At 34.9% G+C, this 144179-nt stretch overlaps 1 protein-coding gene across 3 annotated transcripts; it reads right to left on the minus strand.

Annotated features, from left to right (window-relative positions):
* Positions 1-14456: 14456 nt before the first annotated feature.
* On the minus strand, positions 14457-118341 carry LOC138694379 (klaroid protein-like). 3 transcript variants are annotated; one of them, XM_069818060.1, is made up of 8 exons: positions 118085-118341; positions 117344-117465; positions 106357-106438; positions 92624-92731; positions 52290-52396; positions 41902-42069; positions 39452-39541; positions 14457-14670 (listed from the first exon to the last, which is right to left on the minus strand). In XM_069818060.1, the coding sequence occupies exons 2-8, from the start codon at positions 117431-117433 to the stop codon at positions 14551-14553; spliced, it is 765 nt and encodes a 254-aa protein (XP_069674161.1). In that variant the 5' UTR covers positions 117434-117465; positions 118085-118341; the 3' UTR covers positions 14457-14550. The 3 variants fall into 3 exon arrangements, with proteins under 3 accessions (XP_069674161.1, XP_069674160.1, XP_069674162.1); XM_069818059.1 differs by lacking the exon at positions 118085-118341 and adding an exon at positions 117672-117810; XM_069818061.1 differs by lacking the exons at positions 92624-92731; positions 118085-118341 and adding an exon at positions 117672-117810.
* Positions 118342-144179: the final 25838 nt, after the last annotated feature.

Here is a 144179-nt window from a genome sequence, read left to right on the forward strand (position 1 = left end):
GAAGGCATAAAATCCCCTGGTACAATGCATTCGGAAATGTAGCCGAACAACAAGGAAGGAGATGGAATGATATCAAGGCGTAGGTAAGCAACACAACTCTGGTGATCTTTCATCAAGGCCTCTGCTTTCCAGGGGAGTGACAGAACTGATGCTATTAGTTTCGCTGGCCATCACAGGGACCTGGAAGCAACTTTGACTTCTTCTGAAGTCCGAAGCTTCAGTGTCTATTACTTTCTTTATAAGAATCTTCATTCTTTTTGCAATTAATCTTTTTCTACCATTTTCTTTAATTTAGTTCCAGAATTTGTAAGTAAGTTATTTGGGCTGTATTAACCGGCCACAATGAATCAGCGGCAGCTGATGACACCCGTTCCATGACAGCTCACTTCACACGTAAGCTGCTATGGACTTAATGCAGCTTCTCGCTATACTTCTCGTTGTTAGGAACAGAAATATTGATTTTCGATATGACTTCATATTTCTTTACAATAATAATCCAAAATTAATTTATGCCACTCTTAATTAAATTAAAATACTGATGTTTAACACTTTTAACAAGGAAAATGAAAATATTACTACACGTTAAAATAGTACAATGTCCATAAGCCGATGCAAATATTTTATTATGTACAGTAATATGATAAACGCGTAATATGCTATGCATCTCTTTGGTATTACATTGTAGAGGAAATCAACATATTTATCATCGTCTATTTGAAGATATAAGCTTTGCATATTTAGTTTTCTTGTGTAATGTATTTTATGCTGTAACTGTGAAATTGCATAGTTTGAACTTTACGAATATTTAATTCTACGGATAGAAGCTAAAGAAAAATTTGTATTTGTACTTAATTATTTCATTCCTTGAAATTGTGTGTTTCACTTCAAGCCGATGAAATATTACGAATAATATAGCAATTATTTCAGGGAAGATGAAAGTACCTCGAGAATATGCCAATACATTTAATAGGCCTATTTGGCCTCGCTGACATTTGACCGAGCCTCTAGAGTGGAAATTCAAATGAAACCCATTTACTTAACTGAATCTGATACTAGTTGTATATATCAATACTATTCTTGTAGTATATTTACCAAGTGCGCTTTGTAACTGCCCATAATATTGAACGTAGCTGGGGTAGAGTGAGCAGTGTAATTGATAGGGGAAGTACTCGGGAAAAATGATCCAGCTACGCTGATCACCTCAAACTTTATTTTTGTAACATTAAAATAATAAAATTATTTTCAAAATAAGGATTAATTCTGGGGCACTATGTGGGCTTATAGTACATTTAATTATAGCTAATGTATTTTATCAAATATAACACACATTCAAACAGCCCACCGAGAGAGTTATAGCTTGAAGCTGGGGGACCGGATGCTATACAACCCAAGTGACTTGTTCGTATTTTATCATTTCTAAGAAGTTTGGAGAGAGTAATGAAGAGCAGATAAGTAATTATACATTGAAATATTTAACGGATAATTACATAATAGATTTTTGGTACAATTTCCATATTCACCTATGACCTATGACTGTATATTTGTTGCCTACGCTATTATACAAGGGCTCTGTATCGTCGTCTGCGGGTCGTTACAACTCCGCCGCTAGTTGGCAGTCAATTACACCATCATTTACACAGAATTTACATTGGTTGTATAGGGGAATTGGCACATTAATTGTGATATTGGTTTAGTTACAGCGGGAAAAGGCTTGTGAAAAGTGTTTTTATGTGTACACTGAATTTTTGTTAATATAAGGCAATGTAATTGTAATTTATAAAATGTAAGCGTATATGATAGCGCAGTTTTATCCAGGGTGCGAATTAAGATTTCTAATGAGGAGGGATCGAATCCTAGATAGAGAATAGGCTACCATACATAAAATTATTATTATTATTATTATTATTATTATTATTATTATTATTATTATTATTGCTGCTGCTGTTGTTGACATTATTGTGATGAAATGTAAAGCGAACATTGGAAGTAATAATAATAAATTAATGAATAACACCTCTGTATCACGACTGGATCACACTTCGAAAATGTGAATGAGTTAAGATAAGATGTATAATTCCTAAGTTATTGATTGTTGTCAGACCAATATTATTATCTTTGCTTACTTTCTATTTTATAAAGTATACTCGTATTAAAGCAATTATATTTTGTAGGGGAATAGAAGTTATCCCTGGCAGGGATGTTAATATGAATTTATGAGAGGGGGATAACTTTTCAACAGGGGAGAAATCCCCCATCACCCTGTTGATTCGTATCCTGGTTTTATCTGAAACTGAAAGATAACGTCGCATCATTTTACTTTAGCAACTTAATCAGTATCGTAGCGTCACATTACGTTTGGATGTGCTGTTCCTGAATATGGGAAAAAGGTGGACATCAGTTCGTTAGTTGTTGCCTGTTAACATGTACAGCATGACCAAATGGCTGATCCTAATCAGTGGCATATGCTGAACCTGGAGTATGAGTGTTCTGTTAAAAATATATAATTGGTCTATAGTCGCACGAGTTTAGTATAAATTGCAAATTCATTAACTACTCGTGCTACATGAGTAAATAAACCATCTGCTGTTCTATCAGCACTAACATCTACAAAGCCTAAGAATCTTTCATAGACATAGCGGAGAACTGTAGATAGTTGAGATTTGTTCAATATCAGAAGTTTCATAAAGTATTATAGCTACAAATGAAACGGAGTTAATTTCATTTTTTATTCTTCTTTTTCTACATCAGTAATAGCTTTTATGGTATCATTTTGAATCAATGGAGAAGTACTTGGAAACATTATGAAAGAATTTAAATTGTTTTCTAAAAGTAAACCATATTTTTAAACACATTCAAAAATTCTAAAAAATTTATTTTGTTCAAAGAACTATCTCATTCGTCATGTCCCAATAGAGGGAGCTCCTGGTTAGCTAGAAGACAAATAGCGTCAATGATTCGTATTAATACAGATCTATTTTTCTTCACCCCTTCGTTATATTTATTGATATCAGTTCTTCTTTGATCATCAAGTAAAGTATCAATTCACTTGAATAATTTCAAGGGAAAAATTGTTCCCGGGCTGGGTATCGATCTCGGGACCCTTCGCTTAGCGTACGAATGCTCTACCGACTGAGCTACCCCAGGAACCATACACGACACTGTCACAATTCTTCCCTTTATATCCACACAACTCATCCCCATTTAAGTTGTGTGGATATAAAGGGAAGAATTATGACAGTGTCGTGTATGGTTCCTGGGGTGGCTCAGTCGGTAGAGCATTCGTACGCTAAGCGAAGGGTCCCGAGATCGATACCCGGCCCGGGAACAATTTTTCTCTTGATATTATTCAAGCCTGCTTCACAGGGAGCTTCTACCTGAAAGTCAGATTTGCATAACAATTCACTGTTTGCCGAAAAGTTTTGATTTCAGGAAACATTGTACGTGAGTTTGAGATTTTGAATGCTTTTGCTGTGCATTACAAAAGTGATTTAAGTCAGAAAATCCATACTTACTCCAAACCTCATTTTTGTTACAAAACAATAAGCATGGCCAGCAAAATAACCTGTTTGAAATGTCACAACTGTCTAATCATTCTACATTTTCATATTGTGAAATAGAAAAATGTCTAGTGTATTGTCGCTTTTCGTTTTAGATTGTTGCACTAAATTGTTGCACTAAAATGAGATTACCGAGTTTACAGGGTGTCCGCGCACACCTTGAACACCCGCAATATACGCCCGTGACCCTAATCGTACTGTAGGCCTACTTTGTTTGCATACAGAGTGTCTTATTGTTTTCAGGTTATGGCATTGATATTCTGATCTATACTTCGATTCATAATGGTTTACTCTTGCGTACCCTTTTGTAAAAGTGGAGATAAAAATGGAACTGACATCACTCACTTTCCATCAATTTCCATGAAATGTTGACTTGCGTGAAAAATGGGTTAAATCAATATCGCGGCAGGACTTGAACAAAAGTAGTTTCTGGCAACTTTCAAAAAGATCTGTACCGGTTAGTGTGGAAGTCACTTTTCGACATAACTTGTTTTAGTATTTCCACTAAAAACAAGTGACTCCTTCCAAATTCTGTCTCGACCATTTTTCAAGATTATCCATTCCATCATATCTTCAAGGACACGACAAAGGCATTCGCAAACGTAAGTAGTATCACGGTTAAAAGAAACTATGGTTCTGCTTTTCCAAAAACAAGCCGAATTTTGAAGTCAAGGTCAGAACCAGAACCAACAGGGCCAGATCCAAAACCAGGGTCCACACCTTTGGAGTAACGATCAGCGCGTCTGGCCGCGAAACCAGGTGGCCCGGGTTCGAATCCCGGTAGGGGCAACTTACCTGGTTGAGGTTTTTTCCGGGGTTTTCCCTCAACCCAATACGAGCAAATGCTGGGTACCTTTCGGTGCTGGACCCCGGACTCATTTCACCGGCATTATCACCTTCATTTCATTCAGACGCTAAATAACTTAGATGTTGATACAGCGTCGTAAAATAACCCAATAAAATAAAAAATAAATCCAAAACCAGGTTTCTGTAGCCATCCAAGCTGATAATGATAGGCATACTGCCCGTAATTTGAACAACATAAAATTGTAGAACATTTATTGTAATGCAATTTTTCACATAAATCGTACTTAAAATAATATATCTTCGTTATAACTATTCAAATTCTGAATTTTATTTCGTGCTGTGTCGTGCAATTTGATTAATTTAACAACTACACCATTGAAAGCAATGTATAAATAGGGTGTAATCGCCTGCCGTCTAACAGTGCATTTGCAACTACGTCAATAGAGCCAATTCTGACATCGATTATCGCAGCAATGCAGAGGCCTTGAACACTATAGCGTAGGCAACGGTATATTTCATGCTATAGTCTACGAAACTAGAAGGTATTCACAATTCTCTGTCTCAAACGCAGGAAGGGCGCGACGACGTTGTATAAAGTTGTGCGGTAGTGCGGTTTGGCTGATTGCGCCACATGCCTGCGTGTCGGAAGTGTGCAGCTGACACGAACTCATAAATTTGTATCATATGGACCCTTTGAGTAGACAAATATAATAATAATAATAATAATAATAATAATAATAATAATAATAATAATAATAATAATAATAATAATACCAGATTTGTAAATGATAAGGATATATTTTCAGAATGTAAATTATAATTGTTTTAAATGTAGATAATAAGTGTAAACAAATCCAAATAATAAAATGAAGGTAATATGAAAAACAGTAATCAATATCGATATACATGTTTAAGCTCATATTTCCTTAATCTGACTTCGCAGACCAAAAGTGAAACGTTGAAACAAAATGAGTTGACGTCTTTATTAATTAACACTTCAACTCATACGTTCCCAACTTGCAACAATATTTTTTTCTTTAAAGTCTTATCACTGTATTTTAGGACTAGTTACCGGTACCTATTTGGTTCCAGCTTCGACTCTGAGGAATATGGTCACATTACATAATGATTAACCGACATCAGTCTTCTAGCCTGGTGCACTGTAAAAACATCGGGAAAACGCCCAACTAGGCAATCGGTCAAAACCGGATTCGAAAGTGAAGATCTTTTCCAAGTCGCAATTAACAATAAATTAACTGGCATTATGTATACTGTATAAGCAAATAAAAATATCCCGTAAATATTATTTTTTCAGCTGTGAATAATATCAAGCACTTATTAACTAAACAACGGAAGCCACCCTAAGTGAACGATTTTTGAAAATCAGTAGGCCCTAATGCTAGTAAACAACAGCATATAATCCAGACGGCCAAGGCCCAGCATTGTATTTATGTTACACACTGCATGCGATTGTGTTGTGTGCAAGCACCTCAGATTCATCGGTGAACAGTACAGATTCCTAATCCGCTACGGTACAATTGATAATGCTGACGAGCGTAGTGAAGGCGTGCTGCTCGATGTTCTGCACTAAGTTCTGGCCCTGAGACAGGTTTCCTGGACATCAGTCAGTTCTCAGGGAATCTTCCGAAACTTGGAGACGATACAATACCAGAAATCAAATACCTATATGAGTTACCGCCACTTAAGCGGCTTATTTCCAAAGATATTCTGAGCAAAAGCTGTCGTACACAATAAAAAATAATAAACAAACACATTGAAATACTAATTGGTATTAAGTTACAACCGAATACGATTCACATAATAAAACCAGAAACCGACAATTCACTAAAATATACACAATAAGAAAAATAATATTAACCGATTGATAACAATAACCGATAAAAGTTGTTTTCAGTTTCCGAAGTTATTTACTCACACAAACAAGCTTATTCATTGCGATTTACTGTAAATGCCTGTTACGTGACCTTTTAAAGTTCCATGTGCAGATGCTAATGTCCCTCTACTGTTACATGTCAATTTAACTGTAGATTTTCAAAATAATGTTTTAAAACTCCCCAGAGGTGAACGACCATCCAACAAGTAAGAAGGTAACATGTGGTCAGCACGATTGATCCTCCCCAGCCGTTATAGCCAGATTTCGCTACCTAGCGTAGTTCCCCAATTTCATTTTCCATATTTATTCTGCGCTTAATTTCCTCTTGAGTGTTATTTATATTTGTTACTGTTGCTCCGAGGTATTTGAATTTTTTCAACTTTTCAAAGAATAAGTTTCCAACTTTTATATTTCCATTTCGTACTATGTTCTGGCCACGTGACATGTATGGAGTGTGGCATTGTGTGTGGCAGAAACATGGACATTACGACGAAGTGGAGAGAAGAGAATAAAAGCATTTGAAATGTGGTTATGAAGAACATTGGAACTGCGAAGTGGACAGACAGAATAAGAAATGAAGCTGTTGTAAATTTCAATAAGTGGGAAGAAGGTGGGGGAAGAAGGAACAGAATAAAATAAAGGGAACAGCATGCAACATGAGAGACTTAGGTAATGTACTCGTATATGATGCAATCAAATTCTGGTTCCATCGAGAACATACTTGGCCTCCACGCTCACCAGATCTCAACCCATTGCACTTCTTTCTGTGGGAGCACTTAAAGTCGTAGGTGTATTGGGATTCTGTGTATAATGAAGGAAATCTCCGTCAGCGGATTCTGTGAGGCTGTCAGACAGCAACAATTCGATTACAGTAGAACACTGTAATTTAGATGTAAACTCAATAATATAATATTTAAGAGATAATAAATTTTGGAATTTATTATTTATTTATGTTTTAAAAGCTGAATTTGTATAGGAGGAGAAAATAGACGAAAGATAGGGAGTAAACAGAGAAGGCAATACAGAGAAAATAGACGAGAAAATAAAGATAATACCATTAATTTGTTTTTATATTCGTTTTGAATCTTGCGTACACTACTTTTAACACTTGAATATAAGTAACTGATTAACTAGCGGACTTACTCGTGTTAATTATGTAAGTATGTGTGGCTTACAGCTGTTTCGGTACTTCATCACACCATCCTCAGAGCCTAATAGATCTCGGCGTCATCTCGAACTTCTCTGCCTGTTATGTGGGTGCGTTTGATTGTTGAAAGGTGTTGAAAAGTGGAGTCAAATAGTGTGTGTGTACTGAAATTAATGTGTGTTGAGAATTTGATCGGGGTGTGTTTTAGTGTGTTTGTATATTTCGTATTGTTCTAGTGTTTGAGTTTTTGGTTCTTGGGTTGTATGTGTAGGATTTCCATGTCCGCATTTATGTTATTGTATTTATGGTTAGCATTGGTTATGTGATCGGCGTATGTAGATGTATTGTGTCCTCTGGTTATTGCTTTAATGTGTTCTTTGCAGCGTGTTTGGAACGATCTGCCTGTCTGTCCAATGTAGAACTTGTCGCAACTATTACATGTGAGTTTGTATATACCTATGTGGTCGTATTTATTTGTTTGTGTTTTTTTTTGTATTGAGTTGTCTTTGTAGTGTGTTTTCTGTTCTGTATGCTATGTTGTATTTCTGCTTTCTGAATGAAGATGCGATCTTAATGTGTGCTTTTGTTTTCATACAGTATGTTAGTGTGATGTATTTCTTGTGTTCTTGTGTTTTTGTTGTGCTTTGCGTGTTTTTATGTTTGTTAAGTTTTTGTTTTGTCTTTCTTATTATGTCTATTATGTTTGGATTGTAACCGTTTTCTTGTGCTATGTACCGGTATTTGATTGTGTTCACTTCTTCATTGTAGTGTTGTTGGCTCATGGGTATGTTGAGTAATCTGTGTACCATTGTCTTGAATGCAGCATGTTTGTGTTGTTTGGGTTGGTTAGATGTGTTGTGTATGTGTGTGGTGGTGGTGGTTGGTTTTCTGTATATTTTGAAGGTGTGTTTGTTGTCAATTTTTGTTATGGTGATGTCTAGGAAATTTATGTAGTTGTTGTTTTCAAGTTCTAGTGTGTATTTAAGTTTTGGGTGTAATTTGTTTATGTATTGGTGTAGTTTGTGTATTTGTCTTTTGTTTCCTTTGTATAGTATGAGTATGTCGTCTATGTATCTGTATCTATGTATCTGTGCCAGTATACGAAATATACAAACACACTAAAACACACCCCGATCAAATTCTCAACACACAGATCAATTTCAGTACACACACACTATTTGATTCCACTGTTCAACACCTGTCAACAATCAAACGCACTCACATAACAGGCAGAGAAGTTCGAGATGACGCCGAGATCTATTAGGCTCTGAGGATGGTGTGATGAAGCACCGAAACAGCTGTAAGCCGCACAAACTTACATAATTAACACGAGTAAGTCCGTTAGTTAATCAATTAGGCCTACTTTTATATTCGATTTAACGTTATTTTCTTTTTTGTGAAACCCTAATTTTTTTGTTAAAAATTGTTATTAAGTGATTTTTTTTAATCTTGAATAATGCAAAAATAAATAAGTAACTTAGATAAATAATGTCGGAAGACCGAAAATAAGATGGACAGATGATTTAAGCCTTGAAGACGGAACAGGCCTGTAGCTGGAGAAGAAGAAGAAGAAGAAGATAAATAAACAAAATACATTAACTTACAACGGATTTCAAATAAATAATCATTTTATGGCTTCGGCCTACAAATACATTATATTTATTTCTGTCAATGGAGTTCATATTTCATGCGTGAAATTACCAAATCAAAAGTATCCCTATCATAGTAACTGATTAATAAGTTTTTCAATTATAACTACAAATTCTCAACAATTTCTGTTCCAACAACAGCAAAATACAATTAGGGTATTAATATATTTTCTCTTTAAGATATACGATTCAAAATACCATAAAACTTTGTACTATAAGAATAAAAATTCTTGAACAGGTTTTGGGATTGTTTTACGACGTTGTATCAACATCTCAGATTATTTAGCATCTGAATGAAATGAAGGTGATAATGCCGGTCCAAGATCGAAAGATACCCAGCATTTGCTCATATTGGGTTGAGGGAAAACTGTGGAATAAACCTCAACCAGATAACTTACCCCAACTGGGATACGAATCCGGGACACCTGGTTTCGCGATCAGATGCACTAATCTTCACTCCACATGTGTGGACTTCTTGATCAGTTGAAAGTATAATTTCTTACAGAAATTTTCATTAAGGAAAGACAAAAGAAAAAAAATATTTGGGAATTTATTTTTAGAAAAGTAATGCAATTACTACGTTTTCATGGAGTATTCAAAACGAATACAATATACAGGGTCCGGCAGAATCAATAAAATCATAAAACCTTATTAAATTATATCTACCTACCAAAAATACAAAAGATAACAAACTTAAAGCTAATCGAATATGTTTTGATCTTACACCATTTTATTGTTCTGTATATGTGGTTAACCTGTACAGTTGCTGTTGGGGATTAGTTTATTGATTAGTTTCAGTGTGTTATCGATATTTATTTTTAATTCAGGTTCTTTTAAATAAAGTATTTTGAATGTCTTACAGCCTAAAAAGTAATTTGTTTTCATTTCATTAGTCTATTAGTCTGAGGCGGCACTGATAAAACGCATTGTTATATTAAAACTCTTATATCTCGTTAAACATATGAATCCTATCAAAATTTTTAATAGCATAAAACTTATCGGGAACAGTTTTTAAAGATACTTTTTTAATTTAAAAACACAACGTTTCGAAGAGTGGATCTCTCTTCATCGTCTGGTGAAAACCAACTGTTTGTAACGATTCCCACAGTAGGTTTTCACCTGACGACGAAGAGAGATCCACTCTTTGAAACGTTGCATTAGAATTTTGAAAATTAGCAATGGAAAAAGTCCAAACAGCTCAACCATTGAACAATTCACAATTGCTCTCCCCTTCCTTCATTCAGATTATTATTATTATTATTATTATTATTATTATTATTATTATTATTATTATTATTATTATTATTATTATAAAGTAAAAGAGGAATGAATGAGTATAAATGTAGTACATTATGCATATGGTATATGTAGTATAACCGGAATAAAGACTTCATGCTATAATTTGGAAGTTACAAAGGAAAGATACAGTTTTTAATTCCATGAACTACCTTACATCAGCTAATAATGTCTCGTGGAGAAGTGTCAGGTCTACATAAATCTGAGCGTCATCATATGGCGAACAGTACAGAAAATAGTGGGATGTGTGGTTTATTTATTTATTTTTAGTTGGTTATTTAACGACGCTGTATCAACTACTAGGTTATTTAGCGTCGATGAGATTGGTGATAACGAGATGGTATTTGACGAGACGAGGTCGAGGATTTGCCATACATTACCTGCCTTTCACCTTACGATTGGGGAAAACCTCGGAAAAAACCCAACCAAGTAATCAGCCCAAGCGGGAATCGAACCCGCGCCTCAACCGACTGAGCTACGCCGGTGGCTTGTGTGGTTTATCTGGGTCAGGTGTCTCACATATCGATATCGGTAATAACGACGAGGAATCAATTATTCCTATTTCATTTTATCCTGATTACTTAAATAGAGCGAAAGATGATAGTGATCCTATTTTTTACGACCCTACAAGATGGATAATTAATAAATCCCTTCGCAATCATATCGCTAAATGAAGTTACTTTACCCAAAATATGAACAGCAATTTTAAAAATTCACGCAGGCAATCCAATGTATTGACTTTCCGAGGTAGGCCTATACTTGTGTAAAATTTTGTTTTACAGAACCATGAGAAAATATACATCTAGTATCATCTCCATTAACATCTTGCGGACACTGTATTTTTTTATTTGAAATCTAAATTCTTTACGATACACAGTGGGATAGAAGTGCTATTTTCGTGGCCAAAATTGAAAAAAAAATTGTTTTTACCCATTACTGATATCTAAACTAGTCTTTATTTCATTGTTCTTAGCAACCTGAACAATGGCTTTATTCACAGCACTGAATTAAAAAAATTTTAATTCATTACTGTGAACTAAAAACCTTTTCCACGACAATCATAAAATTCAAATATATATATATATATATATCGGTACCCATTCATTTATAAATTTTTCACAAAACAACACATTACAAAGAAAAGGCGTACAATTTAAAATTGAATTTAGACACCAATAATGAAATTAGATACCGGTAATGGATAAAATATTCTATAGCATACGAGAGTAAATATTGTGACAGCCACATCGAGACTCGAACACGCGTCCCGCAAGAGTCGCCCGGGAATAGACACGGGCTCCACGGAGCACGGGGGGGGGGATGGCGCGCGGCGTGGAGAGGAGAGGAGAAACGGCGGCATGCTGGGCCGCGGGAGAGAGGGGGAAGTAAGCAGCTGGTGACTGAGGGGAGAAATCCAGAGAGGTCTGGATAGGCGTCATCTTCTAGGCATCTATGGATTGTTCGCGAAATTGTACTCTCCAGAAACTATGGTTTAGTTATAAATACAACACGCGAGTGAACTTGAGCAGTTGTTTTTATAGTCGGTGGACAGCAAGCCAGCCAGTCTTGTGTAGCAGTGAAGCCAGCTTCGAGACCGGAGTTCGACTTGAGTGTGTCCGCAGCTGTGTGAGCGTCCTAAGACCTGAGTTTGAGTGCAGTGGACCGCAGTTGGGGGACCTGAGTTCGAAGTTCAGTGGACTGTCTCTAAAGGTCTGGGGTTCGAGATACTGTGAACTCGAGTGACTGAGCTAGAAGAACTAGCCAAGGCAAACGAACTGTGAACTGACAGTTCTGATTTGTAAATAGTGCTTTGTGAACATTAGTTAAGATTAGCAGTACATTGTTGTTCTCAATAATCCTAGTAAATTGTCATTGTCGTCTGTGGAGTGCAATAACAAATACTGTGTTACTGTGTGGAGTGGAAATCCCATTGTTGACGGAAGAGTTTAAATTATTGGAAGTAACTATTGTTGAAACAATAAAATTTCATTATTGTTTTGTATTAAAAAGTTACAATATATTTTATGTGATCGTGGAAATTATCACTCTCTGCTTCGTTTCGGGCGTTAAAGTTCCTACTCACGCATCAGTGGCGTATTCTGGAATGATGACATGGGCTATCAATGACAGGAAAAACTGGATAGGCCTAATAAACTAACACGTAAATATATAATTGTTAAAAATTTGATCAAACAAGTCGTCTATAAAACAACCAATACAATACTTAACTATTAGAAAATTTTAGGGAGGAAGGAACTGGCCACCCTACCTCATTATCTCCTGGCCTATTTGCTTCATAAGTGGCGCCTTCTTGTTATCACTTGTGAGACTCAGATCTGTCTGCGGATAGTTTACTAAACAACAGTACATTTTTAATTTATGGATATATGAACTCCAGCAGTCTTTCTTCTCGAGCGATCTTTTATAGAACTCTTTGGGAAAATACAACATTCATTTTTCAAATGCACAAGGTCAAAATATAAGATTTAAGGTTCTTTAAGTTCAGAAAATACATCAGTAGGAAGATTGGCATCATAACTGTTAAGATTCTAACAATTAACAACGATACAAACTTCAAGTGTTTCTGAGATTCAAATATTAACGTAGTTCATGAGTCATAATGGTGTCCAAACTTCACAAAATATTCTTGAAAACATGACACGAATATCTTCATCATTACGGTTTCTCCTTTTATACCGTGGCTCTTCTCCCTCTTTCTGATCATCATGATAATATAGGTTATTTTGTGGGGTTCTTACTTTTTTCCTTCTGTTCACTTTGCAGTTAATGATTCGCAGTAGGCATTCAACTCTTTACGATTGAATATTTATCTAAGGAAAATCAAACTCCACAGACTATTAAACAAAAATGTTAGAAATACATTTCCCGATTGCCACTATAATAAAGAAAACTGCACATGCTTCAACGCTTGCAACAGCATATTTTACTTTCTTACATCACAACAATAACACGTGGCCTGTGCCCGTGGCTTCTGCTTGGAGAAATGGATTACGTGAATACTATGTTTATAAGCACAACACTTTTGAGTTGAACAATTTTTTTTTTCTACAAGTCTATCCTAGAAATTAACTACCAGTGCAGTATTTATAAGGTTGCAAACAATTAAGATATTTTTGAGTGTACATTACAGCAACAATACCTTGAATGAACTCAGTTACATCCTATTCCTTTCGTCAATCCATTGAAAACAGATGGTCCAATTGGAATTAGGAATTGGAAAGTACAGTATGTCCACAGAAACCTCTATGATTACAAATGGGTATAATTTTGTAACAATGTATATTACGAACTTTATACTAGTGTCATAAGAAAGGACGACTCAAAGAATTCCCGTTTTTAATATTGCAGTATGTCTAATTGCAGGTGAAGACGATAGCGGCCAGCTTAAGTGAATAGAAGCTGTTTTTTAGGGTCATTTTACGACGTTGTATCAACATCTCAGGTTATTTAGCATCTGAATGAAATGAAGGTGATAATGCTGGTGAAATGAGTCCGGGGTCCAGCACCGAAAGCTCGTATTGGGTTGAGGGAAAACCCCGGAAAAAACCTCAACCAGGTAACTTACCCCGACCGGGATTCGAATCCGGGCCACCTGGTTTCGCGGCCAGACACGCTGACCATTACTCCACAGGTGTAGACTAGAAGCTGTTATGGGATTTGTTCATTCGAATTTGCAAGTATTTTCTTATTTTTACATTATTGCATTGTAGCATATATTCGTAACAATCTTAACAAACAACTGGCAGAAAAGTGGATTGAGTGTGCTGGAGACCAAGACATCTGGCTGAGACCTCCATTATTTCAGAATCTGCAAGAGCTGCAACATCATATCTTGGGTGCCACTGAATTCATTCCAGTAGATATGTTAGAGTGTGCGAGGTGTGAGTGAGAATATCGCCTTTATGTCTCTTGTGTGACATGCAGGGTGCATATAGTGTGTCTGTGAGGTATGCACTATAACATTTTTGAGTTACTTTTTTTTCATGTACTGCACATACTGATAGAGATGATATACTCATTTATAAACACGGAAGTTTTCTGTGTACACTTTGTGTAACTCACAAAACTTTAAAGTTCAGAAAAATTATCCAAGACTTTATTGTTAAAGAACTACACCTACTGAGCATGCATTAGGTACAACATAAAGACAATTATATTAAGAATATTAATATCTTACACTTATTCTTCGTTATCAAGTTTTCCATGCACTCTGAAGCGATAAACACATGTGTATCTTGGGTCACCGTGGTTTGTATGTATTTTCAATTCTATCAACCGGAATGAAAGAGGAGATTTTACCTGATTTAGGAAAAAGACAACAATTCATAAGGATATGTACAAATTCAATGATAATATAGCAGAAACTTACTGCTACTTCACACCATTCCAAACAGCTTTTTATTATTGAGGAACTTAATTGTTCAAAAAAAAAAAAATCTAACAACAAAGAAACTAAAATATAAATACATACAACACAGCTTCAGTTGTCATTCATCTGTTCGATAAAACTACGCCGGTTATGAAAAGGATGATAACTAAATCATTTATATCCATATCACACTGTAGTGACAATGAGTACCGGTATCTTTCTTTTTAGGTTACAACTTTGAACAAGAAATAGTATCACTCTTAACATTAACATTATCTAAACATGGGATTAAGTCTTTAAAATGTAAATAATGTTAAAATACAGCAGTATTAAAAAACTTTAATACTATTGTATTTTAACATTATGTAAATTGTAATTATTTAATGAAAAACACTGTTGATTTATGACTAATGTATAGAAACATATTGTCTACTATGGGATTCAGTATTTATAGAGTTTTACAGTAGGCTACTTATTAATATTTCCTGTTAAAGTTCTATGAGAAATGCAATGAATTTAATCAATTGTTAAGATAAATTAAATTAATTGTAAGTAGTTTATCCTAAAATTTGGCAAAGTATAAATATTTATGAATGAATGAATGAATAAATAGAAAATAAGTAGGGCCTACGGGAAAGTAAATAAGTACCAGTATCTGAATAAATAAATAAATAAGTAAATGAGTGAGTGAGTGAGTGAGTGAGTGAGTGAGTGAGTGAGTGAGTGAGTGAGTGAGTGAGTGAGTTAGTTCAAATCGTGTTTCTAAAAGTGTCCTTTCATTTCAAATATGCTAAGAATGGTATACCTTGGCTTATCATTCACACCACAATTTTTAATGCTTTTCCTTCTTATTGCAAAAAGTGAGTTATGTTATGGTTACCATAATGGCTTATGTATACACTACTGTAACATTAAAGAGACATTTGAACAATTCTAAGTTGAAATAAAAATTTTAATTTTTTTTAACTAATGGCAGACACGTGATTTGCGTCATTTTCCTATGTATCACCATCCTTGATGCACCATATAATGATGATGAGTAATGATTAATGGAGCAATAGTGGAATGTTGGTAGGGGAAACAGGAGTATCTACACTGTGATAACCTACCACCAAGCACCATCTTTGTCTACTACAAATTCCAGTTGGATCCACTGCAATTCGAATTTGGGTTACCAGTGTGGAAAGCCGAACACCTAGAGCATTCAAGGCGTTCTGCTAACAGTGCACCCAGAGAAATTTTAATGGCCCATTGCATATTTTGATGAATATTGATTTTTGAAATTATATTCATGGGTTTTTTTTTTAATTGGGTTATTTTACGACGCTGTATCAACATCTAGGTTATTTAGCGTCTGAATGAGATGAAGGTGATAATGCCGGTGAAATGAGTCCGGGGTCCAGCACCGAAAGTTACCCAGCATTTGCTCGTATTTGAGTTGAGAAAAACCCCGGAAAAAACCTCAACCAGGTAACTTGCCCCGATCGGGATTCGAACCTGGGCCACCTGGTTTCGCGGCCAGATGCGCTGACCGTTACTCCACAGGTGCGGACTTCATGGATTAATTTATTAGCAACTTAAAATCCCCCTACGAGACACAGCTCATTTATATACTTTTGTTTGTTATAGGATTTATTCTAAATATGTTACATCTAAATATCCTGTTTTTATTTCTTTGCAGAATAAAGAACTCAGGGCTGCTCCTAAAGACAACCAGTCTGAACCAGCAATTGGAGGTGAATCATCCCTTCTTCCTTCACCAATAAAGAGAGATTACAGAAGGAATTTAGAAAAGGCAGAAGAAATAAAAAAAATAGAAGAATTAAAAAATTAGATTGTTGCAGCAAAAGTGTTTGTAAGAGCACGATGAAGAGTAGGATTAAAACAGGTAAATGAAGAATAAAGGGAAAATAATTTCATTGGAAATTCTTTCTAAAACTACTATACCAATAGGGATTTCTTTAATAGACAGCAAAAGGACAATATGAAACCTTTCCAAATAAATATTTTGAAGGGGTGTGAGCTTTCACTTTAACACCCAGAGCATTACTGTTTGTGACAGAGCAGTTTAATTTGTCTCCCGCATCCTAGGACCCTCTCAAAATTGTATCAGAATGTTGACTGTTCACCTGGATCTACAGCTGAGGCGATGAATATACTGTAACTGGAGGTGTAGCAATGTGATTATAGACTTTTGTTTGCACAATTGATGGCCATAAAATGAGTAGATTTTGATGGAAAAAATGATCATGTCTAAATTAATACAAGTATTAACGTTAACATAAATGGTGATGGATTGCTATTATCAAAAGAAGTTCCTTCTAATATTTATGTTAACATGTATAAATTAGAAGTGGTTTAGTGCTTATAATAACTTCAGTGGATAAAAATAGCTGAAATTACAAGTGTTTATTGATATGAAGAGGAAGAAAACTGATGAACCTTTCTCTTTCAAAAACAGAAAATTTAGCTTTTTTACTTGTATATATCTCTTACAACACTCTAATATCAATACTAAAGTTTACAAGGGATTTTGTTATGCAGAATTTAAATATTAGCATAGGAAGATAATTTTATTTCTTCGAAAGTTTTCCAATATAAAAATTTTATGATTGATGTCCCTAGATCTCCAGACAAAGGTAAAAACATAAAGAAATGTACAGATAACTTGAAGCATAATGAACTAAGGAAACAAACAGAATCTTTTCCTAATGTTGAGTCATATTGTCAGAGCAGACAGTAAAAGAAGAAAATTTTTTGGAAAGGAATCTCAATTTAAGCATGATGTATAAATATACAAATATACTAATTCTTATACTGTCTCTAACAGAGAATATAACCTTTCTCCTTCCTCAAACACTTAAAAAAATCGATATGGCTTATGTGAAGCTCATTAGGACATTGAAAGCTTCAATAAAAATTAGTTACAAGAAATTAATGAGCACAAGTCTAATGTTTTTCATTGTCACATGTACCTGCATCAAATTTTTAATACAGTAGGAAGTGTAATGCTTATAATATGACAGTCCGTGATTTCACTACAAATAAATCATACTGTGCTATCTGGAGTGAATTCATGGCTAATTAAATATTTACTCATGTAATAGAAGTCATCGCATAATGTACACACTCCAAGTTTTTTACAGTAATACTTGCTTACCAAGAGAGTAGTGTTGCTTACTTACAAATAGCTTTTAAGAAATCTGGATGTTCATTGCCGCCCTCACATAAGCCTGCCATTGGTCTCTATCCTGAGCAAGATTAATTCAGTCCCTCCCATTATATCCCGCCTTCCTCAAACCCATTTTAATATTATTTCCCATCTATGTCTCGGCCTCCCCAACGTCTTTTTCCCTCAGGTCTTTTAACTAACAATCTATATACATTTCTGGGTTCACCCCTTCGTGCTACATGCTTTGCCCATCTCAAATGTCTGGATTTAATGTTCCTAATTATGTTAGGTGAAGAATACAATGTGTGCAGTTCTGCGATGTGCAACTTTCTCCATTGTCCTGTAACTTCATCCCTCTTAGCCCCAAGTATTTTCCTAAGCACCTTATTCTCAAACACCCTTAACCTCTGTTCCTCTCTCAAAGTGAGAGTTCAAGTTTCACAACCACACAGAACAATCGATAATAGAACTGCTTTATAAATTCTAACTTTCAGCGTTTTTGAAAGAAGACTAGAAAATAAAAGTTTCTCAAATTTATTCTGCGTTTAATTTCCTTTCATGTGTCGTTTATATTTGTTACTGTTGCTCCAAGTATTTGAAATTCCAATTTTTACATTTCCATTTCGTGCTATGTTTTGGTCACAAGATATAACCATATACTTTGTTTTTCCGGAATTTACTTCCAAACCTATCTCCTTCCTTGCTCAAAGTAAAATTCTCGTGTTTTCACTAATCATTTGTAGATTTTCTCCTAATGTATTCACGTCATCTGCATAAACAAGCAGCTAATTAACTTGTTCTGAAAAGGAATTTTAAAATTTTACATTTGTTCGGAACAAATTCTGCACATTTAAAGGACAAAACTAAAATTCTTTCAATAATTTATTATCATAATACTCTCTTAAATTGACTGAGCATACTGCAATGGCTTTCCCAAAACGCATTATGAAATGTTTCATATAAAACGATTTTTATCTTGAAAAAGAAGCAAAAACGAGCAAAATTGTATTTCTGTTTGAAATATCTCAAAGATTAACCCCCTGAAATTAAGGACATTACTTACTGTTCACTCTGTATAGACCTATAAATGATCTTTCTTTAAATATAATTGAAGGAAAAACTATCTCATTTGCAGATGACACAAACATAATACTGAATGACATTAGGGAAGAAAATTTGCAAGTAAAACTTAATTGAACGTAAACAAAATTAGAACAGTGGCTAACAAATAAACTTAAATTTAAATAGAAATGTCTACATGTCATTTAATAAACGTCCATGTGATCAGATTCATATAGAACTTAATAGTACGATAATTAAGGAAGTAGAACACATTAAATTTTTGTGTGTCTGGATAGATTCTAATATAACATGGAAAAAACTTACACAACTGAGAAGTTGAGTCATTTGTGTCAAAATTTTCGAGTCTTTGCGAAAATATCACCAATAGAAATTTTCAAATCAGTATACTTTGGGTCTCTTCATTCAATATTAGGCCTATCACATGTCATTAGTACTTGGGAATCTTCATCAAAATCGACACTAGTACCGGTAATCAAATTACGGGAAAGAAGACTTATTATTGAAGGGGTGAGAATGATATAGTCCTAAACCACACAAAGTTTTACAGGAGAGTGTGTTAAAATTATAGAGTCCAATGCTATTAGATGCGGTATTGTAATTTCTTCGGTGTATACTTACCTCATTTGTCGAGTAACTTTTATAAGTTTTTAATAGTAGTTTCCCATATGTATACGAAATGAATTAGCACAAAAAACCATTTTGTTAAAAGTGTGGCTTCGGACTACCTCATTCTTACTCTTTCAATTATTAAGCGAGTCCCTATTTGGACTTAAAGTATTGTACAAACATTTTTAGAGAACTTAAAATTTTACCTGTGCCCTGTACATATATTTTGAAATAGTATACTTTATTCCTAAAGATTCCCTTGAAACAATTCAATCTATCATGAGTACAGTACCAGAACATCCCAGAACATAGAAACATACATTTGAATTACCACAGGCTAACCAGAAGTCTTAACTGTATATCACGAAGAGGCAGCAATTTATACAATAAACTTCCACAAAATATCAAAGAATTTAACATGGGGCGAAAAAAGAGATAAAGAACATTTTATTAACACACTTGCCATTTTGCACAAATGAATATCTAAATTTAAAGTTTTAGTAATTAACATTCTCTCCTTGAAACTAAAGTTGCTTGTTTTGTGTCTCAGGTGACCAGAGATGAAATCAAAGGGTGAAGAGAGGAAGTAGAGAGACTAGAAAAGACAGTAAGTACTACACACACACATCTAGAGACTGGAGGGGTTCCACACATTGCCATTGCCATGCATCTTGACAGTGGTGTCAGGCATTTGGGAGGTCAAGTTGGATGGGCTTTGTAGTCGAGGTCAGCAACGGCCACATTTTGCAGAGTGATTCACTTGTGATGTATACTGGTAGTTAAAAACTAATTGTTTTACATGCTACTTGGTGTTGGATCTGCATTGTAATATGTATTACCTTGTGTGATCCTGCCTTGATATTGTGTTTCACGTTCAGTGTATAATTAAATGAATTCTAGTTTTGCATTTTATTTGGAATTAAGATTGTATTGTATTATATTTTGTTGTTGTTTAGTGAACTGTTGGAAGACAGGTTGGAATCTCCAATAAGACATCACTCATGAGGCAACTAAGCCAGGAGATTATGGGGTAGGGTAGTCAATTCCTTTCCCCTTTCATTGCATACATCACTGACTAGTAACATAGTTCACTAATGATACTTAAGCTATACAATTGTTCTTCCTTTGACAGATTGTCAAGTGAGAGGTACCGGTACACTTGATAATAGATGTACAATTTTTTATATATTAGCTAGAACCTCAATCAGAGGTAGCCTAGTATTATATTTTGTATTATGTCATTTTTCTTCTGTACTGACGATTCTATGAATATTTGTAATTCTTACGACTAATCAAGATCTAATCTGATATTCTATTTTTATAGGGATGTTTCCTGTAAGTTCTGAAGGGCTATAATAAGGATTGTCTTGTCAGTTCCAGTTATGAATAGTAGAGAGTTGTGCTGAGTTTTTTCAAGTTGATATTATGTTGTGGAATTTATTGTTGCCAGTATTTCACCACCATAGAGTAGGTTAGGTTTAATTTACGAGTACCAGTATGTTCTGTAGGTTTCATTCAACAGACCCATGTTGCCACCCCATTTTACATGACCTAATTTTTTTGGTTATTATTTTTATTTTACCTATTAGTTTGTTCATATGATTGGTCTTGGGTAAGTTTCCTGTCCAACACTATACCCATATACCATATGTGGTTACTGTTGTTTCTTGTATAAGCTGATTGGAAATTTTTTTATTTGCAGGCTTAGTGGATCTGTATTATGTTAGGTTGTGAAAAGTCATGTTGTTATCAACAGATCATTTTTCTAGACTTTTGGCAGCACATTGCATTGTTTTTTCAGCTCTTTATAGTGTTTCCTGTTTTGTTTATTTTGTGCTGACGTCCAGATTACTACATTAATGATGAACATCAACAAACATGCTTAACTGCAGATGATGGTTGCTTGTCTCCATATTGTTGATACATGTACTCTTTTTGTTTGTCCATTCTTGTCGAATATGCTTAGAATAACTTGGATTGCGTCATTTCCTAATTTATCCATTAATTCTGGGTATATGTGAACTGGTTCTAGACTCTTAACTTTATAGAGATTGTAAAGCTTGCTTGATTAAGGATGTTTGAGAATAAAGTTCTTAGGAAAATATTTGGAGCTAGGAGGAATGAAATTACAGGAGAATGGAGAAAGTTACACAATGCAGAACTGCACACATTGTATTCTTCACCTGACATAATTATGAACATTAAATCCAGACGTTTGAGATAGGCAGGGTATGTAGCACGTATGGGCGAACCCAGAAATTCATATAGAGTGTTAGTTGGGAGACCAGAGGGAAAAAAACCTTTGGGGAGGCCAAGACGTAGATGGGAAGATAATATTAAAATGGATTTGAGGGAGGTGGGATATGATGATAGAGACTGGATTAATCTTACACAGGATAGGGACCGATAGCGGGCTTATGTGAGGGTGGCAATGAACCTGCGGGTTCCTTAAAAGCCATTTGTAAGTAAGTAAGTAAGTAATGCTTGCTTTATTTCTGCGAGCTCGTAGATTCGATGCCCAGAAAAATCATGGCTATGATAGAAGCCAATGGTGTGTGGACAAAGTAGTATGTTCACATGCTTGTTCTTTTTTTTTTTTTTTTCATACTGATGTTTATCTTAATTTAATTGACAAAAATAACTATTTTCCAATTAATATTTTGTAGTAGGCCAGGTAAAGTGTAATAATAACCCATAGTTATTCAATTTTTTGCTAAACAAACTGAAACATCACTCCCAAGTCTCTGTAAAACTCAATTATTCAGGAAATAGAAAAAAATTATCATGGTCATGGGGCTCGAACCTGCTCCCTTCCACGTGACAGGCAGACGCAGGTAGATGGCTGAACCATTTGAGCTATGAGGCGGCTGGCAGCTGCTATTGAAAACAGACGCATTTTGATCCTCTCATGAACGTTATCCTGTGAATTGTGCTATGGAATGACTTTCAAGAGTTGGGCATTACTCTTTTCTGGTAATGTACGTGTAGGCCCTATATTTTTTAATACATACAATATAATCTCTCATCAATCAAGCCTTGGCCTCCTCAACTTTCAAATTCACCATCCACAACTGCATTAGATACCAACTAACAATTAAGATTCGAGTATGCCATTTCTAATACTTACAGCATTGGTTTCCTACACTGAAGAACTGAGTTAAAATCATGGCAGGACACAGTGAAATTCATGGTGAACAAACTTAATGTTTGCAGAATTTACTGGAGTACTCCTGTTTTACTTGTCAACATTACATCACCATTTTCAATTCGTTGTCATTCACAAAATTACATTGTGGATGGGCACCACTTGATGTGCCTACCCATGCATCTGATGACTGACAACAAACATTACAATCTATGATACATATACAGTATATGGACTTGATCAAATGGACCAAAAGTTGTCACGCAAAAAATAACACTGAACAACAAAATTTACCTTCAAAAATTTTTTTTGCAAAATTATGTCATTTATTATGTATTTGATGCGCTTAGTTCAAATATGCCCTTAGTTTTTATGTAGCACCTCATGGGAGAAGAAATTTTCTCATGAAATTTTGGCCAGTGTATGGGACCAGTGCCCATCCAGCATCGTGATGCACTTGGGGAGCTACGACAGGTAGCGAAATCCAGTTGCGAATGACAGCTATAACGGCTGGGGGGATCATCATGCTAACCACACGATACCTCCATTCTGGTTGGATGATCGTCCACCTCTGCTTCGGCATGTGGGTGTGAGGTCAGCAGCCGGTTGGTTGGTCTAGGCCCATCACGGGCTGTAGCGCCACAGATTATTTATTATTATTATTATTATTATTATTATTATTATTATTATTATTATTATTTACTCTCAGTTTTTTAGTAACTCACATTGTTCTATATTTTTGAGAGCAAAAATTAAAATCCCCACAGATAGACCAGTTGTACTTGTCATACTGCACTTTTTTAAGAGTAGTTCCATATTGTCCTAACTTTCTTTTATTTGCACTGCATGATCAATGGGTACAGATGGTTGTATGTTTCCATTATGTAAGAGCACAGCTTTCAGGCTTAACTTCGATGCGTCTATGAAGATTCTCCATTCATCTGGGTTATGACTTTTACCAAGAGCATTAATTAAATCATCAATATCACAATAGTAACACAGGAAATCTTACATTTTGAAGTATTTAACCAGCTACTCCTCTTGTTTTCAAAATACAGATATGCTTGTCTCTGTGTAAGAAATGTTATTCTTTTAGCCTGGAACCTTAATATTCTGCTTGTGCTTTTCAAAAATTTAAATTTCAGACCAGATCATTTAACTCTCCCTGAGTCACCTGATGATGCACATTCGGATCTGTGCCTTTAAATTCTGAACCAGAGATTGGTGGAACTTGTTCTAGGTTATCACTTCCTTCAGTCTCGTCTTCTAGTGTCTAAGAGTCAGAAGGAACAGGAATGGAATCAGTATCTCATCACTGTGACTAACAGGTGTAATGGCTGATGGAATATTTGGGTATTCAATTTTCTTTCTATCTTTTCGTTTAAGTCCCCCTATTTTAGTCCATTCAAAAATAACAGTCATCAATATGGTTGATTGGTTCCCTTCATACCAACGGAATTCCGAAAGGCATAGAAAGTTTTCGTTTGTTTTTTAACCACTCCCTTAGATGGCTAGTACAATTACCACGAACTCATGAGGAGCCCAATTCCTATTTTGATCAGTCTTGACCTTCATAAACAAGATAAGGAATAAAGTCAAAGGACATTTAGGAGGGAGTTTTGTTACATAACAGTAATGTGTGGGGTTGGAAAAGAGAACAAACTAGATCCTTTGAAAGTGTTATCTTTACTGAATTTTAAGAGGCTGTGAAAGGAAATAAAGTTATGTGGGGAAAAAATATCATCACACCGGGGTCCTTATCCACTAAAGCAGTAAATTAATAAAATTAATTAATTAAATTACCACTATTAGCTTTTCATTATTGTATCATTTAGTATCAAAGAAATAGTAGCATTTATAGCCCACCCAAAAAACAAAACCAGACTTAAAAAAAAAAAAAAAACTGAGGGTGCCAGACAAATATGGATTGCACCATTAAATTCAGCGCTAAAATCTGAATTAGAAGGACCTTATTTCATTCAAAAGAATTTTTCACTGTTGTTCAGTGTAATTGTAATAAAAACACACAATCAAATGGAGAGTGGAATTGGCAAAGGTTCTAAGTGCCAATCAGAAAATTTTACAGGATACGTAAACATTTTTCGAGTCCTGTTGTTAATGTTTATTTTTCAAGTTATTTACATAGTTGAGAAGGTTACATATCAATCTTGAATGTAGACACACTATATGAATAATTTCTGTTTATTCCAACATAGTACACAGTAAACATTATAGATCGTTCCAAGTTCCATATATCTTTTGCTTATGGAGTTCCAAGTGCCACACTTTTAAAGAGGCATACTTACTTACTTACTGGCTTTTAAGGAACCCGGAGGTTCATTGCCGCCCTCACATAAACCCGCCATTGGTCCCTATCCTGAGCAACATTAATCCAGTCTCTACCATCATATCCCACCTCCCTCAAATCCATTTTAATATTATCTTCCCACCTAAGTCTCGGCCTCCCCAAAGGTCTTTTTCCCTCCGGCCTCCCAACTAACACTCTATATGCATTTCTGGATTCGCCCATACGTGCTACATGTCCTGCCCATCTCAAACATCTGGATTTTATGTTCCTAATTATGTCAGGTGATGAATACAATGCGTGCAGCTCTGCGTTGTGTAACTTTCTCCATTCTCCTGTAACTCCATCCCTCTTAGCCCCAAATATTTTCCCAAGAACCTTATTCTCAAACACCCTTAATCTCTGTTCCTCTCTCAAAGTGAGAGTCCAAGTTTCACAACCATACAGAACAACCGGTAATATAATTGTTTTATAAATTCTAACTTTCAGATTTTTTGACAGGAGACTAGATGACAAAAGCTTCTCAACCGAATAATAACACGCATTTCCCATATTTATTCTGCGTTTAATTTCCTCCCGAGTGTCATTTATATTTGTTACTGTTGCTCCAAGATATTTCAATTTTTCCACCTCTTCGAAAGATAAATCTCCAATTTTTATAGTTCCATTTCGTACAATATTCTGGTCACGAGACATAATCATATACTGTACTTAGTCTTTTCGGGATTTACTTCCAACCCTATCGCTTTACTTGCTTCAACTAGAATTTCCGCGTTTTCCCTAATCGTTTGTGGATTTTCCCCTAGGATATTCACGTCATCCGCATAGACAAGAAGCTGTTGTAACCCATTCAACTCCAAACCCTGTCTATTATCCTGAACTTTCCTAATGGCATATTCTAGAGCGAAGTTAAAAAGTAAAGGTGATAGTGCATCTCCCTGCTTTAGCCCGCAGTGAATTGGAAAAGCCTCAGATAGAAACTGGCCTATACGAACTCTGCTGTAAGTTTCACTAAGACACATTTAAAGAGGCATTATAACACCAAAACAAAAAAAGGGTGCTAATACACGGTCATGAAAACTCAAAAACATTAAAATATCATAATGTAGTTCATGATTACTTTTAGATTCTCAGTGTCACAAAGTTATTCATAAAACACCTTTGCATAGCCTGATAGAAACGGTGTCATGTTAAGAAGATCTACTTTTTTGCACTAGGTAGCATAGGTTGTTGGAGAATGTGGAGAAAAGTGTTTCCTACATACATTAGATGGGTGTTTTCGTTTTTTCAAAATGTTCATTAGCTTCCTTCCATTTCTCTAGATTACTAAAAGTTTCCTTGGTACGAAATTTTCCGGGAACTCTTTGGATACACGAATCATAATAAGTTTCGAAATCTCACATCTGTTGCAATGATCACAGAGTCGTGGCATATTTCAGTCCAAGAAATCATCTGCCTCCAACTCCACGATTTTGAAGGGTTTCATCTTCCGAGCAGTTTTCACAATGTAATGCAAAACTCAGATAATGTATGACTTGTAGACTCTTTTTCTCTTCTCTATCATGCCAAAATCACGGTCAAAACTAAAAAATCTGTGGCTGCTCACAAGAAACTTCTGTTTAGTCTTATCAAAAAGTGGAAGTATGTCCTAAAAACATAAGGAAAATCATTACATGTTTTTTGTTTTGACCTGTGCAATTACTGGACCAAATGACTAGTCTCCTTTTCTTCAGATATGCATGACGCGATTTCATTTGCACCACTACAGGGAATGCATCATCCTACATATATATAACAGGGTCTATCATCTCCGAACCTGCAACATGTGTGCCTAAATTGTAACAATTCAGTTGTCTACTATAAAACATGTTGCTGTGAGTAATGTTTGGAATCAGTAATATCTAGTGGGGCACATGAAACACTGCAAAGGCATCCAGAGTGAAAATATTCGACATTTTGGGGTTAATGTTCCAACTACAGTGAAACCTCGATTCATCGTTTTGTTCTGGACTTCTGAAAAAAAAAAACGGTGGAAACGGGAAAACAATTGATACGGGAACCTGTCTAAAATGAATATAAGCAGTCAAATTTACTTATAGTACACACATGTATTCATATACTAAAGAATGTGTGGTACATGAATGATTTTTTTATTAACTCACGTCATTTCTTGTTAAAAAAGTCACTAATTTTCATTTTCTTACTTGCACCTTTACTTTTTAAGCTAAACAGTAGCTTCTCAATATTAATAATGTTCACTTGGTCTCTGTCGGCGATCTCGTGAACATATATGAACGTTCTCATGGTCTCGAACGCACTTAGTGCTTCTTGAAAACTCGGCACTGGTTTGGGATTAACTTCATCATTATCATCACTGTCGACTTGTCCCTCCTCCATGGAACTTCCACTCGCCACTTCCTCACACATTTCTTCCACAGACAGCACACCACATGTCGCGAGTTCTTGGTCCACAGACACATAAGCGTTGAAATCAACGCCAGCAGTTCCTGTCTCCAGCTGAGTCCAGTCTTCGTCTTCATCATTTCTGTTGACTTCCGACATGTCTGACTCTTCATTTCTGTCCCCATAACCACATTTTACGAAACAGTTCTGAATTGTGAACTGAGTCACTTGTTGCCATGCCGAAACAATAAAGTGAATCAGTAATATCTAGTGGGGCACATGAAACACTGCAAAGGCATCCAGAGTGAAAATGTCTATCTTCATTTTTACCTCTTTCCTTTCATCCATCAAACATAAAGCCCTCTGTACTAGTTGCTTCCTATACGCCTGCTTGAAGTTCTTTATAACTCTTAAATCAAGTGGCTGTACAACACTGGTGCAGTTTGGGGGATAAAATATCACCTTCACATTCTTCAACGAGGATGTGTCTGGAGAATGTGCAACACAATTATCAATAAAAAGGAGAATTTTCCTGCCCTTTGCACCAAAGAATTTATCAAGAGCGTGAAGAATGTCTCTGAAAATCTCCGATGTCATCCATGCTTTGGAATTAGCATAGTATTTCACAGGTAGTTTCTTCACGTTTTTGAAACACCGTGGTTTTGCAGACTTGCCAATAACGATGGGAACTTGTTTGTCTGTGTCATCGGAGTTTGTGCACAGCAGTACAGTCAGTCGCTCCTTCGCACTTTTGCCTCCGTGGCAGGATTCTCCTTTAAGTGCCAGCGTACGGTCTGGAAGACAGTTCAAGAAGAGTCCTGTTTCATCTGCATTATAGATTTCCCGAGGCTCGTACTCTTCCAGCAGCTCCAGGAGTCTTTGGAACCAGAGATCCGTGGCGTTGGTGTCCACAGCAGCACTTTCCCCAGCCAGTTTCTTAAACACCAAGCCATGGCGTTGTTTGAAACGAGAGATCCAGCCGTTCGATGCAGAAAAGTTCTCAATCCCCATTGTTTCAGCTATTTTAAGAGATTTCTCCTTCAAGATGGTCCCATCAATGGGAATGCCTGATGCTCGTGCCTGTTGATACCAGGAAAAGAGGACATTTTCGAGCTCGCTGTAAGTTGACTCCTTGCCTGTCTTCCTCTTTTTGGCTGCTGTACCACACTTATCAGCCTGCTGTCTGATTTCTATTTTCTTTGCCATTATGCAATTTAGAGTTGAAGGTGGCAGGCCAAGGCGCTTGGCTATGTCATTCCTCTTCTCCATTGAATTTTTCTCCACCTCTTCTATGATACGAAGTCGTTCTTCTAAAGTTCGAACTTTTTACATGGAAATGCCATATCTGAGAAAATCAGATTAGAAACTGCCAAGTTAAAAATATGAACTGTCGAGAATCGAACACGTGTGATAGACTACGTACACAACTTGGTGGAAGCGCAGACTGGAATGTTTTACAATAGAAAACGATCGATAGGACACATGGACCCTTCTACATTGTCTTGCCAGGCAAGCTGTGAGGAAGGTCGGTGCGTAAGCAGGCCAATAACCATAAAACTTCACAATTGGAGCTTGCAGCACAACATTCTGGAGACATCAACTGCTACAAGCATTTGTAAGCTTGTTGCTATTTCTTAAAACTAATCAATCCGGGATTTACACACTTCAGGGCTAAAAAAATCTGGCCAATAGATGCGGGAAAACGATAAATCGAGGAACGATAGATGCGGGCTTTATAGTCGTAGTTTAAATAGAATATGTTCAGGGACCAACGAATTTGAATGATGGATCCGGGAAAATGATACATCCGGGAACAATAAATCGAGGTTCCACTGTACTTGTAAAGGCTTAGATTCATGGAACTTCCACAGTTTATTGGTGAATGGAACACAGTGAGTTAGAAAAATGTAAATGTCACTTAGAACCTTTGCCATTTTTACTATTCAAATATCATTAAGGTTGTTGTTGTTGCTTTCTAATGCCAGGCGTTTGACAATAAAGTCATTTGACCTCTTGCACTCCAATATTTTTCAAAGATATTAACATGGCCAGCCACTGAAGCACAGATTTTGAGGTGTTCCGAATCCATTTCTTGGTTTGAGTTGCACAATGGGCAGTTAGGGGACTGATATATTCCAATTCTATGCAGGTGTTTGGCCAAACAATCATGGCCTGTTGCCAATCTAGATGCAGCTACAGATGATTTTCGTGGTAAATCGGGAATTAACTGTGGATTTTGATGCAGAGAGTTCCATTTTTTCCCTTGAGATTGTGTTATCAAATTTTGTTTGTTGAAGTCTAAGTATGTAGATTTAATAAATCTTTTCACAGAGTGATACGTAGATTTAGTAACAAGTCTATAAGTAGCAGTGCTGCCCTTCTTTGCTAAAGTATCCGCATTCTCGTTTCCCAGGATTCCACAATGGGATGGTATCCATTGGAAAACAATTCTTTTATTGAGTGATATTAATTGAGAGAGCATTTTATTTATTTCTGCTATTTGAGATGAAGGTGTGTGTCTATAGACTATTGACAGAATAGCTGCTTTGGAGTCTGACAATATAACTGCATTCCTAAATTTATTGATGTGGCATAGAAGATTCCTGAGACATTCACTTATTGCAATGATTTCACCATTAAAACTTGTTGTTCCATATCCAAGAGATCTATAAAGTGAGAAGGGACAGCACGTAACACCAGCACCAGCACCTTGTTCTCTGGAGATCAAGGATTCGTCGGTGTATAAATGAAGCCAGTTTTGTGGAGGGTACCTAATATTAATTGTCTCTAAAGACAATTGTTTCAGTATTTCAGTGTTTACTTCTGATTTCAGTATTTCTTCTGTTAAATTTAGATTATATTCTATATTTAATAGAGTTAAAGGGTTTGGTTTAATTTGTAGGTTTTCTTTTAAATTCGGGATATTGATTTTCTGTTTTAATTCTTGAAAAATGGATATGAAACTTTTTTGAGTTTTCAATCTACAGAGAGGACTGTATGAATGCCAATTGTTTCCTGGTAATCTAATAAGTTTTTCATATTGAATCAGTGCTTTTTCTTCTATTGTCATTTTGATGCTGTTAATATTAGTGAGGAATCTCATAGAATCTATTGGAGTTGTTTTGATTCCACCAGTAATGAGTCTGAGAGCTTGGTTTTGAACATATTCTATTTCGTTTATGAAAGGTGAAGTAATTAAAATTTCTCCGCAGTATATCAGCATTGGCTGTATAAACATTTTGTATGTAGTGTTCAAAGTATTCCTAGAGCACCCCCATTTCTTTCCTGCTAGTCTTTTTAGAAGGGAGAATCTTTTACGAGCTTTTTCAGAACTGTATTTCAAATGGTTGCTCCATGTTAACTTACTATCGAAAATAACTCAAAGATATTTGGATTCATAAGCCCTAGGAAGGTGTTGGCCATTGTATTGGATATTGAATTCTCTTTCTTTTTTACCAAGTGAAAATATTTGGTAGTTTCTTTTGCTTAAATTGAATGTCATCAAATTTGATGTATTCCATTCATGTAGTTGTTTTAGAGCTGTAAGAGCAGAATTTTGAATTTTGTCTCCATATCTGTAAGATCCGGAAGTCCACAAAACTATATCATCTGCAAATAGTGTTGTTTTCATGTTTTATTCCTCTAATAGGGAGGGTAAGTCATTTATATAAATATTGAATAAAGTTGTGCTGAGGACAGCACCCTGAGGTAGACCTCGATATGTTTGTCTGTAACTAGAAAGTGAGTTATTGAATTTAGTGGCAATGAATCTTTGACTAAGGAATTCTGATAACCATCTGGACATATTGCTGGAGATACCTAATTTCTGGAGTTTTAGTAATAATTTATTTCTCCAATCAGAGTCATATGCTAACTGAAAGTCAATAAATATTGCCAAGGTATCTTCTTTCTTGTTAAAACTATCTTTTATAAATGGCAAGTTGTAGCCGATTTAAGTGAACACCATATTTTAACGTTTTGGTGGCTACTTCATTCACACACAACCCCCAGAATGTCTGGAGGACCACACCTGCTGTTGGTCGACGGGTCCATTGGACCTAGCTGGGAGATCTTGTTGATCACCAGCTTTCCCTCCTTAAGCCACTGGAGGACGATTTTAGTGCCATAGCAGGTCAGCACTAGGAACAGAAAAGTAGAAAGAGGAGGAAGGAAAGGGAAATGAACCCCTAGGCCTCGAATGCTCTAATGCCGTTGGGGTCGAAGAAAGTAAGAGTTCAGTCAGAGGACTGGATAGGAAAGGGTAAAGAGGGAATTAGTCACAAAATCCAATGGACTGGATTCCATCTGGCATAAATTCAAGATTTAATCTCTTCCAAAATAAATGAGTGTATGTGTGTCTCCCTTATTATGGGTTTTCTCAATGTCTTATAAGCTCTGGTCTTGCTTTATTCTGATTACACAGTCAGGGACTTTGGTATTAGTGTTGAAGTTTTGTATTGTATTGTATTGTATTTATGAACATTCCATGGTATTCATACTGTACATTGCTTTACAGCTAGATTATGCAACAAGTCAAAAAACTTAATGCTATTATAAAGTCTTAATTTATAGTCACAGTCTAGATGAAATACATACATCTGAGATTTACAATATAGTCTACTACTAGTACAACACAAAGTTTTAGTATCAATTTCATGAAGCGTTATTGAATGTCATGAATTCACCTACACAATAGAAGGTGTGAGAAATTAGGTACTTCTTTAATTTGGCCCTAAATAATCTTATGTTTTGAGCTTCATTTTTTATATCCATAGGGAGGCTATTAAAAAATTTTACTGCCATATAACGCACTCCTTTTTGATAGCACGATAGACTTGCCAATGGAGTATGAAAGTCATTTTTTTGACGTGTATTTATTCTATGAACTGTTGAATTAGTTACAAAGTTTTCACGATTACATACGAGGAAGATTATTAATGAAAAGATATACTGACAAGCCATGGGCATTATTTGTAGTTTTTTGAAAATAGTCCCACATGATTCCCTAGATTTGGCATCTACCATTATTCTAATTACTCTTTTTTGTAATAAAAATATACTGTTACTATCTGTGGAATTTCCCCAGAATATTATTCCAAAACTCATTATCGAGTGGAAGTATGCAAAGTATATTGTTTTTAAGGTATTGATATTTACTATCTTTTGCATAGATCTGTAGCAAAACAAGCTGAATTTAGTTTGGGGGTAATTTCTTTAATATGATTTTCCAATTTAACACATTATCGATTTTTAAGCCAAGAAATTTGGTTGTTGTTGTTTCTAATAGGGATCTATTGTTAATTATTGCGCTAGAAATTTGCGAGATTAAATTTGCACAGGATTTGTTGAATTATGTTAGTTTTGTTACAATTTAATGTCAATTTATTGACTGAGAACCAGTCACATATTTTGAAGAGAATTTCCTCTGTTGAAGATTGGAATGTGTTGGAGTTATTGGCTGTAATTACTATACTTGTGTCATCTGCAAATAATATGGGATGGCCTACATCTTTCATTAGGGGGCAAGATCATTTATAAACACTAGAAAAAGTAGGGGACCTAATATTGATCCTTGAGGAATTCCATTATTAATAGTTCCACATGTCGATGCAGATTTCATAGTGGTATTGATTTCAACTTTCTGTTTCCTATCTATGAGATATGAGTGAAACCAATGGTGTGCAACACCTTTAATTCCATAATAATCTAATTTATCTAGCAGCATTTTATGATTTATACAGTCAAATGCTTTGGATAAATCACAGAATATCTCTCCAACTTGTAATTTTTTATTAACTGCTTCCAGAATTTTGTCAGTTAAACTAAATGTTGCATTTTTCCTAAATCCAAATTGTTCTGGAACTAAAATGTTGTATCTTTCTAGATGATGATATAATCTTTTATACATTACTTTTTCAAAGATTTTGGAGAAGACTGGTAGAAGTGATATGGGTCTGTAATTTTCTGGAGACGTTGTTTCTCCCTTTTTGAAGATAGGAATAACCACTGAATATTTTAATCTCTCGGGAAATATACCATTGAACATTGAATAGTTACATAAATAACTTAATGGCCCAGCTATAATATGTGAACTCGCTTTTAATATTTTGCTTGTTATTTCACCATACCCTGAGGAGTTTTTTGACTTTAGATTTTTAATAATTGCAATTATTTCTTGTTTGTTTGTTGGAAATATTTGAATATTTGGGAATTTTGACGGAAAATATTGTGTTAAAGAATCTAAACTGTTAGTAACATTATCTTAGGGGATGTTGAGGTTATCAGTTATTGTAAGAAAATATTTGTTAAATAGATTTGCAATTTCATTTGGGTCTGACGTTTTTGTATTGTTAGATATAAGGGTATAGTTTGTTACTTTACTTTTTGATCGTCCACTTTCCTTTTTAATTATGTTCCAAGTTGTTTTGATTTTATTATCAGAGTTTTGTATTGTTGTATTATAGTGTAATTCTTTAGTTTTTTTAACTACTTTGTGTAATATTTTTTAATAATTTTAGTAGTTTGTTTTAAGTTTGTTCATCCCAGATAAAAAAATATATAAACAAAACAGTTTCCCTATTGGGTAATCGTGATGCAGTTTCCGGGTTATTAATAATTCATTTCATACAGTAAACAATTTTTTTTAATAATATGTACTAATTCACGAATTAATTAAACTCATGTGTCATACATCATTAAATTTGAGAAAATTCAATGAAAATAAGTCCAGCTGCACTCTCGCACTGAAGGAAAAAGTACACTATTATTTTGTGAACTAGTGGCGTAGCGTCAGGGGAGACACAGTAGATACTGTCTACCCAAATCACTAAATAATTCATACTGCACGTATCTATTACAATTTTCTTATTTATATGTTCTTTTTAAATTTCTGAACAGATTTCTTTTAACTTCTGATATAGTTAACGAACCTGATGTGTCTCTACCGTCTAATTCAGTCAGTGTCTTGTAATTGCACTAGAGTATCCACCCAGGATGAGCGTTAAAACATGCGCGCATAGGACCTATTTCTTCCCTTATACACAGAACATAATGCACTCTGCTCGCAGGTGGCTAGACGTGTCTATCGGGTCTATCACGGTTTATACAGAGCAGTGATAAGACAATGTTTCCTTTCCATGAGTGTTGGTTCTTGTGCTGCAGTTTTTAACAACCTCTATCACAAAATGGAAAGAGATTAAGTGATGATCAGTACGAAAAATGTGACTCTGGATTCTGCTAATTTTCTTAAAAGCATTTCTTTTCTTGTCTTTAACATTTGAGCAGAAGTTGAACTTAAGTCTAAAATAAAGAGACTGTCCTGAATTAAATTTGTCCCAAAAAGAGGGAATGTGACTAGAAAATGTCAAAGTACATGGTACTCTAAATATAGGTGGCTATATGATTCTGAGCAAGTGGAGAATCTTGAAATCGTACTAGTATTTCTGCAGTAAAAAACTTTTAAGTATAAACTATAAAGTATGCAGGGAGAAAAACACATTTAAAAAAGCAGAAATATTCCACATGTTGTGAAGAAACTATTAAACACTGGCGGAAACATCATACTTAGAAGCTGTTAGTCATAAGAAAATGTGACACGGAATAGACGAATATTTGGTCACATTGTTGATGTAGTATGACATCTCAGACGGGAAGAATAAATTATAAATTAGCCCATGTTGAATCTTTCGTACACTACTTTTAACACTTGAATATAAATAATTGATTAAATTAACACGAGTAAGATCGCGATTTAATCAATTATTTATAAATTAGCCTTAGAGGAAACCAAGAAGTCCAAGAATCAATAAGTAAATACAGTTATTTAGAAACTCTAAACTTACTGGCAATAGAAGAAGCCTTCCAAGAAATACCAACTTGAAAGCAGTTCTGTTTTTAAAGGCTCTCTTCCAGATATTCAGAACGATTTGATCCAGTCTGTCACTAACGCTTTAAGGGAAAGATATTATTGTTCTCGGTATGATTTAGAAGTTTTGCCTGTACCCATATTTTTTTGTTATGCTACCCCACTGTTGCGAACTCTCAGGAGTACCTAATGACATAACGGTTTCCTACAAAAGAAATGATAAGACAAAACACGACAGAAATTTGTGTTTTGTGTGTGTAGTGATAAAGATATCAGAATCAGAATTACTTGTAGGTTGGTCGTAATGAGTAGCCACTGGAAATAAGTAATTTGGCTGCACTTGCTGGTAGGTATTGTAAAACACAAAACTGGAACACCTGAAAAAGTGGTGAATGTCTTTAATAAATTAGCTTCGGACGTCTGAGTGGGACAAATTTATGAATTATAAATGGCTAAAAGGGAAGCCGAATAATCTGTTAATTCTTGAGAACAGCATATTGGATAATACAACAATATCGGGAAATCGAGTACTAGTATGTACCTACAGTACATACAAATTTCAGATTAACACTAGGAAGACCAGACTTTGCGAACACCCTAATATGACCACCGGGATAAAAATGTCCCATCCGTAATCAGATGTGTCTTGGGCCGGAAACTGGTATTTTTTATGTAAGAAATGGGTATTCTGCATGGAAGAGACTTTATGATTATCAAATAACATTTTTAGAATTTTAAACATCAAGTACAGTCATCTCAGAAAGTTGCTGTTTCAATATATTTTTAAGTACAATGACATAAAAGGAAACTTTTCACGTAACTCTAGTACATAATAGTTTATGTAGGTAATTGGCGTATATCTTGGTATACGTTTTGAAGAAATATCACTTCTTGATTACTTAAATCAAATACAGTCAAGTCAAAGGTTTACATAACATGTTGAAACTTACTACAGATAAGTAAACACATACTGAAAAGAATGATACAAATGACACATCTCAGTCTAAATTACATTATTTTTCACACAGGTATAGGCTATATGTGAGAACAGTCCTTGCAGATACCTATATATATATCTTCTTTCGATCGCTCTGAGCGAGTTGACCTCAAATCAAAACTCAAAAACCTCACTATTTCCTTGAACCGATTGAAATTTGGGATACCCCACTTTTCTGACCAGAGAAGATTCACTTCTACTTCTTTGGATTTAGTGGCATTGCTTACATATAGAATATCCAGAAATGCATCAAAATCTTCTAAGCACTTGAGACAAGTATAGTGATATTGTCGTACCATCGGATCTATGCCCCTTCAGCGCTGTCGTCGTTCTTGGAAAAGTTAACGCCTCTACTCACCCCATTCCACCCGTTTCTCTCCCACTATGTCAAACAGCAGGCCACGAACCTTGCCGAATAGGGATGTTGCCAAACTTCCGTCAAACAGTGTCATGTCTCTTGAATATTGCTTATAATACTGTAAGGTTAATTATTACTTATTCATAATTTAATTTCAGTAGGTCTAATGACGCTGATTGACTTATGCAAAATGCTATTACTTGCGTAGTAATATTTCTTTCACCACTCCGTGCTACAGTATTCATGTTGAGTTGACAACATTGGACTGCAAGTGCAAATAAACTGTCCCGCAAGAAGGCTCAAAATTGCTTAGTAGTGGGGGAGAGAAAGAGAGAGGGATAGAAAAGAGAGAAATAGGAATACAGGGAGAGAAATGAATTGCCGAGGCTGAAAAGGAATTAAGGTTCAGTTCGCATATCTTACGGGGGCACAGAACCGATGGTCGGACTATAACATGCCTTTTTACTTGTGGAAAAGGACCAGTATTGTCCCGAAAAACATTCTGCTGTCTGCACCTCCAAATTGTTACAACATAGTAGCGACTACTTCCCATTTTGTCCTGTCAGGAGCCTGAACCTCTGTGCCGAAGTGAATTTGCTTCTTTGTTATAAAGCCGTGATGTCTTCTACTGAAGCTCATTGTAAACACTTGATTTTTACTCTAAACCGATTGTTACAAGATCCCACGATGAGTCAAAACGAGACCCCTTCGCCCCCCACCCCCACTGTCTTTCAATACAACTCCACGACACGACATGCTTTGCTATACTATGGTCATATTCTTTACATACGATTCACCAATCATGTTCTTCCTATGAGAATCGACAAAACTGACGACCGCTAATAATGTTCGAGTATAACAACCAATAGCACTTAATTCCTATATTGTGGGTCAAAAATGTCCCTCGATCGTTATAGGTAGGTATTTCTAACATTTTTTCAGAAACTATGTGTTCGAGAGGGCAACTTTTTTTTTTAAATGGACTACACTAAGAAATATTAAAAGTCAGAAACCCCCCAACTACTCTCGAAAATAATTAAATTTTGGAATGGAACAAAAATGCTCCATCAGTCGTTCTAGTGTTAAACATGCAGTCTTTCACAGTAACAATGTTAATATTACCAGACTACAACATGTGAAATAGCGCTCTCCAAAATGACGACAAATCACTTTAAATATATTGTTTACTTAAGATTTTTATTCCTCTGGAATGAGACAATTCAAAATTTTGCACAAATAAATATGGAAAGGACCAAAGTACCATATACTTATAATAGATGATACACTGCCATATTAGCCGTAATGGAGGATCACTTTAATTTGGTGCTTACTTGATCTCTTTTCCTTCTTCTTTCAATCTAGACTATGCTAGACATGTTCTGAGGCTAAAATAAAATTTGTCACTCAGTCGTTAGCTTGAAGGCATATGTATGTACTAGTATGAGTGATACTCTAGCCTTTTGAGTAGAAGTGTAATTTCCCTCACATGCTTACCAACTCTGTGCTACCGGTATTTTCCATTCCAGATTACTTGAGTTAGCATTGTTTTTAATCAACTTATATATTCTTATATTAATGGGTGGAGGAAGAAAATATGAAATGTAAAAATAAATTCCCAATAAAAATGTTGTAAGAAGAAACCAAATAGTTTCGAACATTTATAACAAAATAATTTATTAGATAACATTAATGCTTCCTTTTCATGGCTAACACATAAATTTGTGTGAAGAAAAGTGATCAATGTTGAATGAAGCGTTGTAGCTACTATGTTTTACACAAGATATAGCTATCAGTACCTCCAAAGAATAGAGACCTGAGAAGTCAGAATAGATATGACTAGAGATCGTAATAAACCAATGTGATTCAATACCGGTACTTGAAGGAAGATTGTGGTGATGGCAGTAGTGTTGTTGATGATGATGATGATGATGATGATGATGATGATTATTATTATTATCATTATTATTATTATTATTATTATTATTATTATAAATAGTCCATTTGTAATATGTTTCGTTTATAACTGTAATTGATATATTGAACTGTAATGGTAAATCGAAATATAGAACCTAGCTTAACTTCGAATGTGTAGAGAACTGTTTTACCACGTAATCATTATACTATGATGATGATGATGATGATGATGATGATTATGATTATGATGGTGATGGTGATTATGAACATCATTATCATCATCATAATCATCTGCTTCATGAGTCAGACCCATTCATCTGTTTCCAGTTTTAAGAGAATTCAGTCTTTGACCTGCCCAGAGGAGTCCCAAAATCTTGTAACGAACATGTAACTATTAATACTGTACAATTTAAGCTACTTTACATTTCTTACTTACTTACTTTTACTTTTGAGGGCATTTCCACTTGTCAGCAGTTACCCTGTATTCCAATCTTCCATACTTCATGGTCCTACCAGTCCCCTTCCTTCAGATTATGTTGCTTCATCATTTGGACTACTCCAGACTTCCATGATGCTCTCGGCCGTCCACGCTTTCTTCTTCCAGAAGGTGACCAATGGAGGAAAGTCTTAGGAAGTCTTTCACAATCCATTCTATTGACGTGCCCGGTATGGAGTTCGTCTTTCAATTCTCTCAATAACAGTTTCCTCCATTTCCATTACCCGTCTTACATCTTCATTTCTCCTTCTTTCAAACCTAGATATCCTAGTCCCTCTTCGGATCCCATCCATCTCTACTGCCAATATTCTACAATTCTATAGATTAAATATAGCAACGGTACGGTACTTAAAATGTTTTTTCTTTACCTGAGTTTCGAAGTACTGTATACGACTGCCATTGCTGTCATAAATGTACTGTCCAAGGTAATGTCCATTCCGAGTAAGAGAATTTAAACCCTGTAATAAATAATATTTCAATGTTAATTTAATTGATTGATTAATTAAAATATGGAACATTCTAATTTCAATGAACATTTCATAATTAAGCGTGGTTCAAATCATAGGAAACCAGCCTCACATGTGTTACATAACTTATAAAAGCAGAAGGTATTCTTCATCTATTCTTAATCATTTTTGCTTTCTCATTATGCGAAGCAAGCAGAAAAAGTATTGTTACGCTGCAAAATACTGATTTTGAGACTTTACGGAAATACATTTTTTTCAGCATTCATCATACAAAAATTATAGAGTGTGACCCCAAAACTCACTAAATTCATTTGGCCATTTTTATGATTTATACAAACGTTGTGTTATTCTGCATGTCACTTGAAAATTTGCTCAATTCATAGATCAGTAGATAAAATAACTAGCCCAGTCTTTCCATAAAACTGGACTAAACACGTTTTGAGATCAGACTCTTCAATTGTGTTTGATATGCCGTCAGTTTATTTGTATGTCCCTGTGGCAAGCATTTCTTTTTAACACTAAGACAAATTAGTTTCATATTTAATATCTAAGAGTCAAATCATCCAGGAATAATCATATGAAATATAATTAATATATAGTAAATTGAAAGCTAAAAAAGATCTTTATTTAAAAATTATACCAAAAAAAATGGTGTTTTAAAATGTAATTTAACAGTATTTTGAGATTTTGTTTCCTATGTTGGAACATGTGATAAATGAAATAATAGCGGATTTTGGAGCACAGTGACAATATACAGTATAATACAGGGTTTCTATTATATGTACTGACCACTGGCGCGATGTTTTGCTTCTCAAAGGCTGGCCATGTCGCAGTCAGCCATGCTCGTTGTTAACCCTACTACTTAAAACGTGTATAAATTCGTACCTTATAATTATAAGGTGCTAGAAATGTCATCCTCCCTCGGCTAAACAGAGGTATCAGGAAAATATATTCTGATTAAATGATTAAGTTCGGCCACTGTATTGTTTCGGATTTCATTTGTTCTATAGGTATAACAATTAAAATGCTCAATTTAAGAACAATGAAGGGTACGATTATTCATCTTGTACCAATAGCACACCAAATTCCAACTTTCCTATCATGAAGAGTGATTTCTTGTATATGATTTGGGTTTTCAGAACACCAATAGTGAGTGTTTTGATTGTTTACACGACCAGTCAGGTGGAACCACGCCTTGTCTGAAAAGAACACGAGCTGTGGGTTGATTAAAACTTCAGTCACTGATGAAAAAACGACTGACAATAACGCACTCGTGCTACTGGATCACCTTGTTGTAAACAATGGACACGTGTAGGCCACACTTGTAAGATTTCAGTTTTAACAGTTTTGTTGCTTTATGTGCAGAAGACATTGAAACCCATTTGTGCCAATTTTTGAAGTGATTTTGTTGACGACCTTTCAAAATGTGCTCCAATTTCATCTAATTTGTCTTCTGTTAGAACTTAACGTTTTCGCGTGTATTTTATATTTTGCACTGAACCAGTAGATTCAAATCTGTTCACAATATCATGAATTGCAATTCTGGAAGCAGGTAATTGACCAGGGAACGTCTGAATAAATTTCGCACGAATATGACGAGCTGATTCATATTTATAATAAACTTTACACATAAAAATGCGTTGCTCTAGTCAGCTGTCTAACCATCTTCCCAAAGGAATGTACACTGCCTGAGAGAATGGCATATTTTATACTGGGGGAGCACTGCTTGCCACAGCCGAGAAAAAACATACCTGGCCAGCAGTAAGTACATGCAATAGAAGTCCTGTATATTGATAATGTCTTTGTATAATTGAGAATTTCGAGAATAAAAGTGATTAATATTAATATTACATGTACTAGATACCAGGAATTAGGTTATGAAGTTCTCAGCACACTCAATGAAGGTACAGTACAGTACCAGTATCTAATTATTTTTGCTAAAACTTATATTTTCATTTTAAAATATACTGATACTTATTTTCTTAAATATATGGCAGTATGAAATTCACAAGCAGAAAGAAGTATCAGTTACACTGGACTATACTGGCCTATTTCGAGCAATATCTGTAGTCATAATATGATCAGGATCAGTTATCATTCTATCTTACCATTGAAGTTGAAGAGAGTAATAGTTATGGCTCAGTCTTAATAGATTCCCCAGAACTTATGGTGCACAACAGGTTTTAAGATGGATTTTCTCTGCGAAATTCAGCTTTCCTTATTAAGACTATTCATACATAGGTTATGGTCATCATCAAATCATTAAATAGAAACTGAATAACATCAACTATCATAAAGTGTATATTGTATAATTAAATAAAGTGATAAGACAGAAAAGCTGACATTGTTACCCATACAGAAAAATTTCTGGGCGCACTGGCTATATCCTTTGTTGGTGATAAAGTAGCTGGAATATGTTCTAATGAGAATCCCGCAACGTAAACCTTTCCAAATAACTTTATTACAACAGCGCCTGATGAACCTTTGAATGCCCAACACGCTCCAGGCAGGACACATGGCTGTAATATTCAAATTACATTATTTTAAAGAAAATGAGTAACCCATTATAATTAAGAAAAATTTAAAATTACTGAATGTATTCATGAAGTTACTAGATTCAGAATTTAAAATTTCAAACATGGCACGACCATTCACGCACACACGCACACACACAGAAACAAACACACACACACAAAACTAAAATATTAATTAAACATGATTAAATTCTGACAGTTAGTGTACATTATAATTTTTCATTTTTTAGTATATTACTGTGAATCAGGCTTCTGTAGGTCATGGAGGTCGCCCAGATGTAGGTTACTGACTGAAGGAAATGAGAGTAATGTATATTACGTTGCATTCCTATGCAGTAAACCTACACGTGACAATAAACACAATAGCAGCAATATTATTTACATTTATGAAATATTTTAGAATGGACTGTACAAGTGGTTTTCCAAGAAATTTAAAATATATCAGATACACATGTGCCATTCATAAATAAGTCAGTTCTATACCTGCATGCTCTATAAAATAAAATAATGAAAAAGGTGTCTTTTTAAAACTAAAGTACTTAGGAAGCAGTAGCAGTAGCAGTAGTAGTAGTATATTGTCTGACAGAGTTAAGGCCATAAGAACTTCTCTTCCATTCAACCAGATTTGAATAATGTACATGAAATACATATGTAATAGAATACAAAGCAACACAAAAGAAGATCATTGATTCTAGTTCATGTTAACACTTTATTTAAAAATTTAAAATTGTTTAGTCACATGTTAAAAAGTGTTAACATTTAGGATGCGTATTTTCCAGGCTAGAGGGCCGTGGTCTGTCGGTGTTACAACCAAACATTTCGTCCATTACTCCAGTGGACATCTTCAGTGGCGTGGTACACGTGTGCGGAGAGATCTGCTGTGTGTATCAGGAACTGTTAAAATTTATTTAAAAAAGGTTATACACCTTGGACAGACGGCCCGTTTCGACGCAGTGTTGCACGAACTACTGCTGATCTTGAATTCTGCTATTTGCATTCGTCAGTTGTTGTAAGGGTGGGGGTGTGTTGCTCTTATGGTGGAGGGGTGGTTGTTTGTGTGTTATGTATCATGATATCGAACAATATGTGGGTATTGAACTGTAATTGTGTATTAAGTATATGTTGTGGGTATGTTATTGTATGTTTATATATTATTTCGTATTGTTCTAAGATGTTTAACTGTGAACATTTTGGTGTGATGTGTAGAATTTCCATATCTATTTCTATATTATTGTAGTCATGATTATTGTTGATAATATGTTCTGCGTAATTTGATGTGATGTAGAGTTTGGTTATAGCTTTAATGTGCTCATTATATCTTGTTTGAAAGGACCTTTCTGTCTGTTCTATGTACAAATGTGGGCAACTATTGCATTTTAGTTTGTAAACGCCAGTTGAATTATATTTATTTGAATGCTTGATGTGATTATTTAGATATTTTTGTGTTATGTTATTTGTTTTGTATGCTATCTTGTATTTTAGTTTCCTGAATGAATTTGCAATTTTGTAAGTATTGGTATTGTGATATGTTAATGTTATGTATTTATTCTCACGTGGTGTTTGTGTTGGTTTGTTCTGTTTTCGTTTAGCCTTTTTATTAGTGTGTCTATCATGTTAAGGGTTTATCCAAAGAAGATACCTTAGAGATTACATAAAATATAGTAGAAAATTATAAATAATCGAGATCAATTACAATAATAGAAGGTGGAATATCAATCATTCAATCAATCAATCAATCAATCAATCAATCAATCAATCAATCAATCAATCAACCAATCAATCAATCAAATCTTCTTAATGTATCCAGCTGTTTGCTGACAACATAAAATCCATATAGTCCACTGTAGTCTATTCAGCTTTTGTTTTTCATGAGAAATGAGGGGTATTTTGTCGGTGTTCATTATAGATCCCTGTTGCTAGTAGCCAGAGTTGGGGTGTAGTCAATATATATACTGCAGGGCTGTGTCTTCTGCAACTGATACCGGTACTGATGGTTTTAATTTACTTCTTTTGTGGTTTATGGATGGACAGTATAGAAGAATGTGTTCCAGATCTTCATCATGATTATTACACTACAGACAAGTAGGATTATCAGAAAGGTGAAATCGGTGTAGGTACAATTGTGTGACAATGTTACCTATTCTGGCTCTTGTTAAAAATGTTTGAACATGTCTGGGGAAGTTTTTGCACATTTCCAGATCATTTGGTTTCTTTTGTACAGACTGTAAAATTTTTCCTTTGTCAGACGAGAGCCAATTGTTGATCCATAGGTTTATAAAATGAGACTTTACTGAAGCAAAAGCCTAACAAGTAACAAAGAGGTACCCACAGAAGCTGCATTAACACCAACGTAGTCTCACTATATTTTTCACTGCTTACGATACATATAAAATAAGGGGGATATAAAATAAAGTAAAAAAATCAGTTACATGATATAAGGGGAATATATACAATTTATGACATAAACTGCTCGAGATAAACTCGATGATTAATTCACTTGAGATATACAGTTAATATACTAATAGGAGAATACATGTGGGTTACATGATATAAAAAGTTGAATAGCAAAAATGTACTATATAGCATACAGCTATAAACGATTAAGTAAAATATCAAGGTGATAAAAAAAAAAGAAGAGAGAGGAAAAAAATAACTTGGTCATGTGTAAAGCAAATTATTTAGAAACTTCCACAAGAGTCTAGTTCTATTCAATAAAAACATATTTTCTAAGTAGAGTGTACTTAAAAGATTTTAGACTCTGATACTCCTGATTTCGTGTTACAAGGAATTCCAGGAATGGGCTGTGTGTATTGTGAAAGAAGCAGAGCAGAGAGATGTTTGATAATAATATGGTTTTGATAAAACAAGGCTATGCTGGGAATGTGTATCACAGTTGTGGTGGGATGATTAAAGTGTGAAGCAAGAACTAGGTACGGTACTCGTCAATAGGTGTGCAATTATTTAGAATCTGATACAGCAAACAGAGTGAATGGACTGAACGTCTCTCTTGTAAACTAAGGCAAGATAATTGTAAGAAATACTCAGAGACATGATCACAGTGATGGCTGTTAAAAATGAAACGGACACAAGCATTATGAACACGCTGAAGTTTCAATGACAATTCAACACTAAGGTCACTATACAAAATGTCGCAATTGTCAAAGTAAGGCATCACCAGGATCTGTATCAAGATCTACTTCAGTTTAGAAGGAAAGAAACTTTTCAGTCTCTTCAGTGAATGCAAGATTAAGAAAGTTTTCTTACAGACATATTTTACCTATGCATTCCAGCTGAGATTCGAGTCGAAATGGAAATCTAAGTTTTTAACGGTAATACTGAATGGTATTATAGCATTGTTTAAAATCACTGGCAAAAGTGTATTAATATAGATGGAGGATAGTAATATTTGATGTCCTAGTAGAATTACTTCCGTTTTACCTGGATTAAGGTTCAGCTCGCATTTTCTAGCCCAGTTGCTGACTGACATGAGATCATTATTTAATTTTGATAGGCTATCATTAAGTGAGTTTGGTCGTGAATGTATATACATCTGAAGATCATCTGCATAGAGATGGTGCTGACAATGTTGAAGGACAGCAGAGATGTCATTAATGTAAATAGCGAAAAGTAGAGGCTCTAGTACAGATCGCTATGAAGAAGACCGATTATTGTGGGATACTGGTACACATTAATGACGATCACGAAGGTAAGGCTCCATCCACATGATTGACGTGTCTGATGAATGCAACATTTTCAGCTTTGCAATAAGAATATCAATGTCAATAGTCTCAAATGTTCGAGAAAAGTCCAATAGTGATAGTATGGTTACTTCACGTCTGTCCATAGCTTCACGAGCATCTTCAGTGATCTTAAGTAGGTACAATTAAAAAAAAAAAGCTTCCAACACATAACATTGTAAGTAGGTATATACACTCATCGGTAAAAAAAAAGCGATAAGTTACACTAAAGTATATTTAAAAAATTAAATTATTTTATTTTAAAAATTGTTTCCATATAGTAATACTAGAACAACACATTTAAGTGACAATGATGGGCACTGCCAATGCTGAGTTTGGTGAGTATTCCACAACAAAGACAATAAAATTATCGTAGCTTTTAAAATATTGTGCTTCATGGTGAGTGGAAACAATCACTGTTAGTTCTCCTATCAACTCGTGAATTGGCAATCTGCAAGAAATAGAATCAGTCCTGTAGCTCAGTAAAGGATAGTCCCTCCTTTAGAATTCACCACAGCTCTCTTTCTCCTCGGTACTAATGAGTGAATAATAGCAGTTATTTTCTCCTGAGTGATGCCCCTTCATTCTTTCAGTAGTTTCGAATGAAGGACATCCAAGGTTTCAGATACACGTTTTCCTTCTCGCCTTCCAAGCATGACACAGATATGCTCTATCAGGTCTCCACTTTGTGCAGGTCAACTAATGCGCTCAATACCAATGTCATCCAGAATGAACTACATGCGAGTAAGTGTTGTCGTTTATGAAAAGGAATCTGTCACTGATAAATGGAGCAAAAGGTACCACGGGATCTGCCAGTATCTCTTCAACATTTTGCTTAGCATTCAAACACCCATTTTCGTTAAGAATAAAGCGGTTTCAGCCTCTGTGAAAATTCTTACCCAAACTATAATGGAGCCTCCATTAAATGCTGCTCTGATCGATAATGTACAGCCTTAGACACAAAAAATGACCGATCTCCTGTAACATGTTGTCTAAGTCCACCTTACACCTGATTCACACGAGAAAAAATCTGTCATATATATAACCATTAAGATAGGTATACACTTGTATTACATGGCATGAAATAGCGAGACTGTTATGTGTGTCCTGTTAGTTCCATGTTAAGTTACAGGCTGACTTATGGTGTTCACAGTCTCGGGTTCGCTTCCTGCATGAACTAGTTATTTATTTATATTTTTTTAATTTTGTTATTTTTCGAATTAACAAATTCAGTGAACAGTTCATTGTTTTTATTCCTAGCATTTGGTAGTGTTTCCTGTATTGTTTGCTTATTGATTCGAGAAATGTTTTTATAACGATGTTTCATTTCTTATTACACTACTGTAAATAAACAATATGTATTATGTGCGTGCATAACTGCACCTTAGGTATCCTGTGAAACCACTATATCGACCGAAAACGGGCACGGGCGCTCAGCACTGCTTCTGTGTGGGGCAAGCGTGCATTACCTCTTCCTCGGCATTATACAACCCTATCTCCCGTTCAGACAGAAGCTGGCTTCAATGTTGAATACAAGTTAGTATGTCTCAATGGTCGTCGTCTCCTTTAGGGAGAATTTCATTCACGATTTCAAGACTTGAACATATGGAATAAGATTTCAAGATTTTCATAGCCTAGCATTGGAAAAAATCGTTCTTTTTCTGGCACTTTTCCAAGAGTTCCATTTCCAAGAAAGTACTGTAGGGCCTACTAGTTCTAAAGAACAGTTCCAAAATAACAGCAAGCATCTGACATAATGTAATAATCACCAAAATATTATATTGTTTCGGAATTAGTTCTGTTTCAAAAAATCTTAGACCATAATGCAATAATGCAATTCGAACCACGACAGCTGTTACAGTCAGATATAACAGTAATTTGTATAAACTATAAAACATCGCAATGGTTTAATCATTCCTTCTGTTAAATAAAGAATATTACTACTACGTGATATTAGTCTCTATTGAAGCTTCATAATTTATTTGTAATAAACATTGAAATTAGTTGGGCTACATTTGCAGTGTTATGTTACCATTAATTAATTAATTCATTCATTCATTCATTCATAGTGTTCTGCACAAGGGCAGGTATTTCACTCCAAACCCAGCATTCTCCAGTCTTTCCTGTTTTATGCCTTCCTCTTAGTCTTCGCATAATTATGATACATATAATATCTTAATGTCTGCCCCGAACTCTTCTCTCGTTCACCATTCCTTCCAGTGCATTCTTCAGTAGGCAAATATGTTATCATATACAAATTTTATAACAATACAATACGGTATATAAATTTCTATAATTTTTTTCTTCATTTGATATAATAAAACAATGACTTTGAAACAATAATAATAATAATAATAAAGGGACTACTATACAGAGTGATTCAGACCACCTGTAACAGTCATTTATTTCGGAAACTTAGTGCATTAAAATTTTCGAGACAAAAATATTTATTACTAAAACACATGTGAACTTTCACTTGAGCATGATTTCATCAATCAGCCATAACACGAAGTAGGGTCAGTGGCGTATTACTTTAAAATTTCAAATGGGAGTCGTGGTCAAATAGATAGAGCTCTTCAAAACAAACAACTTTCATAGGAAACGTTTTTATTAATTCCTACTCTTTCAATGAGAAAACGTACGAAAAGACAATGGGTGATACAGACCAACAGTAAGTCATTTATTTAGGAAACTAGTGCATTAAAATTTTTGAGACAAAAATATTTGTAACTAAAGCACATGTGAACTTTCACTTGAGCTTCAGCCTTAACAAGAAGTAAGGTCAGTGGCGTATTACTTTAAAATTTCAAGTGGGAGTTGGAGTCAAATAGGGTACCATTTGATAGAGCTCTTCAAAACAGACAATTTTCATAGGTAACGTTTTTATCAATTCCTACTCTTTCAATGAGAAAACGTACGAAAAGATGTCATTAATACTGAGAAATGTTACGAGAAAAAATGTAAACTAGACAAGTACATTTAATGTTGACATAGTACACACGCACAATTACCTGGCTGAGTGTAGACCTGGTGGCTGGCAGCACCATCAAGGGGTGAATACAAGTAAACTACTCCTTCCCCTTTGTTCGCTCAGCAGTGTTTTCTTTAGTCACCGCAGGTCTACATGTACACTGCACTTAGCCAGGTAATAAGCTCAGGTGGCCTTGCCCAACAATGAACAATAAGAAAGAAGTGTTTTGTTCTCTCTGTACCTGCATATATACATTTTTCTAGTTTTGCAATTACTTTTGTGACTAATAAAATAATTACGTAAAAGTTACGAGTGATTACAAATACCTCCTACGCACTACAAACAGAAGCGGTCCTGTGGCATGGCCAGCACGATCTCCTGACTTGAATCTTTGGATTTCTATCTTTGGGGAGGGTTAAAAAACATCGTCTATCAAGATCGTCCCACAACAAGAGATGACATGAAACAGCGAATCTGAGAGACTTTCCAGTTACTTGACCACGCCAAAGTGTTAGGAGTCGCTGACAGTGTTAGAAGAAGAGTATGGATGTGTGCTGCTCAGAACGGCAGACAGTTTAAAAATTTGAAAAAATTAATGGCATTGTCCAGTCTTTCCGTAACATCTGTCAACATTAATTGTCTTGTTTACATTTTCGTATTGTAACATTTCTCAATATTGATGGCAGTCTTTTCGTACGTTTTCTCATTGAAAGAGTAGGAATTGATAAAAACATTTCCTATGAAAGTTGTTTGTTTTGAAGACCTCTATCAAATGGTACCCTATTTGATCCCGACTCCCATTTAAAATTATGAAGTAATACGCCACTGACCCTACTTCGTGTTAAGGCTGATTGATGAAATCAAGCTCAAGTGAAAGTTCACATGTGCTTTAGTTACAAATATTTTTGTCTCGAAAATTTTAATGCACTAGTTTCCGAAATAAATGACTTACAGGTGGCCTGTATCACCCATTGTCTTTTTGTATGTTTTCTCATTGAAAGTATAGGAATTAATAAAAACGTTTACTATGAAAGTTTTTTATTTTGAAGAGCTCTATCAAATGGTACCATATTTGACCACGACTCCCATTTGAAATTTTAAAGTAATACGCCACTGACCCTACTGCCTGTTAATACTGGTTGATGAAATCATGCTCAAGAGAAAGTTCACATGTGCTCTAAAAAAAAAAAAAAAGGTAAAAGGTAAAGGTATCCCCGTAACATGTCATGAAGGCACTTGGGGGGCATGGAGGTAGAGCCCCATGCTTTCCATGACCTCCACACTAGAATGAGGTGGTGTGGTCAGCACACGCTCTGACCGCCTTTTACCCCTGGGAAAGACCCGGTACTCAATTTTATAGGAGGCTGAGTGAACCTCGGTGCCATTCTGAAAGTTTGGCAACGAGAAAAAATCCTGTCACCATCTGGCTTCGAACCCCGGACCTTCCAGTGCTCTAGTAATAAATATTTTTGTCTCGAAAATTTTAACGCACTAGTTTCCGAAATAAATGACTGTTACGGGTGGTCTGAATCACCCTGTACATCCAAGGAGAACACTTAAGCTGGAACTGTCATGATCTCTGAGAGAGTATCTGGAGAGTTCCAGACAAGATGGTTGGACGGTACATTACACAGTACTTCCTACGAGGAACAGCCTATCAGAAACTCCAACTGTTATTTTGGAGCAGAGTGTTCTAACCTACAGTTCTTTTTTTGAAACTGTTATTTTCTTGCAACTGATCCGAAAGTACTATCATGTTATTTTTCCCTATCTCTATCATAGACTCATTCATCTACTGTGGATGTAGATGGTGCTCCTGCTGAGCTTCAGCTAGAAATGACAGAGTGCTAGTGTGATAATGAACTGAAGGTGATATTTATAAAAACAGAAAAAAAGTCTGTGTGATTTTTATTCACATTTTCCATCAGTCAGATTTCTCAGCCTTCATCAGCACGATTTCGACAGACTGCGCATGTTCGGATCCACATACATATACGAACATTGTTTCCTTTAATGAAAATAAGTAAATCTCACCACAGAAGTAGCTAATTCATCTTACTACAATCTACAAAATTTCCTCAGATCATAGTTCATAATATTGAGCAATTAGTACGCAATAAAGAGGCTAAAAAATCCCGTAAAATTAGCATTACAGAAGATCACGAAATATTTTTACTACCGGTAATGGTCCATTAATGCATTAACAAAATGAAAAGGAAAAATAGAAATCTAAAATGCAGTACAGTGTTTAGTTTTATTCAGCTTTCATTTTATCCCTAACTAATTGGTTTCATACATGTAAATACTAGTATTAGGCATTCACATTACTTTAAATTTAATTTGATCAATATGAGCGATATTTATTATCACAAGCCTCTGCTCTGCCCACAGCAGCGAAACATGTGAGCTGCGGGTTTCAGAGCAAGCTGAGATGACGTCACAGGGCATCTTGTTGATGACTACTGCACTATATTCTTTATCAGTACGAGGGGTAACATGACCTATATCCATACATAGGAGCAGAAGGTTGTGTCCAGACGTCTCTTTTTTTCTTGTGAGAGGCCGGATTCTCTACTAGTGTCAACTCGTGCATAGAGCATTTCTTTACTTAAAGCAATAGAAAGAAATCTGTTTCGATCTGCAACTTCAATTGAATTGTTTATTAAAAAACCACAAGGGACAATTTTGTTCAAATGTATTTTTTCTATTTTACTACAGAATGAATACAGATGCACCTTTTGGTGTGAAAATACTATAAATATCATGCCTGCAACTGCTTGAAAATGTGAGTAATACTTTCCATTTATTGTAAAAGCTCCACAGTTTTTATGCAGTAAACAATGAGGTTAGCACTCCTGCAGACTTATTGAGGAACATATGAGGAATGATTTTTGTATTGCCAAACTAAAAGACAATTCCTCGAAAAGCAGAATTTAAGTGAGAAAGCAAAGACAAGATGTAAAGCACTCTATTGGTAGAAGGGAGGAACTCTCATTTCTGCTTTCCCAAGAATGGATGCTGTTGCACTAGTCATAACTGCTTAGTATCACACCTCCACACTATAATGCAAACTTTGTAAACAGTCAGACTCCATCGTGATCAAAGATAATGTACTTCCTACTCAGCAATTGACAAGATCAAAGCTGACCTGTAATCTCACCTGGCCCTGCGTTATTGGGATGCCCACAGAAAAATGCAGGGATTCCATGTTCCCCAGCAATAGCAGACACTAATAACATTTGTGTGTTCTTTTTAATATCTTTCTCATTTATTCAGAACTAGATTTAAGTGAGAATTTTTTTAATATCGAACAAATAATAAATGTCTTCTATAAAAAATTCTCCAAAAAATTGAGTAAAGAAAAAACTTCTGAAATAACATATACCTCATCGAAAAACTTTGGTTACTGGCACTGTTAATGATCCATACTATTTCATTATGATCTCAATAATCTCTATGATGCAAATGCCATCTACTGCTAGTTATATTCTACATACCTGAATAACACAGCGTGCTGAGTGAGAGCTTTGACTTACTGGAGCCCTAGCTATCGATATTGGCTCCATAAATAACTGAGTATCACGAGTAGACACTATTGAACCTCCTGACAGAAATTCGAACCGAGAAAATAAAAGAAACAGCAATTAAAATACGCACTTAAATTATAATTTCACTATTAGTAATGATTTTTGTGTTTTAGAGGGAGAGGAAACAAAACAAAGATTTATATAATAGTGTTGGATCTAAACATCCAAATATGAAAAACTTGTTAATTAAGACGTTTCTTATGGATATAGGCGTGATAAAATTGAACATAATTAATAAAATAGGGTATGTGATGTCAACAATTAGTTTATTTCAGTCTTCAAAACATCCCTTCAAGAACTCGACTATGCTTTTCTGAAATTATAATTATATTCTCAAGACAATAACTAGTTAAAACTGTTTACATATTTAAGTGTGTGTCTAACACCTTCTTGTTTCAAAATTTGTAATAGTTGAGAACAGTTGAGTATCCAATTTGTGACCTTTGAACTGTTTTTGAGGTCTTTTATCACCTACCCTGTTCAACATCTACTTGGAGGATTTAGTAAAGAACTGTTTTCAGAACATGGGAGTGATAGTAGGAGGAAGAATAATAAAATGCATATTTGCTGATGATATGTCGTTGTTAGCAGAAGAGGAAATGATACTAAAAGATATGCCACTGGAGCTAAATGACAGCTGTGAGCAGTATGGGATGAAGATAAATGCAAATAAGACGAAGACCATGGTCATAGGAAGAAAAATACAGAAGATATATTTGCGAATTCTAAATGAGGCAGTAGAGCAAGTGGACAGCTTCAAATACTTCGAGTGTACTATAAGCAGTAACATGAGCTGCTGTCAGGAAGTCAAAAGGAGAATAGCAATGGCAAAGGAAGCCTTTAATAGAAAAAGGAGATCTTCTGCGGACTTCTGGAAAAAGAACTAAGGAAGAGACTAGTGAAATGCTTTGTATTGAGTGTGGCATTGTATGGGGTAGAAACATGGACATTACGACGAAGTGAAGAGAAGCTAATAGAAGCATTTGAAATGTGGATATGGAGAAGAATGGAACGTGTGAAGTGGACAGACAGAATAAGAAATGAAGCTGTGTTGGAAAGAGTGGGTGAAGAAAGCTGAAACTGATCAGGAAGAGGAAAAGGAATTGATTGGGTCACTGGCTGAGAAGAAACTGTCTATTGAAGGATGCACTGGAAGGAATGGTGAACGGGAGAAGAGTTCGGGGCAGAAGAAGATATCAGATGATAGACGTCATTAAGATATATGGATCATATGAGACAAAGAGGAAGGCAGAAAATAGGAAAGATTGGAGAAAGCTGGGTCTGCAGTGAAAGACCTGCCCTTGGATAGAACACTAAATGAATGAATGAATGAATGAATGAATGAATGAATGAATGAACTGTTTTTAAATTTAAATACAAGAAAAGAAAATCTATTCAGTATTTTCTTATGGCTCAAGGATACATTTTTACTTTCATAATACGTTAAATACAGAAATAAATGTGACCATATACTGTATGACAATGAGGCATATATACATTAGTGAAAATATACGACAATGTAGTCATACATACTAACAAATATTAAAGGTTTGAAATTTTTATTCCTTTCTGAGTAAAAGAGGTTTTCCTCATGATCGTGGGCGAATCCTGACATTTTTGGGCATACTTACTTACAGTTATAATATTTTTATCCCTAAACAACATAGTCACAGTACTTGTTTTCGATGTGAATAAAAAATGATTATCCACCATGCTCACTTACGCACCCGCCCACCTGCCTGATACACACACACACACACACACGCACACATCCCCCCTCCCATACGCATGCAGCATACTTGCAAATGTGTTGTGGAGTACAGTCAGCACTAGCATTTTTGGCGTCTGTCCTGGAGTACAGTGCCCAGTCTGTGAGCATCTGCTGCCAGGGCAACTGAGAATGATACCACCTCCTAAATACAAGTCACATCAGCAATCTGTCAATCACAGTTGTCAATCTTATTGCTCACTGACTGCGACAAAGGTAAGATACTCCCACTTTGCGTTTCTAAGGTGTGTCTTTGAGAACAATGCCCAGTCAGTGAGCAACTGCAACTGCAACTGAGAGTGGTACCTCTCCTAAACACATGTCACATCAGCAGTCTGCCAATCAGTTGTCTGCTTTATCGCCCACAGACCACTGTAAAGTTAAGATACTTGCTATTAATATTTTCATTACATACTTATTTCACATGACAAAAACAGTGGCTTTAGTTATAGTTAAGGGCAGGTGATGAATCATCATAGCAATCTTTCACTTGAAAAAAGTCTGCTCTCCTATTCTTCTCAGTAAACTTCTCTATCATCTCATTATAAAATGTCAGCCGAATTTTTAAGTCAAGTAATGCTTTCTCATTTGACAACACTGCTAGCAAAGATAACACAGGCTTGCGATGAAAAAACGTTTTGAAAAATTCTAACTCTCATTTATATATTTTTTTGTGCTGAAGCCACATAAAAAATGGCACATCACGCACCATTTTTACACAGAACTATATTTTATGTTTTATAATATTAACATACTGGTGATTTTGCTGCATTTATAACCCAGTGCTCTAACGTAAAATGAAGGGTACTCTTTTCACGCCAGGAGAAGGCGGCTGAAGTACTTAGATGGGGCGCAGGGGAAACAGTCGCGCATGCGCACCATGCTGTTCTCTGCAATATTCCTGTTTCACAAACATCTACTGCACGTATATTTGAGAGTGTCTGCGGGTCTGTGAAATAATAGTGGCGTTTGGTTGTGTTTTATTTGTTTCAACAAGAATAGTTTCAATATATCGCAAGTCTTTAATAATAGGTTTTTTTTCTGGTGTTAATATAGTTGATTATAATACAGTTAGTGGAGTTTTTATTATTGTATAGTGGTAGTTTAGGCTTACATAGCGGTTTATTAATTGCAAATAATTGTAAATATGTCGACAAAGAGGAAACAAGGACTGACAATCCATAGCGGAGAAAGAAATATTATTGCAAATGTGATAAAATGCTGTGATGAAGAAAAAGAACAACAATGTCTTAGCATTCCTGTTACGAAATCTGCAGAAAGGGCAAAAAAGTATTGTAATGTATCCATAAGAACGATACAGCGTATAAGGAAAGAAATGAAAGACTGCAAAGAAGAAGAAAGTGTTTTATCGACACCTGGAAAAAAACGGAAACGTCCAGACTATCGGAACGCAAATGTAGATGACTTTGAACGGAGAGTGATAAAGGATATAATTGAGGATTTTTATCTGAACAAGAAAGTAGTACCAAGCTGCAAGAAACTTTTGCCTGTGTTAAAAGACAGAATTGATTTCAAATGGAAGGCGACAACATTACGACGAATACTAAAGGAAATGGGTTTCAGATGGAAGAAGTGTGCATCGAGACGAAAATTTTTAATTGAAAGGGAAAACATTGTAAATTGGAGGTGTAGATACCTACAGACAATTAGAAAGCTTAGGGAAGAGGGTAAACCAATCTTGTACCTGGACGAGACATGGGTAGACACCAATTTAACGTTTCGCAAGTGCTGGCAGCATAAAGACGTTACGGGAGTTTTGACTACCGTTAATGCGTCTAACAGACTCATTGTTGTCCATCTGGGTGGGATTAATGGCTTTGTTGAAGGATGCGAATTAGTATACAAGGCGGGGACAGCAACAGGCGACTATCATGGACAGATGAACTCTAACAATTTCGAAAAGTGGGGATTGAAAAAGTTATTCCCAATCTGTCTACTCCATCTGTAATCGTCATGGACAATGCGCCCTATCATGGAAAACAATTAGATAAGGTACCAACCAAATCAGCGGTAAAAAAAGACTACCTGCGAAGGCATGGAGTGCCATGTGAAGAAAATATGAGGAAGTTCACTCTTTTTTCGTTAATTGAACAAATTCGTCCTAAGCAAAAAGTGTACCAAATAGATACGATATTTGCAAATCATGGTCACACTGTCGTCAGGTTACCACAGTATATGTGTGACCTAAGCGCTATTGAATTAGCTTGGAGTAGTGTTAAGAACTATGTAAGGTCACATAACACAACGGGTGATATGTCACTGAAAAGACTGCAAGAACTTGTGCAAGAAGGACTCAAATCTGTAACTAAAGAAGACAGGACTGGATACTGTAAACATGTGAGTGATATTGAAAACTACTACTCGGAGAAAGTCGCAATAATGGAGGACGTTATAGACGAGTTCATCATTAATGTTGGCGACGCGGACACCAGTGACGATGACAGCAGTGATGAGAGTGATGATGACAGCCATAACGACAGCAACACCGAAGATGAAGATGAAGAATCTTTTATGTCTGACTTCGTTCCCCTGTAGCCAGGTAAGTGGACTGACGTTTTCAGGTCAGAGTGTAACGTGAAGTTCCCCTGTCCCGCCTATCCACTCCACCCGCCAACTCGTAGCGCGAAGACAGTACACGGGAATAACGAACAATGTCCATTCAGAATAATTTTGAGATAAATGAAATTTAAAGTTTGAGGACTTGAAATGTATAGTTTATTGTTAACTTACTGTTATTTTTTATCACACAAGAATGTACCATTATATGTGACAAAATATTGTTTTGATTTCATGAATTACAACAATGAAAAACTGCAAAAAGTCTACTTTGCTACGTTTTATAAACGGGAAGAACGAACAATGTCACAATTTAATTGAATATTTGTTGGGAATAGAATCAGGCATAATATTTTCAAACAATGTAGCACATGTTTACTTTCGTGTAGGGTATCCTTTTTAAAGGTTATAAATATTGTTAACCCATTATAAATATTTTTATCTTTGAGAATCATTGTTCCAAACAATTATTGAAAAACAAATCTACAAACTAATCTAATTGCACTGAATTTTCCATTGTGAATGAATAGATTGAACTATAAAATCGTCTCATTCACTATTATTGACTTCTTGTGACTCGTCATTGGTGGGAGAAAGACTGAAATATTCTCTAGCAGTTGGAGAACAATATTTTTCAAAATTTGTAATTCCTTGTATATTGCCTTGTAGCTGTTTACAGTTTACAATGATGAATGATTTGGTTTCCTCCTAGAATTCGCAATCTCTTGCCTTCTGTCATCGGGTACTTCACACCTTGCTCTCTGATTGACAAGTCTCATGTTTTAGTCACATTCCATGTACGAGTGACCTCGAGTGGGAAATGTGATCCACTGAGCATCAAACCTCTTCTTAATATGTACTACATAATGACAAAATCTAAATACCGTAAAGTTCCTATTTTGTCCGGAACAAGAATCGTAGAAGATACGGAGTTCACCAACGCAGCTTGGTACAATATTCATACAGTGGTGCTATAACATAGAGCAAACTTCCTCAGAGCCTTTACTTTAAATATTTTGGTCATACATGTCTTCCTGTTGACAGCGTATGTATGTTACAAGAATAAAAGGGCAGCTGTCGACGATAATAGCCCTCAATAGTTGAAAAGTTTGGAACTGATAATTCTTTTTGAAATCCATGCAGATAGCCTCTTTATACTCTGACTTCCTGGATTTAGACGTGCAGCCTGTTTTACTTCATAGAACTTATGAACTTTTCTCTTGTGCAATTCATTCTTTCAAATCAAATTTTGTTTCTCCTTCTCAAAACTATCTAATTTACTTGCATCTTTTTCATTGGAAATTTCTGATTTAATGTGTGAAATGTCAGGGTTCGCAAGAAATTTTTCTAAGTGTAACTTAAGCAGCTTAGAAATATTCAAGTCCTCTGGAAGATACTACCTTCGGCTATCGTGACGAGATTAGTGGACTTTCTGACCTCTAAGTGACTGAATGTGCTGACAAATTTTAGATAAAATCTCTCCTTTCATTTGGTGAGCCCTGTTTCCATGTTTAACTCTTGTTTCTGTATGGGCTTTTCCAGAAGTAGCTAATGACGTTTTCAAAGTGACTAAACGTCTGCCTGTTACTCCATGTAGAGCAATTGCTTTATAAATGGGAACATCAGTATTTTGTCCATCTTTGTTTATTCGCATTTTATATATATATATATAAGAAAAATTACGAAAATCAGCTTCGGCTTGTGTTTTTCTGGATCTTCTTCTTTGCACAGGAAGTACTGAAATTAGTCCTGAAAGGTGAGCATTTTGAGTGTCATATGATGCTAATTCATTGAAATGTTTAATAAGATTGCTTCTTTCACTTTGGCTTATATTCTGAAAACAAGGAAAAAGAGAATATTTACAGTCTTCTCCCATATAACTCATAGCACGAATTTTTTTATGCATCTGTAACACGTCCTGTAAATTTTCTCTTCCTTGAATTTACAGAACATGGAATGGATCCGGATAATTAATTTTCTCTAACGTCAGATATTATAAAAATAAATTCCACTAACCACAAACACTACAATATGTACCATAAAAGTATAATAAAGGAAATAATCAATATCCTACCACAGACATCTGAACACTGGAATAGTACAGCTGTTTGTATTATGCTCACAAGTAGTTCTAATGAAAATTAATAGAATTTATTGTCACATGGAATAACAGCTAAGCATCATACAGTCATTTAATAATATTATTATTGTATAATACAGATTGTATTGGCATATGTAAAAAAAAAAAACTAACCAGCAATGTGCTATGACTCTAAGATCAAGTTTGTAAAAGCTGTCTGCATTAGTTTCTGTGTTTAAAATGGACATTGTTCGTTCTTTCTTGGGATGGATGTGACATTGTTCATTCTTCCAAAGTATACAGAAAGTTTAACGCAGAATACTGAGGACAATTTTCGTTCTTACATAAAACCAATGCAGCCACATGAAAGTACTCCCCTTCTACTATCAGATGGCACTATTAACTCAATTTCGATTTTTGATGGACATTGTTCGTTATTCCCGTGTACCCTTCAAATGTTCTGCTAATCTGTGGATGAGTATCAGAAACATAATCTAGAAGGTGAAGAATTGGTAGAACGGAGAAAAATTCTCTCCAGCACCGGGACCCAAATCCAGGTTTACAGCTTTTACATACTGGCACTTTATCCACTAAGCTACACTGGATTCAAGCTCCAACGCCAGATTGAATCCCTCTCATTTCAAGTTCTACCTAAGTTACTGTGTTCCCCTTTGTTCGAGATAATATCAAAATTGCAGCTGAACAGAGCATAGGTTATTATGAAATTAAGAAAAAGAAACCGTGGTTTGATGAAGATTGTTGCATGGTAGTAGAAAGAAGGAAACAGGCAAAATTGAAATTCTTACAGGATCCAGTTGAGGTGAATAGAGATAATTATTTCAATATAAGACCGGAAGCAAATTGTATGCTTAGGAATAAAAAGAGAGATTACTTGAAGAAAAAACTGAATGAGGTAGAAACAAATAGTAAAAATAAAAACATTCGAGATTTATATAAGGGCATAAAGGAATTCAAGAATGGATATCAGGTAAGGGTAAACGTGATCAAGGATGAGAATGGTGACTTGCTTGTAGACGCTCATTCAATCCTGAACAGATGGAAAAACTATTTTGGACAACTACTAAATATACATAGGCCAAATAGAAATTATCGGCACGATATTGAAATACAAACTGCTGAGCTATTTATACCCGAACCCACACTTTCTTAAGTCGAAATTGCGATAGAAAATCTGAAAAATTATAAGTCTCCAGGTATCAATCAAATTCCAGCAGAATTAATACAAGAGGGTGGGAGCGCATTATCTAACGAAATTTATAAGCTTGTACTTGCTATTTGAGAAAAGGAAATTGTACCAGAACAATGGAAGGAGTCCATTATCGTACCTATCTTTAAGAAGGGGGACAAGACTAACTGTAGTAACTTTCGAGAAATATCACTTTTGTTGACGTTGTACAAAATTTTGTCCAATATTCTTTTGAGAAGATTAACTCCATATGTAGATGAAATAATTGGGGATCATCAATGTGGTTTTAGGCGTAATAGATCAACTATTGACCAGATATTTTGTATTCGACAGATAATGGAGAAAAAATGGGAGTATAAGGGTACAGTGTATCAGTTATTCATAGATTTCAAAAAGGCATATGACTCGGTTAAGAGAGAAGTTTTATATGATATTCTTATTGAATTTGCTATTCCCAAGAAACTAGTTCGATTAATTAAAATGTGTCTCAGAGAAATGTACAGCAGAGTTCGTATAGGTCAGTTTCTGTCAGATGCGTTTCCAATCCACTGTGGGCTAAAGCAAGGAGATGCACTACCACCTTTACTTTTTAACTTTGCTCTAGAATATGCCATAAGGAAAGTCGAGGATAACAGAGAGGGTGTGGAATTGAACGGGTTACATCAGCTGCTTGTCTATGTGGATGACGTGAATATGTTAGGAGAAAATCCACAAACGATTAGGGAAAACACGGGAATTTTACTGGAAGCAAGTAAACAGATAGTTTGGAAGTAAATCCCGAAAAGACAAAGTATATGATTATGTCTCGTGACCAGAATATTGTACGAAATGGAAATATAAAAATTGGAAATTTATCTTTTGAAGAGGTGGAGAAGTTCAAATATCTGGGAGCAACAGTAACAAATATAAGTGATATTCGGGAGGAAATTAAACACAGAATAAATATGGGAAATGCCTGTTATTGTTCGGTTGAGAAACTTTTATCATTCAGTCTGCTATCGAAAAATCTGAAAGTTACAATTTATAAAACAGTTATATTACCGGTTGTTCTGTATGGTTGTGAAACTTGGACTCTCACTCTGAGAGAGGAACAGAGATTAAGGGTGTTTGAGGATAAGGTGCTTAGGAAAATATTTGGGGCTAAGAGGGATGAAGTTACAGGAGAATGGAGAAAGTTAAACAACACAGAACTGCATGCATTTTATTCTTCACCTGACATAATTAGGAACATTAAATCCAGACGTTTGAGATGGGCAGGGCATGTAGCACGTATGGGCGAATCCAGAAATGCATATAGAGTATTATTTGGGAGGCCGGAGGGAAAAAGACCTTTAGGGAGGCCGAGACGTAGATGGGAAGATAACATTAAAATGAATTTGAGGGAGGTGGGATATGATGATAAAGAATGGATTAATTTTGCTCAGGATAGGGACCAATGGCGGGCTTATGTGAGGGCGGCAATGAACCTCCGGGTTCCTTAAAAGCCAGTAAGTAAGTAAGTAAGTAAGTAAGTAAGTAAGTAAGTAAGTGTTCCCCTTTGTTGGCCTATCCTTGTGTACCATGTCACAGTATGTGAGACAGTAGACACAGTGTCCAACCACAAGTATAGAGGTGCACTTGTAATGAGTCCGTCGGACCCCGGCCACTTAGTCACTCGTAATGAGTGCATCTCTGTACTTGTGATTGGACACTGTGTCTACTGTCTCACATACTGTAACATGGTACACGAGGGTAGGCCAACAAAGGGGAACACAGTAGGGAGAACTTAAAATGAGAGGGATTCAATCTGGCATCCGAGCTTGAATCCAGTGTAGCGTAGTGGATAAAGTGCCAGCATGTAAAGCTGGAAACCCGGTTTGAGTCCCAGTGCCAGAGAGAATTTTACTCCGTTCTACCAATTCTTCACCATATGGAAACATAGAATTACTGCAGTGAAACGTCATATGTACTTCGCTACATCATTGTAATTTTGTAATAATCTAGAAGGCTGTGTGATGTACAGCTGTCAAAAGAAAAAGTGGCCGCTCTCCTGTATCAATGTTCCCTTCGGGTATCTTCGCTACAATTCGGAGACAGGCGATGTTACATGTTGTTGGACCACGTTGCCTGATATCTACAGTTATAATTGAAGTATACTGTGTGTTATTCGATAGCATAATGGTAGCGTTCAGGCGTCTTATTCATGAGGTCCTGCGTTCGACTGCAACCTCGTGCTTTTTATGTCCTTTTTTGTTCTGTTTTTGAGAGAGACAAACTAGACATAATGGCTCCTTTTTCTTTTATGATTATTTTAGTAATTAACATCAGGTTCATTAATATATTATGCCATGACTTTATCATTATCATTATGATATTGTGGCTGCAAATGGAAAGAAAAAAGATTTTATTCTCAATAAAATATCTTTCGTGGCATAAACATAACAAATTTACTGGCGTCGGCCTTAAAACATTCAAACAATTAATCGTTCAAAAAACAAAACAAAAGGCCACAATTCAATATTTAGTCTATCTTCCTCTTATCTCGATCATCTTGCAGTCGAGTGGGCATGGAATTGACTAGTCTTTGCAAATAGCGACTGTTCTTAGACACGATATTCCAGGCATTCTGAAGTGTTCTGTCCATGGGCAGGTCTTTCATTGCAAACCCAGCAATCTCCAATCTTTCCTATTTTCTGCCTTCCTCTTAGTCTCCGCATATGATCCACATATCCTAATGTCGTCTATTATTCTTTTCAACCAGAGACCCAACCAATTCCTTTTTCTCTTTCTAATCAGTTTCAGCGTCATTCTTTCTTCACTCACTTTTTCAAACACAATTTTATTTCTTATTCTGCCTGTCCACTTTACACGCACCATTCTTCTCCACATCCACATTTCAAATGCTTCAATTCGTTTCTCTTCATTTCGTCGTAATGTCCATGTTCTTTCCCCATATAATCCCACACTCCACACAAAGCACTTCACTAGTCTTTTCCTTAGTTCTTTTTCCAGAGGTCCGCAGAAGATCCTTCTTCTTCTATTAAAAGCTTCCTTTGCTCATGTTTGCAGTTTTCTTAGGAAGGATAGGCCTAAATGCGGTAACATCCCGTTGCTTTCCGCACACCACAATCTCTTTCGCATTTTATTAAATTCCAAGGGGCCCAAGCGTGGAGATGAGGAGAGTGGATTTGACTAATTGGGCCCTCCGGACTTCACCGAAAGTCACGGCAAGGGTTAAATATTAATTCTATCAGGATGTTTGGCCCGGTCAGAGACCAGGAAATCTCAATTAGCCTTTGCCCCCAGCATCCTGGACTAGCTTCTACGAATCATCAGAAGATCTTAGAGTGTGATTGGGCCAATTTTTCCAAAAATGTTTCCACACTTTTGCTCTCGTAGCTCAGCGGACGAACGTCGGAATTTAGATGTCAACGTCTCAGGTTCAATTCCTCGTTACTCCTTTTCATTAAGTGGTTCAATTGTATGTAATAATACAAAAAGAAAAACTAATACCAGTATTATGCAACTGGATTTTTCCAAACCTAATATTAAATTTATATTATTTATATCGCTAAAGAACGATTACAATATAAATAACTTGAATATTATTTATACAGTCTCACTAAAGAACGATAACAGAATATAAATGATAAATATCGGTTTGTTTAATTAATATATTGCGAAAGAACAATAACAATATAAATAACTTGAATATTGTTTTATAATGCTAATGAAGGAAAACAGAATATAAATGATAACTTGAATATTATTTAAATCGCTAAAGAACGATAACAATATAAAAAACGTGAATATTATTCATATCGGAATTTCACAGATTTATTACAGATGTATTTAAGAAATTGTAGAAGAATAGTAATTAGTAACAGTGTCCTATTTATTCTTCTTGGAGCCAAATTTGTAACTTTTAAAAGTGTGGTTACTATGTTGAAGTGTATGTGTTGTAACGGATGCTTGATTTGTTATGTATGTGAGTCAGTTATGTGATGCTTGATGTCGTCGCAATGTCGTAATTATGGTTTGATTGTGTTTGTGTGACTATTGTGTATTAATTTATGATGTATGGTACGGAAAGCTGCATATTTGTGTTATGGAAGTGTTACGTATGTGTGTTGTTAATGTTTTTGTATGTTACAAATTGATACCTGATATTTGTTTTGCAATCGCAATGCCTAATTTACGGATTGTTTACGTTTTGTTTACATCGCGTAAGCTAATTTAATTTTCTTTTCCATTTCTCTTTATGCTTATCTTTTTTGTGTATAAAACTATAGCCCTAACATACATATGTAAAATACGGCTAACCCCCATTGGAAATACAATAATAATTATTATTCATATTGTTATAATACGATAACAGAATACAAATGATGACCTGAATTTTGTTCATATCTCTAAAGAACGATAACAAAATATAAATAACGTAATATCCATAAAGAACGATAACTGGATATAAATGATAATTTGAATATCATTTACATCGCTAAAGAAAGATTAAAAAATAAAATGAAAACTTGAAGAAGGCCCGAACCCACGACCTTTGAATCATTAAACAAGCACTCTACCGCTGGTCTACGAGGGGCGTAGATATGGAACACTTTCATAGTTCCGGAACTGCTTGTACAAGCACATGCATCGTGTAACATCGCCGCGACCCGAAGTGCACTTTGAAAATATTCGCTGTTCACGAGTGCGGCCACTTTTTTTTTTGACAGCTGTACATTCTGAAGGTCCTGAAGAGAGTACCAGTTTGAACTCAATGATTTAATAAGAGATATAGAATTTCCCAAGGAAAAAGCTGATCTCTTACACTCCAGATTAAAAGCAATGAATTTGCTGATACTAGAAACATTTTTTCATTGCTAAAAGGATAGAGAAGAGGAATTTATTCTCTACTTTCACAGGAGGGTGTCTCAGTATACTGCACTGCATTGATATTCCTGGTTTGATACTCAAGTGTAATGTTCATTACTAAGTGGATGAATGGAGACTTTTATCGATTCCTCCGAAAGAAGTCTGAAGGCAGTGATCAGTGCTTTTGCACAATGGCAAAAAGTAGGTATGCTTCGTTATCTTTTGGTCATTCAGTACACTTTAAAGAAACTTATGAGAATCTTGAACTGCTCCTTACAAAGATAAAATATAATGATCATAACTGGATGATCTGTGGAGATCTGAGAGAATTGTACATGCTTCTTAGTCAGCAGACTGGATATACTAAGTTTTCATATTTCCTCCGTGAATGGGACAGGAGAACAAAAAGCAGTCGTTAACAAAAACACTGGCCACAAAGAATATCTCTTGAACCTCACACAAGAGGAAAAGTAACAAACGCAACTTAATCAAGAAGAGAAAAAGGCGGTATAAAGCATTTAACTATGTGTGTGTTGTTAATATGACAATCTAATAGTTTTTGTAAAATATACCTTTAATATTTGTTACAGGACATGTTTCACTTCATCACTTTTCCATATTAAATTCAATAATGCTACATTCGCATTGCTAAAAGTACTAATATAACTTATGTTGCAGAAAAATGGTACCAGTACGTGATAGAATCTGAGCACAGTTTTGAAATCAGCAACCCAAGCATAAAATTTTAGAAAAGTTTTTATGACTCTTAATTTTGCAGGCCTGTGTAATCTTTCTTGTCCCTCAGTTGATCTGCAGTACGGTTTAATCCTGCGCAAAGCAGAAAATGTGCTTTGAGCTGTAGTAGTTGTTGTAGGAATTGTGACAATCAATTTAGCAAGTTTATAGCTAACACCTCTTTTAGTCCCATTTACAGGCCATTTTCATTCATAAACTTAACCAATTCAAAGCAGGCTTATCTTCAAGGTCTTGCGAACAATAGAGAACAGACAATTCATTCCTTAAATGGATGTTAAAAATGTATTATACTGCATCTCCAGGGTTTACGAAGAGTCTTCAGGAAAGTCTTTGTTGTATATGTCACATGTTACTGTTCAGTGAGAAGAAGAAGTCAAGTTTACCCTGGATTGAAGTCTATTCTTTATTTGGATTAATATTATCTAAAATGTCCATGAACAGACGTTTGTATTCTGTAGGTAACATCCTGAGATTTTTGAGAGGTGGTTCATCATCTTCCTCCCTTTCTGTGACTTCTTCAAAAGTTTTCCTGAAATGATGTTCCCTTATTTCTTCCAGTTTCTTGGTTGTTTCTTCAATTTTAGCACTATTCAACATCCATGCTTTTATCTGGAGATCTGGAGTATATTGAAGAGAACATCTGTGAATGAAAATACTTCAGAAATGACATTAAGCAAGCAATGTGTCTAACTTTTTCAGGAAAGACAAGAAACCTTGAACCTTTATGTTGGTATCATTATCCCAATCTGCAGAATAATCAAGTATGTGTTTAAATAATATTATTATCATGTCATATTTTTTATATTTTAGAGTGTTCAGAAATCTTGAGGCAAAATTCCATCCCATAGGTACAGTATGACTGAAGGCAATTTCTTTTCGACAAAACACTGAAGAGCATTATGTTCGTTTAAAATACATAGAAAAGAAAACATTGGAAGTCCCGAAAGTGTTTGAAAGAAAACCCTGAATTCCTTCACATTTGAGGTTAAATCTTGCAGAGTTAATCCTGCTTTAGTCGCGTGTGGAATTCTGTTCCGCATTAAACTATTTCCATTAGTATTTCCGTTACCTTCATCCATAGTCTTTTGATTTCTTGTCTAGCTGCTCTTTTATTGTTCACTTTTATGCTACAATACAAATTTTCATTTTGTCCCCAAGCGTTAGAGAGCACTGGATATTTTATTCCAAGAGTGCCATTTGCAGAGAAGAATTCTGCGCGCGACTAAATAAAGTTGCCCATTTCATTGGCGTAATTTCAACATGTATCGAGATTTTTAAATTTCACAGTTTATGTTACATACAAAACAATCCGGTTTATTTTATTATTCCATTTCGATGACAATAATAATTAGCATATACGGGGTCTACTGAATTTTTTTTTTTTTTAATTTTATGTATATAAATATATAAACACATATTTATATAGGTATATCCAATAATAAGGTCCGGGGTTCGATCCCAGGTGGTGACAGGATTTTTTCTCGTTGCCAAACTTTCAGAACGGCCCCGAGGTTCACTCAGCCTCCTATAGAATTGAGTACCGGGTCTTTCCCGGGGGTAAAAGGCGGTCAGAGCGTGGTGCCGACCACACCACCTCATTCTAGTGCCGAGGTCATGGAAAGCATGGGGCTCTACCTCCATGCCCCCCAAGTGCCTTCATGGCATGTTACGGGGATACCTTTACCTTTTTATATCCAATAATAACCCTAAATGGATTATCTATATATTCTGGTATTTTTGTCATTAACAACCCTGCATACCTGAATACTTTTATTCCATAACAATACAGCATAAGTCTTGACCCAACTGTAAGCCTGTAAACATGCTCTCAGTGGTTTATCTGTATATTGTTTGGTGTGAAAATAAACCTACAGGCAATAAGATTTTTATAACAGTTTATAACATTTATTTATATAGATTCCTGTCTTAACATCTCGAAGATAGACGATTATGAAAGAGAGGAACAAATAATTCATAACTTGATGGAGGATATGGATTCTAATGAAGAGGGCCAATCAGGCATTATAGAAGATGAAGTCGAAGAAGATAACGTCGAAGTTAGTGACCATAACTCTGGCAGTGAAAAATCAGCTAATGAATATGACAATTTACTACAATTGGATCAAATAGGCCTACAACTACGATCCAATAAAACACCACAGGTACCATATCTGTTAGGAAAGGACATCACAAAATGGTACACACATACTCCACACCAAAATATGAGAAGGTAAAATATTTTGAATCATTTACTGGGAGGAAAGGGATATGCGAAAGGAGCCAAGACACCGATTGATTGTTGGGATTTGTTCTTTCTAACCTGTATGTTGGAGAGTTGTTGAATTTAGGCTACAACAATGGATTGATGCACACAGGGATGCTTTTAATAGAGAAAGGGATGTCCAAAGAACAAATATTACAGAAGTAAAAGTCTTGCTGGGACTTTACATCTTGCTGGCTTGTTTTGATAACAAGACAAACAGAGACGAGGAAAAAAGTCGATAAGTTGGCTCCTCTTCAGGAGATTTTTGAAGAATTCAATTCATGTTGTAAAAATTGCTATCTTCTTGGAGGGTACTGATGAGATGCTCGAACCCTTTCGAGGCTGCTGAAGTTTCCAGGTCTACATGAAGTTGAAACCGGCGAAGTATGATATAAAGATACTTTTCCTTGAGTGATGCCAGGATTTTTTATGTTGTCAACATCGAAGTATACACGGGACAGCAACTGGATGGACCATTTCAAAAAGATAATCGATCTCATCAGATTGTATTGAGGTTAGTAGAACCTACTTGTATATCGAAATGTCACTACTGACAACTGGTTCAATTCCATACCACTAGCTGACGAACTACAGAGACATCACAGATTATTTTCTAATGGCCACTCTGAAGAAGAATAAGAGAGAAATACTCACTATATTTAGCGAAGAAAAACGAGTGCAGTTATCTCTTTGGTCTCAGTGAAAATATGATTCTCCTTCCAAGTACCGGTAATGAAGAAAAACCTGCTGGTGAATCTGATCTCTTGCATGCATTTTTGTGATGAAATCGATTAATTTACTGGAGAAGCAAGAAAACCTGAAAGATATGATTTTACATCACTAAGGGAAGCATAGATACAATGGACGAAAGGAAAGCGACATATTCTGTAGGTAGAAAAATTAATAGAAAGCTGTTAGCTTTCTTTTTTGTTATGATGAATACCGGTATCATTGGTGTAAGTTAAACAGTTATATAATTTTCTAGACCATCACCCAAACAATATAAATAGAAGAGACTAATATTTCAACCAATAACAAAAAATATAAATCATGTTACCATACTTTAATTATTAGGTATCACAGTTTTGCCTGATTATTAGTGTGAGGAACAAAATTCCACGCGCGACTAATGCAGGGTTAAATGTAGCATGAATGAAAACTGCAGTGGGATATAGCTCTTTAACTTTAATATTTAAACTGCTCACTTATCCTGCTATTTTATTGACACATATGCCATTTTGCACAAATGAATATCTAAATTTAAAATTTTAGAATTTAACGTTTCTTGATACTGCCCTTGACCATTTATGTTTCAGGTAACTCAGAGTTGAAGAAAAGACAGGGAAAAGCAAAAAGAGAAGATACTAGATAGAACAGTGGAGACTGAAGATCAAGGTTGTCCTATAATATTAAACTGTTAAATTTATTTAGAATTAAGTCTATTTTTGTATTATATTGTATGTTATGTCATTTTTCTTGTGTACTGACGACGCCATGAATGCTTGTAAATCTATTCGGCTAACAAAGATCTAATCTAATCTAATCTAATCATTACTGCAGCACTGTCATAGATTTGAGCAATAAGTTTGCTATCATAGTTGAAATCATTCAGAACAATTTTAATTATTGTGTTATAAAAGAGCTGAAGCTACTAATATCAATGAAGTGGAGATATCTTTCTTGAGTCTGTCCATTCTGATTAGTTAAACGAAGGACATTTGAGAGCTATGAATCGATTATTACATTGGAGGTTTCGTTTAAAAATCAATGCTACCGTATATAGTCAGTTTGCGCGAGCTCCTGCTTTGTTCTGTCTATAATTACGTAAGAGATGAAGGCAATCAAATCATTTTGGATTGCAGAAGAGGTGCCTCAAAAAATGATTTCTTTAATTATTCTCTAGTAGTGTATCATAAAGATAAATAAACTCCGGAAGTTCTATGTAGTTTCTTTTGTTATGTTATGAGAAGTATCTAACTAGTCATGGCCAGAAAAGGCAATTCCTGCTTTCCCAGGAACCACGCAACATCATTGAATCTCTTAAGAATATCAAGGTTTTTCTTGACTATCATTATGTATTCAATTGCTAATACTTTGATATTCATTAAGCTGGTGATCGATTGTTGTCCTTTCAAAACTACTCAGACATACAAAACCTTCAAGGTGATTTACTGACTTCTAATGCCTGCTTCTGTTGCGCAAGCTTTTATCACAATATGGCCGTATAAATGCCTTAGAATGACGTCATGCGTGCATGTGTTTGCCGCTGCAAACCTCTGCACGAGCTAGTGATCGCGTTCCTGCAAGCATCATGCTGATTGGCGAAATGTCTAACAGTCAATCTACGGCAATCATCAGTGATGGAATTCACACGTTAGAATAATGATTACTGGCGTCTTTGTTCTCAAATAAAAGTATATTGGCAATCAAAACTTTCTCTTTTATTATTTTATTCTTCAAGCATGTGTTGCATGTCAAGCTAGCCCGGAGAATTCGCCCCTGTGCATGATGAATTACCAGTCCTTTGATGAGTAAGTCTGTTGATAGTTCAAAACTACTGTGGACTTCCAGATAAGCTTAAAAAATATCTGTGGACCTCCAAACAAGCTTGTTTTATTTCAGAGTACCTTCATTAAACATAGTGTACAAGCTGCTCCAGCACCAACCCATAGGATCCAGAAAAGTAGGAAGAACAAAGAATCGTTGGCAGGAACAACTTTAAATTTTTGAAAACGGAATGAACTATAGGGTCAAATTTTTGATATTCACAAGATGATGACTATGGAACTTTTATTTCATGTATTTAGAGCTTTTTTCTATAAATATAAGAAATTTCACATTCAGGTAGCTAAAACAAATGCTTCAATAAAAATACGCATTTATTCCAAAACACCAATATTTATCAGCTATATCACACAAAACTTCATAATAGAATGCAATCCACAATGAAAACACAAAGACAGGATATGGGAAAATACAAGTTATATTATTACGTCATAATGAAGCACAGAGAGCCAAACATACATTTTGTACCGTAATGTAAAAGCGCAAATGGCCTTCTTATAGTACATCTTATCTATAGAAAATTGTTTTATCTCGTATTTTCATTTCTGCAAGTATAGAACAGTAGAATTTATTTGTGCAGTAACAAATTCTTGTTTCCCTCGAGAATCTCAACCCACACAAAGATCTAATTCATCAGCCTACATAGTTTTAAGTGTATTGCTGAACAGATCGATACCTTACACTACACATTCTCGTACATTGCTAAATCAGTGTAAATTGAAGTTGACGAACTCAAAGGATCTATAATCCTGTATTTTGAAGGAAAATCATTTGATATAGCATTACTGAATCACTTGATGAGCCTCTTACCTTTCGTTCCTCTAGTACAGCGATGTTATTTATTGCACAGGACGAGAAAAGTGTTGAACATCCTCATCATAGTCGCTATGGAGGCAAGGAAGAAGTCGTATAGCAAGATCCAGTCCGATTGAGCTGTTGATTTCTTATGCACAGAACATAGAGGCGATGTTACGTGCTTAATATTCAAAGAACATTTTGTTACTCTCGAGGAATCATATCCGATAAGTACATGGATGGCAACCATGTTGTGTTGTCGTGGTAATATTTTCCTTGACCATACGCCCTACCCCTTAATTTTTTCCCTTGAAATATATTTTACTCTCCAATCTCTATGCCTCCAATCGTTATTTAAAGGATGTTTTTATGTTAAGGAAGATGTAAAGCAATTGAATCCCGGAATCTAAGAAGGACCAAAGTCCATTACATCAAACTTTAAGGAAATTGAAAAAATGTTTGCTTTTGCTACAGAATGCCTCTGACTAACAATCTTTTTTTTTTCTAAGTACATCTCCATAACAAACTTCTACTAATTATTTTTCATGAGAAATAAATTTTCAAAGTGATTAAAAACTGGGCTCTTCTTTGAGTCCAGAGTCTTTAATACAAGTTTGCATAATTTAAAACCACATCACGTGGCTCTGAATGTTAATTCGACGGTTTTTACGAACAATAATTAAAATTATAAGTACTGGTAATCGCACTACTTTCCAATACATTTTATTTGTTACACAATACACATTAACACAGCTGTTGGCAAATTTGTATTCACGATGACGTCACTGGACACTAGCCGCATTACATAAGATGTAATATCAATCGAGGAGTATAGAGCACTCTGTTCGGATCCCAGTGGCGGACTCTCAACACAAGCATCTTACGTAGACTACATAATACTGATTTATAGATGGACGAATTATATTTTATTTCACCTTTATTTTTACTGTGCTACAACAACCTAGGAAAATACGTCACAAATTGCCACTCTTAATACAACTCGTACATTTTTGTCTGCTAGTCACGATCTTTGTTTAGATATTACAAGTTTTCGTTCAGAAAACAAGTGTTCCGAAATGTATTGAATATAGAGCCAAACATAGCAGCTATGTAGAGTAGCGGCAGATGACCTATGACTGGACTACCTATATTTTCTATGGAGAGCATTTTAATTAAATAAATCTAAGCCAGTCTGGTATGTTATACAATGGCAACGTTTTATGTCCTCACTTATTTCCAGCTCGTTTAATAACATGTTCTCCACCTAACAGACTTTTTTAAAGTCGTATTTCGAGTCCTGTATGTTGCTGCAGATACAAGTTGCTTTATGTTCAGATTCATTTTTTCTATATATTTTCTTCGTGCTTGGAATAACTCCTCTCCTGTTGCATTTCCTTTAAGTGCAATGACATATTCTTATAAAGAAAGATCCTTCGTAACTCCGCGAGTGAACATTACCAATTCTATTGTATCAATATCTGTGTTTCCACCTAAAGCGAGAGATTAGACCACTGTTTATACATCTTTGATTTTATTTTTCGTTCAGCTAGTGTTTCAATATACCTTATCCTCCTTTGTATTGTTCGTATAGATAATTTCATACTATTAAAAACATCAGATTATTCGGGACAAATAGTGTTAGCAACTTTACTCAGACATGTTTTAATGAACTGTCCTTCATTATAGCACTTTAATGATTTTGCGAGTTCCAAAGCAATAACATAATTTACATGGAGTTCCCTTTGACTCATAGCTTGTTTCATCATATTTTAATACCGGAACTTTTATTTGAATTTAGTTTTTTATGCTTTGATAGCTTCATCCCATCCAGCCCTACGAAAAAAAAAATGTTTATAAATACTTATTTTCTACTGTAAACATTTCCGTTTATAATTACATTGGATATGTTCATACTTACCTATCATTTCGTGATAATCTTATGACATGTCATAATGTCGCTAGAACACAAGAGGCATATATGCACAACAAATATGTTCCTCCCATTCTTTCTTAAATACACGTTCCTGAACAGACGTTGAAAGTTTTGAGAATGAAACAATCTTAATCATATCAGGTAACCTGCCACTGTTAGATGCCTGTGAACTGGCGTTGAGTAGGGGAGTTGGACTGAAAGAAGGGGGTGAAGCAAAGACAGTTTACTGCGCTGCCCCTGCGATGTCACTATTGCTAGTGATTACGATGACATTTTTGCTAATCCCAGCATTAACATGTTAATCACCTTCAGAAGCAGTCAAGTTTTCTGCTAATAGCAGTGATTCTAAACAGGGTGTATCTATATATATGTCCATAAATGTGGGGGCATATTCGTAACACCAAACCGTAACAAAAAGTTCATATGAACATGGATCCACAAACCCTTTGTTAGGGAGTTTTGGATTTATTGGTAATGGTACATGTGATACATTTTTAACAACACACATTTACAAAAATTGCTCAAAGTGACCTCCTCCTGCTTCGATGCATGCCCTGAGCCTGCGTTCCATGCTTTGCCGTACTCTGTGCAAATGTCCTGGGGTGTTACGAATTTGATCAAATTCATTTGGATGTGCTCCCTAAGAACATCAATATTAGGTAAGTTTTTCCGCATGGTAAAGTACCTCCCATGGTACCTTTCTGCATAAAGTTGACGTGCTGCTACCGTATTCCCATCTGCTAGGCCATAAATGTAGTGCATATCCGTCATTTCTCTCACTGAATACATTTTGTGATGTGATGAATGTTACGGTGAAAAACACAAAACAGAACAAAAGGCAATCAGACAAAACAAAACAAATGACATGACCAACTGTAATGAAGAAAGTGGGAAAAAAGCAAGTTTGAGGTGAATTACATAATCACGGGTCACTACAGGAAATTCTTTTCATAACTCCCTAATAAAGGATTTGTGGACCCATGTTCATATGAACTTTTTGTTATGATTTGGTGTCAGGAATACGTACTCACATTTATGGACATATATATAGCTAACCCTGTATATGAGAATACGTTCAGTTTTACACAAATTTTCTATTGTGTGTGTTTCGAATTTTGGCAGCTTTCACTAGACAGGGTTTTGTGTGTCCTAGATATAAAGTAGTGCCCAGTTTGTGAGCATGTTGCTAGTGCAGCTGAGAATAGTACAGTAGTATAGTATAGTAGTATAGTATAGTATAGTATAATATTTATTAGCTGTCGTTATAGCAAACTAATGACATTGTCAAATTACACGTGTGAAATTATAGTGCAAAAATAAAAAAATATTCTATTACAACACTAAACATAAAACAAAATGATCACAAATACTCCTTAGTACCACTTCCTATACACGTCACATCAGCCATATGCCAAACACAGGCTCACTGCAGCAAATGTAAAAGACTAGCACTTAATGTTCCCATTACTTATTTCACATGCCAAAAACGGTGACGCGAACTATACAAAGATAGATTGAGAAGATTTGGCTTACTTAATCTGAAGTAATCAACCACAACATTTGATATTCTTCGTGAAACTGCAATCTTATTTTCATGAGTTCAACTTACGTAATACTTTATTCTCAAAGATTTTGAATTTTTCTCTATTTTTGTTGTTGTTGTTGTTGTCGTTTTTAAATGCTGAAGAAAGTGGTTCATATAATCCCGAAATTCCTGTCCTGGCATGATATTAACAACAAACTTTTTACTAACCAGGTCTATCCATTCTGTATAATGCTGAATTTCCTCCTCTTTCCTTTGCATCCTCTCAATCACACCAAAATGTCTATCACAGAGTAAGAAACTGTGCTCTATGATGGGAAAGTAATGTACAATATTTTTAAAGCACCTCAGCTTGATCAGCGAAGACAAAAATGTAACCATGCAATGATTCTTATTTTGTCCTGCAGCTCCATCACTGAAAAATTTAAAGTTTCTTTAACTTTTACGTACAGTTTCCCTGAAAAAGGATGAGACGATTGAATATTCCCAAGTCTCAGATGTGAGACACTGTGCATGATCGGAGACCAGAGCACTGATACACAAGATAACGAATATTGAGTTACTTAAATTCAGACTATTTGGTTTGTTACTAGCATCGTTCCGGAATTCACTTCAAATACTGCAAAAAATATGATAATATTACGTAAATGAAAGATAAACATATACATAAATCGTGTAGTTAAATCGACAATGGACCTTCATGACTAGATCGACACTCCGCACAGAAAGGAAAGCTTTCATGTCGTTTCAATGGCTCAGACGGTAAGACTTCTGCGTGTTGTGTAGAAGAGTGCGAGTTCGATTCCTAGTCTATACAACGATTTTTTTTGTCTAAATAACGTTGAAATAGCTAAGTAACGTTGAAATAGAGATTTACAAAGTCCTGAGATTAAGTGTTAATGATCGCAAACAATACAAAATTACAAGTTATAATATTATAAACGTTAATCTAATGAATGCATTTATACACACATATACAATGTAAATGCATGTATATTAAAAACTAACAATTAAAATGAAATTATAAAAATATATATAATAATAGACAAACTTTTACAAAGGTTTAGAGTCCATAGGCTATGTAATTTGTTGAGTAATTATTACAATATTTTATTAATAGCTTTCCCATAATGTGTAAGAAATGCACTCGCACAAAACAATTTTTGTTAAAAGTATGGCTTTAGATTATTTCATTCTCACACCTTCATTTAATTTTAACTATTTTATCTACGTGTTTGCAATAGTGTTTAATTTAGTATGCATTCAATTTTATTCATGTTATGATTGAATGGAAAGCACTGTTGCTGTTATTGACTAATTACATATATTAATACTAATTATTAAATGCATCTGTTAAGTAACCAATTGCAGTATCTTTTGCAAAATCTTGAATGTTTAAGTTGTCAATAATATTTCTGTACTATATACTATAATACGTTAAAAGAATTTGCAATAGATTTGGGATCCTCTACTTTATAATCATAGGTTTTAGTGAAAAAATATTTTCTTTCTTAGGATATCCACAAGTTTAAATTTAATAATATTCCGAATAGATTTAATTGCATTATCTGAATTTTGTACTTTTCTATTCAAATATATTCTATTTCCCTCTTTCATAATTTTTGATAAATTACACTATACTCCTTGCAGTATTTAAGAACATGAGGATCATTACATTGCAACTCATTACATATAGATTCTTCTTTTTAATACATGAGATTTTGAAGTCCCTGCGTTACTACATGTTTTTACTTTTGAATTTTTTCACAACATTGAGTGGAGAAAATCCACTGAAGTGATTATGAAATTAAGTGAAAAATGCAATACATTAACTCTAATATCAGTAGTACCAGTATCATATACGTTTTCCCAAGATTCATTTTGTAGACATAAATGTAAATAATCATTAGATACAACATTTACGATCCTTTCTTAGTTTTAAATTAATATTTTGAAATTGTTCAGTGACATTGGAAACACTTAGGATTTGTTTATCATGTTCAGACAAGCCATTGATTATAGGTTCTGTCGAATACTAATTCAGTCTAATTCTGTGTACAAAACATTTATCAATGGCTGTGCTAATTCAGCTTAGATTTAATTTGATTAGTTTCGCAACAGTTGGACTTCCTGTTATATCCTGTTATTTAGATATTTAATTTAGGGTTCATTTATTAACTCTTACTATGCAAGATGCCTCTTATTTCAATAATTCTATATCACGTTAAATAGTCATTGTCTACACTAAAGTATTATCGTTATCCCTCATTTCTCATCGTAATGGCGAACCGACGTGACATGAGACAGCGAGTTATAGCTCTAGTTGAGGCTGGATATGGAGCTAGATCTGCTGGCTGTTTGGTCGGTGATCCTGGAAGTACAGCCGCGAGGTGGGTTATCGTTACCAAAATTTAGGGGAGGTCGAAAATCGCCCTATTCCTGGGTGTCCGCGGATTTCTTCATTGGAAGAGGATGCTCTCTTATTCGAGACAGTTCGACAGGACCCCTTTCTGACTGCTAACGAAATAAGAGCAGCATCTAACTTTGCCGGCTCTTCACAGACTGTGATCAGCAGGTTGAGGAACCGCGGTATTAGGAGCCGGAGGGCTGCACAAATGGAAACATTGGGGGAAGCACAAGCTGTCGACCGTCTTGCCTTCGCTACCAATCGAGTGGATTTCGATTGGAGAAATGTAATTTTCTCCGACGAAACAAACATCTCGAGTGATTACGAAGGTCCTGTCCGTGTCTATCGTGAGGATGATCTCCGACATGATCAGTGCTATGTGCACCGACGTGAAAGATCGGGGCGCTTTAGCATATCGTGTTGGGGATGGATGTCTTACGATGGACCTGGCGTTATAGAAGCATCTATGGCCGGTTTAATGCGGGAACTTACGAGCACATTCTGGAAAATATATTCCTTCCCTCCGCCCGAGAACGTTTTCCCGAAGGAACATTGCTCTTCCAGCAGGATAGCCATCCCGTGCACTATGCTGCAAGCATTCAAAGATGGTTTCAAAGGAGACCCGAGATCGAAATCATTAATTGGCCTCCGAAGTCACCTGATTTGAATGTCATCGAAAATTTATGGGTGGAATTAAAAAAGAGAAGGATAGTCCCTATGCCCACCGACGCCCTCGAAATCGAGACGAATTGTGGGATCAAGTTGTTGACACCTGGGAAGATCTCGCCGGGGATCAGAACTTATTTCACCATCTCGTGACATCCATCCCGGATCGACTTAGATCTGTAATAGAAGCTGATGGCATGTGGACAAGATTTTAAGTTAACAGGTCTCTTTTTGTTTCTTATGATTTTTGTTTGAGGAAGAATACTTTTAACTTCCAAGTAAGTTTTTTTTTTTTTGACGAGGTTCAGCCAACTTGTAAAACCCAGAAATTGGGCATAAATTATTCCATATTTTTCGACAAATTAGACAGTCGAGGAACTCTGAACAAATTAATTACACCTCAAAAAAAAGTTTTACCCGGGATCGAACACGAGACGTTTCGGTTATACAGCGGAACCAACACGCTACTATATGAGCTACCGAGACAAGACAGTGACAGCAGCAGTCCAGAATGTAGATCCCTTAGCAGGCATTTGCCATTCGGTACAGTGAAGCAATGATATTTTGTGACTCGAGCTATGTTGTGAAATCCTGGCTTTAAATGGCAGTCTTCTTCGTGATCCTTATTCTGGTCCTTGTCCTTGTTGTGGTCCTTGTAACAATTCTTGTACTATTTCTCATGTTATGTATCGTTACGTCGATATCGAGTGAACCGCGCTGTAGAACTTTAACTTCCGACGACCAAGAATCGTCTCATTCTTTTTAAGGGTAACTGTACATCTACCTTTGCATTCAAATATTCATTCAAGCAGCTTACAACTTCATTTGCCCCTCCCCCCTTTTGGCCTCTGTTTCAGGCCACATAAACGTAGTTTATTTGTCTGACTTTCCACTATGGTGTCATTCCATCTGAAAACAGCAAAATTAGTCTAAATGCTGTGGCACATTTCTTTCATACGTACCTATCTGAAATTTTGTGGCAAAGGAACTATGAGTGTTTAAAAAATAACTGCAAAATATTTTGCCTCAAATGCAATAGTTTTTAACAGAGGTAGGTTGAGATTTGTAAGAAATTTGTTTATTCATGCTTACAATTCTAAAAATAATATAGCTCTAGAACTCAAGTAGTAGATATAAAAAACTAACAGCACTTGTAGGCCTACCTCAAATACTGATCTACTACTTGAACACAAAACATTGATTAATTATTGATTTCAATTTCTGCTGTAGAAAAATAAAGTGAATCAAGTTTTTACTTTTAATATGCACTCTAACATAAAGTGTCATTACACAAATTGACACAGAGAAAATTAAATGAAGCATAGGCCTATAATTGAGATTTGTCAATACTTTTACCATAAAAGTTAAAAATTTGTTGTTTTTTTGAACACAAATAAAATAAATCATTCAAAACAGTAAACCATACTTAAAACTAATACTGGTACATTTTATTACAGTTCAAACCAAGTTATCAATAACTGATATACTTGATACCGATATCTAGTCACTACCCATTCAATCAATATATTTTGTACAGAAACATTTTGTTACAGTCAGTATTGTGTTTTCACAGAGTTTATATTGACAGTCCAGTTATTGTTTTGAGAGGTTCTATAACTGCAATCAAACCCTCTGTGTTTATCCAACAGGTAGGCCATCTTCTTTCTGGGCATTCACTGTGATTACAATTTTTTAAAAATGAAAATTCCAATTCACTATCTTCCTTTATTGTCGCAAGGAACATAACTGTATAAGGCAATCTTCATATGAAATATTGTCAAAATGTTCCGATGATGTGAAGACAACTGTTTCAAAGGATGCCTCAGATCCAGAAACTGTAGACACTCTCAATGCTTTTTTTTTTTGGAATGAAACTACAATTTTCTCTTATGTGTGGAATTTGCAAGCAATTGCTGAAGCATTCTTTGACCTCTTCTTCAGTTTCTGATGCTTCTGCATGAATGACAAAGTACCGTAAAACGGGGTGAAGGTGACCAATTCTGAACTTTGCATAACTGTGGCGTTCAGGATTATTTTTTAATTTTTTTTGTAAAAGCATATAAAGAAAGGTGCGTATCTGAAGAATAGAATTTAATCAGAGCAAACATACTTTCGCTATTACAAGTAGTCTTAATTTTAAAAAAACATTATTTGGTCACCTTCTCCCCGCATGGGGTGAAGGTGACCACACACAAGTATTTCATGTAGAAATAAGTTCTTTAAGGCATGGGATGAAGGTGACCTTATGAAAATGAAGGTTAACCATTGCTTTTATACCACAGTGATTAAAACACCAAGAAAAGAGTACCCAGTACCTATACACAACACATAATACCTTATCAAACGTAATTTTTATTGAAATTTGAATTTTAACAGAGCAATTTCTAAGAAAAGTGCCATAATTGACTTCAAACACATTAAAAACATTAGAAAATTTTAAACAAATTTATAATTACAATAAAATACCGGTACCGTGTGTGAGTAGGTGTTACGAAGCCAGTTCCACTTTTACATTTCAGTGAACATTGTCCTCATCTAACACAAAATTAAAATATGATTTCTGTCGTGAGGTTAGCCTTTTAGGAGCAGAAACCTCACTTAATACTCTCACTACATCATCAAATTTTACAAAAGAAATATCTTCCACATTTGGGAAATGAAATGAACCTGGAATCTTATTACTACGGCGCATGAATTTGACTTCCAGGTCACCACTTTCATTCATCTTCCCCATGACTTGACCCACATAATAAAGGACACTTTTTGTTTGTTTGAATTTCACCAACACAAAGTCATTTTCTTTCGGCACTGTTGCAGAATGTGGAGGTTCTTTTTGAGCAGTTTTGGCAGCTCTTCTTGTGTTGGAAGTCAGTGTCAATGACTTTCCAGGAGAAACAAATAACTTTCTAGCTGATCCTGATTGCTTGGATACTGGTATTGAAGTGGCACTATTATTCTTCAGAGGAGAGTCCTCTGATGCAACTGATTGACCAGGAGTCAATGTCAGTCGTCTTCTGGCTTTCTTCTCTGTATTACAACCTGATGAAGTCTGCACTGGATGTCGCTGCTGGCTCAAAAACTCTACAAGTGTTTCTGTTATCATCATAGGAGTGTCAGGGTGTTTCGAAGGTGTGAGTGTTTCTTTCCTGGGAATTCTTTTTAAGAGCTTATCTAAGTTCAGAGGATGGATTCCTGTGGCTTCAAAGCCACTGATAATATTCTGGTGCATATTTGGCACTTCATTGAACAACTGTTTAAACAACTTTGGAAACAAGCTCTTTTCCACAGCAGAGTGCTTGGAGTGACATTTCTTCCAGCTGTTTAGGATTTTCCTCCATGCTTTCTTTAATGGTCCAAAAAAGCTGATATCTAGAGGTTGGCATAGATGAGTAGCATTGGCTGGAAGACATACAAAAAAAATATTGTTCTTTTCACACAGCTGAAGCACTTCCTCATTAAAGTGTGATGATAAATTATCACCTATGAGGGCTTTCTTTCCAGGGAGACGACTAGCATGTGGGAGGAACATTGATTTGAACCAATCTGTAAACGTGATTGTATCAAACCACCCATGCGAAGTTCTATTGTAACGTGTCCCTCTACTGCAGCATGGTTTTGTACAAAATGGAGCTCCCTTTGGTCCTCCTTCCCTCCAGGTGTCATATAAATGAGCTGATTTGTACACCACGTATGGCGGAAGAGCAGTTCCATCAGCTGACACACACATCATAAATGATACGGAGCTCTTAGAATGATTTATAACATTGTCAGGATACTTAACACCCCTCTTGAAAATCATCTTGCTTCTTCCTGGGTCGTCTGACAAGTTGCTTTCATCGTAGTTGAAAACATTTTCTGCTGGTAACCCTTCTATTGTGTCAGAAAGATTTACATGATAATCCCTAATTACATCTTCACTGACGTTTGCTCTTGCTCTTTTAATGTTGTTTGCCACGCGCTCTGACAATTTTTCAGAATGTCGCTGCAAAAAGCTTTTAGCCCATTCAACACCAGGCATGTTGTTTACAAATTTCTTTTCTTCCTTACCTATTCTGTCTAGATATTCCTTGGCAAACAACCTCACATCAAGGGTATTTAAGGGAAAACCCCAAGATGCGCATGCCAGCAAGCAGTTTACCATTATATTTTCCTCACCAGCTGAAGAAACCGTTGGACCACCATACGATTTTCCTTTCAATCCATGCACCCTATTGAAAAGTGTTCCCTTTGGAATATGGTACTTCTCACATGCCCGTTTCATGCTCAATTTCCCATCTAAATAGTCTTTTAGAGCATCTTCTAAATCTTGTTTACTATATTGGCAGTTCTGTTTACCAACTGATACATACTTTCTAGGCATTTCCAACTAACACTGTCTTGAGACTACAAAAAAGGGCAAAAAAATAACTTTCTAACCTCAAAATTGTATCTATACTCAGTACTATAACAAATGCAGTGAATTCCTACAGTGTGGTCAACTTCACCCCAAGAAACATGTAAATTTCCCTTTTTTTTTATTTTTCCCTCCAGTAGACTACTAAGTAATTCAGGATAGGAAACCAAATTATGTGTGTGTTCAGAGATGCTCAAAGATGCTGAAATCAATGGTTGTGTGATAATATCCTCTTTGGAGTCACCTGCAGCTTTAAAGTTTATCCCATGTATAAAAAATGTTAAATATTGTAGACTTAAATAAAATATTCTAGTTGAAACGAAACATATTTTTAAATTTTGTCAATGTGTCAAATATGAAAAGAGAAGTACAACATATAAAATACCATTTTTTGAAAAAATTAGAAATTTTACTTCTGGGCATTAATGGCCTCTGAAACTTATTCGGGAGTTTTGGTCAACTTCACCCCTGTGGTCAACTTCACCTCATTTTACGGTATTTTATGCCTGGAATATCTTCAGCCAAATTAATGACAGTGCTGCAGTAAAAGCGGGACAAATGGACAGTTTAAATATTAAAGTGAAAATTAAATTATCATGAACGAAAACTGCAGTGGGGTATAGCACCCCATTGTAGTTTTCGTTCGTGCTAAATTTAACTCTGCAACAATTAACCTAAAATATCAAGGAATGCAGGGTTTTCTTTCAAACACTTTCGGGACTTTCAGTGTATTTTTTTCTATGTCTTCTAAACGAACATAATGCACTTCAATATTCTGTCGAAAGGAAATTGCCTTCAGTCCTACCGTACCTACGAGATGGAATTTTTCCCCAAGATTTCTGAACATTCTAAATGAGAAACATGACATGATAATAACAATATTCTTAAACACATATCTGATTTCTCTACAGATTGGGATAATGATAACGTCACAGCTGAAGGTTTCTTGTCTTTCCTGAAAAAGTTAGACTCATTGCTTGCTTAATGTAATTTCTCAAGTATTTTCATTCACAGATGTTCTCTTCAATATACTCCAGACAAAAAGCATAAATATTGCATAGTATGCTAAAAAAATGGAAGAAACAACCAAGAAACTGGAAGAATTAAGGGAACATCTTTTCCGGAAAACTTTATGACTTCACCAGTAGGGTGGATAAACATGAGTATAATACTCGTAATAAAAACTAAACATACCATATTGCAGACTATCTAAAGTTAAACAAATATTATTTGGGATCAGTGTGTTCCAATTTTCATTCAAATGCTATAGGCCTACGTTTGATTATCTTGACTCTAAGGAGTATTTGGGATCAGTTTGTTTTATGTTTAGTGGTGTATGTTGTGTTGTTGTTTAGTCAACTGTCCGAAGATAAGTCTGAACCTCACAAGTGATACCAACAAGGCACCACTTATGAGGCAACCAGGCCGGAGATAATGAGGTAGGGTGGCTAGTTCCTTTCCCCCTTCATTGCATACAACGCCGATTAGCTACATCTTACACTAATCAGATTTCAGATGCATACAAACAATTGTTTTTCCTCTGACACATATCATCAAGTGAGTTGTGCTGCCTGATAACAGATGTACATATCAGCCAGAACCTCAATCAGAGGTATAATGGTGTATGTAATACAATATTTTATATTTTAGTACGATTATTGTACACTTGTATTTTGACAATGTCAATAGTTTTTGTTGTAACAGCAGCTAACTTTACTACTAAACCAAACTATACTGTTATAAGAATTTTTTTACATATGGCCTTTGAATGCTTTGGCTTCAAGTTGGTTTGTTGTGTCACCTACACCATCACATGGACTTATGCCATGATTGGTGGCAAAGAAATTTCATTCTGCTTCAATCTGACAATCATTTTTATAATTCACTACCGGCACATTGTCAAAATGTTTTCTATTTGAGTATTGTGATGAAGTAAATGATTTTTTTTATTGTTATAAATTGTTTTAATGTAATCTACGAAAGCTTTCTGAAAGATATAATATGTGTTTATGATGTGTAATATACAGTCGTTAATAATGCACATCTTGATTACACAACTTTTAACACTACACCACTCAGAATATAAAGTTTATATTGCTTTCACGTGTTAAATATTAGGTTACGGTACCTTGTTGACTAGTTTCAGCCTATTGAGGGCTAGCTTCAGAACTGGGTGGTAACGTGCCTTCTGATTGCGTTTCTTGTGGGAGTGTGTATGTGTAGTGTAATGTGGAGTCAAAGAGTATGTGTGTTCTGAAATTGAGTTGTGTGTTGAGGTTTTCATGCAGGTGTGTTTTTGTGTGCCTGTACATTTCGTATTGTTCTAGTGTGTTTTGATTCTGGTTTTTTGGTTGCCGATGTAGAATTTCTATGTCTGTGTTATGTTGCAAAAAACATAGGAATACAACACAAACACAAGAACGCAAAAAATACATCACACTAACATATGAAAACAAAAACACACACAAGATTGCAACCTCATTCAAGAAATTAAATTAAAATATCGCATACAGAACACAAAACACTCTACAAAAGCATCTCAACATACAAACAACACAAACAAACAATACAACCACATCACGAATACCAACCACACCTACAGCAACATAAACACAGACATGTAAATTCTACATCTCCAACCGAAAAACCAGAAACTAAACACACTAGAACAATACGAAATATGCAGGCACACAAAAACACACCCGCATGAAATCCTCAACACACAGCTCAATTTCAGAACACACACACTTTTTGACTTCACATTACACTACACAAACACAACCCCATAAGAAACGCAATCAGAAGGCATTAAGACCACTCAGTTCTGAAGATAGCCCACAAGAGGTTGAAACTAGTCAACACGGTACCGTACTGTAACCTAGTATTTAGTACGTGAAAGCAATATAAACTTTATATTCCGAGTAAGATTTTTTGGTTGAGATGGAGTTTCAGGTTTGTATATATACACTACTACAGGTTGGAGTGTAACCTTATCATTGGCCCAATGATAACCTTATACTGCATCTTGAAGAATAAATGAGTTTTCTGCAACATCTACTGTTCCTTTAAATTCTCTTTGCATTGAGTTAGAAACTGAGCCTGATGTCACACAATGAAACTGTGTGTCGCATGGTAATCCATTTGTCAATAAGTTTATCAATAAATTCTTTCAAAGGTGAAACAGCAGTCACTAGTGTTGAGTGATCAGTCATTATCCACTGTTAGTGAGAAATTTCAGTTTTTCCAATAGTGGTTCACGAACTGCTTCAGGACTGGGTCAGGTGTTACATTGTGACAGAGCACATGTTTCATGGATTACTAAACAAACATGTGGGGCCATTCCATGAAGAATTGAACAGAATCTTAAAAAAATAATAATATAGCCTAATATTATATAATTTCTACTAATTGATTCTGTAGTAAAAGTATTATAGGCCTATTATAAGAATTGAAAACAAAATTATGATTTATCTTTATTTTTATCTTTTATACGTAGTTGAAGTTGAGTGTCTGTATACAAGGTTTTGTATTAGGAAAAGTCAAATTAACACACCTATCTAACTTACTGTACAATGTCAAAATTCTCTTTTTTATATACATGTGCTGTTGTTCATAGTTTGAACTCATCAGTCAAGCAATAAAAAAATGTTGAGGTAAGTTTCTTTGCTATTATAGCACTTAATAAGTGTATTGCTGTCACACCCACAACAAAAAACGTGACTAAGTTAACTTTATATAACTAAACTAAAATTAATAAGTTTGTTAAAATTAGCAAAAGTAAGGCTAGGAATTAGTTCTTCATCATCCCCAAAAATAATGTAATGTCAATTAGACTTTTAAATGTTTTTTAATTATGTATTTTCTGTCACACCCATAACAAATAGGTCCAGGAGGAATGCAGTGTTGCTTGCATTGTGATGCTGTGAGTAGGCCTAGGTTGACCTAGTTACCTAAGCCTTTGAAATTACTTTATATACTTTTGAGACATGTAGAAAAGGTTTAGTTTAGGAAGGTTGAATTCTTTTTTCTTTAAATTATAAATCGGTTTTATCAATGTTACTTTTTAAATAGAGTTCTGTGGCATTCTAAGATTTTAGTCTACAGCTTTAAGCATAAGACTAAAATGCTGGTTCTTTATTAATAGCAATAGGCTCATTACAGAGTAGGTAAAGTAGATTTCTTCAATAAAATCCCAAAAACAATGCAATTTCTTGTGGAAATATTTGTATGTAGATGCCTCCTATAAAAGAGTCGCTGCTTGAAGAAAGAAAATAATAGCTGATTCTGGATTGAAAGAAGCTTACCTAGTGAAAGAAAGAAAAAGGAATGAAGAAAGAAGAAAAAAATTGAATTGTTATCAGATTCTAAAAAGTTAAAAGATAAACGAGCAAGAAACAATGCTCATCGGAAGAAATATCCGGAAAGAAAAAACTTGCTTCCATGCAACCACCACCTTAGGAAGAAATGTCGTCATCAGGTTTGTATCAGTCCATTCAGTCAGAAAGGCAGTCAACAGAGTCAAGCTGTCAATGCCCAAAAGTCCATCGGAGCAGCAAGCTGTTCTCATGAAATTAACATAGGAAATTCCGCCTGCATTTAAGAAGACTGAAGGCAGCAAACATAGGTCCCAAAGAGCTATAAGAAAAGAAAAAATTGAACTCGTGTACAACTTTTATTGCAGAGATGACATTAGTTACCAGGCTCCGGGAAAAAAGATACAAAGTCTGTCAAAGATTCAAATACAGGCAAGTGACATATTTTCCAGAAGAGATACATAGTTGTTATTGTAAGGGAAGCCTTTAAATTATTTGCAGAAGAAAATGCTAAGGGCACTGAATGAGTTGGGCTAAGCAAGTTCTACGAATTACGACCTCATATGGTCCTATCTTCCAGTTTACTTTGCGTGTACTACTATCACGTAAATTTCAACTTTAGAAAGTTGAAGCTGTAAAAAAGGAAGTACTGGTACCATATTTTTCTGGAACACCTGGAGAACTTTTGGAAATTTTATCTTGCAACATTATTGAGGAAAAATATATACCAGTAACTAGACTGTGTTATCTTAGTAAAACTAAGATTTTTTACCATATCATTCAAACTGTAACAAATATTAAAAATGGTGTTATTTACACATAGTGGAATTAAGTAGATAGGCAATCGAAACCTAGAGAAGTGGAAGCTTCACTCGAAGATGTAATCAGTGAGCTGAATGACCAACTTTTAAGGTTCAAGGTTCATTACATCGTTTACAAGACCAACAATTATTGTTGGCTAAACTGTATTACTTTTTATTTTATTTCCCTAGTTAATAAGTAAAATAACATTTCCCATTTCAAGCAAATCAGTTAAGTAGAGCCTGTTAATGTTAATTTTTTTATCAGTGTTGTGCAAGGAGTAGGCCTACAAAGTCCACTTTAGGCTATGATTTGCAATTGTGTGACCTTACTTATTTACAAATGGCTTTTAAGGAATCCGAAAGTTCATTGCCACCCTCACATAAGCTCACTATCGGTCCCTATCCTGAGCAAGATTAATCCATTCTTTACCATTATATCTCACCTCCCTCAAATCCAGTTTTACATTATCCTCCCATCTACGTCTTGGCTTCCCCAAAGATCTTTTTCCCTCCGGCCTCCCAACTAACACTCTATATGCATTTCTGGATTCGCCCATACGTACTACATACCACGCCCATCTCTAACGTCTGGATTTAATATTTATAATTATGTTAGGTGAAGAATACGTTCTATGTTGTGTAACTTTTTCCTATAACTTCATCCCTCTCAGCCCCAAATATTTCCCTAAGCACCTTATTCTCGAACACTCTTAATCTCTGTTCCTCTCTCAAAGTGAGAGTCCAAGTTTCACAACCATACAGAATAACCGGTAATCACAACCATACAGAATAACTGATAATATAACTGTTTTATAAATTCTTTGAGCTTTTTTGAGAGCAGACTGGATGACCAAAGCTTTTCAACCGAATAATAATAAGCATTTTCCATATTTAATCTGCGTTTAATTTCCTCCCAAGTGTCATTTATATTTGTTACTGTTGCTCCATGATATTTGAACTTTACCACCCTTTCAAAGGATAAATTTCCAATTTTTATATTTCCATTTCATACTATATTCTGGTCACGAGACATAATCATATACTTTGCCTTTTTGGGATTTACTTCCAAACTTGCAATTGTGTGATCTACTTGAAGGTACTTCACTAAAAATAAGTTTGAAAACCTATTACGGACTTCATTTGTACAGTACCTAGGTTTTTCCTACATATTACACACTTAATTAAACACCTTGCTGCACTCGTCACACCCGTAACAAACAAAAAGATTCATATCTGAAAGAATTATAATCCACAAATACTTTAAGACTATGGAATAGATACTTCATTAACTGTACATTCTTGAAAAAATAGTGATATTCACTACTCTCAATTTAATTCATAGAACCTTCATTAGAACCTTTAAGGTCACAAATCTATGTCTGAATAATGTCACACCCATAACCAAGGTTTAAAGTTATAAGTTATAAAGTTATACCGGTACTCAAATTGTTATAATGAATTTTTAAATCTATTTGTTGGAGGTGTTTGCTCTTCTTGAGAAGAAGACATTCCAATAATTGGTGTGCTGAAATAAACACTATATATTAGATTAAACTTAATTTTAAAACAAAGAAATTTAAATGCAAATGTCACACTCGTAACCATGGAATGACCCTTTGCTGGCATTAAATTCCTTAGGTAGATTTGCACCCTGAAACATGAGGTTTATATTTTGGTGAATAATACATAGCTACCGTACACACAGAATGGGTTATCTTAACTCCTGCTAGAATGCAGTGTTTTAGATACAATTATGTAAATATTGAAAATTCAATGTTCACTGTTGGACGTTTCTTACAAAATGCAACATTATACCTTTGTTTCTTGCAGACAGGATCCATACCAGGATTTGGAAAGTGTTCTCAGGGGTGTGAACATACATTTAGAATTTGAAAAACAGGTAGAAAATGTATATTTATATTAAGAAATATGTGACAAACACCTCTGCCAATTTAAATTAAGTTACTACTTTACCAACAATTCTTATGTTCCTCCGAGCTAAAATAAAGTGTTATGTAAATGTATTAAGTTATTGATTAATAATACCTCCAGTTTTCAAAATGTAACGCATTTCACTGTGAAACTACTTCAATATACGTGTTTACTATCCACAGCCAAAATTTCATCGCCACTGTATGCCTACCATTAGATGTGTAAATACATTAATTTTTCTAAATATGTAGCAAACACATTTCTCAACACAGCTTATATAACGCACATTTCAGCCCTTCAATATTCCAAACTACTACAGCTCCAGAGAAAATATTTTGCATATTTATTTACATCATATATACCTACAAACAACTCAACTTTCAATAGGATAGGCTATAAAACTTAGGTGCCAGCCTATTTGCTATGTCGGTATAGAATGAGCCTATGAATAGAAAAACTGTGTAGCCACAATTGCCTCAGATAAAATATATGTGGATATGAAATGTTTAGCAGAGCTGCAGGAGAGGTGTATATTACTCATAATACTTAAGACATTATGGTTAGCATGAAATTATAGTACCGACACTGTTATTTCCGGCGTGACTCCGCCTCTTTGCTTACGTCTTAGAAAGTGAAGGCTCTCTAAAGTCTAGGTAGGTAGTATCGTGCGCCATTTTTGGTCTTACGTTGCCGAGCTACCATACGAGGATTCTATTTGCCACACCGTTAAACATTATCATGTCGTAGCTCCTATGATAATAAATCAAACGCAATGTAATTCAGCAAATAATTGAGCGGCAAATAACGTCTTCGTGTGCTTTCTGCGAACGCCAACAAACGAGCTAAAATGGCGGGCGATTATATTAAGTATTTATCGAGCCTTAAGAAATGAATCAGCGAATCACAAGACGCACACGTTCAAATGTAGCCGACCTGGAACGCGATTGGCTGCCGGAAATTAGAGCGACGGGACTATAAAACATAACATTTCAATATCAGAGTTTTCTTTATCATAAAACAAATTTCCCTTCTTTTTGTGTTTATTTAGTTGTGTTTTTAGTGTATATCTTATACAAAGTCTTATTCTTTTCCGAGTTAATCTTTGCTACATGTTCATGATAAAAAATACAAACATGAGATATTGGTCTCCCGACTTATATTATCCCTAGATGATTCGCTGTCCTAAGTTGAAGTAATTTCCTGACAGTTGTTGTATAATTCTCCTACTGCCATCTAGCGACAAAATGCGGAAACTGCTTAATGGTAAATGTATTACAACAGAGGCCCAAGCGCCTGAAGTAGGGTCTCTCTTTGGCTCTGACAGATATTTCGCATAACTTTAGCATGGTTAAATGTTGGAGTTTTTGTATACAAATGCGCAGTAACAAGAGGAATTCAATCACATATCTAACTCAATTTCGGTAAAAAAAAAGTCGATTTGGGCCGCTCTTGGACTCCAGGATTCAATTATTTTGATTTACCTTTTAATTGTGAATCACACTTAATTTAAAGAAGATTCCATGATGCTTTTATAGTAGTAGTACACTTGTCTTTATGAATCCTGGAGTGTGTAGGTATCTGCAGCATATCGGTATTTTTCCACCATTCTTTTATACATATGGTTCTGGATCCCAGTGCTGTAGTGGGGACCATTTATATTTATTAACATGAAAGAAGATGTATTAGATACAGCAAGAGATAATCTAACACCCGTTCAAATCTCCGTGTACGAAACTTAGGTAGCCATATGTCGTTAGCTGTGCACAGGCAAAATTTTCCCTTTCCCATATGATACCGTACATTATATACCAGTAATTGTAGGACCCCATACATCGTATGGCCCAATATGGCCTCCAAGTCTCACTGCAACCACGGGATCCTGAGCTGAAACTGACATTATTTTCAATTATGTCAGTTTCCCCTCCTCTCCTCTCCTCTCCCCTCCTCATTCAACTATCTTGCCCTCTCTACTGCTAAACTAAAAACATATATTCGAAATAAATTACCATGGAAAGTATAGGAACTTCTCCTGAACCTCAAAAAAAAAAAAAGAGAAATAAGTGTGAAGAACACATAAGTGCGAAACATATACAAGGAATTTTACTGTATTATTATTATTATTATTATTATTATTATTATTATTATTATTATTATTTAGTACAGACTTGCATCTAAAGATAATATCGTCGAAGTATTTTGTTTCAAATTTTTTTATTAGCTTATTGTTGATCCAAAAGTCAAAATTGTGATGCTGGAGTTGTATTGTCAAAAATTGGTAATTAGATTTCCGAGTGTTTAAAAATATATTTACACATTATGTAGGCTAACCACAAAATTATTCGCAACTTGTATGATAACGCAATGCGAAACAAACATAAATTAAATAAATATATTATAAGATTCAGTCACAATAATCACAGGATTTTAGAAGAAATCTCTTAATTGTCTCAATTACGTTAACAACAATAGTATAAATTGTATTAAGATATATAATTGGTGTCATGAACTGATTACATACATCCAACATTAGGTTGTCTAGTTTTAAACTGATATATTTTGCATCAACAACTGCAGTGAAAGAAAGATAACAGGAAGAATAACATCCGAGTAGAGAAAATGATGTAATGGATAAAAAATGTCATAATGTATGTATTTTCACAGAAATAGGTAAGTAATGTAGATATTACTAATATGTGTAATCAATTAAAACCCAATTTAATTAATCAAGGTAAGTTACTCTAAAATTTTATATTAAAATACCGGTACTTAGTAGAGGTGAGTTAACTCGGGTAATATAAAATACTGGCCATTAACTAAAGAACGAGGATTCAATCCTGGAAATCTACAGTACTCTTGGCTCAGGTCCATCCCTTATCATTTTAAACTGCTCTGAGGATAAAGCAGTAGGAATCATGTTGACTACTTATTCATCCTGTGATGAGATTGTGAAAACACGAGAGCTCTATCTCCCTTCATCCCTACACATTAACAGAATATGCCTTTTGAAATATAGAGATATTTTAGGGACTATGAGATAATGTTGTAACTAGTAATTCTTTATTTGATCATTATATTTAACTGTATAATTTTCAAATGCGAAAAGTTGAAAATTCTGTGACAGTGCAACAGTGGTTGGGGGATGAAAGGAGGAACCAAACTGCTAAAGGAAACCCTGGCTGACTTGCTTTGTCTGCTACAAAATTCACAGTATCTACCTGAAATCCAACTGTTGTGTCTTTTGGTGAACAGCAATCAGTTAACTGAGCTACGTTTGCATAATGAGAAAACGGCATAGTGAAGGTTGAATAATAATGACATGGAAAAACAAGATATTCAAAGTTTGATTACGAGATGTCTTTATTGCTACTTAAAGATGAAAACAAGTGATTTACCTGAAATTTCCAGAGCAAAATCTGGTAATTCTATTTTATCAGCATCATATAAATCTATTTTTTTCTTTACAGTTACGTCCATCATGCTGAGTAGGTTCTTAGAAATATCTACAAAAAAGATTTGGTATGAGCAAAAATATTAAATTCAGTCATCTGTAAGGCAAGTAGACGTCTTGTCTAAAATTTAAGTAGAAAAGAAATATTAACTGACAAGGGAAATGTTAATGAGTTAGCTCTTCACAACAGGTAGAAAATATAAAAAAAATTGGCTGTTCATATTAACTTTCAGTGTGTGAAAACTTACTCTGTTGTATTAAGAAACAACAGCGCATATTTTTTGTATCTGTTTACTGGCTGTGGAGATGTAATAATGTGAGAAATTTGATGGGAGGTTTTAGACATGAGCTCATTAACAGATTCCTTGTGAGAAATATTATTAAATTTAATAATACAAAATGCGGTAGAAAATGTAAGGAAACATGTCTAAAATGTCAATGGAAAATAAAAATTATTAAAATTAACTGAAAGAGTAACAAAATAATTTAATCATAAAAGTACTAATCAGAGAAGATGTGTCTAAAATTTGACTATAAAAGTAATACTGGTACTTGACTGGAAAACATTAATAAAATATTAATTCTAATATACAAAATGAGATACTGTACTGGTAATATTCTAGGAAGAATACCTATAGTTGAGAAAAATAGTAATATTTCCTTCAAAAGAAATTACATTTACTAAATTTAATAATACACAGTGGGATAGTGATTATGATACAAATGTCTAAAATCTGTGAACAAGAGTAGCATAAATCTAGTTACAAATTCTTAGAAACATAATGACTAGACCGCAGAACTTCATGCATTAAAAACAGAAACTATAGGCTACATGCAACTATACAGTAAAAACTATTGAAATATACGCTAAAGACAAGTATATGCAGTAAAAAATAAAACTGAGGTTTATTTAGTTTGATAACAATATGATATACGAAAATAATGTAAAATAATAATAGTCAACAAGTCATCATTTTTATTAAATCCATTTCTTCTTTTTCTTTAAATGTACTAATTGCTTATTGCACATAAATATTATTTTGAATTCATATCATTTCAACTTTCTAATCTTTTTTAAACTTTCTTTTCCTTTATGCATGGAACGTTTAACTTTATTTATTTTTCCAATAATGATATGTTGCAGACTGCATCTGCACTCTCTCTCTAAGGCACAAGATGTGCATAGACAAGAAAAAATAATGATAATGGACATTTTCACAAAATAGGTTCCACGTTAAATAATGTCGGTAACACATGCTTTCTTTTAATTAGGCAACAAATTTTCTGTAGTTTGTACACCAGTGATATAAATAAGATATCGTGTAAACATTTCTTTTTCCCCAAATTCCTTAATGAGACAGGTGGCAGTTAAACTTGTAAGCAGATTAATCATGCGCTGGTTCTTCTCTTGGTTGTGCAGTATAACTCGTCAGCAATTAAACTGCCTCTTGAAATGAAAATTTACAATCCATATGACTTCATTCAGTTTTTGTTCCATGAAATCAGAGAGCACTAACAGTATCCATTGTCGCAGGTACCGGCATTTAAATACATTCGGTTTTGGTAACTACGAAATGAGTGCACTATCAGGAAGTATTCAATGTCGTCGCAGCAATTCCATGACTTGAACAATGATTTTAAATTTCTTGCAAATTATTCTTATTTTTATTACAGAAATTTTTTTGTCATCACAGAGAAAATTGTGATATTCGATAATAATAAATCGAGAAAAACAAGAAAAGATGTTAATAAATGCATTTAAATATGCAAAATAATATATATATATATATATATATATATATATATATATATATATATATATATATGCATTTAAAGAAAAAACCCTCGAAATATGCGTTTATGCAAAATAAAGTTAGCTTCATTGGAACATGAAAACCATGATTGGCAAAGATCCATTTACACGTTTTCAATATGCCAAATGAGTAAAAACATGCAATTGCATGAAGTTCCGCAGTCTAATGATGACTATCATCTGCCTTCAACAATAAAATCGTTTCCTTTGACTTTTTCCAACATTTTCAATTGTGAACTATATACCAAGGATATAGGGCTACAATCATTAAGTAGAGGAATAATTCTTTGTGCTTGAGGAGCATGATGTATAGACCACCACTGAAGACAATGTGGAATAAACTTAAGATTTTTTAGCAGAACCGTCATAATAAAATCATCAATTGTCAAATAATCATGCTTTTTTGTCGGTAAGAAACAAAACATAATTTTAACATAACGCCTTTATATTTTTCACTTCAAACAGTTCAGAATTACAAGGCCTACTAATAAAAGGTATTAATTTTCGTCTGCTGCTGAACTGCAGTTGATCACGATGGTCCAGAATACGAATGAATTGAGCAACAATTATAATAATAAACTCAAGATACGGTATATATGAAAGCTTCAATTTCTGGAAAAAAAAAAAGATAACAATACGGAATAATATTACATATTTAGAAAATAACAATAGTTTAAAATAATATAATTAATTATAAAATTATGTGATGGTGAAGAATTCCTAAGAAATCTTTTATTACATCAATACAATCTCTGTAAATATCTCTCTTCTCTTGGTCTACTTCTTGAGTTTATGTTAATAGTTTTCTCAAATCTTGTAGTTCTTCTTCTGATGTTTTGTATCAATTGCAACAATATCAACTCTTCTGTTGGAACCATTTGTTGATATACAATATACTTCTTCAAATACTTGCCGTTTCAGGAGCGTAGTGAAGATGCCAGTGCTGAACGAACTCTGTGATATCTTGAGTTTCTTTCAAGTTCCTCTTTAGAGCAGAAGCCTAATACGTGTGTAACTCATTCAATCTCGTTACAACTGGTGTGGCAGCAATGAGCAGTATTGAGACTTCTTCCTGGAGTTATTCGTACAGCAGTGATGTTGCATGACAATTTTTAAATATTTGTCCATTCAGATACAGGAAAGGCCACTTCGTCTGCTCACCGAGTTATGAAATTGTTTAGGCATCTGCAAATACATGTACTATGCCACCTCTAATCTTACGTGATGATCAATTTTTTAATTCCTAGAGCCTTCGATGCTTTTTATTTGACGGCCTGATAGATTAGGAAGGTTGATGTTTGTGATATCTAGTGATAAAAGAGCTTGTTGCTGCTCAGAATCAAAATCGCGTAGGTATTTTATGAAGATGTACTGTAGCTCTTCGTTTATTAGTTTTTGACAGATGTTGTAATGCTGCATGTATGGTTACCATCCTGCCTTCATCAAACCAAAACCTCTAAACTTTTGAGTGCGTATAACATAATATTAGGACAGTCATATGGCAGACCTACGATTTCTTTGGCTGGGCTTCTTAAAATTTTGTCTTTATTATCTAGAAATGTGGGCTTGATTTTTGACAGAGGTGCACATTGTAAGGAATATTACTAAACCTGGTCATATATATATTCATTTATAATGGATAATTTTTTATAAGTCTTTAATAAGGGTGAGCTACATACATTGGAAATGGTTTTTTTGTAATACCAATACTTGTGATCCTCCTACTACAGGTTGCTTCCAAAGAATATGAAAAATGTAACCTTTTAATGTCACATATAGGACATACAACAATCAAACATTTCTATAGTAGGAATCTTCCTTTGTTGTAGATGGATTTAGATATTCATACTTATGAATATACTACAAATATTCTTACCTTTCTGTTAGTACTCAAAAACTTTTCAATATTTTCTTAAAAATGCTGCTAGCCACTCCCAAATTTATGTTATTTTTCTTCACTTTCACAGCTGTTCCAAACTCTTCATTTTTAAACAGGAATATCACATACATGACATTAAATTAACCAAATTTTCAGTCAGATATGTTTAATATATACCTTTTTTTTAACAACTTTAAGGAGAAAAAATTCTTCTTCATTAACTTTCCCAAAATTGTGTCCGGGTTGACCTTTCCGTGGAATGCCTCAATACATCCCAACGCCTTCCATACAAGGAATATCAAAACAAACACACCGATCTCAGTCGCCCCTGTCAACTATACCACATACTGAAGTCTACCCAAGAATACATAGGTACCTTAAAGTCGTAAGTAAGTACTAACTAGATAAAGTGAAAATTATTGCTGTCCGCTCAATTTTAGTAGTTTCCACGTATTTCCCAAGTCAGGTCAAGGAGTTCTGAATAAATTTCGTTGATACAATGTGCTGTCAGCCAAAGTAAATAATTACCTATGATACTAGAAAACTGTCATAAAATTATAACTGAATAAAACAGGAAAATTTCTCTAGTACTCGATCAGAACACAATAATCACCAATTAAATGCATTGGTTATTTATTTAAGAACAATGCTTTCTGATATAAAGGAACTAACCAATATTTTTCTTCATGTAATTGAAGTCGAAAGTGTAAATGCTGAAGGTATATTCAATGCTTAATGAATTATTTAAAAATTTAGGTTTCATGAAGGGTTTTTTAATTAAATCCTTTTTCCATTGCAACTTTATGGTGCAGCAGTAATGTTAGGAAATAAGAAAGTTGTGGTTACATTACTTAAACAAGCTTTTCCTCTAATCATAGTTGGCATTTTGCTAACCACAAATGAAAACTGTCAGTCGGAGATGGCAGCAAAAAAAGATTTTCCTTTACCAATCAACCACTTTACATCTTTCCTGGACAAACTGTATACCCTCTACCATAAGTCACCGAAGTATGCAAGGGAACTAAGAAAACATGCAGAACAGTGTGAGTTTTAGATATGGGGTGAATAGGAACGAATTTTTACTATTTTTTATTTCTTTGTGTCAAAGAATAAATATAATAATGAGCGTGTTTATTTTGTTCACTCGTTATGAACAAAAACAGAAACACTCTTTATTATTAAATTTAGTTTTTGACACAAAGAAATAAAAAAAATCGTCCCTCTTCATCCTTGCGACCCTACTCATCCCATTTTACAGTACTTAACTCTGACAGAGTCTTGGCTACTCGATTAGTTGCTTCTAACTTAGAAGTGTACCTACTGGTACCTGTAGAGAAATTATGACGCATTAGTTTCACATTTCACCAGTGTTAAGAGTAATGAAACCAGAGACAATCCTAAGAAGAAAATGTGTGAGATTCCTTTAAATATGGTCACACATAATGTCTTCATTTTAGATATGGCTTTAATGTGTGATGTTCTACAGGAGTTATTTGATATTAGTCTTGAACTGCAGGCAAGTGACATTATACTTCATACTGCCACCAAAAAATAAGAAGACATATTAGCGTATTTGAAGAGAAAAAAATAAATATAGACTCGTCCATATTAAAGTGAAGTTCTTAAATCAAAAGGACAGTTACAATTCAAGAGAATTTCTCTTCAAAGTGGAAATAGAAAGGGGCATAAAGGTTGTATTGACTCACTCTCATTGTATGAAAGATTAATGGCCAGTTTTTCCAAGTAATGTTTAATTTGGCTTAACAAATGTTAAATTAACAGGTGGTTTATTTTAAACGTTTTGTTAAGATGTTTTCCATTTTCCCAACATAATTTTGTTTAAAATAACCAACACTTAACTTTAACTGTTGTTAATGCTATTCTAACTACTCAACAGCAGTTGGTAATGATTTTGCATATATAAGACAACTTCTTATTGGCTGATATTATTATTTAAATTCTGTACTGTAGAGTAAGTCATGAAACATGTGTAAAATCGTAACCTGTTACAGTAGCCATGATTCATACAGTACAGAGAGTTGATAAATGAAAGTTGCATTGACTACTATTGAATAATAATAATTATTATAAGTATGGTTATATTTTATAATGCTAAATATGAATTTCTGTTTAGAAAAATCTCAGCATTATGACCACCAGGTGACAATAATTACACGAATGTGTGTGTAGTCAACTGTACACAAAACCCCGAGGAGAATTCCGTACCATATAAAATTCTCTAAGTCAGGTTCATGTATAAATTATATGTAATTTCGTCCTAAAGAAGCAATTGCTGCTGAAACATTTTATTATTTACTCACTGCGTATTTTGAAGTACTGTTGACATCGGCTATAGAATCTAGAGTTAATAGTAGCTGGTGAATTGGAACAAGTGGCCTACTTCTGTTTGTAGGATATTCAAATCTGACTTCAATTTCTTGCCACGTTGAGATCGCACATTTCCTCAATATTAAATGGATGATAGCTCAGCATCGAAATAAGCGTCAGTATGATAATCAGTTGACTTATAAAGATTATCTTCCCTATATTAATATTCAAAAATATCTTTTAAATTATATATTACTAGTCTTATGGCCAGTTTCACAAAGCTTCATTAAGGTTTCAATGATTCATTAATGTATTTACTGGTTCATTAAATCATTTTTATATCTCACCAAGCATCTTTAGCCTAACGAACCAGTAAAACTATCATTAAATTTAGTGATAGAAATTTCAGTCTTTAAATTTTTAATTATTCATTAGTTGCAATATAAAATGGCGGAACGTTTCGACGCAGAATTGTTATATCTGGAACTGCTCGAAAATTAAGAGTCAAATGGAGATAATGTTAACCATTTAAAAACCGATCATTTTGATAATTTGAATGACACAAAAATTCATAAAAGATACCGCGTCACGAAGATCGTGGTACCGGTACTCAAAATTTTAGAAGAAACTGATCATAGGTTAGAATATCATAAAAACGGCTGAGACAAAGCTGAAACTAGTCAACTAGGTAACATACAACTGAGTTTTAATTTAAGACAGGAAAGTGATTATTATAACTACATACCGGTACCTAAGAAATATTAGTAAATTAATACATAATGTGCATTCAAACATAACAAAACTTAATTGGTATATTAACTCTCATTTATTAGAATTATATTAAGATATGTTTGCACTGGCTTTAAAACAGAAGCGAAAGAGCTGGATTCTTGGAATTTATAATCGTTTTCTTTCCGATGGAAATTTAATTTTCCAGCAGGATAATCACCCCGCGCACACTGCCATAAACGTTCAAAGACGGTTTACAGAAAAGCATGAAAAAGAGGAGGATTGACAAATATCGAGACATCCCACCTCAAAATCCAGATCAGTTCTGGGATCAAGTTCTGGCTACCTGGAAAGATTTCGCTAAGGACCAGAACTATTTCCGCAATCTGGTGGACTCAATGCCGGTGGCATGTGGATGAAGTATTAGAATCACATGTGTATTTATTTTATTTTTCTTTAATTTGTTTGTTTATCTTTGTTTTATTTCGGGAAGAAAATTGATCTCCCAAGAGTTTTTTAAATTCTCCTAGTGGAGCCAGAGTTGCGAAATAATTCGTTCTAGTACACAAAATTAAAAAAATGAAGAAAGGTAGCAAGTATAAAAATTAGTTACGTTAATAAAAAAAAGTTATCGCCGAGAATCGAACACGGGCCCCTGGGATGACAATCCAACTCGCTACTGACTACTCCGTCGAAGAGTCATGATGTAACTAGCGCGACGAGGCACATATAGCTGCTCGGCTTGAAGTCTAGGGAGACAGCGCACATATAAACGTACTTGTGTAAATATTTTAATGTTCAGTACTAGTTAATGTTTCATTTGGACTGATTTACTGAAGCTTGGTGAAACCACCCCTTACTGTAAACATTCCTCAAAGAGAAACATAACATGTTATTTTCACAACTTTTGTCTGAACAGCTGTGGTGTTATCCGCCATGTTTAACTGTTTGTTAAATGAGTTAACGGCCTGAAATCCTACATTTAAAGTTAACAAACGGTTAAGAATCTGTTAAGCCAAACTGGTGTTGAACAAATGGAAAAACTATATTTAACAAACTGTTGAAGGTTTAACAGTCGTTAAGTGTTCTAACAATACTTGGACAAACTGGCCATAAGCCATTTAATGGAAAATAGACTTTTGAATAATGAGGACAAATAACATTTTTAAGTGAACTAAAGTACTGGATCCTCCTTGCTGGCCAGACAATCCTATAGTAACTTTGGGTGAGGGGGAAATTAGCTTTCAGGTCACATGGTCTAAAAGCAATATGTCCACTCTCAAAAGGTCTAAGACTAATTGTATACTTAACAGCAGAAAGGTGCAAAGTGTCAAATTTATGAACAGTATTTTATTAATAAATACGGCAACTTTTGATCTTGAACAATTTTAAGAATATATATATATATATATATATATATATATATATATATATATATATATATATATAATTTGGTAGTACTTACGACAACTTTTCACCATTCTTTACCAATAGTTTGATGATACCAGTACTACTAAAATTAACATAAGTTCTTACTGAGAGACAAACTTCACAATCTATGAAAGGTGTTAAGTCTCATAAACATTTCTTAGGTACTATGATCCATTTATTATCCACAGATCTGTTTATTTCTGCAAATACTTCCATTAAAGTGGTTTTGCAGACTGGAAGCAAATCACCCTCACTACTTGGACTTTCATCATGATTATCATACGTTCTATGTTGACGTCGTTGTACTGGTATGACAGTACAGAGACCCAACAGAAATGTTGATAGTGTTGATAATCTTAGTCATATAACTTAGAAAATACAGCTATTTTCTACTCAGGTGTCAGCTCACTCCATTTTATTCTGCATTTCTCAGACCACTTAAATAAAGAGAAACGTGCTAATTTGATGACATCTCAATGGTTGAGTTGTCTGGACTTTTTCCATTGCTAATTTTCAAATGTTAGGCTACAATTTTTTTTAAATTAGCAATGGAAAAAGTCCAAACAACTCAACCATTGAACTATTCACCGTTGCTCTCCCCCCCCCCCCTTCATTCAGATCAATATTGATGACATTTCTTCCATTTTCTGAATTATTAACACTAGGAATTGAATAGTTTAAAACAAACCAGCTGTGTCATCTAGAGGTATACATTATGTTTCTATGTAATTCATAGCCCTACATTACCTACGTATTATGTTGATATTCCTGTTTGTAGAAAACATCACGATATATAATCAATAATACTTTTTGCTATAACTTCACTATTAACACGACAAATAAACAACAGAGAGAAATAAAGATGAATGGCAAATTGCACCTTATTTATGCGAGAGCGCTGGTAACTTTGCACCATTGCTACAATCTTCTGTGGACTTAGCCTCGTTGATATGTAATGCCCCTTGGCAATTTGGACCATTCTAGTGAAATATCACATTCTTTTTAATTTTGGCACTTAGCACCTTTCTAGTGTTAAGTATCCAATTAATGTCTACAACAATTTAGACCTCTTTGTTCTATAGTCTACAGACAATTGGTCTACGTGAAAAATATAGACGATTTCAAGACATTCGGTCTGCATAATCAATGTATGTGTAAGTAATAAATTGTAATCACAGAAATGAATGTTTATTAATTTATTTTTCTACGTAACCACGGAAAATTTATTTTTTCCTTTTCTTACATACCGTATTTTGTTCCTGTGAGCAAAATTCTTCGTAATGGATCCCTGTACGTCATGTTGGAATCGAAGAAAGGAAAAAAGAATTTTAGTTTATCAAATTATATGTAATGGTATCAATATATAAGAAAAAACAGAAATGAGTCGAAGATTTATTGGAGATGTGTACTGAGGGGCAGACGCAATGAAACGTAATATATATTATATGATTAATAATTTTGACGCAGATGGTAGAATAAACATTTTAAAGGAAAGCAGTACACATACACATACTGGAAATTTTGTCAAATTGGAAGCACATAGTTAAATTGATTAACAGAATGACAAGAAAAGCAAGATTTCGAACGCGTGACCATAAATCCAGCATCAACGGCTTTTTCCAAATGCACTTCAAAAGTCATGTCTGTTCCACTTTGCCGAAATATTTAGAAAAAATTGTCAGTATTGAATTGAAAGACTGTTACCTTAATAACGTAGTACCGTAAGAAATGATACCAGACTGATAATGGCTCTGCCGTTTGTTTCTCTTGATGACCTGGTTCAAATGTATGATGACATCTACACTACCGGTACCATCTCAGGAGAAATGCTTGAAGTGACAGATTTTTTAGACCACAATTTATTACGGGTATACATTAGAGGTAGACCAGCTCATGGAAAATTACATGCAGTACCATGTTTCTTCAGTCCCATGATATGGAACATGTACGAGTACAACCAAATTCTAAATGGTTTGCATCGGACATTGAACACTGTTGAAGGGTGGCATAGTAAATTTCAAAGACTACTGGTAATTGTACCATGTATCCATATGGCGGTTCATAGTGTCTATTCAGAAACATCAAAGAGACAACGATATCTTAATCACCCAATTGCTGGCAATGTATGGGAGAATTAGGCATCCCATTAAAAAATAAAAACGTTTACAATGAATTTATAACAGATCGAGAACAGGGTCAGAAGTTATAACACTTAGGGGTAGTTACCCAAAGAGCGCGCAGTCCTACAAGAGTACGCAGCTTTAATTTTCTATGTTGGCTGCATTGCAACGAGCTGAAGTGGAACTTGTAAGAAGGTATCTTCATAAGCGATGTTCTGATATAGAAGTCACTTTTTATTGCTGAGGATTATATTAGTTATTGGTAAGTTGCAATTTTTTATATTAATCTTGTAATTTTGTGTATTTTGAAATTAGTTTCTTTCTCAGGAAATAATTTTGAAATAGGTTTTACAATGTGCGCATGGAAAACGTTCTTCCATAACCTGTAAGTTCGCACAAAGAGGGAAATCAGTTATTCTATGCTACTTCCATCTGTTGTAATTTTTTGTCAGTACAACAAGGCCTCAAAGAGGGCGCACAGCTGGATCCCTCAAGAGTGCGCGCGTACTCCTAGAGGACCTAACATTTCTAGCATTGTCGGATAAAATAAAGCAGTTTAAACTTCTTCTAGAGATGTTAGTGTTTCTTGTTGATGTTTATGAAGGTTAATTTTTATATAAAATTTTCTACTAAGTAGGTATACTTTAGTATATTTACAATTTTGTAGAATATACACCGTGTGATTCTTCATTTTAGGAAACGTCATGTAGGGAAAGTTGCATCAGCTGAGAGAGGACAGATAGTTTCAATTGTGTGTTGTCTGCCTCCAACAGGCATCTACATTCCTCCAGCTGTTATTTTTCCGAGGAAGAGACTCAATCCTGAATTGTACAGAGATGCTCCTGAAGGCATCTTGCACCTAATTTCGGATTCTGGATTCATGAACACGGAGCTTTTCGTGGAATGGGTGCAACATTTCACACAATTTGTAAAGCCAACCAAGGTTGGTCCAGCTCTTCTAATCCTGGATAACCACACTTCGCATTGCAGCTTGGAAGCAATATTATACTGCAGAGAACACTTCATCATACTTCTTACTCTGCCCCAAATGCGAGCCACATGATCCAGCCCCTTGATAAAAGCTTCTTTGTGCCCCTTAAATCTGCCTATTCTACAGAACGTGATAAATTTATGGTTCGCAATCCACGACGTGTGATAACTCACAGGGAAGTGGCTTCTCCGTTCTGTAGAGCATATGAAAGGGTAGCTACTCTGGAAAAGGCGAAGAATTCATTCCGTGCCACAGGAATCTTCCCTTTCAACCCAGAAATATTCACGGAGGATGATTTCCTATCGTCTGCCGTGTCATCTAGACCAGAACCAAATCAACAAACTGAAGAGAGGAAGCCTCAACAGAAAGTCCAGTTAAATCCTGATGTAGAGGAATCTCAACAAGTCCGTCAAGATACATTTCAAACAAATTTTATATCTCGTCCTGACGGTAAAAATAATCTGAATGGACAAGTTTGCTCACGTTCGTCTACCTTCAGCAAACCTCCAATCAAAAAGGAAGAGGACGGGGAAGAAATCATAAATAATGACTTTGTTTCCATACAAGAATACTCTGGAGACATCAGGGAGGAAACAAACCGAAGGAACTGATCAGAAGTCCATTTGGTCAAAGGACCCAGAAACTCCCACAACATCCAAAGAAAATTGCAATATTTTATGTCCAGGTTGTGGTGAAAAATATCAGGAACCGTTGACAGAAGACTGGGTGCAATGTGAAAACTGCAAAGAATGGTGGCACGAATCCTGCTCGTGCTATGAGGGAACTGGTGTATTTATTTGTGACATATGTTAGCGCGTACTCTTGAAGGACTGTATGCGCACTCTTAGATGCTTGTTCCTACAAGAGTGCGCAATGCCCAGATTTTGATTGAAGGGCCAATACTCATCTATAATTTCTTGTGTAACTGATTTGTGTTGTATGTTTAAATAAACAATGTTCAATAACTTCAATGACATAAAAAGTTTTTACTGTATCACTCAACTTTAATGCTGACAAGCAAATTAATTTATGTGCGTACTCTTAGAGTCCTTTCCCCTATATGGAGAACAATGAAATTGATATTTCTCTTAGAGATAATCACTCACTTAAAGTTTGTATGACTGCAATCTGTGTATATTTTTATGTAACTTTACTTTGTTTATAGTGTTATTTTTCTTTTTATTTATATTAACTTATTGTATTTTATTACTGATGGTGTGGAAGAGAAGGCCTGATGGTCTTAACTTCACCAGAATAAATAAATAAATATAAATAAATAAATATATATATATATATATATACCAACTGAAATTATATTCTGAAGATATTGATGAAGATGAAAATTGAAGAAAATAATATGTACTGAAATAATGTCCAATGTGCATTAAATTATACTGTTAAAATTATGAATCAAATGTATTATAGACTTCCGCTTTAGAGACTAATTAAAGTGTGGGTGTAATTATATAAAAATAGATAGCCATTCTGTCTGTAGACATAAATTTTGTAGACGAAGTGACTGTGAATCAAGGAAATAACAAATTTATGTCAAAGATTTAGACTGTCTGAGAGAAAAACAATCCGATGTTTTCGGGAATATTTAGAAGAAAATAAAAAGATGTTCAGGATCTCTGCTGCTAAATACAATTAACAGCATTCCAGTAGCCACCACTGAATGATTGTGAAAGGGGATTTTCACAAATGAACTGGCGTTAACCACATTAAGAGCTTCACTATACTTTAAGACTATTGACAATTTGATGTTCATCAAACTGGTAACACCACATTTGCAATTTATTCAACCTAGCTGCATATGTGGATACCTGGAAGATATCTAGTTACTCAAAACAAGAGCAACAAGTGGATGCGTGAGAAACATGACAGTGATGTTCTGATGTAAACAACTTGTCTCTTCTGCTGGGTATTTTGCTAATATTAATTCTTGATATATTACCATTATTACCACCTTGTATATTGTATATTTTGTTTTATAGTCAAGGTATATATTAAAATTATGTTCTAAAACAATTTTATGGTACAGGTAACATTCTTTCTTACAAGTATGCTTTTTTAATGTCCCATAGAGAAAAAAAATCAGCACTGTTTAATATCTATCAATATCTTTGTTTTATAGACTAAACTAGCTTCTTTAATTGACTAGGTGCTCAACATTGAGCGAATGGTTGTCATCCAGAAGAAATGTACCAATAAATGATCAATAAAAAATGACAATTAATATCATTTTGACGAAAATCAAATTTAATGGTAGGTATTAGGCCTAAATAGCGAATCATTTCTTAGTAGAAACGATAATAGTCGAAGCTACAATGTATTGTATATGTGAATTTGTTACAATCAGGTTAGAATGAAAATTTAGTTTTCTTACCTTCAAATACTCTTTTATGCACCATTGATTGAAGGCCTAATATTTCTCTGTCACAGTCTCGTCTTATACTAATTAATTCCATCTGAAAATAAGAAACCAGCATATTCTCAATACTGATTTAATACATACTATATAGTGGATATCAGTATTGAGGAAACATCTATAGATTAAGACTGGTGGTGGTGGTGGTGGTGGTGGTGGTGGTGGTGGTGGTGGTGGTGGTGGTGGTGGTGGTAGTGGTGGTGGGGGTGGTGGTGGTGCAGCAGCAGTAAGTTAGCAGTAGTAGTCTGTAACCAGCTATACAAATGTTTCAAGACTAGAATGAAAAATGTCAAAATATTCTCCAGATATAAAAAGCAAACAAGATACAATAATCTCAATAGTTATGTCACAGTTACAGAGGTATTCGATATTTGGTATTTTTATTATCTTCAATACTTCTATAGGTCATTGTAGCATTTCACATTTAAATTACAGGAGTAAGTTAATACAAAGACATTCATAAAATGTTATGGAAATGAAATCTATAGTGTAGATGCCTTACACCACAAAATTCAGAAAGCAGTCATAAGATGTACAAAGTACACGTAAATGTAAACGACCATCATTAAATCTGTATTCCTGGAAATAGAAAATAAAAGGAATTCATCAAGTTATTTCTGAATATAACATATCTTGAATGATTGTACTGTATTAGCCTACTTTAAGTAGTGTATCACAGGTAAGTTGCACCAATTTACAAAGTATATTGATGATGATTGATGATGGATGATGATTATAATGGCGATTACAGTGATAACAGTGGTGGTGGTGGCAGGAACTACAAACAGTGGTGCTCATGATTGGATTGTAAAACATGACGTGGAAATTTCTTCCAACAATATAATTTCTTTAATCTGTTTCATATTTTTTTTAAATTAACCCATTCGTTCAAGAAGCATTCACACACATATACAGGGTGTCTCCAACCTTTTTTTATACACATGATAGAGGACTCTAAACTGAGCATTTTGACGTCAGAAACTAGTGGTTGGAAATGGATATTTTGGATGCCACGAGATCTTGAAAGTGTATGTGAGGAACGTTTCTGTAAGATGCTTTAATTTTCATAACAAACAACTATTTTCTATTTTAGGCGAAGAAGTTGAACTAGTGCTTAAGGAAATGAAGAATGGGAAAGCAACAGGAGTTGATGGGATCCCCATTGAATTAGTGAAATGCTTGGGTGAAAACAAGAAACAAATTCTATCATTATGCAACGAAATATAATGAGAAAGGCAAATGGCTTAAAGATTTTATGGAGACAGTGTTGATCCCAATACCGAAGAAAAATAATGCCAAAAAATGTAAGGAGTTCAAGACTATCAGTCTAATATCGCACTCAGTGAAGATTCTCTTGCAAATACTGAATCTTAGAATATACTAAGATGGAAGAACAGTTAGAAGAAGAGCAGTTTGGCTTCAGGAAAGGAAAAGATGCAAGAGATGCAATTGGACTGCTATGGACAATCAGCAAAAGATACCTAGAGAAGAATAAAGAAGTGTATGTAGTATTTGTGGATTTAGAAAAGGCTTTTAACAGAGTGGATTGGAATAAACTGATGGGGATCCTAAAGAAAATTGGTATGGATTGGAAAGAGAGAAGACTGTTCAGTAATCTTTATATGAAACGAGTCAGTCAGGATATAAAAAGAAATCTCAGAAGGACATGAACTTGGGAGAGGAATACGTCAAGGATATCCTTTACCACTTAGCCTGTTTAACATCTACTTGGAGAATTTAGTAAAAAAAAAAAACTGTTTTCAGAACATGGGAGGAGTGATAGTAGGAGGAAGAAGAATAAAGTGCATAATATTTGCGGATGATATGGCTTTGTTAGAAGAAGAGGAAATGATACTAATGGATATGCCACTGGAGCTAAATGTCAGCTGTGAGCAGTATGGGATGAAGATAAATGTAAATAAGGCGAAGAGCATGATCATAGGAAGAAAAATATAGAAGATAAACTTACGAATTCTAAATGAGGCAGTAGAGCAAGTGGACAGTTTCAAATACTTGAGGTGTACTATAAGCAGTAATATGAGCTGCAGTCAGGAAGCCAAATGGAGGATAGCAATGGCCAGGGAAGCTTTTAATAGAAAAAGGAGTATCTTCTGCGGACCTCTGGAAAAAGAACTAAAAAGAGACTAGTGAAGTGCTTTGTATGGAGTGTGGCATTGTATGGGGCAGACGAAGTGAAGAGAAGTGAACAGAAGCATTTGAAATGTGGATATGGAGAAGAATGGAAGTGTGAAGTGGACAGACAGAATAAGAAATGAAGTTGTGTTGGAAAGAGTGGGTGAAGAAAGAATGATGCCGAAACTGATCAGGAGGAGGAAAAGGAATTGGTTGGGTCACTGGCTGAGAAGAAACTGCCTACTGAAGGATGCACTGAAGGAATGGTGAACGGGAGAAGAGTTCGGGATAGAAGAAGATATCAGATGATAGACATTAAGGTATATGAATCATATGAGAAAACAAAGAGGAAGGCAGAAAATAGGAAAGGTTGGAGAAAGTTGGGTTTGCAGTAAAAGACCTGCCCTTGGGAAGAACACTAAATGAATGAATGAATGAATGAATGAACAAACAACTGCCTGGTGCTTTTATGGTGATATTTGTTGCTGCTTAAAATGTATGTCTGACTGCTCTGAACTCTAAGTTGTTGCTGTGAGGTATACGTTCTTACTATGAGGTAGGCCTATAGCGTATGTTGTTTTGGAAATAAAACATTAAATATCTTGTTGTCTGCAAGAGAATGTGGTTGTAACATTTCCCACTTCATATCCATGATCACCTGCGCATTAGATTTTTACCTGCCTGCCTCATTGTACAATAGACACCAAGGATATTATTTTAAGAGAGTGGAGCAAAATGTCATGCATTGGCATGTATTCAACCTTGATACATCCAGAACAATGCAAGGAAGCTTTTAATAGAAAAAGGAGTATCTTCTGCGGGCTTCTGGAAAAAGAACTAAGCTCTACTCTGAGTAGCAGCTGCTGAAAGAGAGACTGTGGTGCTTCCTCCATAAGAAAATAATAATTTAACTTGAGGTAGCCGTATGTTTTTACTATGCATGATTTATCATTCTAAAGTTTCAGCATTTTTATTTATAATTTTTTATTTTTCATAACTTAACCTCCCTACTAGCAACTGTCCACTCTACATAGATACTAGTAACTAATTTTAAAAGTCCGAAAATGTTTGCAGTGGAGCTTTCTGGTTCTTACTTTTTAGTTTATTAAAATACGTCAACTGAAAACGAAATTATTGAGGTTTTAAAAATGGCATATGTTTTCTCTCTCTCTTTTGCCAGTGAGCTATGAAAATGATAAATCCGATATACTGTATATTTAAAACAATACTTAAAATAATGCAACACTATCGAAGTGCATTTTTTAAACTGTATGCAATGAGTAAAAATATAACTATGTATATTAGTTAAAACATCATTATACAATATTATTTCATTGTTATCTCTTTAAATATGATAATCATTTTTTTCCAAATCTATAGAATATTGTCTGAAATACTCATGATTTCCTTGTCTTTTAATGTTTAACCCGGGAGTACACGTGCATGATTTTGTAGCGTTAGCACACATGTTGGGTATTTTTTACCCCAAAATACAGAAATTCTTACCAACAACAAAAATAATTATTACTGATATGCTATACATTTGAAGAGTCCACTGCAAGAATGATGGATGTCATTTGGAATACATTTTGCAGGAGAAGCAATTGAAAGTTTGAAATGCTTAGCGCTCAAAGCTTAACTGTGATTTTCCGATCATTACTGGACAATGACTATCAGTGTTAATGCCATATAACTCTCTATGTACTTTCTATATGTCTTAAGCTATGCATTGACAGTCTTGGTTCATTTTCGACAATAAAGTGACATCCATCATTCTTGCAGTGGACTCTTCATTTATTATTAGGAACTTTTTAAACTATTTTAATATCAATGAATTTAAATACTATTGGTATGAAAGAAAAATTTCACAACCTCGAGCGGGAATCGAACCTGCGACTTCCTGTTCTCCAGTCAGGCGCTCTACCACTGAGCTATCGAGTTCGTCTCACGCCAAAGGCTTGGAATTATCCTTTCATACTGGCGACTCTGTTACAGAGTACTGTCCATAGCGTCTGATCTAGTCAGCACTGCTTATGGGTTGAAAGAAACATTTACAAATGTGTTCTTCATCTTACGATGTTTGGTGACGTATACACGTCCGTTGATGTGACATATTAATGAATTTAAATACTATTATAGTCACAATCATGCCATGGTATGAAAGAAAAATTTCACAACCTCGAGCGGGAATCGAACCTGCGACTTCCTGTTCTCCAGTCAGGCGCTCTACCGCTGAGCTATCGAGTTCGTCTCACGCCAAAGGCTTGGAATTTCCTTTCATACTGGCGACTCTGTTATAGAGTACTGTCCATAGCGTCTGATCTAGTCAGCACTGCTTAAGGGTTGAAAGAAACATTTACAAATGTGTTCTTCATCTTACGATGTTTGGTAACGTATACACGTCCGTTGATGTGACATATTAATGAATTTAAATACTATTATAGTCACAATCATGCCATAGTATGAAAGAAAAATTTCACAACCTCGATCGTAAGATGAAGAACACATTTGTACATGTTTCTTTCAACCCAAAAGCAGTGCTGACTAGATTAGACGCTATGGACGGTACTCTATATAACAGAGTCGCCAGTATGAAAGGATAATTCCAAGGGTTTGGCGTGAGACGAACTCGATAGCTCAGTGGTAGAGCGCCTGACCGGAGAACGGGAAGTCGCAGGTTCGATTCCCGCTCGAGGTTGTGAAATTTTTCTTTCATACCATGGCATGATTGTGACTATAATAGCATTTAAATTCATTAATATGTCACATCAACGGACGTGTATACGTCACCAAACATCGTAAGATGAAGAACATATTTTAATATCACTTTTGTGTAATTTAACACTACATAATATGAATAATAACTTTGAGTAATAAGTTTTCTTCGAAAAAACACCAGAATATTATATTAAAATTCCAGAACTAACACAAATGTAGAGATAAAAGTGTGAGTATTTTATGGGTCTCAATCACTCACGCTCATCAACATTGGCACAGTCACTATCATCACTTCCAACATCAGCACACTCCTTGCAAAAATGCACCTAATGTTCTTTACAAATCATCTTGTTACAATCATGGCATGAAGTATGCTACCTGTAGTTACTTTGTGATCCTTCTTCCTCGGACATACCTCATATCGACCTGAGGACATCTTCATTCGTTTCTGTGTTGGTTGGATCAGTTACTCCACACCTTCATTCTTCGAATAGGCAAATCCTTGAATTTCAACTGATGAGCCATCTTTCCCCAAGTCAAGAGCAAGTTTTTTAAAAGTAGCATTGCTAGTTTTGGAAATAACTAAAGAATTAAATTCTGTAACGTTGAGGAGCCCAAAAAACACGGTAAATGGCCAGTGTTGGGACTTTCTGGACGAGCTTGTCCCTTACACCCCAGAAGGTGTTTAATAATTGCATGCTCTGGTCTTAACATTTCGAGGCGGTAAACTTTCCGTCCAAGAAGTCCCATCTTTGCCTTTGTGAGTAGGAAACTGAGATAGTGAAGCATTTTCGTCATCCCCATTATCTGCTTCCTGTTCTGTATCGGTGTTATGTTCACTTTCCGAGAGATGATCAGCATCGTCTTCTGATCCACCTTGAATAATTTTTTGTTCGTCTTCTTCATCCAGCCAGCCTACCATTTCTCAACTTTGTTTCTATTCTCTAAGTCCATTTTGTAACAACAAATACAAATGGAACACAATCAAAACGATTCGCTATTACTGTTACTTAAGCACATGCGCAGGGTACTTCTTACCTAATCATGATATATCCATGTGTAAACTTCGGCACCACAAGAAAACTAACTCAATTATACGTACAACAATGCACAAAGAACAGAAAGAAAGATACTGAAAATGTGGGATTAATATAAATAATTGATGGACAGTGTTGCCAACAAATAAAATAATGCCTGGGCATTTTTTAATCCAGCTAGTGTGCTTATGGATTAATGATAAATCAATATTATGTATCAGTGACTTACGCAGAATTTTGTCAAGGAGGCTGGTGTCATTATTAAAATTGTTTATAATTGAGGACATGGCCCGAATAAGAGTGTTTACTACTATACGTCCCTTTTCCAATTATTGCTGAATTTGTAAATAGGGTGTCTGCAGTACATTGTAGTAAAGTTTTGTATCTCTAGGTTCATTACACACGACAGAAGATGTGTTTTGTCATAGTGCTGTGTGTGCATCAGTGTAACTGGGAACCTCAGTTTGTTTAGTTAGTCCAAGCAGGTTGTTCACGTGTGAGACTTTTGTGCTACATGTAAACCATGTCTAAAAGCAAAGGAAAAAGAAAGCTGTGGACGAAAACAAGTGGAAAACAGAAGAATGGAGAACTAGCAGAAACAGTGGTAAATCATACACGACTTGTAAAGGAACTCAAATAGGAAAATAATTTGTTTCGATAAGAAAGTGTTATATTAAAACTTGTCATTACAACATGTCTGAAGATGATCAACAATCCATTTTTCGATTATTTTGGGATATGGGTGCTAAAATTCAACAAGTTTCCTTTCTAGCTTCTTGTCTGCAAAGGAGTGAGCTTCCTGATGCATAAATACCAACAGCTTCTGTATAGTTGGTCTGGCGTAGTTTCAGCATCAGCCTCATACTCATTATTTTTCATTCATTTTAATGTCTGGAAGACTCCAGTGGAATTGTTAGAGATGAAGATTTTGAATCCACCACAAATGAAACCAGTACCTATTAACCCCTCCAAGGAAAAGCACGTAAGAAGTCTCTATCCATTCTTGGATGAGGAAGGAAAAGTATGGTATGATGCAGTGTTTGAACAAATGATAACAGCATCAACAGCAGTAGAAGACACGTTTGATGAGGCATGATAACAAAGAAAAGTAAAAAATAAACATATTTGTATTTATACATGTTTAAGTTATGTATTCTCTATTTCCATTAGAGTGTATTGAAGTACAATAAATGCAAAGGGGAAATATGATTTAAGAAATTGTGATGTAACTCATGTAAAAATATTATGTCCTTCAATAAACCAGTTTTGTAGAGGTTTAGAAGTTTGTTAAGCATATTAAATATAAATAACGTTGTTGTCAGAAAAAGAGCAATTTAAATAGTTTCACAAAACTTTTTATTACAGAAATGTGATGCTGTTTCTCAACAGTTTCCTTTATTACATTTATTTAAAAATGAATTTAAATAAGGATGTACCGGTGTTCCTGAATATTTGTCTAATTTGAATTTGATCGGTGTAGCAAGCTTCTTAACACGTAAATCACGTTTATCTGAAAACACCATTTTTCGTTATAATTAATCCCTTATTCGGGCCATGTCCTCAATTTACATTGTCGGTATTTTAAATTTTGTGTATTATTATTATTATTATTATTACTATTATTATTATTATTATTATTATTATTATTATTATTATTATTATGTTATGGTATATTTATTAATATTATACTATGTTCTGAACATATTCATGAATATCCTTAAAATATCTTTGAAACATAATTTTTTCACATCCATCTAATTTTTAACAAATTTTAACTTGTGTTTAATTTTGTATAATAAAAATGCTTGTGTCATTATCACAATAACATAGTATGACCAGACGTCCCGTTTTTTGACGGGATTGTCCCATTTTTCAGCCTCTTGTCCCCTGTCACGAGAAAAGTATGCTCGGGACGCCAAAGTCTCGTTTTTTTTTAATGGTGTCCTGTTTCCCTAAATTATTGTTAACATATTTATTTTTCTTTTATTGTACGTATTATGAAATATAAATACGTTAGTTTTACAAATAATTCAGATTATAAGTTTTGTGTTAGGAATACATGGCACCAATGCATCATCAGAAAGAGTGTTTTCATTATTGAATTCAATTTGGTCTGACGAAAGGAATCAGTTTTTCAGTTAAAACCATAAAGGCCATATTAAACACAAAATGTAATTTAAAAAATATGTCTTGCATGGACTTCTATAGCTTCCTGAAGGAAAGGTCAACACTTCTACAGCAAATTCACTCATCAAAGAAATATGATGCAAATTGTACAGTTGATCTTTATGGAGAATGTTAAAATAGTTAAAAGGTTATATGAGACAAAAAATTTTGTTATGAAACAAGTTCAGAATACAGTGACATGAATATGATGTAAGGTTCAATTAACCTGAAGTACCTTTAAACAGATAAGTTAACCTATTTAATCCATTCTATATACCGTAGTTGCAATATAAAAAATTGTCAACAATGACTTAAGCCATGCTACTCTATTATGTACTTGCATAATTATTATTGCCTAGTTATTGTAAAAATTGTAGTATTTATTACTTTAAAATAAGTAAAACTGGACCTTATTGCTCACTGACATAATATAAACACAAGTAACAATGAATGTTTAGATAAAATGTTGATTCATGTCAACTTTAATAAGTGTCCAGTTTTTTTTATTTTGGAAATCTGGTCACCCTACACCAACACAATATTTAGTCAACAGTTATTTGTATATGATAGCTAAGACACTTTACTTTACATACTGGTAACAGGAAACTTCATGGAAATAATCAAATATACCAGGAATGAAATAGGCCTATATGTAACTTTTTTTTTTAAATTAAAGGGGGGGGGGGGTTCAAACCCGGTAACTCCCCTCCCTTGCGTACGCCCCGGGTACATATTACTGTACAGGACTGGTAACTGTGTCCGCGGTCTTGTTGGTGAGGAAAAGGTTTTCTGAGGGAAGTGAAGAGGGAGGGGGGAGTTGAGCTTATTGGTAAACGTACTATTATACGTGCAAGAAACATTTCCTCTTACCTTGTCTTCGCCTAGGCTTGCAGTGGGTTGCAGACGGAGTCGCGTTTCACTCGGATTCTTCAGAAGATGAACTGCCATTTTCACTATCGCTGCCCCCGGCTTCACTATCACTGTCAGTGTCCAAGTTGATTGATATTTGGTCAATTACATCTGGAACTACTCCGTCCTTTTCCCAGTATTCTGCTTCTAAATTGGCGACGTGGTGGCAGAAACCTGCCCAATCTTGTCGTGTTACCTCCTGTATTGCGTTCTTCGTAGTTTCGCGCAGCTTTGTTAAAGACAAATCTCCTGTAACATTCGTGTCCCTTACAATTCTCTTGATTTTCGACCATGCGAGTTCGATGGCATTTAGATCACACATATATGGAGGAAGACGTATCACAACATGTCCACTACCTGACAACATGTTATCTATTCTATACGTCTTCTCCTTTGGTTTCAGTGGAAGAATCAGTTTATAAAGGTCGTTCTTACGCATTGTCTCATTGCACTCGACTCCTTTCTTTCTCAGCCACTCTATCATGTCCCCTTTGAGGGCATAGGGTGATGGCGCTTTATCAACCTGAATATAATGGTATGGTGCATTGTCTAAAACGACAACAGAATTTGGCTGAAGATTTGGCATAAGTTGATTAACTACCCACTTTTGAAAATTGCCGCTATTCATTTGCCCATGGTAGTCTCCTGTTGTAGAGCCAGCTTTGTATATTAGTTCTGCACCGGCAAGAAAACCACTTGCGCCCCCGGCATGTAGTATTATCAGTCTGTTCCCCGAATTCATATTGTCCTGAACTCCCATTACGTCATCACTTTGCCAACATCTTCGGTGAGTTAGATTGCTATCGACCCACGTCTCGTCTACGTACACAATTTCACGTCCTTCTTCTCGATACTTCTTCATTTTACGCAGATAGTTTGCCCTCCAATCTATAATATCCGGTCTTTCTACCAAGATTTTTCGTTTTGACTGGCATTTCCTCCATCTAAACCCCATGCTTTTCACGACTCTGTTTAGTGATTTTCTGCCCCAAGGAAAATTGATTTTTTCTTTAATTACCATCAAAAGTTTAGGTATTGTCGGCACTCTCTTTTCTTGAATATAAAAGTCTTGTATTGTATTTCTTATAACACACTTGTCGAAGTCGTCTACATGCAGTATATTACGAGATATTATTCGTCTCTTCTTTCCTGCCGATTTCAGAAGTCTATCCGGACTGTTTTCTTTTCTTATCTTATGTTCCTTCCTAATCTTCTTTATTGTACTATACCCTACTCCAGTGTATTCGGCCACTCTTTCAGTTGATTTATTTAAGGGAATCCTCAAATGTTTTTGCACTCTTTCCTCATCGCACTTCTCTATGATGTTAGCTATTATTTCTCTTGCTTCACTATGAATAGTTGTGTTTGCCTTTCTATTAGCCATACTAAACGAAAGTGTTTAAGACTATCGTTCTTGCTAATATCACTGCTCTATAATCTCGCACTATTATTCCTATACTATAGCTACACACATCCTATACTATTTTATCACTACACTACACTACACTATACTAATCCTATACTAGATATACGCACTACACTGAATTACACAGATTTACTGTAATTACTGTATAAGGAAGTTCTGAATTGAACAATGTAAAGAATACTGTAAACTCAAGTTGACTGCACTCTCGCAATATATATTCAGAACTGGTAGTTGTCTGTCAATGTCATAGAAAGGCCACCCCCATCCCGAACCTTTAGTACCTACCCTCTTCCCCGCGGTTGCGGCAGACCCCTCTCACACGGACACAGTTACTAGTCCTCCACAGTATAATAACCGCAAGAGTTGACAAAGTTTTGCATAAAATTTAAACAAAAAAGTGTGCACTTGCTCCCAGATACGGTATATTAATATCCAGATCTCAATTTATCTTATATCAAAAGTTCATGAATATAGAACATATCCTTAAATTTAATAAAGGAAGAAAATAGTCTAGACGTTGTTAAAAATAGTACCCGATACCACCAGGTGTACTTACTGTAAAATCTCTCTTGAAGGAATCCACTTCTTCTCTGAGACGATCAATCTCCATTTTCATATTGGTGATTGTAGGACCATAGTTAAACATATACAGTTCACATATGTACACTGCTATTACCACTGAAAACAAAATAAAATACATGTCTGAACCTCTCATCAAAGTATGATTTTCTTTAAAAAAAAAAAAAAAAAAAAAAAAACAGGGCTATGTTGCAGATTTAGAGTAAGTTTACATAAAAGAATTATAGACCTGAATAAAAGGCCTCGAGAAATTTTTGTGTTCCTGTTTCACCATGTGAATAATTACATCTTAAAAGTAGGCCTACCTCAAAAATTAAATTCGTCTTATCACAAAGCACGCAGAGGCAGCTGAAGAAGTTTTAATTCATATTTTTGGAGACTCTAGAAACCTACGAATCAACCAGCATTCTTGAAAACTAGTGAGCAAGAATTCTTGAAAACTAGTGAGCAAGAATTCTTGAAAACTAGTGAGCAAGAAGTATAGTATGAAGTACATTAGTATATAAACACAAAAAAGTGACAAGAATTAAAAAAGTATTGCTTTCGTTTTTACTCTTTTTTCGTGGGAAGGGGGAAAGGGTAAAGGCCAGTCAGTGGAGTCTTATGATATTCACTTAAGTCTACAATTCATGCACAACCCTAACCTATATGAAAAATGATCAACAAAAAAATAAGTAACATGTCTAGGTTAAAATAATTTACATCCAAAATAACCTACAGGGGTTTTAATTACTAAAACTTCCTTCTTCAAAATAATTGAAGATTTCACAGCCTAAAAAAAAAAAAATAATAATGAATAGACCTAAATAAAGTTGCACCGGTAACTAGGGTTGCCAGGTTGAACTATCGCAAAACGCGGAGATTTACGAAGTCTATAAAATTAATTGACATTATTACTATTATTATTATTATTATTATTATTATTATTATTATTATTATTATTATTAGGCCTATATTTCATTTTGTATTGCAAGTTGAAGGATCGGTTAAAATTCAACAATGTTGTATTTGATTTGACAGATGAATTAATATTTGAAATCCTGAAAAAAAATTACGTTTTCAACGTGTTCCTTAATTTTAATGCCTGATTTGCAGATTTTAGGAATTTATTTCTCCGCCAAATAAAATCCAATCTTGATTAAATTTTTATGCATGGCATAGAATAATATTCTCTCTTGTATTGTATTGTATTGTATTGTATTGTATTTATTAACATTCCATGGTATTCATACATGCTTACAGCTAGAATATGGAACAAGTCAAAAAAACTTAATACTATTATAAAATCTTAATTTATAGTCACAGTCTAGATGAAATATATACAGACGAGATTTACAATATAGTCTACTAGTACAACACATAGTTTTAGTATCAATTTCATGAAGTGTTATTGAATGTCATGAATTCACCTACAGAATAGAAGGCGTGAGAAATTAGGTACTTCTTTAATTTGGCCCTAAATAATTTTATGTTTTGAGTTTCATTTTTTATATCCATAGGGAGGCTATTAAAAAATTTTACTGCCATATAACGCACTCCTTTTTGATAGCACGATAGACTTGCCGATGGAGTATGAAAGTCATTTTTTGACGTGTATTTATGCTATGAACTGTTGAATTAGTTACAAAGTTTTCACTATTACATACAAGGAAGACTATTAATGAAAAGATATACTGACAAGCCATGGGCATTATTTGTAGTTTTTTAAAAATAGTCCTACACGATTCCCTAGATTTGGCACCTACTATTATTCTAATTACTCTTTTTTGTAATAGAAATATATTGTTACTATCTGTGAAATTTCCCCAGAATATTATTCCAAAACTCATTACCGAGTGCAAGTATGCAAAGTATATTGTTTTTAAGGTATTGATATTTACTATCTTTTGCATAGATCTAATAGCAAAACAAGCTGAATTTAGTTTGGGGGTAATTTCTTTAATATGATTTTTCCAATTTAACACATTATCGATTTTAAGCCAAGAAATTTGGTTGTTGTTGTTTCTAATAGGGATCTATTGTTAATTATTGCGCTAGAAATTTGCGAGATTAAATTTGCACAGGATTTGTTGAATTATGTTAGTTTTGTTACAATTTAATGTCAATTTATTGACTGAAAACCAGTCACATATTTTGAAGAGAATTTCCTCTGTTGAAGATTGGAATGTGTTGGAGTTATTGGCTGTAATTACTATACTTGTGTCATCTGTAAATAATATGGGATGACCTACATCTTTCATTAGGGGGCAAGATCATTTATAAACACTAGAAAAAGTAGGGGACCTAATATTGATCCTTGAGGAATTCCATTATTAATAGTTCCACATGTCGATGCAGATTTCATAGTGGTATTGATTTCAACTTTCTGTTTCCTATCTATGAGATATGAGTGAAACCAATGGTGTGCAACACCTTTAATTCCATAATAATCTAATTTATCTAGCAGCATTTTATGATTTATACAGTCAAATGCTTTGGATAAATCACAGAAAATCTCTCCAACTTGTAATTTTTTATTAACTGCTTCCAGAATTTTGTCAGTTAAACTAAATGTTGCATTTTCCCTAAATCCAAATTGTTCTGGGACTAAAATGTTGTATCTTTCTAGATGATGATATAATCTTTTATACAGTACTTTTTCAAAGATTTTGGAGAAGACTGGTAGAAGTGATATGGGTCTATAATTTTCTGGAGACGTTGTTTCTCCCTTTTTGAAGATAGGAATAACCACTGAATATTTTAATCTCTCGGGAAATATATCATTGAACATTGAATAGTTACATAAATAACTTAATGGCCCAGCTATAATATGTGAACTCGCTTTTAATATTTTGCTTGTTATTTCATCATACCCTGAGGAATTTTTTGACTTTAGATTTTAAATAATTGCAATTATTTCTTGTTTGTTTGTTGGAAATATTTGAATATTTGGGAATTTTGTCGGAAAATATTGTGTTAAAGAATCTAAACTGTTAGTAACATTATCTTGGGGGATGTTGAGGTTATCAGTTATTGTAAGAAAATATTTGTTAAATATGTTTGCAATTTCATTTGGGTCTGACGTTTTTGTATTATTAGATATAAGGATATAGTTTGTTACCTTACTTTTTGATCGTCCACTTTCTTTTTTAATTATGTTCCAAGTTGTTTTGATTTTATTATCAGAGTTTTGTATTGTTGTATTATAGTGTAATTCTTTAGCTTTTTGAATTACTTTGTCTAATATTTTTGAATAATTTTTATAGTGTTGTTTTAAGTTTGTATCATTACTATTTCTGCTCTGTAAGTATAATGATCTCTTGGTTTTGCATGAGATTGTAATACCTTGTGTAATCCATCTATTGTTACATATTGTTTCATTTTTATACTTTACAGGAAAACTAGATTCAAGAATATTTAGAAATGTTTTATGAAACTCGTTGAATTTACTGTTCATATCACTTTGACTGTATACTGATTCCCATGTTTCATTTTTAAGATTTATTTCAAAATCATTTAATGATTCCCTGTTTATATTTCTGAATCTCACTTTAGTTGGTTTTTTTGATGATGTGTTAATATTTATACTTAGGAGTTAAGCATCGTGATCCGAAAGACCATTAATTATTGGGGTTGTTTGAGATATACCTATTTTTTCTTTTCCGATGAATATGTTTTCTATTGCAGTAGCTGAATCCCCTTGTATTCTGGTCGGAAAGTTTACTGTGTAAATTAAATTGAAAGATGCTAGCAATGAATTTAGTTGATCTTTCCTATTGCTTTCTGTTAGATAATCGACATTGATGTCTCCGCAAATAATGCATTCACGTTTCAGTTTCTGTAAGTATTCTAGAGCCTTTTCCAATAAATGAATAAAATTTTCGTAGTCTGCAGATGGTGCTCTATATAGACATATTATAATGAAATTATATGTTTCATTTTCTAATTCAACAGCACAAATTTCTAAATCCCTGTCTTTGCAAATAAATGCAATTAGTTAATTTTTTCAGAGCCTCACATAAAAAAGTTGTAAAATAGTTAAAAATTCAGCAATAATCAAATCTTTACTGTATTAAGATAGACGTAGGTCTACCTTAAAATTTGTATTTCTCGGAGCTCGTTGCAGATTTCAGAAGTCTCTTGATTTCCAAGGCTATTTTGTAGAATTCCTGACAACTTATACTAAAGTTAATTTTAATACAAATTTCCGCTCTCACTATAGTTCTGTTGACATTCTGTTCCTGTCATTTGTCCACAAACCATTCATGACACTGAACACCCTTTCCATATGCGCGTTACTTACTGGAATTGCTAGCACATGTCGCATTATTATTAACATATTAGGGCCCGTAGCTTTTTCGAACAGAAAATTGGAAGTGTACAAGTAACAAACTACAGAAAACATTCTGCCACTGACAATGAATGTTCATTTACTTCAACTTCTTTGGAACATACAAAATCACCTTTTGCCAAATAATAGGTCTACATTTTCAAAGCGTGCCACATTTTAACAAGGCGTTCAACAGCTAATTGAAGGGACAATTATCGAACTGGAATATGATGCAAAATATGAAAATAGTCCTGTTGAGCAAATTCACTCACACAAAATCCCGCACTACGCATAACAGACTGCACTGTACTATAAAGCTGTAAGAACTGACTTGTGAAGAATCAAGGAAAATATGAATATTGAGCTTTAAAATTGAAATTGTTCCACTGTTACGCATTCAGGTTTCGTTAAAATACTGCTACAAAACTTTATTAATGACAAAAGGTAATTTAAAATTTAAAAATTTAACACAAGAAAGTCTTATCATACATATTCCGAAATTTAAAATGGTTGATTGAAGTCATATTTCTGAAATATATTATCACCATATCAAAATTATCTGTTTTAATTTCATATGTATGTCATCTTTCATTCTTGGTAATTGTTGGCGTAGTGTGAGAGATTAGTGTTTGATTGGTGAAAAGAGAAGCGTGCTAAAACTTATCACACACACTCACTTTTAAACTTAAATGCTTGCTTCATTGTAAGCCTGACACCTTAAGTTATTTGATGGACAGTGAATTTTTACTAGAACATTGCTCATTATTAACCTTCAAACGCAATTTCCCCGGGCAAAGGTTTCTTGTCGGCTGAAGATGGATTCATAAAACAGGGTACTCCGGGCAGCGTCAGAAGATCTGACAACCCTACCAGTAACAAAAATTAAAATTTCACTCCCACACCAAAAGAAACCCTCAAAATGTAATTAAATAAATTAATAACAAAATAAAAGAGTGGAATAGAGGTATGATAATATGGAATGTCATACTATGTTATATTAATCACAATCATTTTAAGATTGAGAAAGTTAAATTGAAAAGTACTAAGTTAAGCTCTTAACTGTTTCCACTGAACACTTTCATTGTAGCAAATTTTAAAAATGTATACTTATCAATTGCAGAAGAGGACTAATAGCATTACCAGTATTAGACTAACTACGCCATGGGCTAGGGCTGGGGGCTATAGGATGAGGTTTCCTAACTTACAGTAATCGAACACCAATATTTTAAAATACCAGTATGCATTTTTATAGGAATTACAGTATTATTCAGGGCAAAGGGTAATTAGGATTTCTTGATCTTTGATTGGATCAAAAACCCTGATAGAACTGATATTTAACTATATTGTGGTGAATTTCGGTGAAGTCTGGTGGACTTAATTAATTAGTTAATTAATTAAATCCTCGTCTCCACATTGGGGCTTCCTGGGATCTTTCAAGATGTGAAAGAGAGAGTGATGTGTAGAAAGGAAAGGAAAGCTACTGCATTTATCTTTCCCAAGAAAAATTGCAAACATGGCATGTTGAGTCTTTCTACGGTAAAAGATGCATGTTGAGTCTTTCTATGGTAAAAGATTCCAGACGTAAACTATCCCTCCTCTTGGATGTCCAGGAGGTGGATACAGAGGAAGGACACATTATGACGTAACCCAACTGAGAGAAGAGAAGAAAGTTGAGAATTGGAATATGGAATGTCAAGACTCTTCTGCAAGCGGTAAATTGGAAAACTTGAAGAAATAAATGAGAAGAAACAGAGTGGATATGATGGGAATATCAGAAGCGAAGTGAGAAAATAGTGGTGAGTTGGTGTGTGATGAATTTCAAGTGGTAAAGGCAAAGAAATTCATGGTGTTGGTGTATTACTGGAACCACGTGTGGAAGATAAAGTGATATCAGTGTGTTATGTAGATGACCAGATAATAATGGTGAGTCTACTAAAGAAGAAAATAGACTTAGTACTAGTATAAATTTACATGCCACATAGTGGATTTGCAGACGAGGAAGTGGAAGAAAGCTATGACAACCAGAAGAAATAGTTAAGAATGAAAAGAAGGGAGCATGTGTAAACTTAATGGGCGACTGGAATGCAGTAGTATGGGCCTGGGTGCTAATACCTCAATCAAGTCATTGCAGACTATCCCTTAATTCCTCACTCCATATTGTTATATTCAGAGACAATTATGTTTCAGACCGATATGAGTAGACAGGAAGACAAGCCATTGCTGAGTGACGGATTGTATAATGCAAGCATCATAGCTTTCGGCTCTCATTTGTCGCCTAAAATCTACCACTGACGCACAGTGCCTTACTATGCGTCTCTTTCTAAAGTGGTGTAAGCGAAAAGGACAAGAGCAGGGGGTATCTCCTTTCCTTTTCCCTTTCCCTTTATGTCCAGGACTGCAATATTAGGAGAAAGTCAAGATGGAGAAACAGTTGGAAAATATGAATTGGAATGAAGAAATGATAGTGGAGAATCTTTGGTTAATATTTATAAAAGGAATGCAAAGATTGTTGGAAATACCAGCACATTATTCCAACAACATGAAAGAAGAAAATACACATGGACGTGCCCAAGGGACTAAAGGAGACATCAGATAATTTAGTACAGGAAAGATTCCGAAATTGCTTAAAAAATGCAAAGATTCTAACAGAAGTGGATATTAACTCAGATCATGCCCTACTGATAGGCAAAGTAGATATTCGTCTGAAGAAGATAAGAGGAAAAAAGGTGACGAAAAAATTGAATATGGAACAATAAGCAAAGAATGGAGAGAAAAGAAGAAAATTTCAAGCACATTTTCAAGAGAAAGCAGCTACATTAGAATGCACATCTGGAAATAGTAATGAGCAGGGAACGGATTTATATGGACTAAAAATATATGAAATATGTAAATATATATGTAGTTATTTTTACCAAAATATGGAATTAAATATGGATTTTTACCAAAATATGGAATTAAATATGGACTTAAAATTATAAAAAAATGACTATGTACGTTAAATATTGGTACATTTTAATCAAACTAAACAAAAAATATAATGGACGTACCTTATCTTCCAATGTAGTTTCAACAAAACACAATTTTTATTGTCTGTTACCATAACAATAGGTTACAAACATTTCTTTCAAGTGCTGAAAAGTGAATCTTCTTCTATTGTCTCTGAGGATAGATTTATACTGACTAAAAGAGCGTTCGACGTCACAAGAAGTAACTGGTACATAATTCAATTTCACAATGTCTGCTGGGGATAAGTCCAAGTTAATCTTCACTGTTGATTCACCACTCATCACAGCAACAACCTTTTGTAGTTCTTCATATCCAGGGTTTTTTGAAAGTACAGTGTCCACCTTAGCTCTTACTGCATCTGCAACTTTACCTCTACCACGATTCAGTTGTTCCACAGTACTATTTATAATTTCAAAACTTTCAGATAGTGAAAGGTGCCTATTTTGGAGACTTTTGAGCGTTTTTATGATGCATGAAAATGTATGCTGAATGTGAGCTAAGTCATTCTTCACACTTATGTCACAGGTAACTGTTTTCGCAGTATCAATTGAGACTGCATCTTCAGAGTCCAATGCAAGGAGAACATTGTTAATAGAGTCTATATGTTCGGCATAATATTCAACTGCTTCTAGCCATGTACCCCATCTAGTTAAAATTGGCTTTGGTGGCAATGGAATTTCAGGGTACATTTCTTTCAACACGTTAACTCTACTGGGAGCTTTGAGAAATACTTTTTTCACTGATGAAATCAACAAATCTACTTTAGGGAAATTGTCTCTGACCACTTCTGCCACACGATGAAATGCATGCGCCACACAAGTAAAATGAGTCAATTTAGGATATACAACAGATAATGCTTGTCCAGCTTTGACCATATAAGGGGCAGCATCGCTAATAAAGAATAACACATTATCGTACATAATACCCTTTGGCCACAGGATACCCATAGCTTCGTTGAACAGTTTAACTATAGTTTTGTTATTGCACTTTTCTAGAACATCACAATGTAAAAGAATTCGTTCAGAATATTGTTCACTTAACAAAACCGATAACTACATTACCAACAAGTCTACCTTCTTTGTCGGGAGTCTCATCAATGGAAACCCAAATTGAACTATCTTTAATTTCATCTCTTATCTTCTGTATTGTCTCATCGTAGATGGATGGAGCATACGTCTTCCTAAGTGTTGACTCATCCGGGATTGTATGTTGAGTATATTTTTCAAGGAATTCCCTGAAGACCTTATTCTTTAGTTTGTAGAGAGGAATATCAGCAGAGATGAGAGAACGGCACAGGTCGATGTTAAACTCAGATCTTACATTCGATGTTGTTGGTTGTGTTAAAAACAATTGTCTCTGCTTGGAATTTAGTTGTTTGTTGGCCTGATGTTTACTAGTTGTAATGTGTTGTTGCACCAGGAACTTTTGTGTAGATGATACTGCACACTGACACAAATTACAAAATAATATTTTATTGTCAGTTGATAAACCATCTTCTTTAAATTCTGAAATGTAACTTGTTAGTTTTGATTTTAAATTGACTGAATGACGTACTTTTGGCATATTTACCGTCTTTATAGTATGATTTACAAAACTGAACCTATGTGTACTCTGACTGGCATTTAACTGTTGAGCTGCACAACTGAAGTCTGTTAAAAATTTTAAATTAAATTAATACAGTTTTGTAACTTACTTTCCCATTGTTGATAGGACTGCTAATTTTCAAATAACTCTGATGTTAAAGGGATTACTGAACATGTGTTTAAATCTCTATTGTTGAAATGTATTTTTAAAAGTTAATGGAATTTTGTTTTGTTTTATTGTTAAACCTAATATAATATGGACTGTTTTATATGAAATATGGAAAATATATGGAAATTAACGAAAATATGTACTAAACTCTAAAATATGGAAAAATATGGAAAATAAAAGTAGGATTTTTCAACCCTACACATTGTGAAACATAAAGATAATGCAAAATATAAATTATATTAGCTTTATAAGTAAATATGTATTTACATATAAATCCTTTCCCTGGTAATGAGTAAGTTACTGGAGTCATCTAAAGAGCTATAGGCCTATACAGATAACAGCATAAGAAACCAGCAACAGTTATTCAAATGAAGAAGATGAACATTTCACTTATTTTGTGAGCCATTTGATTTAAATTGCATATATAAAATTATTCCATCTTTAAAACTATAACACTATAAATCGGTAAATCTGAAGTACAGTATCACAGTCTCTTTAAATGTTCCCACTGTTGTGTAACTTTCACACCTTAGTTCCTTGAGCAACAGCGAGGAGACAGTGATTCTCAAATTTAAAACATTATTTTGTTCTTCTATGTTAGGATGGTTGCTACCTCTATTTATTTGTCTATGATTGCTACAACGACTGAGACATTTCCCCCCTCACTTCCATATTCTTTCAAGAAACGGATATTAATATGACGAACACGTATTTGGTCTTCAGCCCAGCTGATGTGCTTTCTATAATGGGTGACGCGGAGATTTGCAACTACTTGTCTGTCCAGTAACATGGCCCATCCTAAAGAAAATTCTTTTCTAAAAATTCTGCTTTGTCAAGTCTTCTTCTTATATATGTCCTTTTATGTTTTATGATTTTAATTTTTGTGCTGATATCTTCATTCCTTTCATTTTTAATTTTTCTGGCTAAAATTGTACTGTACCTCATGGGAGAATTCCACTAAAAATTAATACCACGGAAGCAAATGGAAAGAAAGTTTGATATTCTGAACACAGCCTTATTAGTGGAAGTTGTGAATGTATTTTTGTTTTCTCTCTTGTCATGTTTTGTGTCGGTATGCTGGGCTCTCAATGCTTGTTATTGAGTTGTGATAGTTTTTAAAATATAATTTATTTTCTTATTACTTTATTAGTTCAATTTTTTTTTATTTTATTGGGTTATTTTACGACGCTGTATCAACATCTAGGTTATTTAGCGTCTGAATGAAATGAAGGTGATAATGCCGGTGAAATGAGTCCGGGGTCCAGCACCGAAAGTTACTCAGGATTCGAACCCAGGCCACCTGGTTTCGCGGCCAGACGCGCTGACCGTTACTCCACAGGTGTGGACTATTAGTTCAAGATTTTAAGTGTGTTTCAGTTTCTAATGAATTTCTAATAGGTGTGTTAGGACCTACTATATAAGTTTTGTATTGTTAGGTTGCTATGTGAAAATGAATCCGTTCAATGACACCAGTGTGTACATTAATTCAAACTACGTTTAATTGCTGGTAAAAAGAGGGTAAGAGAGATCTATTGTTTCTAGTCAGACCTTAACCAATTTTAGACATAAACTGTAAGAAGTTAAACTCACAAGTTGGTAAACCATACAAACTTAAAGGGGAACACAACACAAAATATATATACAGTACGGTATTTTAAATGAATGCACTCGTCCTTCAAAGCAACAATGCAATAGTTTTTACTTCCAGTCCGCCACCGTTTTCACAGGAGAGCATTTCTTAGGAATAGTATGACGTCACTTTGCCAAGCGGTCGCAAAGTTGTAGCTGTAAGGCACGTGCAACAGTGAGTTTCTTCCTCATTCTGTGGAATCGTTAAAATGCCTCAATGTGCGGTTTATGGATGTTCCAACATTTTTTTACGGAAAGTAGAGAAAATTCTTCTACTCATTTCCTAAAAGAGATTGCTCTCCAAAGCAGCACTCAGACTGGATGCAGTTTTGCAAGAGAAAACACTTCATCCCAACATATAATGCACTTATTTGCTCTGACCATTTCTTATCGTCTGATTAAGATGAATCTGAGGTTATGAAGTTTAAATTAATGCCCAATAAAAGAAAAGGACCTACCCTTAAATCTTGAGCAATAACAATTGTAAAAGATGTAAATATATTGAAAGTTGAAAGGAAATCACGAAATTTACGATATGAGACGAAAGAGAGGAAGAAGATTGTTTCTACACTTCTTCAAACACCTTGCACATCTACTTGTGACGTGATAGTTAATGAGGAAATTTCATCCCAAGATCCGTAAGAATTTCATCCCAAGATCCTTAAGAAACATTTAATGTGGATAAATAAGTTCAGTGCGAAATGAGAACTGAAATATTTAGAAAATTACCCACAGAATAAGGCATAGAAGACTGTTTTTCCGTTGTATCTAAATTTGAACAGTGCCTACTGAGCTTCACAGAGGTAGTCGAAGCTACTAAATCAGATAATACTGTATCTGCTGTCATCAAATACCGGTATATATGGTACATAAATTTTAGGCTACTGTAACAAGGAATTGAGATTTTAAGACAATAATTTAGCATGGAGAAAGAACGTTTGTTATTTGGTATAAGAGTGGTAATATGGTAATACCCTTATCACTTCAGTAATGTTATAATTTTTTACTTAAAATTAAATATAATATTTAAGCTACAAACAAACTTTAATAAATATTGCACTGAAGGCCATGTTAAAACAATATTAAATATTTTGTAATCACACTTCATACATACATTCACTACGGTACAACATAACTTGAACAAGTTCCAACTAAGGCAACATCACAATTCACAACAACATAAAGGAGAGTTTTTAATATTAATAGATAATATAGTAAGTGGACTGAATGTTGGAGTACGACCTTCACAGGTGTAAGAAGTGTTATTCTAAAACTAAGTGGATGTTTTGCAAGATTTGACCTATCAAGTGTAGGATGATGACTTCATTGTTAAATCCAGAGCATTAGATACACACACACCTATCAAGTGTAGTTGTGACAGATAATGGATCATCCTTCAATGCATATGAATTCAAAAGTTTTCTTGTACCAGTATGTAGAAATATAAGTTATTACTAGTTCTCCGTATCACCCACCTTCCAATGGTCTTGCTGAGAGAGAAGTGCAAACCTTTAAAAAGATGATATTATGATCTATAATATCTTCTAGATTAAATAATAACGATAATCTTTCTTAGTTAGTTAGTTAGTTAGTTAGTTAGTTAGTTAGTTGCTTAGTGTTATAGTTATCATTGTACTCCTTCATCTAGCACAGCAGAGAGCTCTACTAATATGATATTGAAGTATACAATTCGTTCCCCATTGTCAATTTTGAACTCATCTGATTATCTTAAACAAAAATTACCAAAAATAAGTATGAGTAGATCTTTTCAAATCAATAAAAATATAATTATGGTATATTTAAACAAATTCAAATGAAAAAGTTTTCAAATTGATTCCAGGTGGAGTGATGGCAAGAATTTTGGTCTAGTTACTTAATAAAAGTTGTCAAATGAGTGTAAATCAACTAAGAGTAAGCTATTTAGAAGATAGCATCTACCCAAAACCAAGAGAATGTGTGTGGCACATTCCACCTAATTTAAATGTTACAGTTACTGGAGACAATGAAATTATGATATTATCATATTACTACAAATATAAATCTTAGCCACGAACTTGCGACTTCATTGTCATTTTATGCGCGAAATTAAACTTTTTTTTAGCATTGTATAAGCAGAATTTTGTCAAGGTGGGTCATTATTAAAATTGTTTAGGGGAGAGTCGGGTAGTATTGGACATCGGGTAATAACGGACAGTGAGTTTCTTTCATCTACCACACGATGATAGTACCTGATTGACATGGTTACGTTTCTGTGATGTCGCATAGAGAAATGTAACCATATCATTCAGGTACTACCATACGGTGGTAGATGAAAGAAACGCACTGTCTGATACTACCCGATGTCCGATATTACCCGACTCTCCCCTACAATTTAGATATTAATATTATTATTATTGTGGTACGGTATATTTATTAATATTTTACTATGCTCTAATAGAACATATTCATGAATATCCTTATAAAATCTTTGAAACGTAATTTTTTCATATCCATCCAATTTTTAACACATTTTAACTTGTGTTTAATTGTATAACAAAAAATGCGTATATGTCATTGTTACACTTACACAATAATTTTTTATATATTCAAATTATGTATAGTCAACAGCAGTAGCGGCTGGGGTCAAAATAATGAGTGTGCTACAATCTCTATATCGGCCTACTGTATACACTTATATGCATTTATCTTAATTTGAGACTCGCCTAGTGACGAAATATGGAGTTCCTTCCTACTGCAGAACTTGTCAATTACCCTGGTGTTAAACGTTAAATCCCTCCATCCTGGACATTATACTCTTTTCTATTGACAGTATTGCAAGAGCAGTGAGGCGATCCTGGGACATAGTATTCCTTAAAAACGTTTTTATGCGTTTCAAGCAAGAAAAACATCTTTCTGGCTCAGCAGTGGTCATTGGTGTTGTAACCAAAATATTTAACAACTTCGTTACCTCACAGAATGGATCCCGTGAATTGTTGGAGACTATGTTTTGTAACAATTGAACAGCCATCTATATTTCGGAAGTCGGATCTTCCGTATAGAACTCCAAGTTGTGTCTTTAACATTCTTTTGTTCAGTACAGTATAGCTATTGACAGCAACTTCAAGTTCGCGTTCAGGAAAATTATACAAAAAATTGTCAAAAAATTCGCTGTTTAACAATTTTGTTGCGTCTAGGTAGCTTAAAGATTGGAAACAATGAGTAGTTTCCTGAATTATACGGTTACATACCTCCTTGGCATCAATTTTCTGGGATTCAATTTTCCGTCGCTTGCTGACTGATTCAGGAGGAACCTCAAAAAACTGGTAGATGGCAGCAGCAGTCGAACATTTGAATTACCAAATACATTGTACATAGTTCCGAGTTCCTCCACAAACAAGCATTCTTTTCTTACGCTTTACTTTTGCAATCTCCAAGCTGTGTTGTGCTGAAGCTGACTACAGCACTTCCCCGCGTAAAAATAGCCAATCAGAGCAGTTATTTCAGCTTCGCACATGCGCATTAACTGTCTACATTCTCATGTAAGTTTTGAGTAGCACAACGAACACCCTGAGGCACCAAAGAGCTAAGAGTGAAGACTAAACACTCGATAACGTGTCATGAACATAACAACGGGAAATTGTCAAACGGCAGATCAAATACTATGGTATTGCAAACACTTTATTTGAGCAAAAATTATCATTGTGCTGTAGCACTGTAGCACATAAGGACGGGCCGCCCCTGGTCAACAGTTATTTGTATATCGTCGTTGTTCCTGCAATAACTCCTATGTGCAAAATATAAAATTGTTGAGTAGGAAGAAAAAACACATTTATTCATTCTATGGCAGTACCGGTAGTACATAGGAATGTGAATTCTTAAATTTTCAAAAGAAAGAGATATAATTACATATAGGAGGTTTTATTATTTGCTGCATCATTATTTAAGTTATTTATTAGAGCAAAAATCTGAAAATTGATAAATATGTCACACAGGAGTTATTGCAGGAACGATGATGATATGATAGGTAAGACACTTTACATAACAGAAAAATGCATGGAAACAAGAAATTATATTGAAATATAAGTAATTGAGGAGCGTTTTTTCAAAACTTGATATATGAAAAAACAAGTTTTTTCAGAAAATGTGTTTTTTTGTTTTTTGACAAGAATTATTTTAAAATGTGTATTTCAGCACATGTAAAAAATGAATAAATGAACAAGATGGTGTAATTAAAATTGTTACAGTCTATTGTTTACTGTTTGAAATCAGATGTCAATTTAGGAAGGTTTTTTCAAAAGTCGATATATGATAAGTAATGAGTGGAAGATGTTCGTATAATCCTGTTTCTTTTATCTATTTTTGTTTTTTTTTGCATAAATTCCAGTATTTATTGATTTTTGACATACACTTTTACATTATTTATTTTAGACGCACAATAATGGATACATCGAACTAACGGTGAAGCTTCACTTTGGTATTGCCAGTATAGGGAATTAAAAAGAAACACTGAAAATACCTTAGTTTTATAGTGTGGAGTAGTAGAAACTCGATGTGACCACTCGGAGAGCTGTGGTCCTGCGCAACCCGCCCTAAATAGGTTCCTTACTTATATAGGAAAATCGTCCTGCTTGAATGAAGGCGGCCATATTTCGTCGTTGTGACGTAATTTGAGGTGGAGTGGGAGAATGATTGCAGTGTCGCCAACTGTGGGAACCATTCATATAATCTTATACACCTAATCTAACCTAACCTAACCTAACATACTACACACCTATTGTAACATTCCTCACGTTTAACACACCTGTTGTAACATTCCTCACATTAGTTTCATTTCGTTTGCCGATATTGGCATCCCTGCTACACCTATAGCCTTTCGTCTGCTGGAAATCGAGAGTCATCTAGTGGCAGTGAAGTGAAAGTGTGTGGATCGTCATGGCGCGACCACGCGAGAGACATGTTATGTGCTATCTGCAAGAATTATTGTGTCATCGTAGTGATAATTGCATATATATTGTACAATAAAAATTGTAATGTGTCGTCGCTGTGATAAAAGTGTTCAAAATTGATTTCCAGCACCACAATACCAGTGATAAACGTGTGAATATTCGTTAGGAGTCCGTTGGAAGTGGCAAGAGGAAAATGAAGCTTGACCCTTTTTAATTTCAGATAATATTGAATGAAAACAGTAGGCCTACCTTATAGCATTTTCTTCTATTTCAATAATTGGTCATTATCATTAGACTATAACCTGTTTTTTTTTTAAGATGAGACATGACAGTTAAGCAGCCGAGCTTGAAACTACAGCCCTATGTTGCCAATACGGACTACCACGCTGTCAGGTGATGGGATTGGATTAACGTTAGATGGCTGACGTAAAAGCATTCATTAACAATTTTAATTACACGAAGATAAAAAAAATACAAAATCGACTAAGAATGAAAGACGAAACGTATCAATGTTAACACCACAGTCTACTATATACAGTCGCGAAGCTTGAGGTGTTTTTTTGCAAATCTCGTGATAAAGCGCTCCAAGCGGTTAGCAACTAGAAACAATAGACTGTCCATGGTCGACTTTGGACTGTGTCGTATTTCTATCGAGTGCTAGCTCGTTGCATATTTCACATTGATGCTTGTGAAATGTTCGTTATTGGTTGTAATGAAAATGTTAATGGCTATAATTGGAATAATAATAATATGGGACAAGGAGGAGACGTTTGTAGTGCTATAAATTGTAGCAACAGTAAGAGAAAGAGGCCAGAGTTATCCTTTGTCCGATTTCCGAAAGATTCAGAAAGGTTCCTGGGTTTCCACAGGAATGCTGTGCAGAAACAAAACTCTTAATTTTAAAGTTCTTTGTGACTGTTAGAATACATTATATCCTTAAATTTCACAATGAAATGTTTCAGTCTAACCGAAAGGACATTAGATACCGGTTAAAGTTCTGTCACTTAGGCTGCTAAATTTCCAGAGAAATAAAGGTTAGGTCTACTTTTTTTTTTTTCAGAGGATATATTTTTAATTGTAGCTATTAATTTTGTAATTATTTTTATGTGTATTTTACTAAAGACGTAGAAAAATTAAGTTTGTTTTAATGAAATTTATTGATCACGTTTTATTTTAAATTCTGGTGGGATTATTATTGCTTAGGCCTATTTTTTTCAAAGGATATGTTTTTAATTATAGCTGTTAATTTTGTTGTTATTTTTATTTGTTGCTTTACTAGAGACGTAGAAAAAGTCTGTTACAATAAAATTCTGGTGTGATTATTATTGCTTAACCTCATCCCACTTTGTTAACTACGTAAGCCTACACTACAAGTACCGGTATGCGTAAGTTACTCCATTAATTCATATTTCCATTATTATTGTTGTAAAGGGAAATGCAAATTAATATTTATTGGTTTCATAGTTAATTATCGCTATAATCTTGAATGAGTGAAGCGATTATAGTAAATTTCAGTTCGTTTTGCACAAACAAAAATTATATTATTACTTATTTCTTGCTGGTATCTTCGAGTTTATAGTGGAATTTAATATACTTAATTAAAATAATAAATTAACTTTATGCATTTAATATTTCAATAATGGAAGGAAGGTGTTAATTTTTCCAAAAGAACACGACAACGAAAGTGTAACATATTTTGTCGTCTTCTGGGAGAGAGATCTGCGATGATGAGGCGATAGTAGAGATCCTAGTGGTGGGCAACTACCCATGTTTGCATTTCTACTACATATTGAGCTTCGCGACTGTATATAGTAGACTGTGCTAACACTATGTGCACAATAAATATCACCACGTGGGAACTGTAAAGCCTGGTTCAGACGGTGCGTGTTTCTGTGATGGATTCCAAGGTGGCTGCGCGGATGGGTCGCCTGCATGGTCACTCACCGTTAATAATGCGCTCTGGTAGCTCCGTGGATGGCTAGCTTGCTGGATTTCGAGGGTAGATTCCTTGCTATTTTTCCTGCGTGCTTCTGTGCTGGTTCAGTGTTACCAAAATAGTTGTTCTCCAACTAAATCTTTTTTTATATGTATTTCTTAGTTTCTAAGGATAGAATAATCAAATATAGAACTTTAGTTGTTTTAAACTTCTTGTTTAATTGCTTTGTTGCAGCATTTACTATTGTTAATGTAGAATTTTAGTTGTTTTCCACTTATGGTTAGTTTCTTATTTATCACGAGTGTTATCTAGACTGTTCTGGGACCTTGGGAGCAAGAGGACTTATAATATAATATATAGACCTCTTGCTTGGGAGCGAGAAAACAACAGTGTGGATCAACCTCAGGAAGGTTGCAGAAGCTACTATTTTAAGGGGAGAGGATGGTATTTTTGATGAAAAATTACTAAATTTAAATATATATATATATATATATATATATATATATATATATATATATTCTTTAAAATACTCTGTGATATGTGTGGATCGCCATTTTTAAACTTCCTGCATTATGGATTTTTAAATCACTCACCCACTTTTATTGTTGTTTCCGGTAAATTAAATTTTCAAAAAATTGTTTTTTTTTTTCTTTAAAATACCCTTTGATATGTGTGGAATACATTGCATAACATTTTGTGGGTATTTGTGCCCTTATCGGATGTTGAGACGTCATTTTTAAACTTCCTGCGCTATGGATTTTTAAATCACACGCCCGCTTTTATTGGTTTCCAGTAACTTCATTTTTTTTGCTACATTGCCAGACAAAATGAATATAATTTCTGAACTATTAAAGATACATGCATGATATTTAGAACACACATTCTTTAGACTATTAGGAAACTTTTCTCTGTAACAGAATTTTATTAATTGAGTTCATTTTAAAAACACGTGCGTTTGTTTGCAAGAAAGGAAATCAGAAAATTGTTATTAAACTTTGTTTATTTTACCAACGTAGGGACTAATATCAAAATTCTGTTACAGACAGTTTGTAGAACATACTTTTGCAAATACATTGCAAAAACTGTTTGAATCTATCTTTAAAAACGGTTTAGATATATCGGTTTTAGTACAATCCTGCATTGGGTATATATTTTTTTTTCAAATTTGGGCCCCCAAATAATTTTTTTATATATATTTTTATTTGGTTGAGTTGCCACAGCTATGAGATCTCTACATACAAAAAATTAATAATTTACATCAAATAGGAATAAAGTTTTGAAAAATACCATCCTCTCCCCTTAAGAGAGCAAGTCGAAAATTTTGATTATGAATTCCTACGGTTGGACCAAAGATCAAGTCAGAACTTTAATTGAGGCGTACAGAGAAGAAACATGTTTATATGCTATACAAACAGCATTGTTAAGACATCTTGGCCGGTATTTCTACGCAGTAACCATTTTCGGCTCCACATTCTACTCTTTTTAATTTGATCCGTCTCCTCAGCGTTCAAAGGTAGCAAAACAGCAAAGGCTGCTAAACGTCTTCTTCGTACAGCTTCACATACAGCACATACAGCTTCCATATTTGATGTTTACAAATCGTACCGCGCCAGCATCTCCAACTTCCAAACTGGGATCCAGCCAAAGAGTTTGTAATACATCAAACTCTTTGGATCCAGCACGCAAGGCAGCTCGCTCCGTGTGAACGAAAACCATCACCGTAGCCACCACGGCACTCAGCCTGCTAGCCACCTTGGAATCCATCACAGAAACACGCACCGTCTGAACCAGGCTTTACTTGGGCAACTCAATCGTTGTTACCGTGGCAACAGGCCTACCACGCTATGTGACATTCAGTTGTTCCGATCGCAGCATAATGTCATGTCCCCCCCCCCCCAAAAAAAACAGGTTGTAATGGTAGGCCATACTAGCGTTCAAAGATACACCGGGGACCAACGAGTTCTTTCTAACTCGTTTGTATCAGACCTCCAATTTTCTGATCGTGTGAGCGAACTTTCTAACCAACGAGTTAGAAAGAGAAAGATATAGAGTGGTCATTGCGCCGCCATATTTGAAGAAAATTGAACGACGTCGGTAATGAACTTATGCGCCCAAAACAAAGTGGGCGTGGTGATAACTGACATTAGAATCGTCAGCTGTCTTAATTTCGTTTGCATAAATCAGTTAAACTGAAGTGGAAAAACCTAGTATTTCGTCAAATACGTGCTAGGAACTTAATCTAAACTAATGTACGCTAAATTTAAAACACTTGAGCTATTCCTAGAAGGAATGCTTAAAAGAATAACCTAAGCAAAATTATCATGTAGTATGACAAGAAGTCCTAGCAAATATACTGAAGAAAATGTTAATATTCCTAGGTTCTTTTAAATGCGATCTGCAAGATTGCCTATTAAATGAACGAGTATGATTCGGATGATTTTATTAAATTGTTTTCCCGGTCTCTACACGTTGCAAAACTATTTACTATACCATAAGATATAGAATGAAAGTAGGCCCTATCTGTAGTAAACAACCTTTACCTCCAAGCTTGTAACGTGGGTGAAACATGACAAAACACGCTTTCAGTTTTTTTGTTACAGTAAAGTATAATTATTATCGAAATGTGAACGTGAGGCCAACAGCCGGCTGGTCTGTCTGAGCCTTTCAAGGGCTGTGGCACCACAGATAATTATTAGTGTATAATTGAGCACCCACGTACAATAATGGGGTAAGTAGTTATGAAATATATTCATACTTACCCCATTATTGCACGTGGGTGCTCAATTATGTTCTTTCATGTCCTTCCAGTCAAAATACTAACAACAATACGACCTACCCCAGAGTTTTGCGTTATTTTGGATGCGAGTGTCGAAATACAATTTTAATATTTGATTGCTATTACTAGGTTTGAAACGAAATTGTAGCGGTTTTATCCGTATTTAGTTTAACTTTATTACTAGTGAACCATTTATTTGATTAATCGTTTGTCTTCGAAATAGGCCTACTTCTTATAAGCTATAGCTCATCGTCGTTTTGTATAAGCAGTAAGGACAGAAGGAGCAGAAATAAAGGATGCCGGTGTCGAAATACAGTTTTAATATTGTATTGCTATTTGTTTTTCACTGGGTCTGAAACGGAATTGTATTGGTTTTATCCGTATTTAGTTTAAGTACATTACCAATGAACCATTTATTTTGTTTATGCCGGGCGTTGTTACACATTTATGCATGAAAAAAAAAAATGCTGTTAATTAACAAAACTATGGACTTAACTTCATAAAATTTACATGAAATATGATATATAAGTTGTCTTTTTCCTTTTGACATTGTAGTTATATGCAGCACACACAACAGACATGTTTTTTCTTCGTTTTTTTGTACTTCTTACCTCCGTTATACAACATTGTAAGCAGACGAATTTTTACAAAGGTGGGCGTTTAGCTCAGATCTGCCGTGTTTCGCGGTGGCACCGCAAAGAGCGCTGTACAGGACAACATGGCCACTCTATAGTCTTCTCTTTCTAACTCGTTGTTTCTAACCACGGGGTAAAGCCTGGTTCAGGCGGTGCGTGTTTCTGTGATGGATTCCAAGGTGGCTGCGCGGATGGGTCGCCTGCGTGCTGACTGGCTGGCTCCCGTGTTGCCTACACGGTGACGGTAGTTGTTCACACGGAGCTGGCTCTTTTCACAGTTCAAATTGGAAAATCATCTGCTGTTTCATCTGTTGCCAACACTCATGGTCAAAAAGAAAGTAAACCGTGAGTGGAAAACAATTAAAGTCCTACATTAACAGTAGTAAATGTCGTAATAAAGTAATTAAGCCATAAGTGCAAAACAGCTAAAGTCCGATTTAATTGTTGTTTCTTAGAAACTAAAGAATATAGAAAAAACAGGTTTAGTTGGAAAACAACGAACATGGCGTCATGGTTTTAGTCACAGTCTTATACATACAGTCGCGCAACTTCAACAATTTTTTTGCCAACATTCGCGACACTAGCGCCCAAGCGGCAGGCAAGGCACTGGTCATAGGGTTGATACAGCCAGCACGTGCTTTAAAGGGATGCGAGATGTTATAATAACGTTTTAATCATGCGTCGGAATAAAGGCAATGTGTGCAATGACGAAAATTGCAGTAACAACAAGTTTAAATCTCCGAATTTGTCGTTCTTCAGATTCCCTAAAGACCAAGAGAAAATCATAACTCAGTCATAACCAATAATCCACGTTGTAGATAGCCTACGTATTGTGTTCTATAAAACATTTATTAGTTATCGGTTACCTATTTGTATGTCAGAAAGAACAGTTTAAATAAAAACAAAGTAAATACCTGTTACAGTATATTATTTTTTTGCAGAGATCATATGTGTAAATGTGTAACCATTCCGATTTTGGATAATATATCTACAGTTTTTAATGCAAGTAATTCCATAATTTATGTATTCGTGTTTTTTTCTTTATATTTTTAAAAAGTTGAATGTTATATAGCATTCAAGTAGGTATCATGGTATTAATTTTGCAAGAATTCATGGAGTATAGTAATCCTTTTGCAAAATATTCACTTCTTGAATAAATCCAGACTGTGTCGATAAATTTCTGATGTGTTAGTGTAGATTCATGTGGCAGACGTATTAAGTTCTCAAGAAATAAAAGAGCCTTTTTAAATTTAATATAAAAAGCAATCTTTTCTGTAATAATTTGCATGACTGTTATTCGTGTTGATTTTACATTCCCAGTGATTATTTGAGCCGTTCAGTGCAGAAGTGGTGTAAGTCAAAAGCAGGTAATGAGGTTTAAAGTAAGAATTCTGTAAAATACAGCGCAAAGTAGCAATTAATATATCCTTCGTTCTATTCACCGACTATTAATAGTTTAAATACATTCAATATTAACTGCCGCTTTGCGCTGTATTTTACAGTATGTTTACTTTAACCCCTAATTACCCATTTTTGACTTACATCACTTCTGCTCTGAAAATAAAATTAGGCATACATTTTCTGAGTTAATTGAAGTTACAATTTTTTTTAACAAAATTGTGTGTTCATTTATTTGTTCTCACCTACGTCATATTAACAGTAAGTGCATGTAAATTACGTATTATATAGGTAGGATAAGTTAAACTTAGGCATTATGTGTGAAAACTGGAAATGTAATGTAAAATGCGGTAAACTTGCCATAAAAATTTAAACCATAACATCAGCGCTATTTGTGACTCAAAATAATAAAGGAAATACAGGTTCTTAAGAAATGGAAAAATAATGAACTTCATATTAATGTTTAAATCCTCCCCTTTTCTTTATTTTCAAGTTTACCCCAATTTGCGGTATGCAAAATCGTTAATTTCTCAGGAAATAGGGAGAGGAGTTCACCACGCGATGTACCCTACGAGATATGCCCTACAATTCTGAAGCTACTAATTTTTACTCTTCTCACAGGAAATACAAAGCTCCAGTGATTCATAAATATATTTAGGAATGAATGAATTAACCGACCACGCACGAACAATTATATTATTTCAAACCATGATACGTGATCAGAGCCATGATTCAGTTGTAAGGAGCAGAAAGAATTACTTTTATTCCCAGATTCTGAAACTTGTAGATTAGCTGCGTGTGAAATTCTTCCAGGATTCTAAAGTAGAATTAATAAGAACCATATACACTTATTGTATAGCATAAAAATATAAAATAAACTACGCAAAACCTGTTTTCTGATGTGTTATCATAAGTCGTGTGCACACTTTTAACTTGCCTGCCGCTAGAGGGCTACTGTGTCAAATGTTGGCATATTGTATACGTATGAGTTGCGTGACTGTATCTATTAGACTGTGGTTTTAGTGGTGATATTATATGATCATCTTTGGTTTCCAGCCTGCAAACCATCACGAAAAATTGCAAGGAACCTACCCTCGAAATCCAGCAAGCTAGCCATCCACGGAGCCACCAGAGCGCATTACTTCCGGTGAGTGACCACGCAGGCGACCCATCCGCGCAGCCACCTTGGAATCCATCACAGAAACACGCACCGTCTGAACCGGGCTTAAGTCAGAACCAAAGATATAAAAAAAAAACTTCCAAATTCTGAAATAGTTACGCTAGTTCTCAATATATGACATTATTTGGATGGGTAAGAAAGTGTTTGGGAAAATGTTGATGTACCTACAGTAGGTGAAGTATAAATTATCCTCATAACTGACAGTATCAGCCGTTTCCCTCTGAATCTATACCTGCTTTTTTTTAAAGATGGGACATGATAGTTAAGCGGCCGAGCTTGGAACTACAGCCCTATGTTGCCAATATGGACTACCATGCTGTTAGCTGATGGGATTATCAGCCGTTTCCCTCTGAATCTATACCTGCTTTTTTTTTAAAGATGGGACATGATAGTTAAGCGGCCGAGCTTGGAACTACAGCCCTATGTTGCCAATATGGACTACCATGCTGTTAGCTGATGGGATTAAAGTTGGATGGCTGACTTTAAAACATTCATTGACAAATTACGATAAGGTAAAAAAACAATAAAAAATCGAGAAAGAATGAAAGACGAAACATATCAATGCTAACATTGTGTGCAGTTGTGCACAATAAATGGCATCAAGAGAGCTATTTAACACTCACCGTGTGGGAACTGTAACTTTGGCAACTCAACCGTTGTTATCGTTTTCGGTCATACGTAAATGGATTAGAATGGATGTGGAGGTAACAGCTGATAAACACACCGGAAAAAGAGATGAACTATGGGTAATTTGACGGCCATACTAGTACACCTTTTTGGTTCCACCGTTTCAAGCTTATGGCCCGGGGTTGTGTCCCATCTTAAAAAAAAACAGATATAGTGCTTTTAACAATCGTTACAGGAGTATTAAATCTTGCAATTTATAATGCGGGTATATTTATATACTATTGGCGACAATGACTTATCTTCACCATCTATTCATAGAAGTAATAACTAAATAAGCCACTTTACACGAACAAATTATCGATCACTATCGATTAGTAGTGGTCAGGTGTCTTTGAACGCCAGTGTACCTACTAAATTTTGGGACACAAATTAGAAATACAGTGAGGATAGTTGCGGACGCTTGAGTTTTCGGCCAGAGCCGGCTTTGATAGCCGGCCGACACTGGAAGAAAACTCGAGCGTCCCCAACTAACCTCACTGTAATATTTCATTTCTAGACTTTCACTGGATGGATTAATAACTCATGTAGGGCATATATAATAGCAAAAGTGACTATGAAAAGAACTGAATTCCAGATAAGAAAAATACTGAGGTATCATAATATAATTATGTTAAATAATCACTTATACGTTTAGAGATTTTACTTTAGAATTATTCCGCCTTCAATTTTTTTTTCTGAATTGAAAAAAGTGGAAAACATTTTTAGAAACATATACTGGGCGATTCAAAAAGACTGGTCGATTTCTATTGGCTACTACAATAGAATAATACGTGAGTGCTCACGTTCGGCCAATCGAATGAGTTCACCAGTAGTGGGAGATTCAATTGAGATGAATAAGTGGAGTGTGCATGACCGTGTTCGTGCGGTGGAGCTGTTTATTTAAAAGAAAGCCCATTGCAGCAACACAACGAGCTTTCGTCTGACTAGGTGAACGTAGAGACACACCTGATAGCCATACCATAAGGTGCTGGATAGTCAAAGTGGCACAAGGAGGGATCAGTACGCAAAAAGAAGTCTCCTGGACGATCCTGAACCGTTAAGACGCAGATGAACGTCGACCGTGTGCGGGCAGACATCCAGAGAAGTCCACGACTTATGGCAGTTTGCGCCGAAGTTAGAAGTACTGCAAGCAAAGGCCTCTGCCGACAAATTGGCGCGTGTTCCAGGAATTGTCGACTACATCCTGATGTGTGATGAGGCACGTTTCTTGTTGTCCGGGTCAGTAAATAAACATAATTGTCGTTTCTGGGGTACAGAAAACCCTCGGCAATTGCATCAGCGAGTTAGGCTACATAGCCCGAAGTTAACGGTATGGTGTGAAGTGAGTACATCAGGGATCATCGGTCCCTATTTCTTTAAAGATGCAACAATGATGCACTGTTACATCAGAGTGCTGTGTGACCATGTTACAAAACTTTGTCGTGCCAGCGCTACGATGTTTTCCTCAGACCATATGGTTTTAACAGGACTGCGCAACAGCACATACCATCCGGATTTCAATGGCAAAACTGTGCGAACTCTTTCCTGGTCGCATCATCTCCAGATATGGTGATGTGGACTGGCCGACACGTTCACCGGATCTGAGGGCTGTCGATTCTTTTCTCTGGGGGTACTTGAAGTCCCGAGTCTTTGAAAGTAGCCCAGCAACAATTCAGGAACTGGAGGCCAACATCCGCCACGAAATTTCTAATATTCTATCGCGATGCTGCAGAATACATTGCGCCGCAGCACGAGTGCCCCGAGAACGATGGTGCTCATCGGCGTGACGTCATTTTCAAAACTTGATTGACATATTGCGTCAAACTCCAAATACTGTCTCACACCCCTATACGTGCACATCACAGAGAGATTGTCACCAGTTAAAATCGGGCGTGATTTCTGGATCACCTTGTAGGCCTATAATAAGGCGGAACATTTTTCTTGAAATTGGGAAAAGTTTAGTTGTTTAACGGGAAGATTCTTTACTGAACCAGAGTCCGTGGATCCATGGACTCTGTACCGAACCTGACAATACTGCACTCTGTATAATTTAAATTAATCTTGCGAAATATAACGCAACGTCATAATTTAAGCTAGCGTTCACAAAATCGCTACAGATAATATATAACTTAAATTTAATTTAAGGGGACATTCAGCTTAAAAATTGCAGAAAAAGTGTCATAGAAATGACAAATTAAATTTCTACACTAATTTACGTGACAGAACTAAATCAATATGCAGAATTCTTCCCCTATTCATAGAGAAGTCACAGTCAAATGCACAAAGCCAAAAAATAAAAAAATGATAATTAAAAGTGATATTTCAGTGATTGATTAAAAATTGAAATATTTTTTATTTTGAAAAGTATTGGATCTAATGAGCTGAGATTTTGGATGTTACTTTCCATGTGTATATTAAACTTTTTCTCTAAATTTGAAAAAGATTGGTCAAATAGGAAAAAAGTTCCAAAATATAGTTGAGTGTCCCCTTAAGCTAACATATTAATATTTATTAGCTTCTACTATAATCCAATACAGGAAGAGCTATTTTGAAAATATAAATAATGATATTTTCATAGATACCTACCATAATATATTTAAT

The sequence above is a fragment of the Periplaneta americana genome, chromosome 2 (genome assembly GCF_040183065.1).
Source record: "Periplaneta americana isolate PAMFEO1 chromosome 2, P.americana_PAMFEO1_priV1, whole genome shotgun sequence".
Lineage (NCBI taxonomy): Eukaryota > Metazoa > Arthropoda > Insecta > Blattodea > Blattidae > Periplaneta > Periplaneta americana.

Bases quoted from the DNA above. Each gene is read 5' to 3' on its own strand.
- LOC138694379 (XM_069818060.1), bottom strand. From the start codon at position 117,433: ATGTTTAACTATGGTCCTACAATCACCAATATGAAAATGGAGATTGAT. The intron at 92,732-106,356 runs GTAAGAAAACTA...TCTTTTTTGTAG, and splicing joins GCATAAAAGAGTATTTGAAG to ATATTTCTAAGAACCTACTC. The intron at 39,542-41,901 runs GTAACAATGTCA...TATTTATTACAG, and splicing joins CCAGAAATTTTTCTGTATGG to GGTTTAAATTCTCTTACTCG.